The 144,179-nt window shown below is 44.6% G+C and overlaps 4 protein-coding genes and 3 long non-coding RNA genes across 9 annotated transcripts; 3 read left to right on the forward strand and 4 right to left on the reverse strand.

The window, feature by feature from the left end:
- The first annotated feature begins 3,994 nt into the window (after positions 1-3,994).
- On the forward strand, positions 3,995-7,037 carry LOC118391422 (glycolipid transfer protein-like). Its single transcript, XM_035782806.2, has 5 exons — positions 3,995-4,226; positions 5,158-5,216; positions 5,322-5,455; positions 5,721-5,871; positions 6,111-7,037. Exons 1-5 carry the CDS (start codon positions 4,124-4,126, stop codon positions 6,291-6,293), a joined length of 630 nt encoding a protein of 209 aa, XP_035638699.1. The 5' UTR covers positions 3,995-4,123; the 3' UTR covers positions 6,294-7,037.
- Positions 7,038-13,856: 6,819 nt separating this feature from the next.
- Positions 13,857-61,736, reverse strand: LOC118391423 (protein FAM222A-like). Of its 2 annotated transcripts, none has more exons than XM_035782809.2 (3): positions 61,440-61,736; positions 33,881-34,037; positions 13,857-17,153 (listed from the first exon to the last, which is right to left on the reverse strand). In XM_035782809.2, exons 2-3 carry the CDS (start codon positions 33,987-33,989, stop codon positions 15,760-15,762), a joined length of 1,503 nt encoding a protein of 500 aa, XP_035638702.1. In that variant the 5' UTR covers positions 33,990-34,037; positions 61,440-61,736; the 3' UTR covers positions 13,857-15,759. The 2 variants fall into 2 exon arrangements, with proteins under 2 accessions (XP_035638702.1, XP_052314034.1); XM_052458074.1 differs by having other exon boundaries at positions 61,436-61,736.
- A 1,932-nt stretch (positions 61,737-63,668) lies between these two features.
- Positions 63,669-67,627, forward strand: LOC118391715 (uncharacterized). The gene is made up of 3 exons (XR_004827202.2): positions 63,669-63,856; positions 64,687-64,759; positions 67,368-67,627. It is a non-coding gene; the product is annotated as an uncharacterized LOC118391715 (long non-coding RNA).
- Positions 67,628-68,183: 556 nt separating this feature from the next.
- On the forward strand, positions 68,184-74,846 carry LOC118391424 (uncharacterized). Its single transcript, XR_004827137.2, has 6 exons — positions 68,184-68,436; positions 72,388-72,451; positions 73,086-73,176; positions 73,307-73,502; positions 73,636-74,062; positions 74,170-74,846. It is a non-coding gene; the product is annotated as an uncharacterized LOC118391424 (long non-coding RNA).
- A 93-nt stretch (positions 74,847-74,939) lies between these two features.
- LOC118391425 (uncharacterized) lies at positions 74,940-77,767 on the reverse strand. The gene is made up of 3 exons (XR_008060920.1): positions 75,750-77,767; positions 75,560-75,630; positions 74,940-75,188 (listed from the first exon to the last, which is right to left on the reverse strand). It is a non-coding gene; the product is annotated as an uncharacterized LOC118391425 (long non-coding RNA).
- Positions 77,768-116,466: 38,699 nt separating this feature from the next.
- LOC127906336 (uncharacterized) lies at positions 116,467-118,619 on the reverse strand. 2 transcript variants are annotated; one of them, XM_052458078.1, is made up of 3 exons: positions 118,271-118,619; positions 117,702-117,902; positions 116,467-116,847 (listed from the first exon to the last, which is right to left on the reverse strand). In XM_052458078.1, exons 1-3 carry the CDS (start codon positions 118,617-118,619, stop codon positions 116,669-116,671), a joined length of 729 nt encoding a protein of 242 aa, XP_052314038.1. In that variant the 3' UTR covers positions 116,467-116,668. The 2 variants fall into 2 exon arrangements, with proteins under 2 accessions (XP_052314038.1, XP_052314037.1); XM_052458077.1 differs by having other exon boundaries at positions 116,467-117,902.
- LOC127906337 (uncharacterized) lies at positions 116,467-121,795 on the reverse strand. The gene has a single exon (XM_052458079.1). The coding sequence runs from the start codon at positions 121,793-121,795 to the stop codon at positions 120,842-120,844; it is 954 nt and encodes a 317-aa protein (XP_052314039.1). The 3' UTR covers positions 116,467-120,841.
- Positions 121,796-144,179: the final 22,384 nt, after the last annotated feature.

Genomic DNA, 144,179 nt, shown 5'->3' on the forward strand with positions numbered 1-144,179 from the left:
CAAGGCAAGCAGATAGGAACTCTGCAAAAAAATACAAATTCATTAGGGACGCAAAAACACAATACAGACTCGAACTTGAATTTATGTTCTCAGACTTGCATTGCATTTGGCAAGGACTACAGACTATCACAGAATACAAAGGCAAATCCAACTGTGCGGTGCCCACCTAAGCCTCCCTCCCAGACGAGTTTAACCCATTCTATGCTCACTTCAATGCAGACAACCGAGCCAAACAGGAAGAGTCTTGCTGCTCTGGACGACCGGGTGCTTTCATTTTCAGAGGCTGACGTTAGGAAAACTCTGAAGAGTGAACACTCACAAAGCCGTCGGCCCAGATAGCATCCCTGGCCACGTCCTCAGCGTGTGTGTTAACCAGCTTGCGGGCGTCTTCTTGCACATCTTCAATCTGTCCCTGCCCCAGGCTGCAGTCCCCACCTGCTTTAAGGAGACAACCATCATCCCAGTGCCCAAGAAACATAAGGTGACATGCCCAAATGACTATTGCCCCATGGCGCTCACCTCAATCATCATGAAGGCTTCGGGAGGCTGTTCATGGCCCACATCAAGGCCAGCATACCAGGCACACTGTACCCACTCTTGAGTCAATATGTGTTTAACCCCTTTGTTATGGCAAGCCTAAATAAGTTCACGAGTAAAAATGTTCTTAACAAGTAACGAAATTTGCATGGACTCACTCTGTATGCAATAATAGTGTTTAACATGATTGCCATACAACACTCCTTCCGTGGCCTCCAACTGCTCTTAAACGCTAGTAAAACCAAATGCATGCTTTTCAACCGATCGCTGCCTGCACCCGCATGCCCGACTAGCATCACCACACTGGATGGTTCCGACCTTGAATATGTGGACACCTATAAGTACCTAGGTGTCTGGCTAGACTGCAAACTCTCCTTCCAGACCCATATCAAACATCTCCAATCGAAAATCAAATCAAGAGTCAGCTTTCTATTCCGCAACAAAGCCTCCTTCACTCACGCTGCCAAGCTTACCCTAGTAAAACTGACTATCCTACCGATCCTCGACTTCGGCGATGTCATCTACAAAATCGCTTCCAACACTCTACTCAGCAAACTGGATGCAGTTTATCACAGTGCCATCCGTTTTGTCACTAAAGCACCTTATGCTACCCACCACTGCGACTTGTATGCTCTAGTCGGCTGGCCCTCACTACATATTCGTCGCCAGACCCACTGGCTCCAGGTCATCTACAAGGCCATGCTAGGTAAAGCTCCGCCTTATCTCAGTTCACTGGTCACGATGGCAACACCCATCCGTAGCACGCGCTCCAGCAGGTGTATCTCACTGATCATCCCTAAAGCCAACACCTCATTCGGCCGCCTTTCGTTCCAGTACTCTGCTGCCTGTTACTGGAACAAATTGCAAAAATAGCTGAAGTTGGAGACTTTTATCTCCCTCACCAACTTCAAACATCAGCTATCTGAGCAGCTAACCGATCGCTGCAGCTGTACATAATCTATTGGTAAATAGTCCACCCATTTTCACCTACCTCATCCCCACAGTTTTTATTTATTTACTTTTCTACTCTTTTGCACACCAATATCTCTCTACCTGTACATGATCATCTGATCATTTATCACTCCAGTGTTAATCTGCAATATTGGAATTATTCGCCTACCTCATGCCTTTTGCACACATTGTATATAGACTCCCCTTTTTTTCTACTGTGTTATTGACTTGTTAATTGTTTACTCCATGTGTAACTAACTCTGTGTTGTCTGTTCACACTGCTATGCTTTATCTTGGCCAGGTCGCAGTTGCAAATGAGAACTTGTTCTCAACTAGCCTACCTGGTTAAATAAAGGTGAAATAAAAATAAAAAAATGTTTTGAATGACTCTGTATCCCACACATACAATTATCTGTACAGTCGCACAGTCGAGCAGTGAATATCAAACACAGATTCAACCACAAAGACCAGGGAGGTTTTCCAATGCCTCACAAAGAAGCACACCTATTGGTAGATGGGTAAAAAAAAGAAGCAGACATTGAATATTCCTTTGAGCAAGGTGAAGTAATTAATTACACTTTGGTTGGTGTATCAATACACCCAGTCACTACAAAGATACAGGTGTCCTTGCCGCGATCCACATAAACAGGACTTCGGTAGAGAGAGTTTTAAGTTCTTAGGCGTCCACATCACCAAGGACTTGTCAGGGACTAACAAAATCACACTCTTGTCAAGAGGGCGCAACAGCGTCTCTACTTTCTAAGATGCCTGAAGAAATGCGGCCTGGTACGGGAATTTCTCCATCCATGACCGCAAGGCCCTCCAGCGGTTGATGAAGATGGCCCAGTACATCATTGGGACAGTACACCCACCCATCCAGCACATCTACATGAAACGGTGTCTGAGGAAGGCACTCAGCATCATCAAGGACCCCACACAAGCCAGTCAGGCAGATCGTATCCGATCATTAGGTCTGATATCAACAGTTTTCTATTTACAAGCCATCAGACTGTTGAACACTTGAAATGGACTGACCACCTGCTCTGATTCTCTGCCCCTTAACACACATGTACTCGCTCATGCACACACCCACATTACACTACCGTTCAAAAGTTTGGGGTCACTTAGAAATGTCCTTGTTTTTGAAAGAAAAGCATATTTTTCGTCCATTAAAATAACATGAAATTAATCAGAAATACAGTGTAGACATTGTTAATGTTGTAAATTACTATTGTAGCTGGAAACGGCTGAATTTTAATGGAATATCTACATAGGCGTACAGAGGCCTTTTATCAACAACCATCCCGCCTGTGTTCTAATGGTACGTTGTGTTAGCTAATCCAAGTTTTTCATTTTAAAAGGCTAATTGATCATTAGAAATCCCTTTTACAATTATCTTAGCACAGCTGAAAACTGTTGTTCTGATTAAAGAAGCAATAAATCTGGCCTTCTTTAGACTAGTTGAGTATCTGGAGCATCAGCATTTGTGGGTTTGATTACAGGCTCAAAATGGCCAGAAGCAAAGACCTTTCTTCTGAATCTCGTCAGTCTATTCTTGTTCTGAGAAATTAAGGCTGTTCCATGCGTGAAATTGCCAAGAAACTGAAGATCTCGTACAACGCTGCAAACTAGCTCTAACCAGAATAGAAAGAGGAGTGGGAGGCCCCAGTTTACAACTGAGCAAGAGGACAAGTACATTAGAGTGTCTTGTTTGAGAAACAGACGCCTCAAAGTCCTCAATTGGCAGCTTCATTAAATAGTACCCGCAAAACACCCGTCTCAACATCAACAGTGAAGAGGCGACTCCGGGATGCTGGCCTTCTCAACCCATTTAAAATTGATACAGGGCCCATTTGGTACCCATGTTGTAGCCCACATGGGTTTGCCTGTTTGTGACCCAAATGGTTTTCCTGATTGAGTCCCAATCCTCATTCCTGAAAAATAACACAAGATTTGCTCACTTACAGCCCGTTAAAAAGTATTCCCATTTGGGACCTACATGTAACCCACATGGGTTTGTCCATGTCTGACCCAAAAGGTTACCCAGTTGCTAATTTTGAAAGTACCATACTTTATTCCAAATTACTTCTCAGATGTAATTATTTGCAAACAGGGACAATTCCGTTGCAAACTGGACACGCTGATTTGGCATTGGAGAAATGTGATAAAATTAACACATAGGCCTTTCTCTCTGTCCATTATCCCGTAATATGTAAAAAATGATGTAGAATTGCACGACGTTTTTATAAAATGCTATTTTTCCCGGACCTGCAAATATGATGATAGATTCATGCAATGCTTTTACTATAAATTAGATATTTCCACTACTACTCTTAGTACAACGAATAACCGTTTTTAAAACTGCATATGTAAGGCTTGCTCAGTCCATGAAGGTAGAATGTTTCAATTCTAGCGTATCTCACGCAAACATTTTTTCTTTCACTTTCTAACACCTGTTGATGACGTGAAACGATCAGGGCGCGCCCCCTGCCAAGTCAGTGTGCGTTGCCAGAGTATACAGTTGCCTTGCCGTAGGCGTAGAAGACAGTGAACACGGAAGACAGTTCCGGGTTTATTATTCACAGACAGCAGTCGTTATCATTCTGTAGTTAGTCACATATCATTTCAGAAAACGATGTCACTTTTAATGGATAACCAATTTGGAGAACTTCCAGTCGACAAATCAGTGGATACAAAGTTCTTTCTGGAGTCAGTGGCATATCTTCCGCCTTTTTTTGGTGAGTACAGAAGTACACCTGAACGGTCGGTAGACGACCTGTAGCCTATCACATTCATTGGTCTTCATGAAACTGGAGAGGCGCTCAAGTTGTCTCACAGTCACCGATACCTTAGAAAATGTCGTCACTTCATTTTCTTTTTGTTTCACTTTTCATGATTGTCCTCCCCTATAGCAACATTTAGAAATACACGGAACTAAATTAAAAACAATCAACTTAAATGTGTATTTAGTCTAAGAAACCAACACAGGTTTGACTAAGTTGGCTAGACAGTGCCATTGACCTTGTTGAATAAACAACATATGACGTTGAGTAAGTACAGCGCCGTTATAATCGCTTTGTTAACGACAGAGTTGCATAAAGATGACCATCACCCAACCGAATAGAGTAGGCCTACCATAATAACCTGTTATTACATTTTGAATGATCCGCAAATAAACTCTTTGTGGGTGGCTCAATCACAGGCTCATTTTGAGATTTAAATGCGCTAGTAGTGTCTGTGTGGTAACAACCTTCCACGATGTTGTTTTTACATATTGGAAATGTCAAGGAATAATCTTAACATAAAGTGTAATAATCTGATTTTAAAACCAAGGAAGTATTGAGGTGGTGAAACCAAAGTGCAAGAGGGGCCATGTGAATTAGTATGCAGCTGCTGTAGCTCTTCTCTCTCTCCTCCCACACTGCCTGCTGCATTGGCCTCCTTGTGACTTTAGACTTGAATGGACCCTTTTCTCTATTGATTGCCCAACAAGAAACTTTCATATAATTCACATAAGCATTGTGGGAGAATAAGTGTCATTTCTATTCTATTCTTTCCTTCCCCAAGGATGTTTCTCCGGCTATATCCAAGATGCTGTGTCTGCATTTACTCATAACTGCTTGGTTGCATTTCAATCCAATGTTTTGTCCCTCTCTTTCTTCTTTCCAGACTGCCTGGGGTCAAAAGTATTTGTTCCTATCAAATCAGACATCAGTGGCAATATAACAGTAAGTATATTTTCCACACCCTCTAATTGTGCCTTGAAATAAGAGTGATCCTACAGCAACAAATGCCTACATCTATACATTTTGTTGTTAATAATTTCCTTCCAGAAAATCAGAAGTGTGTATGACAAGGACCCTGCCAAGTATGCAACACTACAGCAGATAGTGGAGTCAGAGAAGGAGGCATATGGCACAGAGTGGCCCAAAGTGGGAGCCACCTTGGCCCTGATGTGGCTGAAGAGGTGAGCTCAGAATCATCTCACCTGAATGTGTTTAAGGCTGTGTTTACAGTGGTAGCCCAATTCTGATATTTTCTTTCACTAATTACTCTTTTGACCAATCAGATCAGTTCTGAAGAATATCTGATTGTGGTTGGTCAAAAGATCAGAATTGCGATGACTAGAGGCTGTGAAATGGTGTTCTTATTTCTAGATAGAGATCTGCACGTCATGAATAATGTTGTGACTGAAATTAAATGAGTTAAGCTGATTGTCCTCTCTCCTGCAGAGGCCTCCGTTTCATCCAGATCCTGCTTCAGAGCTTGGCAGATGGAGAGAAAGATGAGAACAACCCTAACCTCATCCGTGTCAATATCAACAAAGCCTACGACCAGGCCCTGAAGAAATACCACGGCTGGCTAGTGCAGAAGATCTTTAAGGTGAGACCATGTGACTACAGTCATGTGGTAGCATAGTCTTGAACTCCTAGCCTTTTACTTGTGACTTGGTGTTCTACTGAACCCTGGTTCTCAAGCACCTCTGAGTGTATTGATTTCATATTGAACTTAATTTCTACATGTAATAACTGAAAACGACAGATTGAATTTGAATGTAGATGAACTGCCCAGCTAAGGTGTAGTAACTATGTAACAACTGGATTTCTCTTTGTCCCCTCCAGGCGGCATTGCTTGCAGCACCCTATAAGTCAGACTTTATAAAGGCCCTGTCAAAAGGTCAAGAGGTCAGAGAGGAGGACTGCATGGCTAGTGTACGCCAGTTCCTCATCAATTACACGGCCACAGTGGATGCAATCTATGAGATGTACACAACGCTGAATGCAGAGCTGGACTATAGTGTTTGATGTCCCCCATACTGGACCACAGCAGCATCCTGCGTGTTATTTTCTTTCAGTCTTCTATTTTTCATCCTTTCTCTCAGGTTATGGAACTTTCCAGCTTATGAGGATTGAGGACTTTATTTCAATGACGCTGTTTTTATTCTTATCACCATTTGTATTATTAATTTCACGTCCCTCCTTTTAAGTCTCTCCCTACTAAATGTTGACGGTTTGGCCCCAGGTGAGTTGCTACTGGATGGAAAGTGGCATATTCCGTGTTGAGTCTGTTATAAATTCAAGAAATGTAAAAATTGCAGGAATGTTACAGGTCTAGCACAACTCTTGTTGTGTAAGCCCATTAAGCGGTCTGCTGCAGTTACACATGATCCACCATCAGGTAAGAGACATTTAGAAGTGATACCCAGAGAGCTGGTCAGTGTTATTCTAGTACTGTATCTCTCTTTGTGGGAGGGAAGAGTGTATCTGCTGATGATACAAGACTCATGAAATCCCTACTGTAACTACCCTGAAACGTGAGATAGTACCCTCACTGCCCTGTAGCTATGGGAAGAGTTAACTACCCCGTGCCTTTAGAGATTATAACCAGCATTAGTGGTTTTAATGCTTAGTGCCGTCTGTTGTGTGATGTTTTGTTTGTGGCTTCTGCATGTTTGTTTGAACAAATGTAAATGTAAATGTAAACTGAATCTTTAGTTGAGTAGGGTTGCACTTCCTTCATGTCTTTTTGAAATACATATTTTCAATCCATTTAATTTGTTCGACACATTTTGCATTTAACATTTTAGCCATTTAGCAGATGCTCTTATCCAGAGGGACTAACAGTTAGTGCAAAAAATAAATAGCAGCTATCAGCAAATGCAGTGCTAGACAATGCCAAACAGTATTTGGCACATACATTTACATGTCAGTTTCATTCACTATTGGGGTGTTGCACTTCATGTGATTTTGAAAGCTTGCTGTAATAGCAACATTTTATTTGACTTCAGAAAGTGTATTGTTTCTGAAATAGTACTGTATTTCCTAATTGTTGGAATAACATTTATTGGCTCAAATCAGTTCAAAGAGCATGGTCAATGCAATCTAATTATTTATTTGTGAGATACATGCTTGTGTTTGTCCTGTATGTATACCTGGAATATGATGATGTGCATTGATAACATTGAAGTGATTTTTTAGGTCAATCACGATCAAAACATCCCACCACCTGAACAGCTTCTTCCCCCATGCCGTGGCCCTTACCAACCGGTCACAATGATCTCCTCATTCAAGGACTAGGCACTGTTTACTATTCATCCAAGGACGATGCACCCTGCACTTTCATAGAACTGCACATTACTCCCAGTGTGGTCATCTGCTGCAATAGCCAATCTGTGACAAGGATCGATGAGTTGTGACTTCCGATATGCCATTCTGCACACCACTGTTGTACTGTACTGCACCATTATTTGTGTTTGTGGACCGCCTGTTAGTTTGCACAATTCTTGCCATTCTCCTTCGACCTCACTCATCAACGAGCTGTTATCGTGCGCCATTGCGCGCATGTTGATTTTGTCCCCCCACACCATACGTGTTCAGGACACACTCTGAACCAACAATATTAATTTGGGGACAGGTCAAAAAGCATTAAACATTTATGGAAATTTAGCTAGCTAGCATGCTGTTGCTAGCTAATTTGTCCTGGGGTATAAACATAGGGTTTTTATTTTACCTGAAATGCACAAGGTCCTCTACTATGACAATTAATCCACAGATAAGGGTAAAAGTTTGTTTTCTAGTAATCTCTCCTCCTTCAGACTTCTTCTTTGGACTTAATACTGTATGGCAGTTGGCAACCAACTTTAAGGTACATTACCACAACCAACTGGACTGGAAACCTCAGTTCACCTGTCAATCACCCACATGGGTATATGCTCTTAAAAACCAACGAGGAGATGGCATGTGGGTATATGCTCCTAAACCCCAATAAGGAGATGGGAGAGGCAGGACTTGCAGCACATCAAGCGTCACAAATAGAACTAAGTTCTATTTTAACACTTGGCTACACAGACGCTCGTTGACACCCGTGAGCAGTGTGGGTGCAATGGTTGAATGACATTTATTTTGCAGCGCTTGCGGTCCGATCAGCATGTAAGTCGCTTAGGTCACTTGTTTTGCCCATTGTAACGTTCAATCGAACAGTAACTGAATGCCTCGATGCCTGTCTGCTTGCTTTATATACTAGCAAGCCACGGCCATGTGACTCACTCTGTAGGAGCGATCCATTTTTGTGAACAGGCCGGTGAGTGTATATTTCCCTTATAGCATATCATCCCGTAAATGGATTTATTCATACATCTATACATGTACAATTCATAATGTAGCTTATAGTGTAGTCTGTCGTTTTTAGCGTGGTGTTCATTGTCTACATACTGTATGTGGATATATGTGTGTGTATATTCTGTTTGTCTGTATATTCTGTTTATTGTGGCAGCACCATTTCACAGAGTCAAATTCCCGTACATGCTAATGTATTTGGCTAGTAAAGGTGATTCTGATTTCACTGAATAATCTGTAGATTTCTATATACATATTGCATTTTTAAGATTTAAGGGGGTTCTGTGTATTGAGTCACGTTAGTGTCTTTCATCACTTCATACTTAAACCAGCTACTGCCTCTATCCGTCATAAGAAGCAATTCACTTGTCAACCTCATGGAGGAGACATTTACTAAATGTTAGTTCATTGATTGTGACCTTCTCATGGGATGCAGTTGCAACTTTTATCCAAAAGCGGTCACCTGTTTGTTTACACGCAACAAAACTACTATGTAGTTAGAAGAAATAAAATAGTTAGATACTTAGACAAATGTCACACAATGGTACAATAATCGACAATAAAACACATTGCAGATCACTAAAATAGAGTTGATACAAAACATTCATAGTCAATCATGGTACATATCAGTTATAATACATGATGTAATCTAAACAAAAATTTACAATTTTGTTACCTGATAAAATATATTTTCTTTCATTATTTTAATCTAGACCGTTAAAAAGATAATTTTGGCTGGACAGTTGATGGAAAATGATCATCCCTAATGTCATTGTATAACATGTAAAGTACTGTATGTATGCGCTGTAGATAAAGGGGCATAAAATACTGGAACACTTTCATACTCCACATTTACTCTGCATCTTTATTTCCAATAGCATTATGCAGTCAAGATACTCGGATGACTGCTCTAATGAGATCTTTCCTTTTTCACCAATCCCATTTGACCAATACTTTCCCCCTATTCCACTGACTCACATCCCGTTTCCTTCCCTTTCCCCTTCTTCCTCCATGATCTCCCCTCTCTCGCTGTCCCTGAGGGACCCTGGTGGTGCTAGAGGATAGAGTGGCTCCTATCCCTCTGATCTTGTGCTGTTCAGGGCGAACAGGCCCTGTAATCCTGCAGGTTTATCAGCACAACTGCCTCAGGTTCAGCCAGGAACCAGGGCAGACGGGGAGGAACAGGACGGGAAGCCCCAAAGCAAGGCAGACAAAACACAAGAGACTAGGGCCTCACTAACAGCTCCACCTTTTCAACAGGCCTACTCAACACATAAACACTTTGAAGAAACAGCTTAATCAACAGCCCCTATTTCCAGCAGGGGTGTCAAACATGCAGCCCCCAATCTGATTTATTGCGACCCCCATTTGTGCGCCTAACATGTATGAATAAAATAAAATAAAAATCCAATGAGATGTTATTTGTCACATGCTTCGTAAACATGCTTTGACTAACAGTGAAATGATTACTTACGGCTCCTTTTCCATCAATGCAGAGTTAAAGATAAAAAACCAGAAATAGTGACACAAGGAAAAAAATACACAGTGAATAACAAGTAAAAATAACATTGCTATAGACAGGGAGTACTAGTGCAGAGTTGATGTGCAGGAGTACGAGGTAAATTAAAGGACCTACAGTTGAAGTCGGAAGTTTACATTTATTGAGTGTATGTAAACTTCCCGACCCACTGGGAATGTGATGAATGAAAAGCTGAAATTATTTTCTCTACTATTATTCTGAAATGTCACATTCTTAAAAATAAAGTGGTGATCCTAACTGACCTAGAACAAGGATTAAAAGTCGGGAATTGAGAAAAACTGAGTTTAAATGTACTTGGCTAAGGTGTATGTAAACTTTAGACTTCAACTGTATACACACACACACACACACACCTCTTTAAAGGATGCACTAGCTCCAAGCTACCCCACACCGTTGGAGCCATTCTGTAATAAAAGCTACTAAATAGAATAGAATCACCCTTTCAAATAATAACAAAAAAGCATCCAGTTTCAACAGCCAACAGTAAATCCTTAGGCAGCGATGCTATAATCATGTAATAGACATGCTGTTTCAATGATTAAATATATATATATATATATCACACACAGTGCCAGTCAAGAGTTAGAACACCTACTCATTCAAGGGTTAGTGTTCATTTTTACTATGTTCTACATTGTAGAATAATAGTGAAGACAACACAACTATGAAATTACACACATGGAGTCGTGTAGTAACCAAAAAAGTGCTAAACAAATCAAAATATATTTAATATTTGAGAATCTTCAAAAGTAGCCACCATTTGCCTTGACAGTTTTGTACACTTTTGGTATTCTCTCAACCAGCTTCCTGAGGTAGTCACCTGGAAGGTATTTCAATTAGCAGAGGGAGCACCCCCGTAACCAAAACGACGGGACAGTAGTGGAGAGGGTGGAAAGTTTTAAGTTCCTCAGCTTACACATCACGGACAAACTGAATTGGTCCACCCACACAGACAGCGTGGTGAAGAAGGCGCAGTAGCGCCTCTTCAACCTCAGGAGGCTGAAGAAATTCAGCTTGTCACCAAAAGCATTCACAAACTTTTACAGATGCACAATCGAGATCGAGAGCATCCTGTCAGGCTGTATCACTGCCTGGTACGGCAACTGCTCCGCCCACAACCGTAACGCTCTCCAGAGGGTAGTGAGGTCTGCACAACACATCACCGGGAGCAAACTACCTGCCCTCCAGGACACCTACACCACCCGATGTCACAGGAAGGCCATAAAGATCATCAAGGACAACAACCGGGTGGTTGAACAGCCACTGCCTGTTCACCCCGCTATCATCCAGAAGGCGAGGTCAGTACAGGGTCTTCAAAGCAGGGACAGAGAGACTGAAAAACAGCTTCTATCTCAAGGCCATCAGACTGTTAAACAGCCACCACTAACATTGAGTGGCTGCTGCCAACATACTGACTCAACTCCAGCCACTTTAATAATGGAAAAATGTATGTACATTTTTTTTTATCACAAGCCACTTTAAACAATGCCACTTAATATAATGTTTACATACCCTACATGACTCATCTCATATGTATATACTGTACTTGATACCATCTACTGCATCTTGCCTATGTCGTTCTGTACCATCACTCATTCATATATCTTTATGTATATATTCTTCATCCCTTTACACTTATGTGTATAAGGTAGTTGTTGTGAAATGGTTAGGTTAGATTACTCGTTGGTTATTACTGCATTGTCGGAACTAGAAGCACAAGCATTTCGCTACACTCGCATTAACATCTGCTAACATTGTGTATGTCATGTGTATGACAAATACAACTTGATTTGATTTGAATTAACAGATGTCCCTTGTTAAAAGTTCATTTGTGGAATTTCTTTCCTTCTTAATGCGTTTCAGCCAATCAGTTGTGCTGTAACAAGGTATGGGTGGTATACAGAAGATGGCCCTATTCAGTAAAAGACCAAGTCCATATTATGGAAAGAACAGCTCAAATAAGAAAAATGACAGTCCATCATTACTTTAAGACATGGTCAGTTAATCTGGAGAATTGAAGACTTTGAAAGTTTCTTCAAGTGTAGTCACAAAAACCATCAAACTCCATGATGAAACTGGCTCTCATGAGGACCACCACAGGAAAGGAAGACCCAGAGTTACTTCTGCAGCAGAGGATAAGTTCATTAGAGTTACCAGCCTCAGAAATGGGCAATTAACTGCACCTCAGACTGCAGCCCAAATAAATGCTTCACAGAGTTCAAGTAACAGATATCATCTGTTCAGAGGAGACTGCATGAAATCAGGCCTTCATGGTCAAATTGCTGCAAAGAAACCACTACTAAATGACACCAATAAGAATAAGAGACTTGCTTGGTGCAAGAAACATAAGAAATGGACATTAGACCGGTGGAAATCTGTCCTTTGGTCTGATGAGTCCAAATTTGAGATTTTTAGTTCCAACCGCCGTGTCTTTGTGAGACGCAGAGTAGGTGAACTGATGATCTCGGCATGTGTGGTTCCCACTGTGAAGCATGGAGGAGGAGGTGTAATGGTGCTTTGCTGATGACACCATCTGATTTATTTAGAATTCAAGGCACACTTAACCAGCATGGCTACCAAAGCATTCTGCAGCAAAACGAAATCCATTCTGGTTTGCGCTTAGTGGGACTATCATTTGTTTTTCAACAGGACAATGACCCAACACACCTCCAGGTTGTGTAAGGGCTACTTGACCAAGAAGGAGAGTGATGGAGTGCTGCATCAGATGACCTGGCCTCCACAATCACTCGACCTCAACCCAATTGAGATGGTTTGGGATGAGTTGGTTTGCAGAGTGAAGGAAACGCAGCCAAGTGCTCAGCATATGTGGGAACTCTTTCAAGACTGTTGGAAAAGCATTCCAGGTGAAGCTGGTTGAGAGAATGCCAAGAGTGTATAACGCTGTTATCAAGGCAAATGGTGGCTACATTCAAGAATCTCAAACAAAGTATTTTGATTTGTTAAACACTTTTTTGGTTACTACATGATTCCATATGTGTTATTTCAAAGTTTATGTCTTCACTATTATTCTACGATGTAGAAAATAGTAAAAATAAAGAATAACCCTTGAATGAGTAGGTGTGTCAAAACTTTTGACTGGTACAGTAAGGTAGTAAGTAAGGCAGTAAGGCACTAAGTAAGGCAGTAGTCGTAGTCATAGTAGTATCTGTCAGCGATGGAACCTTACTGGCCAGCTTCAGTCCAACAACCTCTCTATATGCAGTGGACTCCTCCTTTCTCTAAAGCATAGTGCTGCCTAGCGATCTTCTTTCCTACTCTAGTCCATTCTGGAATACAGATGAAAGTGGTAAGGGTGTTGTGTGGATAAAGACATGTACAAGATCTCAATGTTCTGTACGTGTTCAGAGATGTGAGATGGGTTGATTGGGTTGTTAGCAGATAGGTCACAAAGCTGATTAGCCTCTGACCCTTGGGTCACTGTACTAAGCCTTGAGTATATTTAGAGGACCCAGAGGCTCAGAGAAACAAAACGTTTGTGTTGGGTCTTTCTACAATCTCTCCCCCATGTTCTTTCTCTCGCAATAGATATGAAACGCACCCTAGCATAATTAAATACAAATATTAAACTTAGGACCACTTGGAATTAACATTTTTGCTTCTTTGTATTTTCTGAATGCAGTTGTGTCTTACTGCTTTTTTTTGCCTGTAGTGTTTCAACTTGTACACCTAAAAACTAAAATAAAGTGCTGGGATTAGAAGGAAAAAAATATTTATTTGACAATCTTAATTAAGAATAGGAGAATGGGTATGGGAGTCTAGGGTTATGCATGTACTCATGTAAATGTAGTCATTTCAACATGTTTGTAGAGTTAAATACCTGTTAAATATTGTAATTGCACTTCATAATCATTGAGTCATTTATGTACATTGTCAACCAACAGAATCCTGACTGACTGGTAGAAGAAAAAAATCCTATTTGACAGTGCAGACATATAAGAGATTCTTTATATAGCCATACTTCTCAGGCATCAGATAGACCACTACAAAGAAACTACATCTTATTTTCAGAAAGAAAACATTGACAGAAAAGCAGTGAATTATACTGTAAGAAATGCCTGTTCTCCAGTGATCTGTAAGGGACACCTCTCCAGTAAACTCGACTCATTTGTAAACCAATGATCTACCATGGAATACTTCAATGTGATAGTCATGCCTTCAGTTTGAAAACACATTTCTCCTGTCTCCGGAAAACTATTGGAGGGACTCCTGTTGATTAAGGTAGTATTTTTGTGATTGATGACCTAAATGATGAATGTCAACCAAAGCTAAGAGCAAAATGTGAACAAATCAGAGAATCAAATGACACATCCCGTCCCCAAAGTCCCAGTGCCGTTTTAGGTAAAACATGACAACTCTGTCATTCCATCAAACATTAACGTGATGGCTAGCAGATCTCTTGCTTGTGACATGGGGCCTAGCAACAGCGTGGTAACAGAGTCATAATTGTAGAGAAGACAACAAAAACATAAAGGTCAATCATTATATAAAGACATTAGCCTCCATTAGCAGCCAACATAGGCACAACCTAACAAAAATACAAAAACATTCAAGATAAAGTTTCTTTTGAAAATAAAAAACGGTTCCCTGACACATTTCCCCATGTCTAAATCGACCCATTTTTGCCGTTCTTACAGCAGTGCATTATAATCAGTGGCCTTTATTGGTAAATTAAGGGTTAAATAAAAACAAGCTGACAGTCTGGAGGCCTGGAGTTGGGCCTTTGTATGCCCCTGGAGGCCTGGAGTTGGGCCTTTGTATGCCCCTGGAGGCCTGGAGTTGGGCCCTTGTATGCCCCTGGAGGCCTGGAGTTGGGCCCTTGTATGCCCCTGGAGGCCTGGAGTTGGGCCCTTGTATGCCCCTGGAGGCCTGGAGTTGGGCCCTTGTATGCCCCTGGAGGCCTGGAGTTGGGCCCTTGTATGCCCCTGGAGGCCTGGAGTTGGGCCCTTGTATGCCCCTGGAGGCCTGGAGTTGGGCCCTTGTATGCCCCTGGAGGCCTGGAGTTGGGCCCTTGTATGCCCCTGGAGGCCTGGAGTTGGGCCCTTGTATGCCCCTGGAGGCCTGGAGTTGGGCCCTTGTATGCCCCTGGAGGCCTGGAGTTGGGCCCTTGTATGCCCTAAGTATGTACCATTTTCTAGTTGTATTTTTTTTGCACTTTGTAAAGGGCATTAGGAGGATTGCCTGCGCATCACCTTTTCACCTTATTTCAAATGACAACATTCTGAAATGGTTTAAAAATTCAACAGTGGACAGATTGAGAAAAAAAACAAGCTTCAAAACACATTATTCTGAGGAACAAATGTGGCAGATGTGAACTGATTCTCTGATTGATCAACAAATCCTCCGTAAATGAAAACATTAAGACATCAAATAAGATGACCCTGCAGGTCAGTCATGATTATCATTACCCTTTTAAGGTTTACAACACTTGGTCAATTCCAAACCACATAGCCCTGTACCAATACAACACACACGTTAAATAAAAAGGTGCCGTTTCTCATTCTGAGGTGGTCTCTTCAAAATTACACACCTGCATCCATGGAGTTCCTGTTTTACAGAATATTTCAGTCCGAGTGCCCTGTGTGGACACATCCTGTCTTATCTGAACACAGGCAGCTGGACGTGGGTGTGCTGTAGGTTGTGGTCTAGTAGCCTTGGCATCCCCACCGCCTCGTAGCCCCGCCCCAGCATGCTCTCCTTGATGCAGGGCGGGTGGAGATCACTGATCAGGCACTCCAGAGACTGCAGGCTGCTGCTCAGCACAGAAGTGTGGCACAGGCTGGTGCTGGGCAGCCCACAACAGAGGCCTAAGCTTTGGTCTGTGGCGTAGACCTGGGGGTGAGGATGGTGGTGGGGGTTGAGCTGGTGGTTGGGGTGATGGTGAGGGTGAGGGTGGGGTTGGGAGAGCCCCATGTCTCTGGCCCGGCCCATAGAGGAACCAGGCACCAGCTCCTGAGGGTTGTAACAGTCACTGTCCGGGGTGACCAGAAAACTGTTCCAGGGAGGGGCGAAGTACTGGCCCACAGAGAACTCCCCATGCATAGCAGCACAGTTCAGAGGGGAGGAGCTAACCCGGTCCTGCCCAATCCCTGCCCCGTTAGTGCCTGCACTGAGGGGATGGCGCCTATAGGAGAGCTGTGCTGAGCAGGCCAAAGGGAGACAGGTCTCTGGAGAGCGGCTGACCACGGCCCCTCCCCCGCTGCCCATCCGAGCATTGTTGTACATCCTTAGCGCCCCCTGTTGGTAGTGCTGCTGCTGTTGGTGGTGCTGCCATATGCTATAGTCCACTCTCTCCAAGTAGCCAGCCTGGGCCATGTCTGCGCTCTGGGTGGGCAGCACAGCCCCGGAGTACGCTAGGCTGCTCTGGGGCACCACTCCCCAGGTAAAGCCAGAGTCTGAGCTGGCCACAGCAGCCACAGCCTGGCGTGAGGGGCTTGGCTGGGCCTCTCCCCCGTGCTGCAGGGCCTGGCTGTGGGAGTGTCTGTTCATCTGCCTCAGTAGGCTCTGGACGTCCAGGTCCGACTGAGAGGCCAGAGTCTGTCCTACTGGGGTGGGGATGACAGAGGCAGCAACAATGATATTAGAGGGAACAGCCATTTTGGGCCCGTCAGGAGGCTTGCAGGAGCCCATGTGGTAGCTCTTCTGCTGCCCGTGTCTGTTGTTACTGAGAGGGTTGTATGGTGCCACTGCAGTTTGGGCAGGGGAATGTTTAGTCCTCTTGCCCTCAGAGTTTTTCAGCACGCCTTTGACCACGGAGACGGTGGCCTTTACAACACCCAGTAGGCCCTGGTAGCCTCCTGAGTAGGGACTGTAGTGCTGGGTGCATGTGGTGTCCAGGCCGTTGACAGTCCTGTTCAGCTGTTTGTGCTGCGGCACTCTGATGTTGGATGGGAAGATCTTGATGGACAGGGGACTGCTGGCCGTCTTCTGGGCAAAGGCATCCAGCTCTGCAGGGGATGGATACCGAGGGCCATTCATGGAGGACAGCTCACCTGCAACATAAACAAAGAAAGAAACGGTTAGCCTATACTTCCTTAAGATCTAGCTTATACAAAGTGCCTGGTTATAAAGTACAAGAGTAGGCTAGACGATACTTGCCAGCTGGGACTAAAATAAAGAAAATCAGTATATCAATTGACCTATCCATATAGGCCAAAACACTCCTTGTGATAAATATTCCAACAGATAAAGCGTGTCAAAACAGAGAACACAATGTCCAAGGACCAGAGACGAGAAGAATAGCCCAATAAAAACACTTATTGTAACGTCTCCTCCATTTCCCTTTCACACTCTCCAGTTTCACCTCCCTCCCTTTAGGAAGATGAACCGTTGACATCTGCATCTCTTTTAAACTCATTATTGGGAGGGAGACACCTCCGGCACGTTTTGAACAGTGCTTTATGAAATAAATTCCAACCCAGAATTGGATTACCCTGGGAAATCAGGGAGGAGAGCAGGAGGCAGCCGGGTACAGAAGAAAATACCATTTTGTCGCAGCGGCTCAAGTGGGATTCATTTGGTGACATTTGGCCATGAAACTAGTGTCAGATGTGCCGAGTTAAAAGCTGTGGATGGATGTTAAGAAATGACAGCTGTACTGTGTGTTCCCCGTTTCTACTGTAGGCCAATCTAAACCCAATCCTAATGTTGTGGTTTCTCAAAGCCTGAAAGACAATAGAAAATCTGATGAAAAGGAATAAAAATATATTTTTTCTCATCTCACGATTACATCTTTAAAAATGTAATTGGTGAACAAGTTTTACCATGTAGCTCACATCCAACCATGTCTAATGAGACTTGAATATGAAGATAGTCGTCATGGCCAAAAATAATGGCACCCATGCACTTTTTTTAATTAACTCACAATTTTCTCTAACAAGTTGAAATTGACTAAAGTATTTGGTCTCCAGAATTCTTTATTTCACTGTTAATATTGATTCAGAACTTAATGTATCCATTTAAATCAGAAAATAAACAGAAATGGCAGACACTTGACACCCGAGACTTAATATTTGGTAGCACAGCCTTCAGTCAAAATAACTGCAATCAAGCACTTCCTACAGCCATCGATGAGCTTCCTGCACCTCTGTACTGGCAGTTTGTCCCTCTCCTCTTGTGCAAACTGCTCCAGTTCTCCCAGATTTGAAGGGTGCCTTCTCCCAACTGCTCTCCACAAGTTCATGGAATTCAGATATGGACTCATTGCTGGCCACTTCAGAACAGTCCCGCATTTAGTATTGAACCATTCCTGGGTGCTTTTTGAAGTGTGTTTGGGGTCAATGTCCTGCTGATAAAACCTTTTACAGAGACACAGTGCCAGAGGAAGCAAAGTAATCCCAAATCACTGAACCTCCATGTTTGACTTTAAGGAAGGTATGCTTTTCATTGAAGGCTTCATTTTGTTGTTTTCTGTAAACAGAGATCGCGCGCTTTACAAAAAAAAAAAAAAACTCTAATTTGGTCTCATCTGTCTACAGGACATTCATCCAGAAGGATTTTGCCATGTTCATGTGTGTTGTGGAAAATTTCAGTAAGGCTTTCTTATTTCTCTCTCTCTCTCAGCAGTGGGGTCCTCTTGGGTCTCCTACCCTGTCATTGAGCTGGCGACGGATGGTACGGGTTGAAACAGTCGCACTGTGTGTCTGAAAGTCAGCTTGAATCTTTGTGGCAGTTGATGGAGGTGCTTTCTCCACCATTCCAACAATCCTTCGCTGCAATTTTCCATCAAGGTGCTCTCTTGCGGCCACATCCAGGAAGTTGGCTACACTGGCATGGGCCTTAGACTTCTTGATAACATTATGTATGGTGGAAAAAGGAACATCAAGGTCTCTGGAGATGGACTTGTAGCCTTGAGATTGTTCCTGCTTGGCTACAATCTTGTGTCTGACCTCATTTTCTCCATGCTCATTGCGGTACACACAGCGACACAAAAACAGGAGAATGAGACCTTTTCTCGATTCAAACTGGTTGAATGCGATTTTTACATGCATTCAATTCAAATCAAACTTTGTCACATGCGCCGAATACAACAAGTGTAGACCTTACTATGAAATGTTTACTTACAAGCCCTTAACCAACAGTGTACCTCAAAAAGATTGACCAAATAAACTAAAGTAAAACAATAAAAAGTAACAATGTAATGACCTAGTTCACGATCTCTATGGCTTCCACAACATGTGGCCAGTCTTTAGGCATTGTTAAAGGATTGGGAGAAACAGCACTTTCAATGAGAGGCCAGTGGAAATTTCCAGAAATGAATCCAGCGCGTGACCGGGAGCACGCCTTTCTTGTTTCTCCTTTTCTATTGACCAAGCTATTGTCCGGTTGAAATATGATCAATTATTTCTGACAAAAACAACAAGGATTGATTATAAACATCGTTTGACTGGTTTCTACAAACTTTTATGGTACTTTTTTTAAATTTTTTATAATGAGTTTTTGAATTTGGCACTCTGCAATTTCACTGGCTGTTCGCCAGGTCGGACGTTAGCATCCCACACCCCCTAGAGAGGATAAGGAGCCTTTTGGTCCTAGACTTGGTGCTCTGGTACCGCTTGCCGTGCGGTTGAAGAGAAAACAGGTCTATGACTTGGTGACTGGAGTCTGACAATTTTATGGGCTTTCCTCTGCCTGGATTGCAGGAAGTTTGGAAATTTGTTGGCGATGTGGACACCAAGGAACTTGAAACTCTTGACCCGCTGCACTACAGCCCCGTCGATGTTAATGGGGGCCTGTTCGGCCTGCTTTTTTCTGTATTCCACGATCAGCTCCTTTGTCTTGCACACATTGAGGGAGAGGTTGTTGTCCTGGCACCACACTGCCAGTTCTCTGACCACCTCCCTATAGGCTGTCTCATCGTTGTCGGTGATCAGGTTGTGTCGTTAGCAAACTTAATGATGGTGTTGGAGTCGTGTTTGGCCACGCAGTCATGGGTGAACAGGGAGTACATGAGTGGACTAAGTACACACCCCTGAGGGGCCCCAGTTTAAAGGTCTTGCTCCAATTGGCTACTGAGAGCGTTATCACACAGTCATCCAGAAAAGCTGGTTTTCTCGTGCATGCGTCAGTGTTGCTTGCATCGAAGCAAGCATAAAAGGCATTTAGCTTGTCTGGTAGGCTCGCGTCAATGGGCAGCTCGCATCTGGGGTTCCCTTTGTAGTCTAATAGTTTTCAAGCCCTGCCACATTCGACGAGCGTCAGAGCCGGTGTAGTAGGATTCAATCTTAATTCTGTATTGACTGGCTTGTTTGATGGTTCGTCTGAGGGCATAGCGGGATTTCTTATAGGCATCCGGATTAGTGTCCCACTCCTTGAAAGTGGCAGCTCTAGCTTTTAGCTCGATACGGATGTTGCCTGGAATCCATGGCTTCTGGTTGGGACATGTATGTACGGTCACTGTGGGGACGACATCGTCGTCAATACACTTATTGATGAAGCCAATGACTGAGGCGGTATACTCCTCAATGCCATTGGATGAATCCCGGAACATATTCCAGTCTGTGCTAGCAAAACAATCCTGTAGCGTAGCATCCGCGTCATCTGACCACTTCCACATTGAGCGAGTCACTGGTACTTCCTGCTTTAGTTTTTGCTTGTAAGCAGGAGGATATAATTATGGTCAGATTTGCCAAATAGAGGGCGGGGGAGAGCTTTGAATGCATCTCTGTGTGGAGAACAGGTGGTTTTCTCTGGTTGCACATGTGACATGCTGGTAAAAATTTGGTAAAACTGATTTAAGTTTGCCTGCATTAACTTCTTATGGCTGGGGGGCAGTATTGAGTAGCTTGGATGAATAAGGTGCCCAGAGTAAACTGCCTGCTACTCAGGCCCAGAAGCAAAGATATGCATATTATTAGTAGATTTGGATAGAAAACACTGACATTTCTAAAACTGTTTGAATGATGTCTGTGAGTATAACAGAGCTCATATGGCAGGCAAAAACCTGAGGAAAAATCCAACCAGGGTGTGGGAAATTGAGGTTTGCAGGTGTTCAAGTCTTTGCCTATCCAATATACCGTGTAAATTGGGTCATATTGCACTTCTCAAGGCTTCCACTAGATGTCAACAGTCTTTAGAACCTTGTTTCATGCTTCTCCTGTGAAGGAGGAGAGAATAAGAGCTGTTTGAGTTCGGTGTCTGGTAGAATGCCATGAGCTCAGTCAGGCGCGTGTCTGAGAGTTAGCTGCGTTCCTTTTCCTTTCTAAAGACAAAGGAATTGTCCGGTTGGAATATTATTGAAGATTTATGATAAAAACATCCTAAAGATTGATTCTATACATCGTATGACATGTTTCTACGAACTGTAATGTAATTGTCGTCTGAACTAAGTGCCTGCCCTTGTAAATTTGGATTTGTGAACTAAACGCGCGAACAAAAAGGTGGTATCTGGACATAAATGATGGACTTTATCGAACAAAACTAACATTTATTGTGGAACTGAGATTCCTGGGAGTGCATTCTGATGAAAATAATCAAAGGGAATATTTATAATGCCATTTCTGACTTCTGTTGACTCCACAACATGGCGGCTATCTGTAGGGCGCTATTCTCAGATTATTGTATGGTGTGCTTTTTTCGTAAAGCTTTTTTGAAATCTGACACAGCGGTTGCATTAAGGAGAAGTATCTTTAAATTCCCCGGCCTCTAGGAGCGCCGCTTCTGGGTGAGCATTTTCCTGTTTGCTTATGGCCTTATAGAGTTGGTTGAGTGCGGTCTTAGTGCCAGCATCAGTCTGTGGTGGTAAATAGAAGGCTACGGATATTGTAGATGAGATCTCTTGGTAGAGCAATACCTCGAGACTTCTTTCAAATTAGACATCGCACACCAGCTGTTATTGACAAAAAGACACACACCCCTGCCCCTTGTCTTACCAGACGTAGCTTCTCTGTTCTGCCGGTGCATTGCAAATCCCTCCCGCTCTATATTATCTGTGTCGTCGTTCAGCCACAACTCGGTGAAACATAGGATATTACAGTTCTTAAATGTCCCGGTGGTAGGGTAATCGTAGGTCATCAATTTTAATTTTCCAATGATTGCATGTTAGCAAGTAGAATTGATGGCAGTGGGAGTTTACTCGCTCGCCTACGGATTCTCAAAAGGCAGCCTGATCTGGATCCTCTTTTCCTCCGTCTTTTCTTCAGGCAAATGACGGGGATCTGGGCCTGTTCCCGGGAGAGCAGAATATCTTTCTAGTCGGACTCGTTAAAGGAAAAAGCTTCTTCCAGTTTGTGGTGAGTAATCCAGTTCTGATGTCCAGAAGTTATTTTCAGTCATAAGAGACATCAGTAAAGGAGAATCAGGTGCTTCAAATTATATTAATATATTCATTATATATTAAATAGTATTGTCTGGGCCATTTTAGGATTTCTTTGTGGAATAAACGAACACTTAGTAAATCATTCAGATTTTCTTTTGTTTTGGTCAACTGCAAACCAAAGACTTGCATATGTGGACACCAAAATACTTTCATTTCAACAGTTTTCTGGAAGAAATCGTGCATTACTTGAAAAAAGTAGAAGGGTGCCCATATTTTTGGCCACGAGTGTAACTTTCAAATCATCCAAGGCGACCTACCTGTAAAGTAAGAAATTCAGCTGGTCTAAATCCTCTTACGGACCTGTGTTAACTAATATAAAAGCCTGGAGCTTAAACTGTGAGGAGAAGTCAGGGCACACTCCACAGGGTGCACTATTGAATGGTGTACGGGAAAGCTGAGGGGACAAACCAAGATTGGATTTAAACATGATTATTCAGGCAATTTCATGGCTGCTTAGCTCACAGCAACAAAGGAGAGGCGGAAAAGGCGCTCCATTTAAAAGCAATAAATCACCTGGCAGAAATTACCACCACCCCTCAGAACGACACTTTTATGGAACTCCTGACATGAAAAGCAAAAGTGCTGAAATTAACCTAGATTACTCTGTAGTCAGTGAAAATCCCTGCCACAACACACATAAGGAAGCGAGTGGCGACAAAGGGAGCAGGGGAAAAAATACATATACAAACATCTAAACAAAAAACACTTCAAAACCCATTTGAAGAGACATTTCAGCCGTACAAGCAACACACCATCACAGTTTATATTGTGAAATATGGGGAGCGCTCAATTGTTGTTCCCATTCGGAATTGATTTGGTAGTTCATTTCTTCTCAGGCCCACAATGAGCCTCCAACTGTCGAAATGATTCAATCTACAAAATCTCATAAAGAAAATAAATGAGTGTGTTTAAAATGGAGGGAGGAGGAGAGGTGGAGTGTTTAATCCATCCAAGCATCTCCCAGTGGAGCCAAGGGAACAGAACAACACCGCAGCAGTGCCAGCAGCAGCCAGAGTGAATTCCACAGAGAACTACAATTCAGCAAAACACTAGTTATTTATGTATCACTATACACCAGTGGTATAGAAAACAAGGACATCTGGGAGTGTTAAACCGATGTCTACGCAACCTCTCGACAACCCTGTGATCCTGCATGACTATCAAGTATCTCAGTAAGGAGAAAACATTTTGAAATGGGAAGTTACTGCCTGAACTTGTCCAATATTAAATACAGATTATTTTGCAGATCAGGCCCCTGCCTGGAATGAGTCAAGATTGAGCCGCCTTTAACTACCTTATGCTCAAAACAAGGCAAAAGAATGACCATTCGACAGTTATAAACTCTGTTTCAACTGAAAACACTAAATTGCTCTACATTAAAGATATATTCAATGTTTTGTATCATTTCAGACTATAGTTTAGAAAGTAGCGCTCATGAGCCAAAACTGGTCCCCAACTGGTCCCTGCAACAAAACAAATCCTGCAATTCGTATGATACGTTATGAATTCCAATACATACCGCGTTATGAATTTGTAAGTGCTTAAGATCTCATTCAATTTCTAATTATAAACTGGGTGGGTTGAACCCTGAATGCTGATTGGTTGACAGCCGTGGTATATCAGTATACCACAGGTATGACAAAACATTTATTCTTACTGCTCTAATTACATTGGAAACCAGTTTGTAATAGCAATAAGGCACCTCGTGGGTTTGTGGTATATGGCCAATATACCGTGGCTAAGGGCTGTGTCCAGGCACTCTGCTTTGCGTTGTGCCTAATAGCAACCCTTAGCCGTGGAATACATTGGCCACATACCACACCCCCCGGGCCTTCTTGCTTAATTATAGAGATCTCTTCAAGGCATCATCAGCATCTTTCATCAACGCACCAGCATCAAATCAGAAGTACAGTACCACACAGAGTAATTTATTCTGCCCCGAATCATCTCTCGCCCAATTACCAGAGATAAATATTGTAAAACCAATCACGGGGTGCCATTGGTCCCATCTCTTGTTTGGAACAGTGTCAATGTTTTGCCCTGAGCACTCAAGATTGGCTAGGTGTTCCATAAACACTACAAACACCGAATGCTAACTCATCTTCAAAGAACGTCTCACTCCTTAAGTCCACAGATGACAGCCCTGTCAGCAGCACAAAGACATGCCACCCACAGTGACGGGCTCATGTGTCAACACAGGCCTCTGCTGATTTCAAACCCACCACGCTCCAATATTCCCTCATCTATAATTTCGATACCATTGGCACGAATGGCATAGTTATGGTGGTTCAAATGAACCAATGAGGGCTGCTAGGTCAAACTTGGACTGAAGTGGTTAGCTATGCAGCAGAACTGCCTCAGCATCCACGCAGTGTTTAGAGGACAGCCCTAAGTCAGTCTATCCCTCTCCATCCAAAAGGTGGGCACTAACCTGCAACTATAACCAAGGCAACAGTAAAGTTTAAAAAATGTAATTTAAAGCACAAGGACAATTTAGACAAAACAAATGTATGTCTCTAAAAATGACTCACTCTTTGAGAGGGCCTGGTTTACAAAGTGAGTGCACAGCAGTCTGACCTTTCCTTACAGCATTAACATTTATGGAAATCTGGGGGAATGAAAGCTGTGAATAACAAAATATTGGGTCTCTTAAGTCTGCAAAGAAAATGCCAGCTCACACCCCCCAGAATAGAAAAGCGACCCACACCTTTGTGCCGTTCGGTATGGAGTGACAGAATGAGGTATTTAGCAGCCTGACCTTAAGCACTTAATCACCCAGAACACACAAACTGCACACAGTCTCCCAGCCGAGAGAGAGAGAGAGAGAGAGAGAGAGAGAGAGAGAGAGAGAGAGAGAGAGAGAGAGAGAGAGAGAGAGAGAGAGAGAGAGAGAGAGAGAGAGAGAGAGAGAGAGAGAGAGAGAGAGAGAGAGAGAGAGAGAGAGAGAGAGAGAGAGAGAGAGAGAGAGAGAGAGAGAGAGAGAGAGAGAGAGAGAGAGAGAGAGAGAGAGAGAGAGAGAGAGAGAGAGAGAGAGAGAGAGAGAGAGAGAGAGAGAGAGAGAGAGAGAGAGAGGAGCAGAGGCAGAAGTTAAAGCCCTCTCCACTAGCAAAGACCACACTAAATAGAACATCACTTCCTTAGCAGGTGGCTCCATTAAGCTAATTTTCCTGCACTCACCTTTACCGGGGTGATTGAGGTGAGGCACTTGAGATTCAAATGTCCGTGTGGCTCCACCATGGTTAGCCTTGGATGCACTAGCTGTGTGGTGGGTGTTGGGGCTAAAGGCTAGGAACAGAAACACTGCCTGTCGAAATGCTTCCCAGTCGAACAGTTAGCGGGGCGGGATTCGTGTTTTCTGTCATTCAGAGAGAGACGAGAGGGCCAGAAATAGCAAGGCCCTACTGTCTGCAGTGCACTACTAGTTTCATGGACATTTTGTTCACTTGAGAAGTACTGCAACAATTTATTGATTGATCTATTTTGAGGAAGTGTTCAATAGGGACAAACAGTAACATTGTTGCTTTTTTCTCGTTTTTCAAGCGAAGGTCTTTAGGGAGTATGAAAGAACAGACGTCCTCGTCGCCTAGCCGAGTTCTGCTTGGAGCCAACCGGACCCATGTATGTGGATGCCTTAACTGTCACGGCAACATGCTGGGTAACACTGGCACGCTTTCACAGGAAGTGCCTAATCCTGACTTCCTTTCTTCCACATGGGGCGGGGGCCGTCCTTGGTGAGATGGGTGGGTGGAGGGTGAGGGGCAATCCTAAAATCTCAATTAACAATGTGGCTAATTAACCACAGGCACATTCTTGAAATCTAATGAACTATTTTCAGCTGCCTGATAACATTTATCTGACACACACGGGGAGAAAGAGCAAGTGTGTGTGTAGGCCTAACATTTCCAAGTTTAAAATATGTCTCAACCATAAAAACGACCAATTGAGAAACAGATAGGTGAGGTGATGTACAGCATTGAGTATTCTTCACCAAGCCACAGTCTTTCGTGAACCCTGCACCGAATCCACCCCCATACAATCCCACAAGATGCTTTCAGTCGCGGTAAACTAGCTAATCCCCCCCATGGTCACACTTAAAGCAATTCCCCACAGATCAGTGGAGACCTCATTGTTTCAGAACTGTTTGAGTTAATCATTGATTAACTGGCAAAACAAGCCCCTGAGCCAGAGCTAAAAACAGAGTCCCTCTGCTGCTCTTCTGGTTCTCACACAAAACACCCAACAGAAGGAACCAAACAGAATTTCCATTACCCCTCCTGCTATTACAATAACCACTAATATAGGCCTGTGCTTGGTGGTGGTTAATCCTTGTGCAACGATCACAAAAATATCCTTAAATTAACCATCGACAAAATGAGAAAAACAGGGCAAGAAGCCCAAAGTCTAGGTTGTAAGAAAAGTCTTTGGTGTTAAACACTTTTCTGATTAAAATGTTTGGTGCGATAAACATGCTGACTAACAGCTACTCCTCACTGGGGACACACCACACCAAGGCATTCAGTCACAGACATTCATTAGTGCTGTTCTCAGGATCACAAGAAAACACAAACATGCACTGTTAAACATCACATTACACACCCATGTTTCACTATGGTGAACCAAACATTTATATCAACACCACTATACAGTAACTGTATCAACCTGCTCCCTACACAACCAGACTGTCCTTGACAACGAGGGTAATTAACAACGTTAAAAACCTAGGCCCCGGCATTGCTATGACAACCTCTTGTATGAGCACAGTTGTCCCTAATAGACCCACTTGTTTGAACCAATGTAATTAATTGACCACACCTCCATTCAGCTGCTAGTGGCAAGTCTCTGTAATTGACTGCCCCTTTTGCTCAGGCAGAGCAAGACACCTCGCCTTGTATCGAGTATCTGGACCTGCCTCACGTCCACCACTATACAGCTCCACATGGAGCCTTGACTTCCCCTTGGATGTGACCAAGGCATATAGTGAATGAAAATTAAGTCAGAAACCTCCTGCGTGTATTCAACATCCATGAGTGGAGATCTCGGGCTCAGTTTGAATATTGTGGTAAAGCATTTGCATGGTGTCTAGCTGTGCACAGGTCGGTGCCCTTATAAAGCAGAGCCATTGAGATGCAGAGCCTGCAGCTCTCTTCATCTCTGTATCCATATGAACACGCATTAATATTAATGGAGTCTGAGGAGGTCAGCTGGGTCTCTGGACTGAGGCATCCTCACACAGATCAGGAGTGAAGAGAGCAAGCGAGCTACACACAAGGGGGAGGGAGAAGTTAGAGTGGACAGAGCCGGTGTTCCAGCCCTCTGTGTTCCAGCCCTCTGTGTTCCAGCCCTCTGTGTTCAACACCACTGAGGATACTATTCCTGAGCTCAGAATGAGAGAAATACACAGAATGAGATAAATAAAGACCAAGCTGAAGCACTGATGTGCGCGCACACACACCTCTACATCACACATAAACAGAAACGCATTGTACCCATTTACGTCCTCCCTTGCTTCCCCTCTCTCTAATCTCTTCATGAGGAGTGTTCGTTTGTGGAAGAGAAGAACCTTGGGGGTGAATACTTAGTTATTTGTGCTTGAAGAGACTCAGGCGGATACCTCTTTACGAGAGCGTGTCACTCCCCATTTGTCTCTGCTCGGCAGCACCGGAGAAAGCAGCGCAGTGCTCTAAAAGAACCCTCCGGAAGCACAGGCCGGCAGCGTGGGATAAAGCATTCCCGGCTCCGGTCTGCTGTTCAGGCCAAGTGCAGAGTACTCATTAGCTCTCATCACATAATCCCTCGCACTTAGTTCCACACACACACACACTTTCTCATATTTAAAAGATGGGTTGGCATAGTCAGGGATTCCTCTGTGAAGCCAAACCACAGACGTCCATTGGAACAGTCTATCTGTAAACTCTGAATCCTCTGAAAGCTTTTCAACAAAACTCTGTATGAGAACCCCAAATCTTTCAACTGAGAATCCCAATGGGAAAAAACACAAAAACATTCTAGAGAAGTCTTCTGGGTCTTGTCTAACCAGCATGCGCCAATCAGTAGAGCAGTTTGTTTCATATGGTTGTGTTTGAAATGTCAGGCTAGTGCTGGAGGGAATGGGGGGGATGGATGCTGCGCCACACACACATACAAAGCTCCGGGAGGGTGTAATGGGTCCTGCAGGTAAACAGGATGAGGAAGGCGCTCGTGGTTCTGCCTGAGGCAAACTAGACCCTTCTGTTCCAGCATTTAGCAGACTAGTGCTCCACTGATTAGCAATTAATAATGGAGAGACAAAGGGGTGTTTCACCCCAGGAGAGAGATGGTGAGATGAGGGACATGGGGGTAGGGAACAGAGGATCCTAGTCTCCCAGAGAGCATTAGTGAAAGGTTTCAATGTGAAGGAAAGCTGGGGATACACAGGATTTGTTTTCATGGCCGGTGAAGCTAGAGAAATACATTACAAATCCATCAGCTTGCATTTAGTCAGAATGTCTCCACACAATTACTCATCGGCCTTGGGGTTAATCACTCAGGCAATTTCTGCATTTTCTGTACCTGACTTCCTGTATATTACAACAACAACAAAATGCTAATATCATGTTATTTTGCTATCTACGTGGGGATAGGCTTGGCTGATATGCGGTTTCCCAGAAATTCATGTCATAAACTTCCACAGAAATCAGACAGAGCAATAATCATAAAACAAGAGATGAAACATTCTCTGGATTTAATCATGGAAACATGATAACTAAACTCAGAATGCCCCACGCTGGTTTTATCAGCCGACAAGTGCCACAACACAACCTCTCATTAAATGTGATAATAAATGTGCACTGGCAATGAGGATAATAAACAGGTATATTTAAATCTCTGTTTATGACATGGATAACATGGCTTGTATCACTTATCTCAACAGGAAGGTCCTCTCTCGCGTATGAAGTTACATCGAGTTCTCCGACAGTGGCCATGACAACACGGCTTTATTTGACCATGTACGCATCGCCCCACCCATATCAAAAAGCCGCAGAACTAGAGAAAAGCTGAATAATAAAATTGCAAGCACTGTGTGTTTCGGGTATTTTTGTGGGCAAATGGCTGAGCGAGCAACAATGTGTGAAAGGAAGCGGCATATTATTAAAAGGTACAGATTGTAAAATAGTTCTACAGAGAAAAGTTCTGGGCTCACTAGGAGAAGTTGTGTGGGGGGGTGCATGGTAGTATGCCCTTTGCAGGACAATCATCCTCATTATCAGCACAGACCGGCCCAGCCCACGTAACAGCATTCCATCCTTGATCAATGCCCTCATGAATTAAATTAGAGTGCATGACTACCTGTGATAAGACCCACAGGATCCACACAGATCTGAGGGGGAGATATCAACCCTGTATGGTTCTCTTCAGCAGGCCAATCAGTCAGCCAGTCATCCAGCCAGCCAGAGGTAGATAAATAGGCCAAGGTGAACTCACCCTCCCTCACCACAGCTCTCATCTCTCCTGAGACAGCACAGAGATGAGGGGCATAATTAAAGATAATCAACTTCATCAGATGGAGGCTCGGTGGAACTAACGGTTGCTACAGGAGAGGCTGGTTTAACATTGTACTTCTCTGAACTTTGTAACAAGGGCATTCTATACCCTAACTACAGTTGTGTGTGTGTGTGTGTGTGTGTGTGTGTGTGTGTGTGTGTGTGTGTGTGTGTATAAGTGAAAAGTGCTTTCCCCCTAAAAATGTCATATATTTCTTTCTCTTTCGAATTCCACCAGTCACTCACCACACCGAGATACAAACACAGCACCACAAGTGAAACAAAGTTGGGGCTCTGTAGTGAAATGTAGAGTTAGTGGCTGTTGTTGGGGCTGTGTAGTGAAATGTAGAGTTAGTGGCTGTTGTTGGGGCTCTGTAGTGAAATGTAGAGTTAGTGGCTGTTGTTGGGGCTCTGTAGTGAAATGTAGAGTTAGTGGCTGTTGTTGGGGCTCTGTAGTGAAATGTAGAGTTAGTGGCTGTTGTTGGGGCTGTGTAGTGAAATGTAGAGTTAGTGGCTGTTGTTGGGGCTCTGTAGTGAAATGTAGAGTTAGTGGCTGTTGTTGGGGCTCTGTAGTGAAATGTAGAGTTAGTGGCTGTTGTTGGGGCTCTGTAGTGAAATGTAGAGTTAGTGGCTGTTGTTGGGGCTCTGTAGTGAAATGTAGAGTTAGTGGCTGTTGTTGGGGCTCTGTAGTGAAATGTAGAGTTAGTGGCTGTTGTTGGGGCTCTGTAGTGAAATGTAGAGTTAGTGGCTGTTGTTGGGGCTCTGTAGTGAAATGTAGAGTTAGTGGCTGTTGTTGGGGCTCTGTAGTGAAATGTAGAGTTAGTGGCTGTTGTTGGGGCTGTGTAGTGAAATGTAGAGTTAGTGGCTGTTGTTGGGGCTGTGTAGTGAAATGTAGAGTTAGTGGCTGTTGTTGGGGCTCTGTAGTGAAATGTAGAGTTAGTGGCTGTTGTGAAATGTAGAGTTAGTGGCTGTTGTTGGGGTGAAATGTAGAGTTAGTGGCTGTTGTTGGGGCTCTGTAGTGAAATGTAGAGTTAGTGGCTGTTGTTGGGGCTCTGTAGTGAAATGTAGAGTTAGTGGCTGTTGTTGGGGCTGTGTAGTGAAATGTAGAGTTAGTGGCTGTTGTTGGGGCTCTGTAGTGAAATGTAGAGTTAGTGGCTGTTGTTGGGGCTCTGTAGTGAAATGTAGAGTTAGTGGCTGTTGTTGGGGCTGTGTAGTGAAATGTAGAGTTAGTGGCTGTTGTTGGGGCTGTGTAGTGAAATGTAGAGTTAGTGGCTGTTGTTGGGGCTGTGTAGTGAAATGTAGAGTTAGTGGCTGTTGTTGGGGCTGTGTAGTGAAATGTAGAGTTAGTGGCTGTTGTTGGGGCTGTGTAGTGAAATGTAGAGTTAGTGGCTGTTGTTGGGGCTCTGTAGTGAAATGTAGAGTTAGTGGCTGTTGTTGGGGCTCTGTAGTGAAATGTAGAGTTAGTGGCTGTTGTTGGGGCTGTGTAGTGAAATGTAGAGTTAGTGGCTGTTGTTGGGGCTTAGTGAAATGTAGAGTTAGTGGCTGTTGTTGGGGCTCTTTAGTGAAATGTAGAGTTAGTGGCTGTTGTTGGGGCTGTGTAGTGAAATGTAGAGTTAGTGGCTGTTGTTGGGGCTCTTTAGTGAAATGTAGAGTTAGTGGCTGTTGTTGGGGCTCTGTAGTGAAATGTAGAGTTAGTGGCTGTTGTTGGGGCTCTGTAGTGAAATGTAGAGTTAGTGGCTGTTGTTGGGGCTGTGTAGTGAAATGTAGAGTTAGTGGCTGTTGTTGGGGCTGTGTAGTGAAATGTAGAGTTAGTGGCTGTTGTTGGGGCTCTTTAGTGAAATGTAGAGTTAGTGGCTGTTGTTGGGGCTCTTTAGTGAAATGTAGAGTTAGTGGCTGTTGTTGGGGCTGTGTAGTGAAATGTAGAGTTAGTGGCTGTTGTTGGGGCTCTTTAGTGAAATGTAGAGTTAGTGGCTGTTGTTGGGGCTCTGTAGTGAAATGTAGAGTTAGTGGCTGTTGTTGGGGCTCTTTAGTGAAATGTAGAGTTAGTGGCTGTTGTTGGGGCTCTGTAGTGAAATGTAGAGTTAGTGGCTGTTGTTGGGGCTCTAGTGAAATGTAGAGTTAGTGGCTGTTGTTGGGGCTCTGTAGTGAAATGTAGAGTTAGTGGCTGTTGTTGGGGCTGTGTAGTGAAATGTAGAGTTAGTGGCTGTTGTTGGGGCTCTTTAGTGAAATGTAGAGTTAGTGGCTGTTGTTGGGGCTCTGTGGTGAAATGTAGAGTTAGTGGCTGTTGTTGGGGCTCTGTGGTGAAATGTAGAGTTAGTGGCTGTTGTTGGGGCTCTGTAGTGAAATGTAGAGTTAGTGGCTGTTGTTGGGGCTCTGTAGTGAAATGTATAGTTAGTGGCTGTTGTTGGGGCTCTGTAGTGAAATGTAGAGTTAGTGGCTGTTGTTGGGGCTGTGTAGTGAAATGTAGAGTTAGTGGCTGTTGTTGGGGCTCTTTAGTGAAATGTAGAGTTAGTGGCTGTTGTTGGGGCTCTGTAGTGAAATGTAGAGTTAGTGGCTGTTGTTGGGGCTCTGTAGTGAAATGTAGAGTTAGTGGCTGTTGTTGGGGCTCTTTAGTGAAATGTAGAGTTAGTGGCTGTTGTTGGGGCTCTTTAGTGAAATGTAGAGTTAGTGGCTGTTGTTGGGGCTCTTTAGTGAAATGTAGAGTTAGTGGCTGTTGTTGGGGCTCTTTAGTGAAATGTAGAGTTAGTGGCTGTTGTTGGGGCTCTTTAGTGAAATGTAGAGTTAGTGGCTGTTGTTGGGGCTCTTTAGTGAAATGTAGAGTTAGTGGCTGTTGTTGGGGCTCTGTAGTGAAATGTAGAGTTAGTGGCTGTTGTTGGGGCTCTGTAGTGAAATGTAGAGTTAGTGGCTGTTGTTGGGGCTCTGTAGTGAAATGTAGAGTTAGTGGCTGTTGTTGGGGCTCTGTGGTGAAATGTAGAGTTAGTGGCTGTTGTTGGGGCTCTGTAGTGAAATGTAGAGTTAGTGGCTGTTGTTGGGGCTCTGTGGTGAAATGTAGAGTTAGTGGCTGTTGTTGGGGCTCTGTAGTGAAATGTAGAGTTAGTGGCTGTTGTTGGGGCTCTGTAGTGAAATGTAGAGTTAGTGGCTGTTGTTGGGGCTCTGTAGTGAAATGTAGAGTTAGTGGCTGTTGTTGGGGCTCTGTAGTGAAATGTAGAGTTAGTGGCTGTTGTTGGGGCTCTGTAGTGAAATGTAGAGTTAGTGGCTGTTGTTGGGGCTCTGTAGTGAAATGTAGAGTTAGTGGCTGTTGTTGGGGCTCTGTAGTGAAATGTAGAGTTAGTGGCTGTTGTTGGGGCTCTGTAGTGAAATGTAGAGTTAGTGGCTGTTGTTGGGGCTCTGTAGTGAAATGTAGAGTTAGTGGCCGTTGTTGGGGCTCTATAGTGAAATGTAGAGTTAGTGGCTGTTGTTGGGGCTCTATAGTGAAATGTAGAGTTAGTGGCTGTTGTTGGGGCTCTGTAGTGAAATGTAGAGTTAGTGGCTGTTGTTGGGGCTCTATAGTGAAATGTAGAGTTAGTGGCTGTTGTTGGGGCTCTATAGTGAAATGTAGAGTTAGTGGCTGTTGTTGGGGCTCTTTAGTGAAATGTAGAGTTAGTGGCTGTTGTTGGGGCTCTTTAGTGAAATGTAGAGTTAGTGGCTGTTGTTGGGGCTCTATAGTGAAATGTAGAGTTAGTGCCTGTTGTTGGGGCTCTGTAGTGAAATGTAGAGTTAGTGGCTGTTATTGGGGCTCTGTGGTGAAATGTAGAGTTAGTGGCTGTTGTTGGGGCTCTGTAGTGAAATGTAGAGTTAGTGGCTGTTGTCCTGTGCTACTGAGAGCAGAGTCATGTGGACTCACTTTGTCGTGTGTTGGGCTGCGGCTGCTGTGGATTCCCCAGGATCTTGGGGGTGCAGACCAGGTGCTGAGATGAGAGGTTCTGCTGCCGTCTCTGTAGGCAGGCTAACATGGCTGCAGCTTTCTGGGGGTTCTATAGCCGCTTGGACCTCGGGGGAACCTGAGAGGGACAGGGAGAGAAAAACACATCCGTTCGCTTTTGATCATGTATTAAATTACAAGCTGCTGGCTGTTGAACTGAATGCAAAACCCCAAACTGAAGTCAAAGCCCTGTAAGCAAACTCTTACCACGCTGATGGAGTTCTCCCCCACAGGGGTTTCCCTGTGCTCTCCCTCCAATACATGCATGCTCTCTACTTTCCTTCTTAAAGCCGAAATCTTTTCATTTATTTTTTATTTATTTTTTAAACCGTTTCCACCTCAGGCCCGTATTACCATAGTCAAACTCAGCAACCCCTTTGAACTGCGGACACTACATATCTAAGAATATAAAATCATTTAACATCAAACCAACTTCCCCACTCCCCTTTAGACGCTAGGATGGCTCTTCACTGTTCTCCATATTGCCCTGTCTGTTGCAATAACACAGTCCATTTACACAGTCTGCTGTTGCTGCCAGCTGCATCCTGTACCCAGTCAATAGCTCGGTCCTCAGAGACTCTAGAATTGCTCTATGAATTGATGGTGGTATTGATCATGAGCGAAAATCCAAAAGTAGCTTGTTCTCCCAAATGGCTTTGGCACACACACACAAAGGTGTGTTTGTGTATGAAGTGTTTCCCCCAGTATCTTTGATCTTAGTTATCATTCTGAACACCAGGCCTAAGTGGGGTACTATATTCTAGCCCCTATAGGTACTATAGGTGCATAGGCCGACCTGCAAAATCCAATAGTACGGAACGATCATTTTTGTGTCAGCAAATCAAAATACTACTTTATATTCCTGGCCAAAATAAACTGCACCGCTGAAATTTCAATTGAAGTGAATGCCTTGCACACAGCTGTCTAAGAGAGGCTTCATTTCTTTATCTTCCCTCTCTTCCACTTTTCTTCTACAGTTCTTTGGCTGATTGTTTTCATTTCTGCCACTGCCTCTAGGGCCACAGGCCAGCTTAAGTGAGTCAGATGCAGGAGACAGAGCGCAGTGACTGGCTGCAGAAACAGAATTACCTCCACCTCAAAGGGGAGGAACAACGTGGCTTTCATTCTAGTCAGGTGCTTGAAGAGATCCACCCCACCTCTCACCCCGGTCTGCCTCTCCTCTCATACTTTGACAGCCCCACTTCAAAACCACCCAGCACAACCTCCCTCATGTGATCACACACAGCTGAAAAGCTAAAAGCCTCTCTCGATGGTCAGACTTCATTTTGAAAAGAATACCAAATTCACAACAAACCTTCATTACTCCGCATATGTCAAAGGAGGGCAGAGGAGAAAAGGCACAGAGCGAACAAAAAGGAACCTCGGGGGGAAATGCAGTCACTGCTTTACCGGCGAAAACTAAGAGACGAGTATCAGAATACCTTCCATGAGGCTACTCCCAAAATGTTCTCCTGGATAAAAATGCATCAAAAAAGGCACTATCATTCAGAGGCCACTGCTTTATTTAAGCAGAAAAATAACATTCTTAGAGGGGGAAAAAACAAAGCGAGAAAAGGAAATGGTCATGCATAACTGACAAGGTTTCTTTCATCCCATCAAAATCTAAAAGTCAAATAAAGTGGTTGTGAGCCCTTTGAGTAAAAGTGCTTTTGCATTCTCCATTAGACTGCCTCTAAAAGGACAGAGTACACAGATCAAAGTGAGTTCAGGGAGCACCAGTCCTGTTGACAGCATCTGAGCTAAAGGGCTCATTCTATTGCCTGTCAGACATTTTCTGTCTCTTACTCCCTCAGTGATAAAGGTTCTCCTAACTTTAGCTGACAAAGTTAATGCATGACAAAGTAAATGTTTCATTGCAAACACATGCAGCACATTTTACAACTCGAGGCATTGTTTAAACCCAAGATATCCTGTGTTCATCATCCAGTCAACCACCTGTCAGCAAGATAACAACACATCTCTACTCCAGCCTTATTACAGCTGTGACCCAATAGGGATTTGAAGCAGAAACATCATGGTCATGTATCCAATTCCCCACCTGCTAAGCCATAGTGCATACTTATTATAGTGCATACTTCCTGTTTGGCCCTGTCCGGGGGTGTCCTCGGATGGGGCCACAGTGTCTCCTGACCCCTCCTGTCTCAGCCTCCAGTATTTATGCTGCAGTAGTTTATGTGTCGGGGGGCTAGGGTCAGTTTGTTATATCTGGAGTACTTCTCCTGTCCTATTCGGTGTCCTGTGTGAATCTAAGTGTGCGTTCTCTAATTCTCTCCTTCTCTCTTTCTTTCTCTCTCTCGGAGGACCTGAGCCCTAGGACCATGCCCCAGGACTACCTGACATGATGACTCCTTGCTGTCCCCAGTCCACCTGGCCATGCTGCTGCTCCAGTTTCAACTGGCCTGGGCCCTAGGACCATGTCCCAGGACTACCTGACATGATGACTCCTTGCTGTCCCCAGTCCACCTGGCCATGCTGCTGCTCCAGTTTCAACTGTTCTGCCTTACTATTATTCAACCATGCTGGTCATTTATGAACATTTGAACATCTTGGCCACGTTCTGTTATAATCTCCACCCGGCACAGCCAGAAGAGGACTGGCCACCCCACATATGCTCTCTCTAATTCTCTCTTTCTTTCTCTCTCTCGGAGGACCTGAGCCCTAGGACCGTGCCCCAGGACTACCTGACATGATGGCTCCTTGCTGTCCCCAGTCCACCTGACTGTGCTGCTGCTCCAGTTTCAACTGTTCTGCCTTATTATTATTCGACCATGCTGGTCATTTATGAACATTTGAACATCTTGGTCATGTTCTGTTATAATCTCTACCCGGCACAGCCAGAAGAGGACTGGCCACCCCACATAGCCCGGTTCCTCTCTAGGTTTCTTCCTAGGTTTTGGCCTTTCTAGGGAGTTTTTCCTAGCCACCGTGCTTTTACACCTGCATTGTTTGCTGTTTGGGGTTTTAGGCTGGGTTTTTGTACAGCACTTTGAGATATCAGCTGATGTACGAAGGGCTATATAAATAAATTTGATTTGATTTGATTATTATAAACAGAGTGGTTTGAGCCCTGAATGCTGATTGGCTGACAGCCATGAGATATTATACCGTATTAGAGGTCGACAGATTAATCGGAATGGCTGATGAATTAGGGCCGATTTCAAGTTTTCATAACAATCTGTATTTTTGGACACCGATTTCACCGACACTTTATTTAATCTTTATTTAACTAGGCAAGTCAGTTAAACAACACATTCTTATTTTCAATGAAGGCCTAGGAACCAGGCAGAGAGACAGATGTTTACCTTGTCAGCTCGGGGGATCTTACAGTTAACTAGTCCAACGCTCTAACCACCTGCCTCACGAGGAGCCTTGCCTGTTACGAGAATGCAGTAAGCCAAGGTAAGTTGCAAACTAGCATTAAACGTATCTTATAAAAAACAATCAGTCAACGACTACCGTTGCTCCAATGTGTACTTAACCATAAACATCAATGCCTTTCTTAAAATCAATACACAAGTATATATATTTTAAACCTGCATATTTAGCTAAAATAAATCCAGGTTAGCAGGCAATATTAACCAGGTGAAATTGTGTCATTTCTCTTGCGTTCATTACACGCAGAGTCAGGGTATATGCAACAGTTTGAGCCGCCTGGCTCTTTGCGAACTAATTTGACAGAATTTTACGTAATTATGACATACATTGAATGTTGTGCAATGTAACAATAATATTTAGACTCATGGATGCCACGCGTTAGATAAAATACAGATCAGAAATAAACGTTTTGTTTTTGAGGTGATAGTTTCCGGATTTGACCTAAGGCTCGTATTTCTGTGTGTTTATTATAGTTAAGTCTATGATTTGATGATATTTGATAGAGCAATCTGACAGAGGCGGTAGGGAGCAGCAGGCTCGTAATAGTCAAAGGTATATGGTTTAGAGAGAAATAGTCAACGCATTATAATTCCTGTAATAACTTGCGGCTGAACTTGAAAGGGGTTCCTTTGTTATTTTACCGTTCATGTCTTCTATAGAGAATGTCTTGACCTACTTCAAATAAGGTCTGTGTTTCGTTCTTAAACCGCCTCAGCGTTTTGATACCCGTGTAAATCTCACTAGGATAAGGTAACGTTTGTCAAAATAGTTTCATTAATCCACTCTACAAAAAAAATGATCTTTGCTTATATTTAGCCAATATTGATCAGAGTTACCTTGTCCTATGGATATCTACACAGTTATAAAATTGGCAAGGTGGTGTAAGCCTACACGAAACAGACCGTATTTTCAGTTAATCTAAAAATATCGTATGGAATAAATGAATGAAGGAACAGCTTTTCAGATTTTGCTAGAAGGTGTCATGGGAATTATGACTTGCATTTTGGTAGTCAATTCTTACCATGTCCATTATTAAAAATAGGATGTCCTGCATATAGAAATGACAGTTTTTGTTGTCAACATTCATCACAGGCAACTTAAACTCTATTTTTATTCAAACAGTTGAGAGTATTTGTCTCCTAAGCAGACTCTCCAGTATCATTGTGGTCCTTCTGTGGCTCAGTTGGTAGAGCATGGCGCTTGTAACGCCAGGGTAGTGGGTTCGATTCCCGGGACCACCCATACGTAGAATATATGCACACATGACTGTAAGTCGCTTTGGATAAAAGCGTCAGCTAAATGGCATATATTATTATTATCGTCACTTCAGAGCTGCGTGTGTGTTTTACAGATGGCAGAGAAAAGCAGAGCACCAGTGTGGGACTATTACATGGAATTGGCACCAGGGAAAGCAAGGTGTCTTATTTGTGATAAAGATAAGCATGGGGTCAGCAACGGCTAAATAAAAAAATACCACCAACCTGTGGAATCACCTTAAGAACACCCATCCAAAAGCCTTTGTCTTCCAATAATCGGTATCGCCGTTGAAAAATCATAAAAATCGGTCAACCTCTAGACCGTATACCACGGGCATGACAAAACATTTATTTTTACTGCTCTAATTACGTTGGTAACCAGTTTATAATAGCAATAAGGCACTTCGGGGGGTTGTGGCATATGGCCAATATACCACAGCTAAAAAGGTCTGTATCCAGGCACTGCGTCGTGCATAAAAACAGCCCTTAGCCGTAGTATATTGGCCATATACCACACCTCCTCAGGCCCTAATGCTTAATTCAAAAGGCCTCCAACAAACTACTGCTGAACAGTTTTCCCTCAAATTAACACCAGCTAATATGTACCCCAGCTCCTGACTCGACTTAAACCTCACTTAGATCTACTCAGTTCCTCCTCTTCTTCCAACCAATTGCCTGGGAGCTTTGTGCTCTAGTCTACAAGGTCTCCATGGCGATGGATAATGAGAAAAGGAGAGTGGCAAGGACGGTAAATCCTTGCCACTTTGGGGTGACATCAGTGGCTCCGATAAGAGGCGTTATCAGGCGTGATGCGGTCCTCTGAGGGTCTGCCACAGAGATAAGGACCTCTGGCTCTGCACTCCATCTTTTGTCTCCCAAGGTTTCCCTGATAAGGATGTTTTGGCAGACAAAATGTTCGCTCCAACAATGATGGACTGAGGGCAACATTTGTAGGGGGCCTGAGGGAATGGCATTGGGAAATAAAATGTCTAATTGTACAAAGTATTGTCTTTTGCCTGGGCTCTGGAGGAACGGGATTGTGTGGGAAGATAACAAGGTCATTTGGAAGAAGGGCAGTGATGGGGAGCTAGATGATGATGGCTGTTATAGTTTCAAATGGACAGAGGTATGACATGATCCTCTTAAATTCTTACTGGATCCAGATGGCATCCCCCAGGGACATGCAGTCTATCCTTCAAAAAGAGTAGGACACCCTTGAGAGAGCAATTGATACGGCACATCAACCTGATATCTCATCTAGAAAGTGTGCCTTCCATTTACTGAATCATTTTGTTAGGCTGAAAGTGAGGCCAGCCTTCTGGCAGATAGTAGCTTTACAGCACATAAATGAGGATGTGCTCTGCCTGACCTTCCAGTCTCTCCGCTCCTCTCTGAGCAGCCTCCAGGGCCTTGACTGGAGCAGAGTAACATTGCCCTGAGACCCTTCCTTTCAATAAACAGACAACAAAAAAAGACACTCGCTTCACATACACCCCCCCAACCCCAATCCACTCAGCTTGTCTTTGCAGTTCTCAGAATCCTCAGTTAATAATTAGATGATAATGAAAAAAGGTTTAGGCTGAGCGGTGCGAGCACCCTTTTCACTCTCTAGTTGGATTAGTATGCTAATGTCCTCCCTACCCACTGTCAAATCCCTGGCAGGCCAAAAAGGAAAACACTGACACAGGAGGAACAGAACAAACTTCATACAGTAAGGTTGATTTACAGAAAAACAATTAGGCTAAGGAGGGTACTTGAACTTTGCTCGACATGTTTTAAGTCTATAGACTGTGTGTGGCCTCCTTACAGTCATCACTCTGAATAACAGCGCTATAACCTTTTCAAAGAGCGGCCAGCCACCCCCAGGCTCTTCACAGCCTGAAATGCACCCTGTGTCTACAGTTTTACAGAACAGTAACATTGGATAAGACTCAACATTAGTGATGCGGTCACAAAGACCTGCAAAATCACAGGTTCTGTATGGGGAGGAGAGTAAAATGGGTATGTATGGGGAGGAGAGTAAAATGGGTATGTATGGGGAGGCGGTCACAAAGACCTGCAAAATCACAGGTTCTGTATGGGGAGGAGAGTAAAATGGGTATGTATGGGGAGGAGAGTAAAATGGGTATGTATGGGGAGGAGAGTAAAATGGGTATGTATGGGGAGGAGAGTAAAATGGGTATGTATGGGGAGGAGAGTAAAATGGGTATGTATGGGGAGGAGAGTAAAATGGGTATGTATGGGGAGGAGAGTAAAATGGGTATGTATGGGGAGGAGAGTAAAATGGGTATGTATGGGGAGGAGAGTAAAATGGGTATGTATGGGGAGGAGAGTAAAATGGGTATGTATGGGGAGGAGAGTAAAATGGGTATGTATGGGGAGGAGAGTAAAATGGGTATGTATGGGGAGGAGAGTAAAATGGGTATGTATGGGGGAGGAGAGTAAAATGGGTATGAAATTACTATTTTGGTCAAGCTTTTAAAGCAATTTCCATCAATGACCTTCAATGCATGACTGACAGCTTGCAGTCAAACCTAGACTATCCACTGCTCAAACAGTAGGAAGACTTGAATGTAGGCATTCACCATGGAACAGGGCTATGGGTATTGGGGTATGGCTGACCGGTCGCCATCTCTCATCTTGCCGTAACACACACACACGTCTCCTCTAAATGAACGCTGGGTCCTGTCTGAGTGATGGAGCCAAGGAGACAGGGCAAGCAGAGTCTAGTCAGTCTGAAACAGATGGACAGCTACTGAAGCTGATGGTTCATCTATGCATCTCATACATTTATGGGATTTATTAATGCCGGACCAGCCAATAAGAGCCATCCTGTTTCATGTTAGCATAATTGTAATCAGAGCACGATATGAGAGACCCAGACTGTCTTTTTTCTTCTTTTTCATTTACCACAAAAAAAGACTAGTTTGAACTGCAGTACATTCAAACAACCCAGGCTCACTGTGTAGAGCAGAGCAGGACATTCAAACAACCCAGGCTCACTGTGTAGAGCAGAGCAGGACATTCAAACAACCCAGGCTCACTGTGTAGAGCAGAGCAGGACATTCAAACAACCCAGGCTCACTGTGTAGAGCAGAACAGGCAGAGCAGGGACATTCAAACAACCCAGGCTCACTGTGTAGAGCAGAGCAGGACATTCAAACAACTCAGGCTCACTGTGTAGAGCAGAACAGGACATTCAAACAACCCAGGCTCGCTGTGTAGAGCAGAGCAGGACATTCAAACAACTCAGGCTCACTGTGTAGAGCAGAACAGGACATTCAAACAACCCAGGCTCACTGTGTAGAGCAGAGCAGGACATTCAAACAACTCAGGCTCACTGTGTAGAGCAGAACAGGACATTCAAACAACCCAGGCTCACTGTGTAGAGCAGAACAGGACATTCAAACAACCCAGGCTCACTGTGTAGATCAGAGCAGGACATTCAAACAACCCAGGCTCACTGTGTAGAGCAGAGCAGGACATTCAAACAACCCAGGCTCACTGTGTAGAGCAGAGCAGGACATTCAAACAACCCAGGCTCACTGTGTAGAGCAGAACAGGACATTCAAACAACCCAGGCTCGCTGTGTAGAGCAGAGCAGGACATTCAAACAACCCAGGCTCGCTGTGTAGAGCAGAGCAGGACATTCAAAACAACCCAGGCTCGCTGTGTAGAGCAGAACAGGACATTCAAACAACCCAGGCTCACTGTGTAGAGCAGAGCAGGACATTCAAACAACTCAGGCTCACTGTGTAGAGCAGAGCAGGACATTCAAACAACCCAGGCTCACTGTGTAGAGCAGAGCAGGACATTCAAACAACCCAGGCTCGCTGTGTAGAGCAGAGCAGGGCATTCAAACAACCCAGGCTCACTGTGTAGAGCAGAGCAGGACATTCAAACAACCCAGGCTCGCTGTGTAGAGCAGAGCAGGACATTCAAACAACCCAGGCTCGCTGTGTAGAGCAGAGCAGGGCATTCAAACAACCCAGGCTCACTGTGTAGAGCAGAGCAGGACATTCAAACAACCCAGGCTCACTGTGTAGAGCAGAGCAGGACATTCAAACAACCCAGGCTCACTGTGTAGAGCAGAGCAGGACATTCAAACAACCCAGGCTCACTGTGTAGAGCAGAGCAGGACATTCAAACAACCCAGGCTCACTGTGTAGAGCAGAGCAGGACATTCAAACAACCCAGGCTCACTGTGTAGAGCAGAGCAGGACATTCAAACAACCCAGGCTCGCTGTGTAGAGCAGAGCAGGACATTCAAACAACCCAGGCTCGCTGTGTAGAGCAGAGCAGGACATTCAAACAACCCAGGCTCACTGTGTAGAGCAGAGCAGGACATTCAAACAACCCAGGCTCACTGTGTAGAGCAGAGCAGGACATTCAAACAACCCAGGCTCGCTGTGTAGAGCAGAGCAGGACATTCAAACAACCCAGGCTCGCTGTGTAGAGCAGAGCAGGACATTCAAACAACCCAGGCTCACTGTGTAGAGCAGAGCAGGACATTCAAACAACCCAGGCTCACTGTGTAGAGCAGAGCAGGACATTCAAACAACCCAGGCTCGCTGTGTAGAGCAGAGCAGGACATTCAAACAACCCAGGCTCACTGTGTAGAGCAGAGCAGGACATTCAAACAACCCAGGCTCACTGTGTAGAGCAGAGCAGGACATTCAAACAACCCAGGCTCACTGTGTAGAGCAGAGCAGGACATTCAAACAACCCAGGCTCACTGTGTAGAGCAGAGCAGGACATTCAAACAACCCAGGCTCACTGTGTAGAGCAGAGCAGGACATTCAAAACAACCCAGGCTCGCATTAGAGCAGAGCAGGACATTCAAACAACCCAGGCTCACTGTGTAGAGCAGAGCAGGACATTCAAACAACCCAGGCTCACTGTGTAGATCAGAGCAGGACATTCAAACAACCCAGGCTCGCTGTGTAGAGCAGAACAGGACATTCAAACAACCCAGGCTCACTGTGTAGAGCAGAGCAGGACATTCAAACAACCCAGGCTCACTGTGTAGAGCAGAGCAGGACATTCAAACAACCCAGGCTCGCTGTGTAGAGCAGAGCAGGACATTCAAACAACCCAGGCTCACTGTGTAGAGCAGAGCAGGACATTCAAACAACCCAGGCTCACTGTGTAGAGCAGAGCAGGACATTCAAATAACCCAGGCTCGCTGTGTAGAGCAGAGCAGGACATTCAAACAACCCAGGCTCACTGTGTAGAGCAGAACAGGACATTCAAACAACCCAGGCTCACTGTGTAGAGCAGAGCAGGACATTCAAACAACCCAGGCTCACTGTGTAGAGCAGAACAGGACATTCAAACAACCCAGGCTCACTGTGTAGAGCAGAGCAGGACATTCAAACAACCCAGGCTCACTGTGTAGAGCAGAGCAGGACATTCAAACAACCCAGGCTCACTGTGTAGAGCAGAACAGGACATTCAAACAACCCAGGCTCACTGTGTAGAGCAGAACAGGACATTCAAACAACCCAGGCTCACTGTGTAGAGCAGAGCAGGACATTCAAACAACCCAGGCTCACTGTGTAGAGCAGAACAGGACATTCAAACAACCCAGGCTCACTGTGTAGAGCAGAACAGGACATTCAAACAACCCAGGCTCACTGTGTAGAGCAGAACAGGACATTCAAACAACCCAGGCTCACTGTGTAGAGCAGAACAGGACATTCAAACAACCCAGGCTCACTGTGTAGAGCAGAACAGGACATTCAAACAACCCAGGGCAGTTCTGCTCTACACAGTCAGCGTGCACAAGGCCTGAGGCAGACAACAATGAGCCTCCTTTCCATTGAGATTAGCTCCTGTACAAAAGGTATTACAACAGTGTTAAGCAGGGTTTGGCAGATTGTTATTTCTATACAATGGATGCACTTACTCAGAAATGTATGGAAAATAAATACAACGGGTGAATATAGGAACATCCCTGGAGAGACTGCTGGCTGATGCTTTTTGAGAGAACCATGAACCACATTTGTGAGCAGGAGAGAATGGACTCAGTGAACTATTCATATTCTTTTAAACATTTCTTTACACCTAGGCCTATATGCAAAACCAAAAATACAATCTCCAACCAAAAATATAATTCTCTACTAGAATGGGGGGGGGGGGTTGAAAATTAGACTTACAGACACATTGACAGCTTGGGGGAAGTAGGTAACCTGAACACACAGTCCATGAACACATCCAGTGCTGGCAGGGCATCATTAATAGTTATCTGGTACAGGGTCTTGGGCTCACTCAACCCTGTCCTTGCACAGCTCACAGGTGCTAAGGTAAAAATCACCACTTTTGCTTTGGGCATGGAGCCTGGCAATAGTAGAGAGAGCATAACCAGTAAACAGCACCTTCTCGATCCTCATCCCACACTGGCTGTGGATAACCCATGGGCATGCTGGATTACCTTTGGAAAACCTTGACTTGTAGTATATAGGCCTAATGCAAATCAAATGAACTGTATTTGTCACATACACATGGTTAGCAGATGTTAATGAGAGTGTAGCGAAATGCTTGTGCTTCTAGTTCTGACCATGCAGTAATATCTAACAAGTAATCTAACCTAAAAAGTTCACAACAAGTACCTTATACATACACAAGTGTAAAGGAATGAATACAAATATGTACATACAAATATATAAATGAGTGATGCCCAAACAGCATAGGCAAGATGCAGTAGATGGTATAGATTACAGTATATACATATGAGATGATTAATGTAGGGTATGAAAACATTATATAAAGTGCCATTGTTTAAAGTGGCTAGTGATACATTTAATTACATCAAGATGGCAAGATGCAGTAGATGGTATAGCGTACAGTATATACATATGAGATGAGTAATGTAGGGTATGTAAGCATTATATAAAGTGGCTAGTGATAAATTGATAACATCAATTTTTCCATTATAAAAGGGGCTAGAGTTGAGTCAGTATGTTGGCAGTAGCCACTCAATGTTAGCGATGGCTGTTTAACAGTCTGATGGCCTTGAGATAGAAGCTGTTTTACAGTCTGCTTTGATGCACCTGAACTGACCTTGCCTTCTAGATGATAGCAGGGTGAACAGGCAGTGGCTCGGGTGGTTGTTGTCCTTGATGATCTTTATGGCCTTCCTGTGACATCGGGTGGTGTAGGTGTCCTGGAGGGCAGGTAGTTTGCCCCCGGTGATGCGTTGTGCAGACACAACCCTCTGGACTACCCTCTGGAGAGCCTTACAGTTGTGGGCGGAGCAGTTGACGTACCAGGTGGCGATACAGCCCAACAGGATGCTCGCGATTGTGCATCTGTAAAACTTTGTGAGTGCTTTTGGTGAGAAGCCGAATTTCTTCAGCCTCCTGAGGTTGAAGAAGCGCTGCTGCACCTTCTTCACCACGCTGTCTGTGTGGGTGGACCATTTCAGTTTGTCCGTGATGTGTACACAGAGGAACTTAAAACTTTCCACCTTCTCCACTCCTGTCCCGTCAATGTATATAGGGGGCTGCTCCCTCTGCTGTTTCCTGAAGTCCACGATCATCTCCTTCGTTTTATTGACATTGAGTGCGAGGTTATTTTCCTGACACCACACTCCGAGGGCCCTCACCTCCTCCCTTTAGGCTGTCTCGTTGTTGTTGGTAATCAAGCCTACTACTGTAGTGTCGTATACACGACTGTGATTATGATCGAAGAGAATTCTCTTGAAGATAATGCGGTAGGCATTTGATTGTGAGGAATTCTAAATCAGGTGAAGAAAAGGACTTGAGTTCCTGTATGTTGTTATGATCACACCACGTCTCGTTAATCATAAGGCATACACCTCGCCCGCCTTCTTACCAGAGATAGGCTGGTTTCTGTCGGGGCAATCGGCGCAATACGTGAAGAAATCAGGTGGCTGTACCGACTCAGATAGCGTGTCTCGAGTGAACCATGTTTCTGTAAAAACAAAGAACGTTACAGTCTCTGATGTCTCTCTGGAATGCTACCCTTGCTCGAATTTCGTCTACCTTGTTGTCAAGAGACTGCACATTGGCGAGTAGTATGCTCGGGAGTGGTGTGCGATGTGCCCGTCTATGGAGCCTGACCAGAAGACCGCTCCGTCTGCCCCTTCTACGGCGCCGTTGTTTTGGGTCGCCGGCTGGGATCCGATCCATTGTCCTGGGTGGTAGGCCAAACAGAGGATCCGCTTCGGGAAAGTCGTATTCCTGGTCGTAATGTTGGTGAGTTGACGTTGCTCTTATATCCAATAGTTCCTCCCGACTGTATGTAATAAAACCTACGATTTCTGGGGTAACATTGTAAGAAATAACACACACACAAAAAATGCTGCATAGTTTCCTAGGAACGCGAAGCGAGGCGGCCATCTCTGTCGGCGCCGGAAGTTTCACAGTTAGTGAGGTACAGTGCACAGACAAATCTCTGCATTGTCATACAGACGTTCCCCATTAAAATTCCCCATCCTGGGCTTTCCATCCCACATCACTGAAGCTTTGTATTGGCTGCCTCAGAGAATATAATTTAGTCAACAATATGCCCGCTGTGTGCTCTGCTCTTATGTTGTCATAATATATTTTTTAAATATTATTATTATTCTTCATTGTGGACTACCGCCTACGCTGGGTTTGAATCGGATGAACTACCGCCTACGCTGGGTTTGAATCTGATGGGCTACCGCCTACGCTGGGTTTGAATCGGATGGGCTACCGCCTACGCTGGGTTTGAATCGGATGGGCTACCGCCTACGCTGGGTTTGAATCGGATGGGCTACCGCCTACGCTGGGTTTGAATCGGATGGGCTACCGCCTACGCTGGGTTTGAATCGGATGGGCTACCGCCTACGCTGGGTTTGAATCGGATGGGCTACCGCCTACGCTGGGTTTGAATCGGATGGGCTACCGCCTACGCTGGGTTTGAATCGGATGGGCTACCGCCTACGCTACCGCCTACGCTGGGTTTGAATCTGATCGCCTACGCTGGGTTTGAATCGGATGGGCTACCGCCTACGCTGGGTTTTGAATACGCTGGGTTTGAATGGGCGGACCGCCTACGCTGGGTTTGCGGATGGGTTTGAATCGGATGGGCTACCGCCTACGCTGGGTTTGAATCGGATGGGCTACCGCCTACGCTGGGTTTGAATCGGATGGGCTACCGCCTACGCTGGGTTTGAATCGGATGGGCTACCGCCTACGCTGGGTTTGAATCGGATGGGCTACCGCCTACGCTGGGTTTGAATCGGATGGCTACCGCCTACGCTGGGTTTGAATCGGATGGGCTACCGCCTACGCTGGGTTTTCGGATGGACTACGCTGGGTTTGAATCCTACCGCCTACGCTGGGTTTGAATCGGATGGACTACCGCCTACTCTGGGTTTGAATCGGATGGACTACCGCCTACTCTGGGTTTGAATCGGATGGACTACGCTGGGTTTGAATCGGATGGATGGACGCTGGGTTTGAATCGGATGGACTACCGCCTACGCTGGGTTTGAATCGGATGGACTACCGCCTACGCTGGGTTTGAATCGGATGGACTACCGCCTACGCTGGGTTTGAATCGGATGGACTACCGCCTACGCTGGGTTTGAATCGGATGGACTACCGCCTACGCTGGGTTTGAATCGGATGGACTATCGCCTACGCTGGGTTTGAATCGGATGGACTACCGCCTACGCTGGGTTTGAATCGGATGGACTACCGCCTACGCTGGGTTTGAATTGGATTGTTTTACGTTTCTGGGTTTCTCTTTCCTCCACCCATATCCTTCGTGTTGACATTGTTGGGAAACAAAACGGATATCCATTTACATCTACTTATTTTATATTTCCTCTTACCATTCATATCTTAGATATGTTGCTGTTAATTTACCTCGAGGGACAAAATACAGTCCCTCTGTATTAAAGCTGAGGATTTGTGCTTCCCATAAAGCCTGCTCTTTCACCCTGGACAATTTCTGATGGGTGGTTTTAATGGGTATGGATGGGCTGAAGAATGGAAAGACAGAGAGAGGACTGCAAACTTAGATGTTTAGATCTAATGAAAAAAAAAAAAAAACTTAGGCTATCAGACCATAGCCCAACAACTAGAGCTGCAACAGATGGGTTTACAATATGAATCAACTTGAGAAATGGTCCATGCCTTACAAATACACTGCTCAAAAAATAAAGGGAACACTAAAATAACACATCCTAGATCTGAATGAATTAAAAATTCTTATACTTCAAATACTTTTTTCTTTACATAGTTGAATGTGCTGACAACAAAATCACACAAAAATGATAAATGGAAATCAAATTTATCAACCCATGGAGGTCTGGATTTGGAGTCACACTCAAAATTAAAGTGGAAAACCACACTACAGGCTGATCCAACTTTGATGTAATGTCCTTAAAACAAGTCAAAATGAGGCTCAGTAGTTTGTGTGGCCTCCACGTGCCTATAGGACCTCCCTACAATGCCTGGGCATGCTCCTGATGAGGTGGCGGATGGTCTCCCGAGGGATCTCCTCTCAGACCTCGACTAAAGCATCCGCCAACTCCTGGACAGTCTGTGGTGCAACGTGGCGTTGGTGGATGGAGCGAGACATGATGTCCCAGATGTGCTCAATTGGATTCAGGTCTGGGGAACAGGTGGGCCAGTCCATAGCATCAATGCCTTCCTCTTGCTGGAACTGCTAACACACTCCAGCCACATGAGGTCTAGCATTGTCTTGCATTAGGAGGAACCCAGGGCCAACCGCACCAGCATATGGTCTCACAAGTGGTCTGAGGATCTCATCTGGGTACCTAATGGCAGTCAGGCTACCTCTGGCGAGCACATGGAGGGCTGTGCGGCCCCCCAAAGAAACCATGACTGACCCACCGCCAAACCGGTCATGCTGGAGGATGTTGCAGGCAGCAGAACGTTCTCCACGGCGTCTCCAGACTCTGTCACGTCTGTCAAATTTGACAATCTTGGTGTTCTCTGGCAAATGCCAAACGTCCTGCACGGTGTTGGGCTGTAAGCACAACCCCCACCTGTGGACGTCGGGCCCTCATACCACCCTCATGGAGTCTGTTTCTGACCGTTTGAGCAGACACATGCACATTTGTGGCCTGTTGGAGGTCATTTTGCAGGGCTCTGGCAGTGCTCCTCCTGCTCCTCCTTGCACAAAGGCGGAGGTAGCGGTCCTGCTGCTGGGTTGTTGCCCTCCTACGGCCTCCTCCATGTCTCCTGATGTACTGGCCTGTCTCCTGGTAGCGCCTCCATGCTCTGGACACTACGTTGATAGACACAGCAAACCGTCTTGCCACAGCTCGCATTGATGTGCCATCCTGGATGAGCTGCACTACCTGAGCCACTTGTGTGGGTTGTAGACTCCGTCTCATGCTACCACTACATTTACATTACATTTAAGTCATTTAGCAGACGCTCTTATCCAGCGACTTACAAAAGTGCATACACCTTATGACAACCAGTGGAACAGCCACTTGCATCTAAATCTTGTAGGGGGTGAGAAGGATTACTTACCCTTACTTACCCTATCCTAGGTATTCCTTGAAGAGGTGGGGTTTCAGGTGTCTCCGGAAGGTGGTGATTGACTCCGCTGTCCTGGCGTCGTGAGGGAGTTTGTTCCACCATTGGGGGCCAGAGCAGCGAACAGTTTTGACTGGGCTGAGCGGGAACTGTACTTCCTCAGTGGTAGGGAGGCGAGCAGGCCAGGGTGGATGAACGCAGTGCCCTTGTTTGGGTGTATGGCCTGATCAGAGCCTGGAGGTACCGTTCCCCTCACAGCTCCAGAGCACCATGGTCTTGTAGCGGACTCTGGAAGCCAGTGGAGAGAGCGGAGGAGCGGGGTGACGTGAGAGAACTTGGGAAGGTTGAACACCAGACGGGCTGCGGCGTTCTGGATGAGTTGTAGGGTGAAAGCACCGCCAGCATTCAAAAGTGACCAAAACATCAGCCAGGAAGCATAGGAACTGAGAAGTGGTCTGTGATCACCACCTGCAGAACCACTCCTTTATTGGGGGTGTCTTGCGAATTGCCTATAATTTCCACCTGTTGTCTATTCCATTTGCACAACAACATGTGAAATTTATTGTCAATCAGTGTTGCTTCCTAAGTGGACAGTTTGATTTCACAGAAGTGTGATTGACTTAGAGTTACATTGTGTTGTTTAAGTGTTCCCTTTATTTTTTGGAGCAGTGTACATGCATATTATGCTGCAGGTGCTCAAGCTTTCTGACAGAAGAGGCTTTGACAAAAAAGTACATCGGGGAGTCACTGTAGCCCCCCAAAAAAAATCTAGCTAGGGTGAACACACACACACACACACACACACACACACACACACACACACACACACACACACACAGAGCAATAACTATCTGATTTGATCTACAGATGCTTTGCGTCTATGATCCGCCCACTGACTGCCAGTCTCACCTGCTGGGAGTGGAAACCCAGACAGATCAACGCACGCAATAATCAAAAGGCCCATCTGCTTCTTGTCAAAACACAGTGACAGATGTTCTTCTGTCTCACTTTATAGATTAGCATGGTGGGTAAAGAATCTACAGAACCAGACTGTACGACAGAAAGGGCAGACTTGTCAAAAGTAAAGAGTTAGATCCATCTCAACCAATCATGTGTTACGGTGCTCTACAAGTACGTATGCTCTCAATTTGGTCAAAAACAAATCCTTTAAACAAGCCTTTGTATCTCCTTAGGGTTTAATAATCCCTTTTCAATCATAATTGTAACTGTTTGTTTTGCTTGCTTACCCTCCAGAGACAAAGTGGCTGTTATACCTGCCTGGTAATATTTTGTCCACAAAAGGAAAAATGTTCCTACAGTATAGTTTTGGCTACAGTGTCTTTCACTGCCAAACTCCTCCATACCCACCCACCAAACCCTCCTCTCCTTTCCCATCAGAGTAGGCAACGCTGTTCATTATGCGGTTAAGGGTCACAGATTCCTTCAAAATCATTAAAAAGATGTTAATAAAAACAGAGAAGTCATGAGAAAAGACTGGCAAAATGCTCCCCGCAGGGTACTCATACAGGAGAGAACTCCTTTTCCATGCTTAATGATAAGCTCTAGTCCTCACAGAGCGGCTTGGAAAAAACAGGACTTTGGTCCCTGGACTAATCCAAAATTACCTCTGCCTGCTGCCTTCCCAGTAAAGGGCAGATAACATTACTCCGAGTGCAATCAGGCAGCATGTGTATTCTGCACCATATTGTACACAAAATAACAGGCTGTTTGAAATTGCAAACAGAGCAACGACCCCCATAATTCCCCCTCCCCAATGGCTAGATCCTCTAGGTTAGGGCCAGGACAATACCAGTATCACAATACCCGTTAGTATCGTTGGCAAAGAAACAAAAATGGAAGCAGATTTAACTTCTTTAACAAAACAGCACTAATGTTGGGAACAAAAATGTGTCATCCCGATTCACATTTATTTTCCAAGCAATAGCACACAATATTTTACATACAGACGGTTATTAAAAAGGACCAAAGAGTTAGATCTGATGTAGATCTGTGTTATTATTTTTGCCATTAATAAAACATTGCGATACTGCTATCGTTCCGGCCCTAATCTAAACACCCAGTCTCCCTGCCCCTTCACCATATAAAAAAATAAACAAAGACCAATTAGATTTAAAAAAAGATGGCAGCTAGCCCATATTTAAACACTACATCCTTAGGAGATAAAAGGTGATTAATATGGATGCACGGGAGAAATTGCTTAGTAAACAAGCTATTTACAATTTCCCTGTAAGCGGAGCAGGGTGGTTGGCCGTCCAGGCACTCTCCGAGGTCACTTTACCACCTCCATTGACTCTGTCTCACAAAAAGAGGAAACAGGGCTGAAATCCAGTACAGATTGTTCAGTAAAAATACAATTCCCAGTAAGCGAAAACAAACTCTTGGTAATAATAGTTATACTTTTGTTTAGCACCATGACTAGGCCTAATAGCCTAGCTGTGTACTGAATAGGAAGCAAAAACGACTGCATAAAAGGGAAAGACTGGTTGAACATATAACTTGTATCTTACATGTCACCGGCACATGAGAGTGAGTGGGACTGCGGAACACGGTAGGCAATATAGCCTCCTGCAGAGTAACAAAGGGATATATATAGATATATACAGTGCCCTCAGAAAGTATTTAGACTAGAGGTCGACCGATTAATCGGAATGGCCGATGATTTCAAGTGTTCATAACAATCGGAAATCAATATTTTTTTGGTTTTTACACCTTTATTTAATCTTTATTTAACTAGGCGAGTTAGTTAGAAACACATTCTTATTTTCACTGACAGCCTATCAACGGTGGGTTAACGGCCTCATTCAGGGGCAGAAAGACAGATTTTCACCTTGTCAGCTCGGGGATCCAATCTTGCAACCTTACAGCTAGTCCAACACAATGACGACCTGCCTCTCTCTCTCGTTGCACTCCACAAGGAGCCTGCCTGTTACGCAAATGCAGTAAGCCAAGGTAAGTTGCTAGCCAGCATTAAACTTATCTTATAAAAAAACAATCAATCATAAATCACTAGTTAACTACACATGGTTGATGATATTACTAGATATTATCTAGCGTGTCCTGTGTTGCATATAATCTGACTGAGCATACAAGTATCTGACTGAGCGGAGGTAGGCAGAAGCAGGCGAGTAAACATTCATTCAAACAGCACTTTCGTGGGTTTTGCCAGCAGCTCTTCGTTGTGCGTCAAGCATTGCGCTGTTTATGACTTCAAACCTATCAACTCCCGAGATGAGGCTGGTGTGACCGAAGTGAAATGGCTGGCTAGTTAGTGCACGCTAATAGCGTTTCAAACTTCACTCGCTCTGAGCCTTGGGGTGGTTGTTTCCCTTGCTATGCATGGGTAACGCTGCTTTGATGTGGTGGCTGTTGTCATTGTGTTGCTGGTTTGAGCCCAGGGAGGAACGAGGAGAGGGCGGAAACTATACTGTTACACTGGCAATACTAAAGTGCCTATAAGAACATCCAATAGTCAAAGGTTAATGAAATACAAATGGTATGGAGGGAAATAGTCCTATAATAACTACAACCTAAAACTTCTTACCTGGGAATATTGAAGACTCATGTTAAAAGGAACCACCAGCTTTCATATGTTCTCATGTTCTGAGCAAGGAACTGAAACGTTAGCTTTCTTACATCCAACACTTAGTTTTTGCAATATTTAAACCAAATTGAACATGTTTCATTATCTACTTGAGGCTAAATTGATTTTATTGATGTATTATATTAAGTTAAAATAAGTGTTAATTCAGTATTGTTGTAATTGTCATTGTTACAAATACATTTTTATATATTTTTTATTATTTTTTGCATTTAAAAAAAAAAGGTTAATTAAAAAAAAAAGTGTTGTTAAAAAAATAAATAAAAAAATTGCCCGATTAATCGCTATCGGCTTTTTTGGTCCTCCAATAAATTGGCATCCGCATTGAAAAATCATAATCGGTCGACCTTTAATTTAGACCGCTTGACTTTTTCCACATTTTGTTAAGTTATAGCCTTATTCTAAAATGTATTTAAATCCCCCCCCACACCATAATGACAAGGCAAAAAGGTTTTTTGAAATCACATTTCAATATCACATTTACAAAAGTATTCACATCCTTTACTCAGTACTTTGTTGAAGCACCTTTGGCAGTGATTACAGCCTCAAGCCTTCTTGGCTATGATGCTACAAGCTTGGCACACCTGTGTTTGGGGAGTTTTCAGGTCACTCCAGAGATGCTTGATCAGGTTCACTCAAGGACATTCAGAGACGTGTCCCGAAGCCACTCCTGCGTTGTCTTGGCTGTGTGCTTAGGATCATTGTCCTGTTGGAAGGTGAACCTTCACCCCAGAAGGAGGTCCTGAGTGCTCTGGAGCAGGTTTTCATCAAGGATCTCCCTGTACTTTTCTCCATTCATCTTTCCCTCGATCCTGACTAGTCTCCCAGTCCCTGCCGCTGAAAAAACACCCCCACAGCATGATGCTGCCACCACCATGCTTCACCATAGGGATGGTGCCAAGTTTCCTCCCAGACATGATGCTTGGCATTCAGACCAAAGAGTTGAATCTTGGTTCATCAGACCAGAGAATCTTGTTTCGCCAGAGTCTTGGGGTGTCTTTTGGCAAACTCCAGGCGGGCTGTCATATGCCTTTTATGGCCACTCTACCATAAAGACCTGATTGGTGGAGTGCTGCAGAGATGATTGTCCTTCTGGAAGATTCTCCCATCTCCACAGAGGAACTCTGTAGCTCTGTCGGAGTGACCATTGGGTTCTTGGTCACCTCCCTGACCAAGGCCCTTCTCACCTGATTGCTCAGTTTGTCCGGGTGGCCAGCTCTACGAAGAGTCTTGGCTGTTCCAAACTTCAACAGCGATGGAAACATTTTGGGTGTGAATATCACCTTCACAATCCAAAATAATTTCCAAACCTCTAGGTGAAATAGTAGCTAGATAAGTCATAACTCCAGGCTAAATCTACAAACACTTCATTGGCTTGAAACCTAGTAGAGCTCAACAGAAACCAAACATTAGGAAACCCCCTATAAAAAGGCCACTAAAATGTGCAGTTGTGTCACAACACAATGCCACAGAGGTCTCAAGTTGAGGGAGCGTGCAATTGGCATGCTGACTGCAGTCATGTCCACCGGAGCTGTTGCCAAAGAATTTCATGTTAATTTCGCTACCATAAGCCACCTCCAATGTCGTTTTAGAAAATATTCCATTATGTCCAATTGGCCTCACAACTGCAGGCCACGTGTATAGTGTCTTGCGGGTGAGTGGTTTGCTGACGTTAACATTTTGAACAGAGTGCCCCAAGGTGGAGGTGGGGTTATGGTATTTGCAGGCATAAGCTACGGACAATGAATACAATTGCATTATAATCGATGATACTGGTGGCCCATTGTCTTTCCATTCATCCAACGCCATCATCTCATCTTTCAGCATGATAATGCACAGACCCATGTCACAAAGATTTGTACAAAATTCCTGGAAGCTGAAAATTGCCCTTTTTTCCCCATGGCTTGCATACCCATTGAGCATGTTTGGGATGCTCTGGACAGACAGCGTGTTCCAGTTTCCGCCAATATCCAGTAACTTTGCACAGGCAAAGAAGAGGAGTGGGACAACATTCCTCAGGCCACAATCAATAGCCTGATCAACTCTATGTGGAGGAGATGTGTCGTGCTGCATGAGGGAAATGGTGGTCACACCAGATACTGACTGGTTTTCTGATCTTTTTAAGGTATCTGTGATCAACAGATGCATATCTGTATTCCCAGTCATATGAAATCCATAGATTACATCCTAATGAATTTATTTAAATTGAATGATTTCCTTATATGAACTGTAACTCAGTCAAATATTTGAAACTGTTACATTTATATTGTTGTTCAGTATATATTTTTTATAAAAATGTTCTAAACCTTACTAACAATATCACATTTAGGCCAAGGGACCATGGAATAAGTTGAGTATAATTTAATTAATTAATTAGTTCTGGGAGGCTCACACGGGATATTGATATCCACAGTACTGCACCAATTCTGTTTAACATAAATGCAGTATAATTTAAGCTTAAAAACTGCAGTTCTCTTTCTGCCTCATGGATTAAAAAATATATATACACTGCTCAAAAAAAAGGGAACACTAAAATTACACATCCTAGATCTGAATGAATGAAATATTTTTATTAAATACTTTCTTCTTTACATAGTTGAATGTGCTGACAACAAAATCACACAAAAATGATCAATGGAAATCAAATTTAACCCATGGAGGTCTGGATTTGGAGTCACACTCAATATTAAAGTGGAAAACCACACGACAGGCTGATCCAACTTTGATGTAATGTCCTTAAAACAAGTCAAAATGAGGCTCAGTAGTGTGTGTGGCCTCCACGTGCCTGTATGACCTCCCTACAACGCCTGGGCATGCTCCTGATGAGGTGGCGGATGGTCTCCTGAGGGATCTCCTCCCAGACCTGGACTAAGGCATCTGCCAACTCCTGGACAGTCTGTGGTGCAACGTGGCATTGGTGGATGGAGCGAGACATGATGTCCCAGATGTGCTCAATTGGATTCAGGTCTGGGGAATGGGCGGGCCAGTCCATAGTATCAATGTCTTCCTCTTGCAGGAACTGCTGACACACTCCAGCCACATGACACACTCTAGCATTGTCTTGCATTAGGAGGAACCCAGGGCCAACCGCACCAGCATATGGTCTCACAGGTGGTCTGAGGATCTCATCTCGGTACCTAATGGCAGACAGGCTACCTCTGGCAAGCACATGGAGGGCTGTGCGGCCCCCCAAAGAAATGCCACCCCACACCATGACTGACCCACCGCCAAACCGGTCATGCTGGAGGATGTTGCAGGCAGCAGAAACGTTCTCCATGGCATCTCCAGACTCTGTCACATGTGCTCAGTGTGAACCTGCTTTCATCTGTGAAGAGCACAGGGTGCCAGTGGTGAATTTGACAATCTTGGTGTTCTCTGGCAAATGCCAAACGTCCTGCACGGTGTTGGGCTGTAAGCACAACCCCCACCTGTGGACGTCGGGCCCTCATACCACCCTCATGGAGTCAGTTACAGACCGTTTGAGCAGACACATGCACATTTATGGCCTGCTGGAGGTCATTTTGCAGGGCTCTGGCAGTGCTCCTCCTGCTCCTCCTTGCACAAAGGCGGAGGTAGCGGTCCTGCTGCTGGGTTGTTGCCCTCCTATGGCCTCCTCCACGTCTCCTGATGTACTGGCCTATCTCCTGGTAGCGCCTCCATGCTCTGGACACTACGCTGACAGACACAGCAAAACTTCTTGCCACAGCTCGCATTGATGTGCCATCCTGGATGAGCTGCACTACCTGAGCCACTTGTGTGGGTTGTAGACTCCGTCTCATGCTACCACTAGAGTGAAAGCACCGCCGGCATTCAAAAGTGACCAAAACATCAGCCAGGAAGCATGGGAACTGAGAAGTGGTCTGTGGTCACCACCTGCAGAACCACTCCTTTATTGGTGGTGTCTTGCTAATTGCCTATAATTTCCACCTGTTGTCTAATCCATTTGCACAACAGCATGTGAAATGTATCGTCAATCAGTGTTGCTTCCTAAGTGGACAGTTTGATTTCACAGAAGTGTGATTGACTTGGAGTTACATTGTGTTGTTTAAGTGTTCCCTTTATTTTTTTGAGCAGTGTATATTATTAGACGCCAAGAGGCGGGCCTTTAAAATGTTCCTTCCCAGGGCATGGGACCTGGTTCATCCAGCCATGCACTGCCAAAGTCATAGTAAAGCTCCTTGTATGCTACTTTTCTCTCAATGTAGTTGTGTTCTGATTATGAGGGGTTCCCTGATGGAGACCTGAATGGAGAGCAGAGGGGAACAGGCCAGAAGATGACAAATCCCCTCTCATCATGGATCAAGAGTCTGGAGATAATGTGCTGATGGGATGTGAGAAGATCTGTGTAAAATCCCAGGGAGATGACGGTTTGTAATTCGACCCGATCTGTTAGCCTCTGATACACTAACTACAGACTGGCCAAGCCATAAAAAGCTTAGTGAACCGTTGCTCAGGTGAAGACAAAGCACAAGCCAAGCCAATATCTAGAATGTCAATTAGAGCAGAGTATGTCGATATATCAGTTTGGCTACAAGGCCACTCAGTCAATGGCTGGCATTCCCACTAGGCCTGGGTTATATCATTCCAGTATAATAAACACATTAAGCATATTTTCCATCCTCCAACCCAAATGTTCCCCAAAATGAATGTTGTCTGTCAAAACCAACACAGACATTACAGGTAAAGCCAAAACAATGTAGGTGTATTTAGATTGGCTTTAAGCTCCATCATATATCAAACATAGAGCATTACACACTGAGTGACAGCTGAAATTAAGAAACACAATATATACACAAAAGTATGTGGACTATATGTGTATGTGTAACTATAAGTGCTGATATTTGGAAGTGGACATTTCTAGGAGCAACAAAGGCTCAGCCGCAAAGTGGTAGGCCACACACGCTCACAGAACAATGTATAGTGCCAACTGTAAAGTTTGGTGGAGGAGAAATAATGGTTTGGGGCAGTTTTTCATGGTTCGGCTATGCCCCTTAGCTCCAGTGAAGGTAAATCTTAACACTACAGCATACAATGACATTATACACCAGTGTTTCCCAACCCTGGTCCTCAAGTACCCCCAACAGTACACAGTTTCAGCACTTGACAAACACCTAAATTAACTCATTGAGGGCTTGATGATTATTTTATTTAACCAGGCAAGTAAGTAAAGAACAAATTCTTATTTTACAATGACGGCCAAACAACCCCGGCCAAACCCTCCCTAACCTGGACGACACTGGGCCAATTGTGCGCCGCCCTATGGGACTCCCGATCAAGGCCGGTTGTGATACAGTCCGGGATCAAACCCGGGTCTGCAGTGACGCTTCTAGCACTGAGATGCAGTGCCTCAGACCACTGTGCCACTCAGGAGTCCAAGTTGACGCAGGTGTGGTTGACCATGGTTACAATAAAAATGTGTACTGTTGGGGGTACTCGAGGGCCAGGAACTCAGTTTGGGGAAGGTATTTTCCTGTTTCAGCATGACAATGCCTCTGTGCACAGAGCGAAGTCCATACAGCTCCTGAGTGGCACAACGGTCTAAGGCACTGCATCTTAGCGCAAGAGGCATCACTACAGTCCCTGGTTCAAATCCAGGCTGTATCACATCTGGGCATGTTTGGGGGTCCCATAGGGCAGCGAACAATTGGCCCAGCGTTGTCTGGGTTTGGCCATCATTGTAAATAAGAATTAGTTCTTAACCGACTTGCCTAGTTAAATAAAGGTTACTTTAAAAAGAAAAATGTTTGTCAAGATCGGCCTGCACAGAGCTCTGACCTCAACTACATCTTACACCTTTGGGATGAATTGAAACACCAACTGCGAACCAGGCTTAATCACTAATGCTTGTGGCTGAATGGAAGCAAGTCCCAGCAGCAATGTTCCAACATCTAGTGGAAAGCCTTCCCAGAAGAGTGGAGGCTGTTATTGCAGCAAAGGGAGGGACCAACTCCATATTAATGCACATGATTTTGGAATGAGATGTTCAACGAGCAGGTGTTCACATACTTTTGGTCATGTACTGTAATTAGCCACTGCTATTGAAAATGCAAATTTGACAGAATTATTAATGTAGAGCCCAGTCAAACGGATTGAATGTCAACTGAAGATACATTTTCGTAGTGGGCATGTGGGGGAGGGTTAGTTAGAGCATTTTTCATTTAGTTTAATTACATTCTTTCAAAGGCCATAATGTTTATTTCAGGATTTTAATATATTCCGAGGCAATCCCATTATGATGCCAAATTATGTGAGTGGGCAGGAATGAGAGCAGGTCCTCCCTGATGTTGTGTCAGATGCTTCATGTTATAATATTCATCCAGACAGAGGCCTTTCACTTACTGAGGCATGGAGTTGAATGGAATGAGTCTCAGGACTATCATCATGTATATGGCCTGATGGGCTTCAAAAGACTATCAATCAAAATTGTATTTACAAAGCCTGTTTACATCAGCAGATGTCACAAATTGCTTATACAGAAACCCAGCACAAAACCACAAAGAGCAAGCAGAAGACTACACTGAGAACACAGCGACTTCAATAAAATATTCATTAAGTTTTGTCATGGATATAAAAGTTAGATAGTAAGTTGTTATTGCCATGATGTATCTCTTTTATAGGCCATGCTTAAACCACAGATGGGAAGAAGCTGTGACTTCCCATCTCTCTAGCCAAAAAAATGATCTGACACAGCCAGGAAAGCATGCAGGATAGAATTTCAGTCCATGCGGTATCCTTGGGACGTTCCTACTCCTGCACTGAAGTTGACATTAAAAATTGTTGGGGGTTAGGGACGTCCCAAGGATCCTAGGACAGATAGCGAGGTGCATAATATACATGGGCAAACTCTGCCTCTAGGTGCAACCGCCAAACTCTGCCTCTAAGTGCAATGATCCCTCCTCCGGCTTTGACAATAGACGTGGAAACTAAGCCTTTGGAGTCAGCTTTGAAGGGCCAATAACATACTTCAAAGCATTTCCTGTAACCGCTGGGATTCTGACACATAAGTCGTCCTTTATTGCAGGCTGTACATCCGCCACAAAACCTTTCTGCTCGCCTCAGACAGACAGAGGGGTACTTCTGAATGGAACTTCATGCCATAACATACCCTTTTGGTGCTTCCACGCAGTGTTTTGACGAGTTCCAAGTGCGCACAAAGAGGGAATTGAAAACAGTTGGCCTAATACTCAACATACATATATATTTTTTTAAATCAATGAATATGCTTTAAAAATGTTTCGGTCCTGTTGAAACAGGGCAGTAACGTCCTGTGTCCCAATCCAATAGATTGTATATTCTAGTATTATAGCTCACATCTGTCCTACAGTTTCTCGAACTCGGTCCAAACCTATATTAGTGTGGTCTACTGGTCTCATTGCGCACAAGGCATTGATTTAAGTATTACATTAATCCATCCTTATTTGATTCAACTGGCTATATGAATGCACCACAATTCATAAAAGGAGACCGATTGCCCTACATCCCCATAATTCAGAGCCACTTGGCGGCATTTACGTAAATCTACAAATCTCTACCATAGCCTAGGCTACTAAAATGAATGCACCTGCTGATGACCGCAAACAATGCATTTGGCCTACTAAACGGATTGCATAGCATGGCGAGATAGCTTATTAATGATGGCAAATGAGGCAAAACAATGTATTGACGACCAGAATAGTACATTAAAACAATTTCTTACATACAGCGTTCAGTGTTATCATAAGGCTTGTTTATATTTGGCTCGCCACGGCTCGATGCTTGCTCCCCTGCTCAGAAGGCGTATTTCCTTTGCCAAAGACACGTCGCTGAAGTCCGATGAGACTGAGAATTATCGGTTTGAAAATATCCATGAGAACCACTTTTAAAAAGTATTATTCGAAATGGCAAATGTCTTGATATTGAAAATGAAATCGTTTGTAGGTGTATTCATTCCAATGTTCCTCTCATGTATTCTTCTCCCCACAGCCGACCGAACTGAAATATGTCGAAATGAATGAGATGAATTCTCACCACTGAACAAAACGGGCATCCGACCAATCAATTAAGAGTATATTTGAATATTCCCACGGCTCGGCCAATCGTTTGAAACAGAAGGCGGTAACCACGGTGACGCCCCAAGCGTCTAGGTGAGCACGTTATTATTTCGCGGAAAAACTTAAAGGGGTAGTGCATGGCTCCTGTCGGTCTACAACAAAGGAGATGAAAAAATGTAATTCACTCATGGTTGTTCGATAAGTACTTGATCAAACTCAGCCTACATACATGGTTCCTGAAATAAACCGTGTTGAGTGTGTCACCAATGTGTTAGGCTACCACAAAAAATGAAACATCCTCTAAATAAATGCTGCTGGCCCGGCTCAGTACACTTCAAAATGGCTTTAAGATACATCTGAGATTAACTACAAATTGGATATCACGAAATTGGGGAGAAAAAGGGGGTAAAAGTACCACAAAAAAAACATACACCTGAGATAAAAATATGTAATTTAATGTAGGCACATAGTATTGTAATATTTGTTGAATGGGATTCCTTAATGCACAGTAAGAGCTTCATCTAAACAGTCAGCTTCAAGTTTACACACCTGAATGGGAGTTGAAGTCAGGTGCAATCTGACAACCTTTCCATCACAAATTATAATTTCACCAGCAATATGCCATTACAGCAGAGACCACTTTAATTCAAAACACCGTCTCCATGGTAACTCTTGATAGCTGCTTGTTATGGCTTGTTGTTAGAAAATGATTACTTTCTGATGGTGCCAGGGACATGACCCCCCTTTGTGTGTGTGTGTGTGTGTGTGTGTGTGTGTGTGTGTGTGTGTGTGTGTGTGTGTGTGTGTGTGTGTGTGTGTGTGTGTGTGTGTGTGTGTGTGTGTGTGTGTGTGTGTGTGTGTGTGTGTGTGTGTGTGTGTGTGTGTGAATGCTTGCAGGCGTGCATGTGTGTGTGCATGTGTTTGAACTTGACTGAAGTGAGCATCAGCTGAAAATGCACCATATAATAGGCCAATCATACACAGATTGGATTGGATTGTTCACAAGGTCATTGTGTTCAGCCCGAAGTGCCTCAATCTTTTATACATTTCTTTTATCATACTCGCCAAAAGTTTGAGCTCTGTATTCTTTGTCTGGTAGCCTATGTTGTGTATGTGGGTAGAGGGGTGGAAGGCTGCAAGGTTGTGTGATAACTATTATAATTGACTGGAACTGTCATGGCGATTCCCTTTGAAATGCCACTGGCACTAACCAAATTGCTTCTACAGTAACTGTAGTGGGAACATTTGAGATTCTTCACGCTATATAGGGCTATAGAGTATATATTGCAAACAGTACTGTTTTTCCAGAAATGTATTTGCAGGCTTTGCCTGGATGCCCTTGGCTTTCTTTATCGTTAAAAAATGTTTTTTTATCACTTTGGTACTATTTTCACAAGTATGTGGTCAAATTTCACAACTCTTAGAATAAAGCTCAAAACAGATAATCAAATAGGCTTCTTTTTCAAAACTTTAATCACATTTTCAATTGACTAAGTACAACACATAACATCACAAAGTAACTTTTTCACCAAACCTAGTCAGTGTTTCATCTAGAAATACCTTTCATATAAAGTAATTGCCTTTCACAATGGCATGCTGATTCTCTCCTCATTTGTTTAAATACATTTGACCATCACTTAATCGAACTTAATGGTTAATCACATAACCGTTTGGTAAACGTATAGATTTTAAACTGGTTTGTCTACTATAAATGGATTTTGAGAACTACAGAAATAAAATGTGTGCTTGTAAAGTATAAACATCTAAATGACATGTATGATACATGATAACAATACATAATGACTACTCGTTATTGCTAATTGATTTCACATAGTGGTCACCATATAAAAGGGTGTGTGTGAACACTTACAATTTATTTCAATCTCCCCAGCAGGATAAGAGAGGAAGAAATCAAAGAGTTTGTGGACAAGGGGCCCGTCAGAGAGGTGGGCATGGGCCCCATCAAAGAGGTCAGAGGTGGGCATGGGCCCCATCAAAGAGGTGGACATCAGAGAGGGAGGCAGACGAACACCGTGGGGGAAACATCTCCATGTGCGCAGCTATTTCTGAAGATGGTGTGGTAGGACGTATGTATGACATTACTTGGATCCTACAACTCTGCACATCTCATTGTGTTGAGCAGGCATGTCAAGGTGAAGTGGTTACCTATGTCATTGTGTTGAGCAGGCATGTCAAGGTGAAGTGGTTACCTATGTCATTGTGTTGAGCAGGCATGTCAAGGTGAAGTGGTTACCTATGTCATTGTGTTGAACAGGCATGTCAAGGTGAAGTGGTTACCTATGTCATTGTGTTGAGCAGGCATGTCAAGGTGAAGTGGTTACCTATGTCATTGTGTTGAGCAGGCATGTCAAGGTGAAGTGGTTACCTATGTCATTGTGTTGAGCAGGCATGTCAAGGTGAAGTGGTTACCTATGTCATTGTGTTGAGCAGGCATGTCAAGGTGAAGTGGTTACCTATGTCATTGTGTTGAGCAGGCATGTCAAGGTGAAGTGGTTACCTATGTCATTGTATGGGACAATGTCAGGTTCCACCATGCAGAGGTGGTTCAGGCATGGTTTCGGGCCCATCCCTGATTTGTGACCTTATACCTGCCCCCATACACTCCTTTCCTCAACCATATTGAGGATTTTTTTGTGGCATGGAGGTGGAAGGTTGATCGAATAACAAGACTGTGCAAAACTGTCATCAAGGCAAAGGGTGGCTACTTTGAAGAATCTAAAATATATTTTGATTTGTTTAACACTTTCTTTGGTTACTACATGATATTTCATAGTTTTGATGTCTTCACTATTCTACAATGTAAAAAATAGTCCAACAAATTAAGAAAAACCCTCAAATGAGTAGGTGTGTCCAAACTTTTGACTGGTACTGTATGGGAATGTGTGTGTGTGTCCAGGCTAATACTCCTGCGGGTGCAGCTGATAGTGTGCTCTGCTCTGAGGGAATGGCCACTTCCACTGGCTTCCAGGGTAAAACAGCATCACCCATCTCTGTCCTTAAGCTTTCTACCCCCTACAGCGGTATAAGGCACTGCATCTCAATGTTAGAGGCGTCACTACAGATGATGGTTCGATTCCAGGCTGTATCACAACCGGCCGTGATTGGGAGTCCCATAGGGCAGCGCACAATTGGCCCAGTGTTGTTAGGCCGTCGTTGTAAATAAGAATTTGTTTTTAACTGACTTGCCTAGTTACATAAATTAAATAAACAAATATCCTGCATCTGTGACCTCATTTCCTATTTACTCAGACATGCAGAAACACCCTGTGACCACAGCATCGTTTCATTTGCAGTTGTTCAATTAGCCTTAAAACAGCCCTGTCATTTTATCCATGTATTCAACATCACAGTTCACTCTGTAGCACACAGAGCCCTACTGTTCACCTCAGTGAATATTTCAAACAGTGTGTGCCAATAAATGTATTAGCCTATGAATAAAAAATACAAACTTAAAATCTGAACTTGATTTGTCCCCTAAAGTAAATTAGACATCTGTATTCTTTAAGACAAAATTGGACAGTCACTATGCATAGTGTCATATAATAACCATTTGAACGTACAGCGACTTTTATGAAGAATATTGAATCATGTCTTGACAATACCCATGAGTGCCATTCTTCAATATGAATAAGGGCTTTGAATGGTAAATGAGGTTACCATACCAACCCCTTGTCTTATATGATATCAAATACATGGAGAAATGTTCTCCCAGTAACGGTTGTTGCTGCCAGACTTAAACAATGCAAAACACACTAATTAATTCATAAATTAGCTAATCGATCAAAGGGAAATTACTTTCATCCCCTTGAGCTTGTGACAGAAGAATAATTTGGAAAGGGCCCCTCCGCATTTAGTCTATCAGGACTCCTTATGCATATGAATGTTTTACAGTAATACAGAACATTTTCTTCTGCTAAAAGATAATGTACTCATTCTTTTAGGCTTACTTAATTTGTGTTAAACCATCTTTTGCAGTTCTTACTGATAGTACTGCAAGTTTCATTCGTCAATCATAGACAGAGAATAATACACCCTCATTGTAATATATTCTCAAAGTCTGAAATGGTTCTATAGATAGACACAGAAAAAGACCCCCACATCAGCATGATGATAATGATAGAATTAGTGTATGACCAGCCTAATTAGAAATAGAAAATGTACTCTTAAGTTTTAAAATCACTTTGTAGAATCAATCCACAATGGGGTTATATTCATTAGAAAATAATGACTTTCCAAAGCAGAATCTCTTTGATGAAGCAATTAACCACAACCAGGAAGAGAGAGCATTAAGTGAATTTCAACAGCAAAACTCAAAGGACAGTCACTCATCTGAACTTGTTTAGCTATGTTTAAATTTAGATTAGATTACCATTCTCAAACAGTCATTTTGCAGGATGTTAATTCTCCCCTTTCACTCAAAAATATTCTGCAGCAGTACTGTATGTCAGCATGTTTACAATATAGTATGTAAAATATATCCATGCTATATTGGCAAACTACATTTATTCTTCCTAATGTACAGTAAATCATAAGATTTTCTAGTCTCCCACTAAAAATGAAATTCTAGCATGAAGTGAAATTCTGTATAAAGAGATTGAGAAAATCAAATAGAGCTATAATTCGGTCAGACAAATGGGGTTAAATGTTCCTCTAGCTAGCAAGATTTAACGCACGCACGCACGCACGCACGCACGCACACACACACACACACACACACACACACACACACACACACACACACACACACACACACACACAGCTTAAATGCTTTATATAAACAGAACATTTTGTTTTCAATTAATTCTTGATGAAGCAGTGAAAAATCATCATCTTGATTATGTTGTTTAATCCCCCTAAAAGAGAAACAACAAGGAGAGAGATGGGGATTATTTTTAATCCAGGGAGCCGCTTGGCAAAAACAATAGCATGACCAAGGGGACACACCGAGGGATGCAAATATGGATACATTTTGTCTGCCGAATATAACAAAGAGAAACAACATGCGGAAGCTGTCTGTGCAATCTGTGAAAGGCTTTTAGGGAATGGAGGAAAAATGAAATATAGATTGAAAACCATCTACGTGATTACATTTACCCTGAAAGGCTGAGACAGATGTCTTCGAGCTTATATTAATCAATACAAAACTATAAAGCATGATGATAATCTAATCACTGCATTACCATGTTAGCTCTCCACATTGGAAAACTGGTGTTACAAAAGCCAATATGAATATAGGCCAAACCAGGATACAAATATGGCATTTTTGTCATTTTGGTTAATGTTCATGCTAAAATTATATTTGTTAGGCATTGTTTTCATATTTATCTAATACAGCAAACAACATCTGCTTAGCTTGAATGATCAACACTATATATATATATATATGGCTTACCTCGGGCCAAAACCGGACGACGCTGAGCCAATTGGGACTCCCAAACATGGCAGGATGTGATGCAACCTGGATATAACGCTATAACATATGTTCAGACTGTTTACACTCAGGTCTATTCACTAAAAGATACTCTCAACTTTTTAACCAAGACCCCCTGTGCTTTCCCAACTCCCATCCTATCTCAGTCATGCCATTTTGCTGCTGGTTGACTGTCTCTCACTGCTGAGGATGTCAGGCCTTCCCCCTCCCTCTACAGTGTCCTCATCAGAGCGGAATGAACCTGGCGCTGACACTAATAAAGAATACCATCTGTGCCTGGCAGGCGGAAGGAAAGAGGCGAGTGAACCAATGAACTTCTCTGTAGCATCGTTTCTCTCACCCCATGCCACTGGCTCCCCTGAGCTCTGTCATGATGAAAGGGGAAGAGTGGTGCAGGGGTAATTAAATTCCAGCAGGGGTCAGAGGCGACCCCGATAGCACTGTCTGTAACAGGGTCAGCAGAGACAATATGACTGTGAGGTTTAGAAATGCCAAAGAGTCTAATTGTGGAAAAAGCATTATCTTCAAATCGCTCCATCTCTCAGACGATCACATACAGTTCAACAATATGCGTACTGTACTCAACAGTACCTATGGGGATGAAAATAGCCCCCTGGTCTCATGTAGTGGAGAGGTGAAGTTGTATTATCATACAATTTATCTCTGAGAGAAGACTTGTAGTCATTTTTTAAATGTTTATATAATTTGTATCTCTACATCTGTGTTCATTGCGCCTTTTTTATTTTCTGTATGGTTGAGAATCCACTTTCAGCTTCAAATTGTTCCTCCTGAGTGGCACAATGGTACGAGGCACTGTGAGGCAGACACCCTGGTTCGACTCCAGACTGTATCACAACCAACTGTGATTGGGAGTCTCATAGGCCGACACTCAGTTGGCCCAGTGTTGCCCGGTGTAAGCCGTCAGTTGTAAATAAGAATTTGTTCATAACTGACTTGCCTTGTTATAAAGGTCAAACAAATGTGGAATTATGATGCGAGTCTGTGATAATGTATTGACAAATATATTTATAACAAACCCTCTTCTGTTTGTGGCATTGCCACCTGCTGGTTTACATTGCCTCTCACAACCATACTTCACTCCACAATTAGTTTTACGAGATTACGCATCTCGAATACGCCAAGGATGGTTGACTGGATTGTGGACCGCCAAGGCTGGGGAAAAAAAGATCAGGACTACGAGCACGAGTCTGTGAAGTAAGATATCAATTTAACTGATTACAAAATGTATTCAAGAAAGTTTACAATACCATTTATTTAAGTTAAATAAATGTTTGGCTCGTAATGTAATTTGGCTTTACAGCCACTGTAAGAGACTCATGACATTAGCTGGGGTGGCTAGGTAGGTAAAAGTTAGCTGTGGTAGCCTAACGTTAGCTACAATCGCAATGGAAATGTATACCTAGCAACACTAACGTTATGTTTATCAAAACGATTATGGGGCACAGGGGCAGCTATTGTGAGAACTGGGTCGGCCTAAGTACGTGTCGTAGCCTAAATAATTAATATTATACTGTTTATTGGTTATGTGAATGAAAATGCCATCGAGCTGCAAAGCACATTGAATTGAATGACGCCACACACACAGGGCGCATTCGATTATGCTGAACCGCAAGGCACGGGTCTATGCCCGGTACATGAAAGGGAAAAAGATGTGAGGGGGGAGTGACCTTTTCAATTCGAACAAAACTCTGCGCTGCTTGGTCATGTTTTCAACAAGTCAGCATGGTGCATAGTCCAGAAACAAACATCTATTTTCTATCAAATATAAGTCTTATACTCTTAAATATACTCTTTTTCATTTATTAAAAGCAATCACTTTTACATGTGACCCTTTTTAATGTATTTTTTATTTCACCTTTATTTAACAAGGTTGAATAAATAACAAGATAAACAAGATAAAGCAAAGCAGTTCGACACATACAACAAAACAGTTCAAATCAAAATCAAAGTTTATTTATCACATGTGCCGAATACAACAGGTGTTGTTGACCTTACAGTGAAATTCTTACTTACAGGCTCTAACGGTTAGAGTCTAACCAATAGTGCGGAGAGAGAGAGAAAAAGTGTGTGTGTGTGTGTGTGTGTGTAGGTAAGTAAAGAAATAAAACAACAGTAAAAAGACATTTGAAAATAAGAGTAGCAAGGCTACAGTATATCACAAAAGTGAGTACACCCCTCACATTTTTATAAATATTTGAGTATATCTTTTCATGTGACAACACTGAAGAAATGACACTTTGCTACAATGTAAAGTAGTGAGTGTACCGCTTGTATAACAGTGTAAATTGGCTGTCCCCTCAAAATAACTCAACACACAGCCATTAATGTCTAATCCGCTGGCAACAAAAGTGAGTACACCCCAAGGTGAAAATGTCCAAATTAGCCATTTCCCTCCCCGGTGTCATGTGACTTGTTAGTGTTACAAGGTCTCAGGTGTGAATGGGGAGCAGGTGGGAAATAACCACTCAAAGGCTCAGAGCGAGTGACATTTGAAATGCTATTAGCGCACGCTAACTAGCCAGCCATTTCACTTCGGTTACACCAGCCTCATCTCGGGAGTTGATAGGCTTGAAGTCATAAACAGCAATGCACAACTTAGAGCTGCTGGCAAAACGCAAAGAAAGTTCTGTTTGAATGTTTACGGCCTGCTTCTCCCTACCACCGCTCAGTTAGATACTTAAATACTTGTATGCTTGTGTATGCTCAGTCAGATTATACGCAACGCTGGACACGCTAGATAATATCAAGTAATATCATCAACCATGTGTAGTTAACTAGTGATTATGATGGTTTTCATAAGATACGTTTTTAATGCTAGCTAGCAACTTACCTTGGCCCTACTGCATTCGCGTAACAGGCAGTCTCCCTGTGGAGTGCAACAAGAGAGAGGCAGATTGTTATAGCGTTGGACGAGTTAACTGTAATGTTGCAAGATTGGATCCCCCGACAAGGTGAAAATCTATTAGTTCTGCCCCTGAACGAGGCAGTTAACCCACAGTTCCTAGGCCGTCATTGAAAATAAGAATGTGTTCTTAACTGACTTGCCTAGTTAAATAAAGATTAAATAAAGCTGTAAAAAAAAAAAAACGGCCAAATCGGTGTCCCAAAATACCAATTTCCGATTGTTATGAAAACTTGAAATAGGCCCTAATTAAGCGGCCATTCCGATTAATCGGTCGACCTCTAGTACAGGCACAGTGATTGGTAAGCTGCTCAGACAGCTGATACTTAAAGTTAGAGAGGGAGATATGACTCCAGCTTCGGAGATTTTTGCAATTCGTTCCAGTCATTGGCAGTAGAGAACTGGATGGAAAGGCGGCCAAAGTAAGTGTTGGCTTTAGGGATGACCAGTGAGCTGAGATAAGGCGGGGCTTTACCTAGCAAAGACTTATAGATGACCTAGATCAGTGGGTTTGGCGGCTGATATGTAGTGAGGGCCAGCCAACGAGAGCATACAGGTCGCAGTAGTGGGTAGTATATGGGGCTTTGGTGACAAAATGGATGGCACTGTGATAGACTACATCCAGTTTGCTGAGTAGTGTTGGGGGCTATTTTGTAAATGACATCGCCGAAGTCAAGGATCGGTAGGATAGTCAGTTTTACGAGGGTATGTTTGGTGGCATGAGTGCTTTGTTGCGAAATAGGAAGCCGATTCTAGATTTAATTTTGGATTGGAGATGCTTAATATGAGTCTGGAAGGAGAGTTTACAGTCTAACCAGACACCTAGGTATTTGTAGTTGTCCACATATTCTAGGTCAGAACCGCCCAGAGTAGTGATGCTAGTCGGGCAGGCGGGTGTGGGCAGCAATCGGTTGATGAGCATGCACTTAGTTTTACTAGCATTTAAAAGCAGTTGGAGACCACGGAAGGAATGTTGTATGGTGTTGAAGCTCGTTTGGAGGTTTATTAACACAGTGTCCAAAGAAGGGCCAGATGTATACAAAATGGTGTCGTCTGCGTAGAGGTGGATCAGAGAATCACCAGCAGCAAGAGCGACATCATTGATATATACAGAGAAAAGAATCGGATTGAACCCTGTGGCACCCCCATAGAGACTGTCAGAGGTCCGGACAACAGGCCCTCCGATTCGAAACACTGAACTCAATCTGAGAAGTAGTATGTGAACCAGGTGAGACAGTCATTTGAGAAACCAAGGCTATTGAGTCTGCCGATAAGAATGCAGTGATTGACAAAGTCGAAAGCCTTGGCCAGGTCGATGAAGACGGCTGCACAGTACTATCTTTTATCGATGGCGGTTATATCGTTTAGGACCTTGAGCGTGGCTGAGGTGCATCCATGACCAGCTCGGAAACCAGATTGCATAGTGGAGAAGGATACCAATATATTGGAGTGATCCATATAGCTCACATAACCGTGGTTGCGTACGTAACCTTGGTTTCTAATGTTTGGTATACTCAGTGTATACAGTCATGCCCGATTCGGAGTATGGGGGGGTCGTCCAAGTAGGGAAAACATTTAATCACAGGTAAGACATTTAAAGCACCCGATTACATTTGAATGAAACCTTCCATAAATGCTCCTGTAGAAGTGGACAGAAAGTGACTTTTTGGACCTGAATGACAAAACATTCAAGAGATAAAGGTGCTCAAAGTTGACCCAATTTGCATACCCCACTATACCATGAGACTTCATCACTGGAAAAGATTAACGGTTGATATTATTTGACAAACAGCATTGTCAAACTATTTTATAATTTCAGGAGAGAAAAAAATGTACAAACGTGTTACTTTTTTAACCTGTAGTGTCAATTATCTAACAACAGAAAAACACATTTTGAGAAATCATGTTCGCATGTGTTGGAGCTTAGACCCTATTTTACATCAGCAAAGTTTTTTGTTGTTGCTCCCGCTATCGGTTGAAACTTGAGACACAACATTCTCTTGAATACATAGTGGGTGTTATGTCCCATGCTGAATAGCCATCATTTCTGAACAGGTTACCTATACATTTAACAACACAGCAGCTACATACATACATACATACATACATACATACATACATACATACATACATACATACATACATACATACATACATGTATGTATATATATATATGTGTATGAATTTCATGCCAGAAACTGCACACTTTAGAAGACTAAATAGTTGTATTACTGCTTTTACAGGTGATATGCGAGAGGAAAAGCATAACCTCTGTCATAAAAAAGAAGATCAATGAATATTTGGAGGGTAAGTTTAGATGGTTGCCAATGCTGGCTAGTGCAAATTCCAACTTGTGAACACATTGCTAACCTTTAACCTTGCTGACACGGAACGGTGCTATGTTCCCTTGCTGAGGGATACCAACAACAGCTTCCAGCCTGTGATTGGCTTGCCATGGTCTCCAAGCCCATTGGAGGTGGATTTTAATTCGCTGAGATCTGCAGTGGTCGGGAGTCCCATAGAGCCAATCATGACTGTGAAAGCTTTTGTGGGACCACTCAGTCCTTCTACACCATCATTTGAAATCATATTCATTCTCAATAACTTGGAGTATTGGTATTACAATTTACCCCTAATGGTGAAGGTACATAAGGCTGTCAGAATTTAGATATGATTTCATTGTTTTAGCACTATCCAGAGTTTTTAAACTCTGGCGCGCGACAATGCGACAATAAATCAGCACAATTTATTTTTGGTTTGCTGACGTCTTTCAGCTGACATTGGGACCATGTATACAGTGCCAATTTTGATACAAAAAAAGAGTAATGTACAATACAGCGAACAAGGCTTTTGTGGTAAGTGCATGGAGGCTGCCATCTGTATGCACCTCCACTATTCTATGTCTCTAAATGTTACAAGCCAGTAACTGTTTGTCTTCCAGGCAGATGAGTTCCACAGACTAAGGAAAACTCCACCCAGGGATCGAGCAGAGTATTTCCACCGTATTCTCAAATCTGACCCTGTGTTGGGAGGTGAGTGAACAGAATAATAATAACGACAGTGGGCAAATGACCATGATTGGGATTAAACAAAACAGCATTTGGGTCCCAAAGGGAACAGACATAGTACAGTGTATATTATCTGAGTGATCCCTATTGTCAGGGAGGTTGCACATGATATGGCGCATCCTTGGGCAGAGTACTGGGACTTCCTGGATAGCTTCATTGACCTGTCTACAGAGGAGGGACTGAGGTTGGAGGAGTATCTGGATAGGAAGGACCAGACTGAGCGTTCCCTAGAAGTATATGGGAAGACAGAGGGGACTGGTGCTGGATTTAAAACATCAAACCCTCCAAAGGTAAGAACTTCCATAGCAAACCTTAGAAACATTGATTGTATGTGATAACATTGTATTATTAAAGGCTTAAAATTATAGTGGGAAATTCCCCAAAAATAATCTACAATTCATCATGTGGTTGATGTCATTCCAGAGGAGCAGAACCAGAGCCATGTCCTGATCAACAACACCCTGAATGACAGAATGTCTCCATCACAAAGGAGAAAAGTTTCCAGTCTTCTGTGTGTAAACTCCTGCCAGAGTTTGAGAAATCTAGCCTAAAGGATGGCTCTGTCCAAGTGGAGGACCAGGAGGAGGTAAAGAGTGTTGAGGGCCGTCTGGCTCCCTCTACCCAGGAAAGAGGAACTGGACCTGGGGGGTGACAGTTTCTGGAGGACCTGGGAGGGGAGTCAGGTGAAGAGGCAGGTGGAGGAGCTCTCCAACCCCAGCTCAGAGGAGTACCACCAAGTTAGACAATGAGGTCCTGTCTGCAATGAATAACATGGAGATTGACCCTGAAACCCCTGCATTACTAAGTGGAGGAAGACCATTATGGCCTATCCCTCTTCACAGTGGCTAAGGTGAGTTAGATACCTATTCTGTTTCTTTATGCTGTGTCAACAGACTTATACCTGTATTGTCTTCGATGCTCCAGGTGGTTCATTCTGCTGATGTTGTGTATTTCCAGGCCGACAAGGAGGAAAAGCTTGACTGGGACACCAAACTGTTCTCCCAGCAGGCTCAGCTTTTGCAGCCCAGGCCCCCACACTCCTGCTCAGAGCTGTTGCACCCAGACCATCCTCTGCAGGACCCTTTCCACAGGGAAACCACAAGAAAACAGGATGTCACATCGCAGGATCTGAAGGTGGTGTTGCACATACAAAAGGGAAAGTTGGCCAACATCCTGCACCACCACAGCAGGTCCATAGTCTAACAACTGACTTTATAACCCAGGCAGTGCTTATTTTACCCTTGTGCTGGTTTCCATTTGTACAACTCTTTAGCCTGTTCTATGCAAGGCACTGCTCCACTTAACACTATTTACTGATCAGGTAGCTATTCAACAGCACTAATGCTGCCTGCCTCTACATGCATGTCCTCAATGCAAGCATTCTCTTCTGGCGGATAGCATAGCTACATATTACACTTTCAACTTGAAGTTACCTAATGGTGTACACTTTTCCCAGTGCCTATGTAATGTGTGTGTATACAAGATGCTTTATACATTAAATGTTCAAATAATGCTTTTGTATTGTTAATCACTATTACCTTATTCCAGAGATACATTTGGAGAGTTTTAAATTGTTTTAATTTATACCTATACACAAGAATGACTATGGCTGTATTCAGATAACCGTTTATTCATAAAATGTAATAAGCATGATCAAATAAATCAATTTACAATCAAAAGATACTGTAAAGGACATTATTTCAAATGTTTTTCCATACAAAACTCTAGTCAAAAGAAAGTTTTGCCCACGTTGGGAATCAATCTTGTCGAGGAGAAATGTTTGCTTCAAATGATGTGGCAGCAGAAGGTCAGGTTACATGGGGTCAGCCAATAGTGGTGGAGTGTCAGTAAGTTTTTCAGGAGGCATAAAGCCCGAGTCGCCCGTCCTCAGTCCCACCCTGCCACTCGGTGATCCAGGTGATGCTGCCGTTATTCAGGCCCAGCCGCCGCCAACCTTCTGGGGGAAACTGCAGAGCCTTGGATCAACCAAGAGAAACCGTTCCATATTGTAAGAACATTTGCCCTCACAATCAATGCCTAAAGAAATGTCCCTATTAAAAACATTACCATAGGAAACCAGGACCTTGGACTAGATTATTAGAGACTGCTGAGCATCAACTAGTAGATTATACAGAGCATATCTTCTTTGTTTTTCACACCTTTACAGTAATCAATGAATTTCTTGAATGTTCACCTCACTGAGGACAATCACTCACTATGCATTAGCTGAGCTATGCTCTGCTTGTGAAAAGAAATGCAACTCCATTCCTAGGGTGTTGTTGATTGACGTGAGGCACTGACCTGCACACAAAGTGAAAAACATTTGTGTGGCAGACAAGGATCTTACATCTGTCCTCTGCTTGCTGTCTGCACGGTGGATGTAGCGACGGATCGAGGTAGCCTTCCATCTTCATGATACTGCAAAAACCAAAGAACCAGTACAGGGTGTAAGGGAAAGTTATGACAGATATCTAATTTTGCACAGTGCTAAACACAGATTGCTTTGAATCTCAAGAGCTAAATATATTGTATCTCACAAGAAAAAGGTGAAGTGGGTAATTGCATCTATCTCCGGGATTAAGCACAGCCATCACTCAACACAGTCAGATTTCCAGGTGGCACAGGCTCAATAGGAGCATTCTCTCTAAGCAGGTCACAGCTCACTTGATCCAACTTTAATGCAGAGAGAAACAGACAAGTTCAATGGTTAGGACACTTCAGACTGGAGGCTTAGAATGAGTGGTGTCCTGTTGTTTGAATGAAATTAGAGTTTAATGTTGAGGTTGCAAAAACGAATCCCCGAGCTGACAAGGTAAAAATCTGTCGTTCCGCCCCAGAGCAAGGCAGTTAACAAACTATAGTTTTGGCAAGTCGGTTGGGACATCTACTTTTTGCATGACACAAGTCATTTTTCCAACAATTGTTTACAGACAGATTATTTCACTGTATCACAATTCCAGTGGGTCAGAAGTGTACATACACTTAATTGACTGTGCCTTTAAACAGCTTGGAAAATTCCATAAAATTATGTCATGGCTTTAGAAACTTCTGATAGGCTAATTGGCATAATTTGAGTCAATTGGAGGTGTGCCTGTGGATGTATTTCAAGGCCTACCTTCAAACTCACTGCCTCTTTGCTTGACATTGTGGGAAAATCAAAAGAAATCAGCCTCAGAAAAAAAAGACCTCAGAAAAAATATTGTAGACTTCCACAAGTCTGGTTCATCCTTGGGAGCAATTTCCAAACATCTGAAGGTACCATGTTCATCTGCACAAACAATAGTACACAAGTATAAACACCATGGGACCACGCAGCCGTCATACCGCTCAGGAAGGAGACGCGTTCTGTCTCCTAGAGATGAACGTACTGTGGTGCAAAAAGTGCAAATCAATCCCAGAACAACAGCAAAGGACATTGTAAAGATGCTGGAGGAAACAGGTACAAAAGTATCTATATCCACAGGAAAACAAGTCCTATATTGACATAACCTGAAAGGCCACTCAGCAAGGAAGAAGCCACTGCTCCAAAACTGCCATAAAAATGCCAGAATACGGTTTGCAACTGCACATGGGATAAAGATCGTACTTTTCGGAGAAATGTCCTCTGGTCTGATGAAACAAAAATAACTGTTTGGCCATAATGACCATAGTTATGTTTGGAGTAAAAAGGGGGAGGCTTGCAAGCTGAAGAACACCATCCCAACCTTGAAGCACGGGGGTGGCAGCATCATGTTGTGGGGGTGCTTTGCTGCAGGAGGGACTAGTGCACTTCACAAAATAGATGGCATCATGAGGGAGGACAATTATGTGATAACTGGAAGCAACATCTCAAGACATCAGTCAGGAAGTTAAAGCTTGGTCGCAAATGACCCCAAAGCATACTTTCAAAGTTCCGGCAAAATGGCTTAAGGAAAACAAAGTCAAGGTATTGGAGTGGCCTTCACAAAGCCCTGACCTCAATCCCATTGAAAATGTGTGGGCAGAACTGAAAAAGTGTGTGCGAGCAAGGAGGCCTTGCTCTGTCAGGAGGAATGGGACAAATTTCATCCAACTTATTGTGGGAGGCTTGTGGAAGGCTACCCAAAACGTTTGACGCAAGTTAAATAATTTAAAGGCAATGCTACCAAATACTAATTGAGTGTATGTAAACTTCTGACCCACTGGGAATGTGATGAAAGAAATAAAAGCTGAAATAAATCATTCTCTCTGTCACGTGCTTTAGGTCAGGGCGTGACTCGGGGGTGTTCTACTCGTTATATTTCTATGTGGGTGTTTTAGTATGGTTCTCAATTAGAGGCAGGTGATTTTTGTTGTCTCTAATTGGGGATCATATTTAAGTTGTCAATTGCCCCCTCCTGCATTGTGGGATATTGTTTTCAGTTAGTGTCTAAGTGCGCGCTGTACTGGATGTTTGTTTATTCTTTGTTGGTTTTGTGAAGTTTCACTTTGTAATAAAGTATTTGGAACTCTACGCGCCTTGGTCCGTACCTTTCGACGAACGTGACACTTTCTAATATTATTCTGACATTTCACATTCTTAAAATAAAGTGGTGATCCTAACTGACCTAAGACAGGGACTTTTTACTAGGATTAAATGTCAGGAGTTGTGAAAAACCGAGTTTAAATGTATTTGGATAAGTTGTATGTAAACTTCCGACTTCAACTATATGTACAGTATGTACCTGCTCAAAGCTATAGAGAAAACAATGATATCTCTATATTATATCTCTAAACGTAGGACCCGTCAGGGGTGGTAGGACAGCTGTTGAAGGGGACATACCGTGTCAGGGGTCCTCCAGAAGGTGATGCTGCTCCTGAGATCTGCCAACTGGTACATCAGCCCCCTGTGACATTCTCGACATCTCCTGCACAAGGTATTTAGTCTGTTCTCCTACACATGGTAGTGTACCCTGCTATCGATGTCCCTACACCCTCCCCCTCCTATCTGTTTTAGAAGACATAGTTACCTTCATAAAATGGGGGAAACCCCTCAATTTTCTTGAGTGAAATTAGACTATTTGGAGTATTATGTTGAATCTTGTGGTGACTAACTTGGTTGTCGGTCTTTAGATCAGTCAGAAGGACTCCTAGCAGCAGCCGTGTGTGGCCAAGGCCTTTCTAGAGGCTTTGATGAAGTTTGTGACCCGCAGTGGATTCTTCAGACTGGACCCAATGGGGACGTAACTCTGGACTCAGTCACTATAGAAACTATTAGTAAGAGACTTTCTATGTTTGTCACACCATTGGACTACATTCATCCATTGAAGCAGAGCCTAATTGGAGATACTTTTTCCTCCAGTCTGCTGCAGGGAGCTATGTGGCCTGTGCTGGATGTTGCATGTCAGGGACCGGTTCTCAATGTCTTGCAGGAAGTATCAGGCTGCAAGGAACCATGGGAGAGATCCCCAGGCACAATACAATGTTTTTTTGACTGTGTATATTGTTTGTTGTATCTTGTTCAGCCTGGAGTGTGTGTTTGTGTTATCCTCTGTCATTTATAGTCAGTTAACAACCTGCTTATGCATATTTCGCCCTGTAGGTCCCTGATGACGGTGAGGTGAAAGCAGCCTATGAGGAGGCTCTCCACTGGGCCTGTCGTTAAATGTGGAAGACTCATTTCAGTTGAATGCTTTCAGTTGTACATATGACTAGGTATCCCCCTTTTCCTCCTCAGCTTGATCCCTGAACTACCCCTGGTAAAACTGACCAGCAGTCACCTCATTCACATGTATTCACAGACATTCCTATTCAGTTACTTGTGTTTTTCCAGGTCCTACACAGGAGAGGTACAGATTAGTGACATCATGTCTCTTTTCCCAGGCTGTTGTCTTCCTCCAGGTGGCAGAGACGGATGCAGGTCTTCACTGAGGAGGAGGAGGTCAGAGTCCCCTGAGATGGAAGTACAACTCACTACCGCAGAGACCAAGGCACTGCACTGTCCCAGGTAGCTACTGTCTACTACTATCTCTGCTCTTCACCTTCCTGCCCAGCCTTAAGTAAAGGCTAATATTAATGTTTCTTACTGATTTTCATTATCTTTCTTTCTCTCTTCTAGCCTCAGGACAGAATGGCGGGGAGATGATTCAGGAGCGGCTCTGACAGGGGAAGAAGGACCTGAGGCACCTGGCCCACCTGGAGCTCTACCTGTGGGTGAGAGAGGAGGAGAGGGGGGTAGGAGGGCAGGGGGCTGTAGCCCTGCTAGAGAGGTGGGGACCAGACTGAGTAACCGCACCCTGACGGACTGTGGGCTCCCCCTGCTGTACAGCGATGGAGACACAGCTGAGAACACGGCTGAGAACTGAGGCTCTCTCTCCTAACCTGCACAGCAGGCCTCATAACAGGTAGAGAGGCTTAGACATTAGCTATACCTTGATCTAATTAAAATCTTCCAGAAATATTACTCAGCTAATCCTCAGAATTTACAGTGTCAACCCTTTTTGTTTTCAGCAGAAGCAAGAGTGTGATGTTGCAAGACCGAGCAGACAAGTAAGACAAGTAAGACCGAGCAGACAAGTAAGACCGAGCAAACAAGTAAGACAAGTAAGACCGAGCAAACAAGTAAGACAAGTAAGACCGAGCAGACAAGACAAGTAAGACCGAGCAGACAAGTAAGACCGAGCAGACAAGTAAGACAAGTAAGACCGAGCAGACAAGTAAGACAAGTAAGACCGAGCAGACAAGTAAGACAAGTAAGACCGAGCAAACAAGTAAGACAAGTAAGACCGAGCAGACAAGACAAGTAAGACCGAGCAGACAAGACAAGTAAGACCGAGCAGACAAGTAAGACCGAGCAGACAAGTAAGACAAGTAAGACCGAGCAGACAAGTAAGACAAGTAAGACCGAGCAGACAAGTAAGACAAGACCGAGCAGACAAGTAAGACCGAGCAGACAAGTAAGACCGAGCAGACAAGTAAGACCGAGCAGACAAGTAAGACAAGTTAGACCGAGCAAACAAGTAAGACAAGTTAGACCGAGCAGACAAGTAAGACAAGTAAGATCGAGCAAGCAAGTAATGGTGGGTGAGAGCATCCAGGAGGAGGTCCAGAGCCGCCTGGGTCCAGCCCAGGACCCTGCTGTGGGGGAGGACAGCCCCTCCCTGACCCTCCTGTGCTGGTGACCTGGGAGTTTGAGCTGGAGGATAAGGATTACCTGCGTTTCCTGGAGCTCTTCCTCAGCTAAGTGGCAGAGAAGGATGGCCCTGACCCAGACTGGTTGTGACCCTCCCTGCTGAAGGGCTTCTGTAGCCACTCCCTCACCATTGATGTTCTCACCACCCTTTGCCGCCACCAGAATGATGGATGCCACGCCCCCATGTTCAGAGATAGACTGGCTTGTAGCAGTGTCCGTCTTCGTTACCATCCCTGAACCACCCTCTTGGTTTCTCCACCACGAGCCCACTAACTCCCAGACCCAGCATGTCTGCCAGAGCCCTGCCCTTCCCTGGGCTCAGGATGCAGTCCAGCCCAGCTCCAAAACCCACACCTCAGAGGCCTCCTCACCTCAGAGTCAGAACTCTGTTCCCTGGGAGCAGACATCAGAGTGCTGGACGTTTGGGCCCCAGGCCTCCATGGAGGCTGTGGAGCTGCAGCTGGAGTCCAAGCTGGAGGCCCAGTTACACGTGCTTGACAGGCTGCTGGATGGTGCTCATCCCCAACATCTCTGTCCACATCAAGCGTCTCCACCGAACACTGAGCCCACAAGACCAGGTGATCTCTGACAATAAGGCCATTCCTGTATGGTTCTCGTCACTAAGTGTTCCTGTCATGTTTCTTCCCCAGGCATTAACACTAGCAGATTTGCAGTGCTCAGAGAGAGAAGAGGACATCAGCTCACAGTGAGTTCTGTGTGTTGGAAACCCAAACAAAATGTCACTGATTTATTATTTATGAACATACTCATGTTCTCATTTAGTTTTTGACACCAGAGCCAAAAGCAATCATGGCTGGTTGGCTGAGGTGAGTTGGTAGGCTAGTGTTACTATGGTGACAGAAGCTACGGTATGGTATGACAGACACGGTGGATTCTAACCAAGGCAGCCAGTTACTAGAGGGGTTGTTTTCTGTCCTTGCTTTTTGGAATAGTATGTTTACACAAAGTTTTTGTTTACATGAATGTTTCTGTGTGTTTTAGAGAGGAGGAGGTAGAGAATATGCTGTCTCATGGCTCCCTGAGAAGACCATCAGATATAACTGTAGAAGGGACAAGAGATATGTAAGCGAGCGTAAACAGAAACAAGCTGTATATTGCTTTGTATTCCTTTTGATCCATATTATAACATTGCAGGAATACTTTGGTTCACTTACCTTAAAAATGGCATTTGAAACATTCCCTTGGTCTGTTTTCTCCTCTTCAGACCTCCCAGTGAGGGTCCAGGATCTTACTCCCCTTCCCAGACCAGCTTCCAACCCCTCCCCATGGCATGGCCTCAGGCTGGGACTCAGACAGCAGACTCTGCCCCTAATGGATGACTGCCCCAGAGGAGCACCAATACTACCTGCCCAGACAGACCGTCAGACAGCTGCTGCAGGACGTGCTATTTATACTGGTGCAGATAAGTATGAACATCGGACGAGGCAGAGGAAAAGGAAATAGAAATAGTGAATGTATGTAGCTATTTAAGCACTATTTAATGTTTGATTTGTGTTTCTCTCTTCAGTTGCAGTAGATCAACTTCATGTGTCTGATGCAGGTGGTTGGATCTTTGTTTGTCAACCTCCCACAGAACAACAAACCCCTGCTCCCTACAGCTCAGGACTGAAGCTGCTTCAGCTGCACCCTCCCCTGCTGTCCCTCCAGCGGCATGGAAACATGAGGCCTGGGGACCCTCTTCTGAGAAATCCAGCACTACTGTGCCCCCCCCCCCCCTCCACCTGAACCCCAGAGGAGGAGAAGGGGGGCAGAGAGAGAGTCCACTGCTCCACCATCACACCTCAATCTGACACAGTATGTCCACCAGGAGCACACAACTCCAGAGGCCAGGGTGGAGAGGGGCGGAGAGACCAGGGTGGAGAGGGTCGGAGAGACCAGGGTCCAGAGGGGCGGAGCCCCCCCCCCTACCCATACAGACCTCCCACTGTCCACGGCCTCACTCTCCTCCGCTAAACATCAATAAGAAAAACAAGGAAGAGAAAGACAAGATCTTGCAAGTTTAAACATTTAACTTTACTTGTGCATGTGACAATAACTTTAATTGAACGGACTATCTCATGGGACAAGAGATGTGCAGGCGTCACAAGGGAAGGATCACAACAAAGGAAACTCATTGATGTGCCTTTATGCTGTTATATTACTTGAAAGTGGCTCAACTGTTCATGGGAGCATGTGGAAGGAAGTCAGTACTGTGTGTGTCATGACTTCTCTTGGTACTCTCCTTCTTGGTCAAATAGCCCTTACACAGCCTGGAGGTGTGTTGGGTCATTGTCCTGTTGAAAAACAAATGATAGTCCCACTAAGCCCAAACCAGATGGGATGGCGTATCGCTGCAGGTATTCATGCTGGTTAAGTGTGCCTTGAATTCTAAATAAATCACTGTCACCTGCAAAGCACCGCCACACCATAACACCTCCTCCTACATGCTTTACGGTGGGAAATAAACATGTGGAGATCATCCATTCACCCACACTGCGTCTCACAAAGACATGGCGGTTGGAACCAAAAATCTCCAATTTGGACCCCAGACCCGAAGGACAAATTTCTACCGGTCTAATGTCCATTGCTCGTGTTTCTTGGCCCAAGCAAGTCTCTTCTTATTACTGGTGTCCTTTAGTAGTGGATTTTTTTGCAGCAATTCGATCATGAAGGCCCAATTCACAGTCTCCAGTTGATGTTGTGGAAGTGTCTGTCACTTGAACTCTGTGAAATATTTATTTGGGCTGCAATTTCTGAAGCTGGTAACTCTAATGAACTTATCCTCTGCAGCAGAGGTAACTCTGGGTCTTCCATTCCTGTGGTGGTCCTCATGAGAGACAGTTTCTTCATAGTTCTTGATGATTTTTGCGACTGCACTGGAAGAAACTTTCAAAGTTCTTGAAATTTTTCGTATTTTTAAAACATTTTATTTCACCTTTTATTTTACCAGGAAGGAAAAGTTGAGAACAAGTTCTCATTTACAACTGCGACCTGGCCAAGATAAAGCAAAGCAGTGCAACACGAACAATCATATCAACCTGATATCAACCAATGGTGGAAAAAGTACCAAGTTTTCATACTTGAGTAAAAGTAAAGGTGTCATAATTGAAAATGACTGAAGTGAAAGTTAAGCTAAACGGGCGGCACCATTTTCTTGTTTTTAATTTATTTACGGATAGCCAGGGGCACACTCCAACCCTCAGACATAGTTTACACACAAAGCATGTGTTTAGTGAGTATGCCAGATCAGAGGCAGTAGGGATGACCAGGGATGTTCTCTTGATAAGTGTGAATTAGACCATTTTCCTGTCCTGCTAAGTATTCAAAATGTAACGAGTACTTTTGGGTGTCAAGGAAAATGTATGGAGTGAAAAATACATACTTTTCTTCAAGAATGTAATGAAGTAAAATTATAAAGTGGTAAAAAGTAAACTTACCCAAAGAAACTACGTAAGTAGTACTTTCATGTATTTACACTTAAGTACTTTACGTCACTGATATCAACAACAAATTCACCATACATGTATTTTGAAAGGTGAATACAGAATTTTCATACCAGCCTTTCCCACTTCCCTCCAGGAAAGAAAGCCTGCACTTTTCACCAGGATGCCATCTTTGAGCAGACCCAAAGAATGTCAAGAGAGGAGTCAGGAGAGGAGTCAGGAGAGGAGTCAGGAGAGGAGTCAAGAGAGGAGTCAGGAGAGGAGTCAGGAGAGGAGTCAGGAGAGGAGTCAGGAGAGAAGTCAGGAGAGGAGTCAGGAGAGGAGTCAGGAGAGGAGTCAAGAGAGGAGTCAGGAGAGGAGTCAAGAGAGGAGTCAGGAGAGGAGTCAAGAGAGGAGTCAAGAGAGGAGTCAAGAGAGGAGTCAAGAGAGGAGTCAAGAGAGGAGTCAGGAAAGAAGTCAAGAGAGGAGTCAGGAGAGAAGTCAGAGAGGAGTCAGGAGAGGAGTCAGGAGAGAAGTCAAGAGAGGAGTCAGGAGAGGAGTCAAGAGAGGAGTCAAGAGAGGAGTCAGGAGAGGAGTCAAGAGAGGAGTCAGGAGAGGAGTCAAGAGAGGAGTCAGGAGAGGAGTCAAGAGAGGAGTCAGGAGAGGAGTCAAGAGAGGAGTAAAGAGAGGAGTCAGGAGAGAAGTCAAGAGAGGAGTCAAGAGAGGAGTCAGGAGAGAAGTCAAGAGAGGAGTCAGGTGAGTAGTCAGGAGAGGAGTCAAGAGAGGAGTCAAGAGAGGAGTCAGGAGAGGAGTCAGGAGAGGAGTCAGGAGAGGAGTCAGGAGAGGAGTCAAGAGAGGAGTCAAGAGAGGAGTCAGGAGAGGAGTCAGGAGAGGAGTCAGGAGAGAAGTCAAGAGAGGAGTCAGGAGAGGAGTCAGGAGAGAAGTCAAGAGAGGAGTCAGGAGAGAAGTCAGGAGAGGAGTCAGGAGAGGAGTCAGGAGAGAAGTCAAGAGAGGAGTCAGGAGAGGAGTCAAGAGAGGAGTCAGGAGAGGAGTCAGGAGAGGAGTCAGGAGAGGAGTCAGGAGAGGTGTCAGGAGAGAAGTCAAGAGAGGAGTCAGGAGAGGAGTCAAGAGAGGAGTCAAGAGAGGAGTCAGGAGAGGAGTCAGGAGAGAAGTCAAGAGAGGAGTCAGGAGAGGAGTCAGGAGAGGAGTCAGGAGAGAAGTCAAGAGAGGAGTCAGGAGAGAAGTCAGGAGAGGAGTCAGGAGAGGAGTCAGGAGAGGAGTCAGGAGAGGTGTCAGGAGAGGAGTCAAGAGAGGAGTCAGGAGAGGAGTCAGGAGAGGAGTCAGGAGAGGAGTCAAGAGAGGAGTCAGGAGAGAAGTCAGGAGAGGAGTCAGGAGAGGAGTCAGGAGAGAAGTCAAGAGAGGAGTCAGGAGAGGAGTCAGGAGAGGAGTCAGGAGAGAAGTCAAGAGAGGAGTCAGGAGAGAAGTCAGGAGAGGAGTCAGGAGAGGAGTCAGGAGAGGTGTCAAGAGAGGAGTCAGGAGAGGAGTCAGGAGAGGAGTCAGGAGAGAAGTCAAGAGAGAAGTCAAGAGAGGAGTCAGGAGAGGAGTCAGGAGAGAAGTCAAGAGAGGAGTCAGGAGAGGAGTCAGGAGAGGAGTCAGCAAGTATTATGTTTGTGACAAATAGCTAAGTGCCTTTTAACTGAGTTTTAGGATAGCTCCAAACAGAGAGACAGCTCCCGCACCCAGGTAACACACACAATCCATACTAACTGACCAATTACTTTTACATGCTCTGAGTTAAAATGACTGGGTGGGAGGTTTATTCAAATGCACTGGATTTTGTATTTTTTGAGGATCCCCATTAGTTGTTGCTAAGGTAGCAGCTACTCTTCCTGGGGTCTACGCAAAACATAAAACGTGACATAATACAGAACATTAAAAACAAGAACAGCTCAAGGACAGAATTACATACATTTAAGAACCGAGTGTTATTACCAGTATGTGTGATTGGCTGGATTATTATAACTCATGGGACTCAATCACCCACTACCAAGCAGGAAGAAGGAGAGCGGTGGCATCAGTGACTCTGACTCAGAGCTCATCGGCCCCCCCAGTGCCCCAACATCTGACTGGTCAGGAGGAGGATGCTAACTTGGTGGCCCACCACTACCACCAGGGTACAGAGAAAGCACAGCAGACGATGATGAGGATTTGCAGATGACGAAGCTGATGTAAGTAAGTCTGTATGTTTCCATTTTGCACACAAGGAAACGACTGAATGTTTTACATATATTTACTTGAGTTTAACAAACATCTGCTCCTAAACTACTTCTCAAGTACATACATTTACATAAGCAGGCCAAGTAAATGCATACTGATGATCTTCATTCGTTTCAGTATGCAACACTGAACATTCTACAGTCATAAAAGCCACATCATTATTTTAGTGGTGTGTTGTTACTACGTTATACCACCAGAGGGTAGCACAGTCTTTTAATTGTTTACCTTTATTTAACTATGACGTTCAAACCTGGGCCAATTGTGCACTGACCCTTTTTTAAATGTATTTAACTAGTCAGTTAAGAACAAATTCTTATTTTTAATGATGGTCTAGGAACAATGGGTTTAACTGCCTTGTTCAGTGGCAGAACGACAGATTTTTACCTTGTCAGCCTAGGGATTCGATCTATGAAACCTTTCGGTTACTAGTCCAACGCTCTAACCACTAGGCTACCTGCCGTCTTATGGGACTCCCAATAATGGCTGGTTGCGATACAGCCTGGAATCGAACCAGGGTCTGTAGTGATGCCTCTAGCACTGAGACGCAGTGCCTTAGACCGCTGCGCCACTCGGGAGCAAAGTATTAGCATTGCCTGAGACAAGCTTTATTGTTACATTTTACACAATGGTCTTGAGTCGACCTAGTGTAATCTAAGTTTACTGGTTCTTCACAATGAATCATGGGGAGCAAGAGTTGGCTTTCTCACACCAAGCTCCTGATAAAACCATAATAAAAAGCCATCATTATAAAGTATGTAGGCCACCGAAAGGCACTGCCCAAAGACACTTGGCCACGAGGTTCTCCTTAAAAAAGCATTCTCTCATCTCCTCCTCTCATCTCCTCCTCTACTCACTCTCTGAGTAGTAAATGTATCTTTGCTGTGTGTGCGATATGGGTGATGTAGCCCATAGTGTTGTCACGATAACAGTATCACTATACCAGGAAGCATCGTGACAACACTAATAGCCTAGAGTTCTCAGGGCAGGTGTGATTTGATGGTGGCCTGTGACAGGCAATAGCACAGCCCTCAGGCCAAACCTAGACCTCTCATTGGGTGCAGGTGTACCTAGTGGGCACTGCTATGGTAGAAAACCAGCCTGTAATTTTACTTTTATTTAACTAGGCAAGTCAGTTAAGAACAAATTCTTCATTTCAATGACAGCCTAGGAACAGCGGGTTAACTGCCTTGTTCAGGGGCATGACGGCAGATTTTTACCTTGTCAGCTCGGGGATCTTGCGGTTACTAGTCCAACACTCTAACCACTAGGCTACCTACCGTCCCAGGTAACCTAACATATCACACAGCCCACTAAAGCTGAAATATCATGTATGACAGAGTGCCAGGCAGCCCTCTCCACCACCAACCACCACGCATGTATGACAATCAACTTCTTCTCTCTCAGAATTCATTGAAAAAGATTCCAGACAATTATGAGATCACTCTGCAGCATGGCTCCAAAACAATAAGTATTTTACTACTTTCCTCTCTTTTAAAGCCCCTCTATATTTATAAACTGCCAACGGCTGAGCTGGAGTGTATTAGCAGAACTCTACACCATATTTAGCCTGATTACAGAGCCGTCCATTAGCCTTTGCGGTCACTGACACACTGGGCCATATTTGGAGAGCCGTGCGAAGCCCACTGTTCCTCCCTTCATGGCCTGCAGGGCTCACACTACTGTTAGGGTCTTCTCCTCAACGAGGAACCTCGATTGGTTCACTGTTGACTCTTTCTCTAAAGGAAATCCAGTAAGTGATTCCTGCACTGTGTTCAAGTCCCTGGAGATAGGAACCCACTTTATTTAACAATGGTCCCCATCCCTGAGCTTATTGCTTCCCAAACGAAAATGTCTCTGGGCCCTCTACCCCCTGCTGTGTTAATGCGGTTTGATATTGACCTGAATTGCTATCTGCACTTTGGGAGAGTAGTTATGTGCGTGCTGCGTGTTGTATGCGTGTGCAGCTTAGTGGGTAACAGTTCAGCAAACAGATTGGTATTGTGAAGGGGTTGCTGGTGTAGCTAAATACCAATCTTTGGTCTCATTTGAACCCTCCACTCTCCTTTTGTTGATGGAAAGAAGAAACCCAACTATGTCCAGTGCAGCCAAGGCTCAGTGTTTTCCATTCTCCTACCCAGCCTGATGGGCTTTTCATTGTGTTGAGTCTGAAGGAATGGACAGAGGGAGACCCAGACATCTCCACGTTCTGTCTGTATAATATCAGTTTACATTGTTTGTGAGATTAGTCATATAACTATAATCTGAGTTTTCATTTTCGGAAGTTGCTTTCATTTCATTTAGCGCATCTAATTTGTAAACATTTCAACTGTATTAAATAAGAACTTTTTTTATATCCACAACAAAATGTACAACCATCAAAATAAAGTTATTTATTCTCTTGTGCTGTAAGTGTCGAGATGATGTGTTAAATCCCAGATGAAGCTTTTGATGTCTTATAGATGCAACAGAAAAACAATGTATTCCTTTGAACCTATTTCAGCCATTACTGGGGTGTGTTTGAGTGGTCATTACAAACATTTCCACGATTATAACATTAACAGGAAAAAAACGACAGGCGCAAGCAAGAGTATGAAAGAGTCGCAGAGGTAAAATGAAAGCAATCAATCCAGCAAGATTTAAGTGACAAGTGGATTTTGCATCCCTCAAACACAGGAAATAGATGGTTGAAAACGATAGATCTTCAGGTGGGCGTGGCATGTGCACTGCATCTCTCTATGATGTGTGTTGTCACGGTTCCTGTTGTCATGAAGTTGGCTTGTGGGTAAGGTTTATGACCCCCCCCCATAAATACCTTTCTCCCTTCCCTCTCTCTTGACTCTACAGAGGGACTCTTGAATAGCCTTTGTTAAACAGAGAGTCTGGGAACATCAAACAAGTGGAGGGAAAGGATCCATATTTCGGTAATAGAACCAGTTGAAAATATGCGTTGGTACTTAATGGATATGATGTCAGTTCGGTTGTCATCTGAGACATTATGACTGATGACAGGATGACCTGAACTGTATCTGGGAAAGTCTACACATTATAGTTATCAGATTCACATTGAATTGTTGTGCAATTCAAATGTTTAAATATACATTTATTTGTGAAAAGATTAAATGTAATTTTAGCTTCCAAATGAGAGATTAGAGTTTTCATAAGGTTAGGGCTCTGCTCAATCAGTGGCCCGTCCCTGTGAAGAGACATGGGTTATAAAATATGAAACACACCCTTCTCTCCCTCCACTATATAAGCCCTTGACGAAAATGTAACCTCCTGTTCCGAGGACGATAGGACGACGGTCCATACGTTGAAAAGGACTAACATGTCAACTAAAGAACTAAGCCAACCTCAGCGTGAGCTTTGGTTGCCAATGGTATGAACTTTGAACACGTATTCACTACAGAAGTGATACCTCCTAGCCTTTGAGTTAGCAGCGGTCGCTGTAAACGTGGGCTAGGAAAGGACGGACAGAGTATCCCATCTACCACAACGGCGACACCACAACGTATCCCGTTCACCACCAGAGACACTCTTCAAAGGACTTTGTTGGGCAACATGGCCTTCCCATCTACCACCAACCTATTGAAGCGCAGCTCAGAGTAAATATTTATTGCATTTTCCTTTTCCAAATGGGCGGTAATTTAGAATGCATAAGATTCTGTATTTACAATAGAGTAGCTGCCTACGGCCCGATAGAGACATAGCTTCTCCCTTTGTTCCTCAAGTCTTCCCCCTCTTTCACTCAAATCCAACCCCTGTTCTTTATGTAACCAGCTGTCATATCTGTTTCCTTTATGACATCATTTGTAATCAATGTATGATTAATTCAGTGTATATGTAATTCTGCGTGATTAGTTAGGTATTTAGTCAATAAATAATTAAACCCAATTTTGTATTGCTGTTTCAACTTGTTAGCCAGGGTTTGTGAAGATAACCAAGAATTTACAACCTTCAGATGAGACTGAAATAAGGTGACAATTAATATTGACTGCTATTGATGTAAAATATGACTAGGTCTTTAAGAGTTTATTCGGAAGATAACAGCTCTATAAATATTATTTTGTGGTGCCCCGAATTTCTAGTTATTTACATTTACATGAGTATCTCAATCAGGTAATATTGATTACAGAGAAAGGATTTTATAGAATAGCATGTCATATCACTTAATCCGGCATAGCCAAAGACACAACACTGTTTTAAAACTTCTTAGGGATTTAAAGCTGTTATATAACAATGCTGAATCACTGATGGATTTCCTACTTATTCATTCCTGATTCCAGGAATCTTCCAACCAGGAATTCTGGAAAACCAAGGAATTTTATGAACGTTACAGGATTTTTGCAACCCTACACAGTAGTAAAAAGCTTTGCCTTTGTCATCCTCTCACTTTGTGTCCCCTCTCAGGGACCAGATCAGGTCCCTACAATACAGCATCCCCAGTGATTTCATCCTGGTGGTCTCTGGGAATGCCCAGGCCAAGGTGTTGGACTGAGAAGGGTTCTCCGGTCATAGTGTCCCAAGGTAGACCAGTACATCGTGGACATCTCCTACTCTCAAATATGTGCTTCCTCTGTAGCTGAGCACTGTAGTTTTGAGTTCCACAAAGTGGGTGTGGAAGAGTTGATCATTTTTTTGTTATCTGTAAATAAGGACAAACCACCTATTACCGACAACCTGGATGGTACATTGCTGAGGTTGGTAGCGGAATACATTGTGACTCCTGTTTGCCACATCCTCAATTTAAGCCTAGAAGACAGTGTGCCCTCAGACATGGAGGGAGGCAAAGGTCATTCTGCTACCCAAACAGCCAACCAATCAGCCTGTTACAAGTGCTTAGAAAACCTTTGGAAGCCTAGTGGTTAGAGCGTTGGGCCTGTAACCAAAGGTTGCTGGTTCGAAACCCCAAGCCGACAAGGCTCTGCCGGTGTGCCCTTAGGCACTTAACCCTAATTGCTCCTGTAATATGCTGACCAGACCACTCGCGTGTGTCTGCTATCGTGTGCATGTTGATTTTGCCTACCCACACCAGACGTGGTCAGGCCACGCAGGTTGAAATATCAAAACAAACTCTGAACCAACTATATTCATTTGGAGACAGGTCAAAAAGCAAACATTTATGGCAATTTATCTAGCCATCTTGCTGTTGCTAGCTAATTTGTCCTGGGATATAAACATTGGTTTGTTATTCTACCTGAAATGCACAAGGTCTTCTACTCCGACAATTCATTTCTATAATCTCTCCTCCTTCAGGCTTCTTCTTTGGACTTTATATGGTGGTTGGCAACCAACTTTAAGGTGCATTACCATCACCAACTGGACTGGAGTGTGGACCTCATATCATCTTTCAATCACCCACGTGGGTATATGCTCCAAAAAAAACAATGAGGAGATGGGAGAGGCGGGACTTACAGCGTCACAAATAGGAACAAGTTCTATTTTAGCGCCTGGCTACGCAGATGCTCTTGAGCAGTGTGGGTGTAATGATTGAATAACATGTATGTGTACATTTATTTTGACGAGGGCGGTGTGGTCATCATGTAAGTCGCTCTGGATAAGAGTGTCTGCTAAATGACTCAAATGTAAATGTGTTGAAGGTACCGAACTGTTTGTTCAAGTTGGCACTCAGTTTGGTCACTCAGCGGTACAACACAAGACATGCAACCAGAGGTCTCTTCACAATCCCCAGGTCCAGAACAGAGACTGGGAAACTGACTAAAAGTACCTCAAGCTAGCAATAAAAACAATGATGAAAAAACAGATAAAAGAACACCTTACTGCAAAAAAGGGGACAGTGAAGAGAGACAGCCATTTTATGGCTTGTATTGTAATTTGCATTGTACTATGTATTCGACCTATATATTTTGTGTATGTACTGATATGTAGGCTATGTTTGACGTTTTAAATGGATGTATTTCAGTCTTTGTTCTGTACTATGGATTATGTCATGTTCCATGTGGATCCCAGGAAGAGGAGCTGATACTTTGCAGAGGCTAATGGGGATCCTAATAAATACCAAAAACTGAGAAGGGAAGATCAAAATCCATCAGATGCCCCCTATCTGTGGCCACTGAAGCAAGCTTTGGGGTCTAGGCCTAGCTTTGTATCAGTGATGACTCCTGCACTGTGCTCTCTCGGAGTAGTACTGCAGCTGCAGGTTAGTTTGTGTATGGGGGTAATGATGTATACTGTACTTACAGCTGGGAGAGGGTGAGAACAATCACAACTAGTTCATCCCGTGGTGACCGACCACTGACCAGGGTTGCGTTCATTCAATATGTCTAGGGTGAACTGTTTTGCTGCTTAAAAGGCCATTATTGACTGTCCATTTGCAGAGCATGTTCTGCATGGTGGCTGGTCAATAACTATCCCGGGTAGCTGCAATGCCACTTGCTTACATATTGAGAATGATGTGGTAGAGATGACTTCCCCGGTAGGAGAACTGTGTTATGTTGACTGTAGCTGGGTGTCTCTCTACATTCTTGTGGATCCCTGCTCTATTGGGGATGTAACTGGCAGCAGGCTTCTGGGTAGTGAAGATCTGCAGTGGACCGTTAACGGTGACCCAGCTAATGTCCAAAACAAATTTTCTCACATCATCACCACCACACGCGCAGTAGTCTCGCTCTTTCTCCCTCACTCTCTTCTGTGCTCCGTCACTCACACAACACCTACCAATACTTTTCTGCTGTCTGTCACACTGTACACACACACACACACACACACACACACACACACACACACACACACACACACACACACACACACACACACACACACACACACACACACACACACACACACACACACACACTCTAAAGCAGAGGAGTGAACTTTAGACATCTGTGGTGTTGTGTGACAAATCGGCACATTTTAGATGGGCCTCTTATTGTTCCCAGCATAAGGTGCACCTGTGTAATGACCATACTGTTTAATCAGCTTCTATCTTGCCAAAGGAGAAATGCTTGGCACAGTTATCTCAGGCTGCTATGCAAGGCTTCTGTCTGTAAAGCTGTCCAGTTGTGTTTTGAGTTTGATCTGTTTAAGTCCAGATTCCTGTGTGGTACTGGTAACTGGGTATAATAACTATTTTAATGCCTCCCAGTCCCTTCCTCTGACTGCTTAGAGCATTGGTCTATTGTTACGGGCAATTATGAAGTGCTTTGAAAGGCTGGTCATGACACACATCAACACCATCCCAGACACCCTAGACCCACTCCAATACGCGTACCGCACCAACAGATACACAGAATCTCAATTGCACTTCCTACTGCCCTCTCCCACCTGGACAAGAGGGTAGACTACTATGTGATAATGCTGGTCATCAACTACAGCTTAGCATTCAACACCATAGTCCCTGCCAAGCTTATCACCAAGCTAGGGATCCTGGGATTGAACACATCCCTTTGAAACTGGATAGTGATAGGCAACATCACCTACACCACGCTGACCCTCGACACGGGGGCCCCTCGGGGGTGTGTGCTGTCCCCTCCTGTACTCCCTGTTCACTCACGAGTGGGTGGCCACACATGACTCCCAACTCCAAGTTTACTGACTGCACAACGGTGGTGGGCCTGAACACCGACGGCGATGAGTCAACCTACAGGAAGGAGGTCAGAGACTTAGCAGTGTGATGCCAGGACAACAACCTTCTCTCAACGTCAGTAAGACCAAGGAGCTGATCATTGACTACAGGAGAAAAAGGGGAGAGCGCGTCCACATCGACGGAGCTGTTGTGCAGCGGGTCGAGAGCTTCAAGTTCTTTGGCGTCCACATCACATTACGACCTAATATGGTCCACACACACTCACAGAGTCATGAAGAGGGCACGGCAGGCAATGCCTTTCCCCCCCCGGGAGGCTGAAAATATTTGGCATGGGCCCTCATCCTCCAAAGGTCCTACAGCTGCACCTTCGAGAGCATCTTGACTGCAAAGCGATACAGAGGGTGGTGTGAACAGCCCAGTACATCACTGGGGCCAAACTCCCTGCCATCCAGGATCTCTATATGAGGCGGTGTCAGAGGAAGGCCTGAAAAATGGCCAAATACTCCAGCCACCCAATCCATAGACTGTTCACTCTGCTACCGTCTGGCAAACAAATCAATTCAAATTGGTCACATACACGTGATTAGCAGATGTTATTGCAGGTGTAGCGAAATGCTTGCGCTTCTAGCTCCAACAGTGCAGTAATATCTAACAAGTAATATCTAACAAATTACACAACATATACACACTAAGTAGGAATGAATTAAGACTATATACATTTGGACGAATGACGTCAGAGCGGAACGGACTAAGATACAGTAGAATAGTATAGAATACAGTATATACATATGAGATGAGTAATGCCAGATATGTAAACATTATTAAGTGAATGAGACTGTAGAATAGTATAGAAAACAGTATATACATATGAGATGAGTAATGCCAGATATGTAAACATTATTAAAGTGACTAGTGTTCCATTTCTTAAAGAGGCTCTAACCAGAATACAAAGAGTGGGAGGCCCCGGTGCACAACTAAGCAAGAGGACAAGTACATTAGAGTGTCTAGTTTGAGAAGCAGACGCCTCACAAGTCCTCAACTGGCAGCTTCATTAAATAGTACCCGGAAAACACCAGTGACTCCGGGATACTGGCTTTCTAGGCAGAGTTGCAAAGAAAAAGCCATATCACAGACTGGCCAATAGAAGGCCAGCATCCTGGAGTCTCCTCTTCACTGTTGACGTTGAGACTGGTGTTTTGAGGCGTCTGATTCTCAAACTAGACACTTGTCCTCTTGCTTAGTTGTGCACCGGGGCCTCCCACTCCTCTTTCATTTCTGGTTAGAGCCAGTCTGCGCTGTTCCGTGAAGGGAGTGGTACACAGTGTTGTACGAGATCTTCAGTTTCTTGGCAATTTCTCGCATGGAACAGCCTTCATTTCTCAGATCAAGAACAGAATGATTAGTAGCAGAAGAAAGTTCTTTGTTTCTGGCCATTTTGAGCCTGTAATCGAACCCACAAATGCTGATGCTCCAGATACCCAACTAGCCTAAAGAAGGCCAGTTTTATTGCTTCTTTCATTAGGACAACAGTTTTCAGCTGTGCTAACATAATTGCAAAATGGTTTTCAAATAATCAATTAGCCTTTTCAATGATCAACTTGGATTAGCTAACACAATGTGCCATTGGAACACAGGAGTGATGGTTGCTGATAATGGGCCTTTGTACATCTGGTACTGATACTCCCTGTATATAGCTCCATTCTTGTGCATTTTATTTTATTCCTGTGTTACTATTTTATTTTAAAATGTTTAAACCACATTGTTGGGAAGGACTATTTTGAATGTATTGCTATTATCAGGTTCTAGTAAATGACTGCTATCTGTATATCTGTGTCACAGTTTGACATAACTTCCTATTATTTCAGGGTCACACTGCCATGCTGAACAGCGGCTGCTGGCATCCCAAGATAAAGGACGAGTTTATGACCTGCTCCAATGATGGGTGAGTGTGTGTGTGTGTGTGTGTGTGTGTGTGTGTGTGTGTGTGTGTGTGTGTGTGTGTGTGTGTGTGTGTGTGTGTGTGTGTGTGTGTGTGTGCGGGCTTGTGCTCATGCGTGTCTGTCTCTGAATCTGAGTGAACATAGGCTACTACAGCTGGAGGGCTCAGCTCTCTGAGAGCTGGGTTGAGTGTGATAATTGGTATACAAAAGGCAGTAATCATTTCAATAAGAGTCTCACTGGTCTCTCAGAATGGTATCGTGCAACTCATGCCCACTTGGTCAATGATCCTCCTAAAAGCAGGATTATGTGAATCAGGACCCCCACCTGAGAAGACGACACAAAATGATTCTTACAGGGAATACATTTGTCAGATAATCTCACCCACTCCTAGCCCCCCCAACATTTAAGGACAGTAATGCCTGTATGTGCACCAGAGTCTTTGAGCTGGGGTACAGTGGATTATCCAGGATCAGCTAGAGCATTGTAACATAAGATATCCCTTAAAGACCAACTTTCATCGAGATCACCCGGGCATCAATATGGCCCTCTCTGAAGTCTCATTTCCATTTCAACAATTACTAGTAGGGCTCTGACTACACCAGTATTGCAATATTTTTTACATGGCAAAAATGAAAACACGAAGAAGATCTAACTCTTTGGTCCTTTAATAGCCGTCTGTATGTAAAATATTGTCTGCTATAAATAAATGTGTTTCTTGATGACAACATAATGTTTGTTTCCAACATTAGGGCTGTTTCCCTAAAGAAGTTTAATATGCTTTGTGTTTTGTTTCCTTGCCACAACACTAACGAGTATCGCGATACTGGTATAGTCCCGGCCCTAGTTACTTGGAAGTGCACGTTTGAGCTTCCAAAAACAACTCTCTGGGTGCTGGTTTATCATTGCTTTCCCTTCATCTCAATTGTCACCAGCAGGGAGTCCCCTAGGCTAAACTATCCTTCTGGGAGCCCTGGTCTGGCATTTCATATTATTATAATTTTTTTAGACATTTAGCAGACACTCTATCCAGAGCAACTTACAGGAACAATTGGGATTAAGTGCATTGCTCAACATATTTTTCACCTAGTCAACTCAGGGATTTGAACCAGCGACCTTTAGTTTACAAACCCCAATGTTCTTAACCGCTAGGCTACCTGCCGCCGTCATCTCTCTCACTGTCCTCACCTCTCTCACAATGTGGAGTAACCTCTGTATCTTTCATTAGGGAAATCTCATGTTTTCAGAATACAATGGTGATACGATACAGAATGATCCATGTAAACCATATCCATAGAGTTTCACGAGCCCTCGGTTTGTTATGTTGTCCTCTAACCTATTGGTTCTCCCGTAGAACTGATCTCAGGGGCTGTTGTGTTTCCATGTTTAGGGCTGGGGACCATGTGTGTGTTTCTTTGAATATGTGTATGTGTGAGACGGAGAGAGAGATGATGAGTCTAAGTGAGTGTGACAAGCTGCGGTGCAGAAACCCAACACCTTAATCATTCCTGAAAACAAGGCTGTTGAGGGCTGTAACACTGGGTGTTGGTGGCCCAGGTCTGGCAGTGGACAGGGAGCTGTTTGCAACAGCGACCTGCTGTAGATGTGAAGGGTCCCCAGTGGGAGGGTACGGAGGGGGTCATTTCAGTTCTCCGGGACCAGGAGAGGAGGTGAATGCCCAATGTGGCCTGCTGTAGGGAGGAGGTCCCTCCTCTCTCTGAGTCTCTTCCTCTCTGCCCCTCTCCCCTCTGTCTCCCTCAAATCACACTTCTCACTCTGGGGTCTTAGGGAATGGATGAGTTTCGGGGCGGATGTTTTGAAAGGGGATGTTTGGTACTTTCCTGTACTACTTTGTGAGGTACTCTGTTCAGTAACTCAGGTCAGAAATGCAAGGGACTGAATGAAGCATATTGTTGTGTTAGTTGCAATGATTTGCTGCTGACGGACGGATGGGCAAATCAGTGTTAGGAAGTTGTTCCTAATATTTGGTATGCTCAGTGTAGAAAAGGTAATTTGGTTGTCACATCCTGTAGATTCATCTTCTTCCTCTTCCCATAGCCTGTATCTTTCCTCTTTAAGTGTCTTTAAACTATCCCTTCCTGACATGTTTCTTTCAGAGGTATGTGTCAAGAGATGTAGTATCCTGATAAAGAAGCATTGTGGAGTTTTGTTTTGGGGTCCCTGCAGATTCTGTCTTGGATGCTGTTGGGGTGTAGAGAGTCTTCCGTGTGAGTCTGATTTGCCGTTGACATGTTCAATTGGTAAGCACTGATCAGCAGTTAGAGTTGGACTGTGTTGACGCTTTCATGATTCTCTTATTTGAGATTCACTTTGCATCCATGCCAAAATGCATTCTAGCTAAATGCAGTAAATAATTACTCATATTTAATGCTTAGGGCCCAATTCCCTGCTAAGTGCAGAGTTATCTGCAAATTATCTCCTGAAAGAACACCTGTTTGAAAGCCTTATGGAGAATATGTTTCAGGCCAAAGAGTTTGCCCCCAGAAAGTGTAAAGAGTCTATTCCCCTGTGGGAGTATTCCGAGCCAAGATTAAGCTATGGGTTTTACTAAGTCAGATTTTTTTTTCAAACAGGGTAATGGGGATGTAGACACACACCCACCCACCCACACACACACACACACACACACACACACACACACACACACACACACACACACACACACACACACACACACACACACACACACACACACACACACACACACACACACACACACACACACACACACACACACACACACACACACACACACACACACAATAACCCGAAACACTGTGAGGAATGTTTTTCTGGATGCCAGGGATTCCCTAAATGCTGGTCTTGGCTGTAGGACTGGGATGTAGACTAAGACTGTCCCCAGAGAGCAGCATGTGGGCTGGAGGTCCGTCCACCTGTCTGCTGTTTTTATCCTATAGTACACCCCACCATGCTATGCATATGATCTCAACAATTTTGAGGCACAAAATGTTTCTGCCAACGTCTCTTATGACCGAAAAGAGTTTCTGGATATGGGAACAGTGATTGCTCACTTCGAAATGGACAAATACTTTTTCTTTAACGAGTCGGACACAAGCACAATTTAGTGCTGCTCCAGGAATAGGCCCAAATCCCCATCATTCACATTAAGAGGAGACACCGTTACAGGGGACACGGATCCGGGTGCCTTGTGAGAATTTGTTGGCGAGTGGGTAACCCGCTTCTACCATCTGTCCTTTAATGCAGGCAAACTTAAATCCGTTTTACCTTATTTTTACTAGCATGTCACATGTGCAACCAGAGGGAAAAAAACTCCAGACCACCGTTACTCCACACACAGAGATGTGTACAAAGCTTCCCATGCCCTCTATCCTCCTGATTCCTGCTTACACGCAAAAACTAAAGCATGAAGTACCAGTAACTTGCACAGTACGGAACTGGTCAGATGCTAAGCTACAGGACTATTTTGCTATCATCCGATAGCACTGAGGAGTATACCACAACAGTCACCGGCTTTAACAATACGTCCATCGCACTGAGCTAAAGGGTAGAGCTGCCACTTTCAAGGAGCAGGAGGGACACTCACCCAGGCGCTTATGAGAAATCCTGCTATGTCCACTTGCAAGGCGTCAATACAGGAGTCAATACAGGAATAAGATTGAATTCTACTACACTGTCTCTGACACTTATCAGATGTGACAGGGCTTGCAAACTATTACGGACTACAAAGGTAAGCCCAGCCGCGAGCTGCCCAGTGACACAAATTTACCAGACGAGCTAATTGACTTCTATGCGTGCTTTGAGGCAAGCAACACTGAAGAAGCATGCATGAGAGCACCAGCTGTTCCGGCCGACTGTGTAATCACGCTCTCCGTAGCCGATGTGAGTAAGAACTTTAAACCGGTTATTCACAAACCCATTAGCAGGACGTGTACTCAGTGCATGCACTGACCAACTGGCAAGTGTCTTCACTGACATTTCCAACCTGTTCCTGACAGAGTCTGTAATACAGTGCATTCGGAAAGTATTCATACCCTTTGACTTTTTCCACATTTTGTTACGTTACAACCTTATTCTAAAATTTATTAAATTGTTTTTTCCCTCATCAATCTACACACAATACCCCAAAATGACAATGCAAAAACAGTACAAAAAATGTTTAATTCAAATATATTTGAAAAAAGAAGATTGATCACATTTACATAAGAATTCAGACCCTTTACTCAGTACTTTGTTGAAGCACCTTAGGCAGCGGTTACAGCCTCGAGTCTTCTTGGCACACCTGTAATTTGAGGAGTTTTTCCCCAGTCTTTGCAGATCTTCTCAAGCTATGTCAGACTGGATGGGGTTTCCTCTAGACATGACGCTTGGTATTCAGGCCAAAGAGTTCAATCTTGGTTTCATCAGACAAGAGAATCTTGTTTTTCATGGTCTGAGTCCTTTAGGTGCCCTTTGGCAAACTCCAAGCGGGCAGTCATGTGCCTTTTACTGAGGAGTGGCTTCAGTCTGACCACTCTACCATGAAGACCTGATTGGTGGAGTGCTGAGAGATAGTTGTCCTCCAATCTCTCCAGAGGATCTCTGGACCTTTGTCAGACTTATCATCGGGTTCTTGGTCACCTTCCTGACCAAGGACCTTCTCCCCAGATTGCTCAGTTTGGCTGGGCGGCCAGCTCTAGGAGGAGTCTTGGTGGTTCCAAACTTCTTCCATTTAAGTTGATGGACGCCACTGTTCTTGTACCTTTAATGCTGTAGATTTTTTTGTACCCTTCCCCTGATCTGTGTCTGGGCAAAATCCTCTACGGACAATTCCTTCGACCTCATGGCCTGGTTTTTGCTCTGGCATGCGCTGTCAACTGTGGGACTTTATATTGACCGATGTGTGCCTTTCCATTTCATGTCCAATCAATTGAATTTACCACAGGTAACTCAATCAAGTTTAAGAAACATCTCAAGGCTGATAAATGGAAACAAGATGCACCTAAGCTCAATTTTGAGTCTCATAGCAAAGGGTCTGAATACTTATGTAAATGTAATATAGAAATATAACATTTTAAATAAACCAGTTTTCACTTTGTCATTATGGGCTGTTGTGTGTAGATTGGGATTATTATTATTTTTTCTATTTTAGAATAAGGCTGTAATGTCGAAAAAGTCGAGGGGTCTGCATACTTTCAAATGCACTGTACCTACACGTTTCAAGCAGACCACTATAGTCCCTGTGCCCAAGAACGCCAAGGTAACCTGCCTAAATGACTGTCGACCCGTAGCACTCACGTCTGTAGCCGTGAAGTGCTTTAAAAGGGTGGTCATGGCTCACCTCAACACCATCATCCCAGAAACCCTAGACCCACTCCAATTCGCATACCGCCCCAACAAATCCACAGATGATGCAATCTCTTGCGCTCTACACTGCCCATCTGGACAAAAGAACACCTACGTGAGAATGCTATTCATTGACTACAGCTCAGTGTTCAACACCATAGTGCCCACGAAGCTCATCACTAACCTATGGACCCTAGAACTAAACACCTTCCTCTGCAACTGGATCCTGGACTTACTGACAGGCTGCCCCCAGGTGGTAAGTGTAGGCAACAACACATCTGCCACGCTGATCTTCAACACCGGGGCCCCTCAGTGGTGCTTGCTTAGTCCTCTCCTGTACTCCCTGTTCACCCACGACTGCGTGGCCAATCACGACTCCAACACCATCATTAAGTTTGCTGACGATACAACGATGGTAGGCTTGATCACTGACAATGACGAGACTGTTCTCAGTGCTGCCGCACAGCAAGTGGTACTGCAGCGCCAAATTTAGGTCCAAAAGGCTCTTTAGCAGCTTTTACCCCCAAGCCATAAGAATGCTGAACAGTTAATTAAATGTCTACCGGGACTTTTCCCCCCCCTACCTCTCTGTTTGTTATCAATGCATAGTCACTTTAACCCTACCTACAAGTACACATTACCTTAACTAACCTGTACCCCCAAACCTTGACTCGGTACCAGAACCCCCTGTATATAGCCTCATTTATTGTTTTACTTTATTTATTGTTTTCATTTATTTACTCATTCATTTTTTTTTTTACCCGTATTTTACCGGATAAGTTGACTGAACACATTCTCATTTACAGCAACAACCTGGGGAATAGTTACAGGGGAGTGGAGGGGGATGAATGAGCCAATTGGAAGCTGGGGATGATTAGGTGACCATGATAGTTTGAGGGCCAGATTGGGAATTTAGCCTGGACTCCAGGGTTAACACACCTACTCTTATGATAAGTGCCATGGAATCTTTAGTGACCACAGATAGTCAGGACACCCATATAACAGATGGCACCCTACACAGGGCAATGTCCCCAATCACTGCCCTGGGGCATTGTGATATTTTGTTTTAGGGCCAGAGGAAAGGGTGCCTCCTACTGGCCCTTCAACATCACTTCCAGCAGCATCTGGTCTCCCATCCAGGGACTAACCCTGCTTAGCTTCAGAAGCAAGCCACCAGTGGGATGCAGGGTGGTATGCTGCTGTTCATTGTGTTTGTACTTTAGTTTTAGTAAATATCTTGACTCTTGTTTTTCTTAAAACTGCACGTTTGGTGAAGTCAACATTCCATGATAATATCTACACCTGTTGTATTCAGCGCATGTGACAAATAAACAGGACAGACTGACGTCCCAGGGGTGTTGAGACACTCGAATACACCAGGTTCATCCACAGTCCAGTGCGTGTCTCACACCACCTCTCCCGGCGCTCCGCCTGCCTTACAGAGCTAGTGTTCCATGTCCTGCTGCCCTGGAACGTACTACACAAAACAAACCAGATACTTTCAAGTACTGTTGTTGACCTGACTGCTGTCTCACAGCACCGGATGGATTGGATATTGAACTGATAGTAGTGTCTTCTGTTACCTCGATCTGCTGTTATGGTCAGGCTACTCCTGGCTATTGGAGTGAAACGATCATTTCATGGTCATTTCCTGCTGTTCTTACTTAACTTTTTAACCAATCAACCTGTTTGATTAGGCTTCAATCAAAGGCTACAATAATTTGGGCTTTGGATGCCACTGCCTTACTGATTGAGGTTAGTGATGATACATTAAACCCAGTTGGCCATAATTGATAAGCTTAATCTCACTATTGAGGTGGATTCATATCCAGTACACACACACACACACACACACACACACACACACACACACACACACACACACACACACACACACACACACACACACACACACACACACACACACACACGCACACGCACACGCACACACAGGAATAGCATAACAATATTCTAGATATTATATTATGTATACAGTACTATGTTCCTGCACTAAGTAGGCTATATATATAAGTCAATGTCTTATCAGTTGACGACCTCACCTGGATGTCTGGTTGAACCTACTGTCTTCTACGTCTCTTGACTGCTCCACTTCCTCTTTGACAACCAGCAGTGGCGTTACCCCTGTTTGGACTTTCTCCCTGTTACTTTCCCCTCCTTATCTTTTACATCCCCTGAGATGGAGCAGCTTCCATCTTCCTCTATAATCCCCATTAGTAATAACAGAACCTCAGCGGGCCCCACAGCCTGGCCCCATCCCTTATAACACAGCCTGACACACACAGGCCCCAGCGCTTTGATCAGCCTCTCCTTTCTTCCTCTCCTGCTTATCCCTCCATCTGGGGAGCTGTCCCAGACTCCCAGCCACCCGTCCCTGGCAGACTTAAAGACTGTCCCACTGGTAGCATCTGAAGGCAGGGAGAAGGTGGGGGAGAGGTGGAGGCCTGGGAGTGATGCCTTACCCCTGGGTTGATGTGTGAACAGCTGTGTTACCTCGTAAACCACACGCATGACTGAGCCTGTATGGCTCTCATCTTTTATCACATTCACCCCTCTGGGTCTTTAAGCGCTCACATAGAAGAAGGGGAGTGCTGATTGAGGGGAAAACAGGCTTGTTGGGGAAGGGAAATAAAGGGTGGTGTGGTGCTTTGTGTTTGTTGATTATACTGTACATGAATGTTTTGTCACCTCATTGAATAGAATTGAGTTGGGACTTGTGAGATGGTTGCCAAGTTGTTCATTCATCACACAGGAACGTAGCACCCTTCTAAAGAAGGCAAGGTTAGAGGTTCACAAAAGCAATTCATTAGAAACATGAGGTGCAGCTCCTAAATATCTTGAATGTCCCTTTAAGCCTGTAGTTTACAATCCAGTGGATTTTGCATTACTTTTCTGCCATTACTTGAATCCCTACAACTTCCCAACTAATTTGGAATAGAGCATGCCGACCACACGCGCCTTCCTTCCTTCCCAGCTTTGCTTTCCTAGCTGCTGAGATGTGTGAGAGACCCAGGGTCGGACCAGCCGTGGTGGGGTGGCAGTGGCCTCTCTGCTCCTGCCCTGGTCAGCCATCAGGGCCATGTTTTAAAAAGAGACCTGCTGAGATTAATTGAATTCCTGGTGTTGTGTGCGGCTCCATTAAAGGTTCTATTGTCTTTGGTGTCTGGACAGACGCTTAGGCTCATATGTAAACACAATAGAGACGTCTGTGAGCGAGCAGGTGGAACAATCTGTCACCCTGCACACTCCTGTCACATAAGACACGTATGCAATGCATACACACACACACACCATGACACACACACGCACATATACAAATTTACAGCACGCACTAAACATGGTCAGTGTTTTGTTTCTAGAACAAGGATCAACCTGAAAGCACTTTGTGCTAGCAGCATTGTTAAACCCTTGTAAAACTGTAAGGTTTATTACATTTCTGCCAATATTCTCTGATGGTCCATCTTTGGCTGGCATCTGTGTCACCATGTCAAATGTATCTAACCACAGGTGAGTGAGTGTCTGACTGTTGTAGTGTGTAGCGAGCCGTGGAGAATTCCATGCCTGGCTGTTAGTAGCAGCTCTGTCAGTCTGTGTGTTTATGCTCCTCTCCTAACCCCGTGACCCTTAAGGTCAGGCCTGTTGAGGCAGGCAGTGGGTTAGAGAGACATGCCAGACTGAGCGTGTCCAAGTATGTGTGTGTTTGGGTCAGAGAGACATACATGGACAAGGCCGGTCTGCTAGGCTGACACATGGCAGCAGGCGCCTCTAGTGTTTTCCCCCTACCACTCATGTTTGAGCTAGTTGGCCTCCACTGACCTCCTATCCTTCTCCATCCCCCTCCTTACTGTCCCTCTGTCTCTCCTCTCTACTCCATCGATCTCTTTAGTTTCTCTCACCCTGTCCTTTCACTTATGTTCCACCCTCTCCCCCCACCTCTTGTCTATCTCCTTCACCTCTTGAAAGGGCTGAAGTACTGAGCATAGGTGCTGAGTGAAGGTTATAATGTTAAGTCAGGTGGAACCTACCTCCTTAGGACATCCTTAGGATGGGAAACCAACCGTGTTGATGCTAAAGAACTGACTCAACAATACATCATACAAATCAAAGTTTATTGGTTGGTTGTGTACAGTTAGCAGATGTTACAGCAGTGTGTGTGTTACTACTGTAGCTCCTGACAATGCAGCTAAATGTGTGTTACTACTGTAGCTCCTAACAATACAGTGAAATGTGTGTTACTACTGTAGCTCCTGACAATGCAGCTAAATGTGTGTTACTACTGTAGCTCCTAACAATACAGTGAAATGTGTGTTACTACTGTAGCTCCTGACAATGCAGCTAAATGTGTGTTACTACTGTAGCTCCTAACAATACAGTGAAATGTGTGTTACTACTGTAGCTCCTGACAATGCAGTGAAATGTGTGTTAATACTGGAGCTCCTGACAATGCAGCTAAATGTGTGTTACTACTGTAGCTCCTGACAATGCAGCTAAATGTGTGTTACTACTGTAGCTCCGAACAATACAGCTAAATGTGTGTTACTACTGTAGCTCCTGGCAATGCAGCTAAATGTGTGTTACTACTGTAGCTCCTGACAATGCAGCTAAATGTGTGTTACTACTGTAGCTCCTGACAATGCAGCTAAATGTGTGTTACTACTGTAGCTCCTAACAATACAGTGAAATGTGTGTTACTACTGTAGCTCCTGACAATGCAGCTAAATGTGTGTTACTACTGGAGCTCCTAACAATACAGTGAAATGTGTGTTACTACTGTAGCTCCTGACAATGCAGCTAAATGTGTGTTACTACTGTAGTTCCTGACAATGCAGTGAAATGTGTGTTACTACTGTAGCTCCTGACAATGCAGCTAAATGTGTGTTACTACTGGAGCTCCTGACAATGCAGCTAAATGTGTGTTACTACTGTAGTTCCTAACAATGCATATTGAAATGTGTGTTATCCACATCGATGGAACAGTAGTGGAAAGGGTAGCAAGTTTTAAGTTCCTCGGCATACACATCACAGACAAACTGAATTGGTCCACTCACACTGACAGCGTCGTGAAGAAGGCGCAGCAGCGCCTCTTCAACCTCAGGAGGCTGAAGAAATTCGGCTTGTCACCAAAAGCACTCACAAACTTTTACAGATGCACAATTGAGAGCATCCTGGCGGGCTGTATCACCGCCTGGTACGGCAACTGCTCCGCCCTCAACCGTAAGGCTCTCCAGAGGGTAGTGAGGTCTGCACAACGCATCACCGGGGCAAACTACCTGCCCTCCAGGACACCTACACCACCCGATGTTACAGGAAGGCCATAAAGATCATCAAGGACATCAACCACCCGAACCACTGCCTGTTCACCCCGCTATCATCCAGAAGGCGAGGTCAGTACAGGTGCATCAAAGCTGGGACCGAGAGACTGAAAAACAGCTTCTATCTCAAGGCCATCAGACTGTTAAACAGCCACCACTAACATTGAGTGGCTGCTGCCAACACACTGTCATTGACACTGACCCAACTCCAGCCACTTTAATAATGGGAATTGATGGGAAATGATGTAAATATATCACTAGCCACTTTAAACAATGCTACCTTATATAATGTTACTTACCCTACATTATTCATCTCATATGCATACGTATATACTGTACTCTACATCATCGACTGCATCCTTATGTAATACATGTATCACTAGCCACTTTAACTATGCCACTTTGTTTACTTTGTCTACATACTCATCTCATATGTATATACTGTACTCGATACCATCTACTGTATGCTGCTCTGTACCATCACTCATTCATATATCCTTATGTACATATTCTTTATCCCCTTACACTGTGTATAAGACAGTAGTTTTGGAATTGTTAGTGAGATTAGTTGTTGGTTATCACTGAATTGTCGGAACTAGAAGCACAAGCATTTCGCTACACTCGCATTAACATCTGCTAACCATGTGTATGTGACAAATAAAATTTGATTTGATTTGACTTACTACTGTAGCTCCTAACAATGCAGCGAAATGTGTGTTACTACTGGAGCTCCGAACAATGCAGTGAAATGTGTGTTACTACTGTAGCTCCTAACAATACAGTGAAATGTGTGTTACTACTGGAGCTCCTGACAATGCAGTGAAATGTGTGTTACTACTGGAGCTCCGAACAATGCAGTGAAATGTGTGTTACTACTGTAGCTCCTAACAATACAGTGAAATGTGTGTTACTACTGGAGCTCCTGACAACGCAGTGAAATGTGTGTTACTACTGTAGCTTCTAACAATACAGTGAAATGTGTGTTACTGCTGTAGCTCCTAACAATGCAGTGAAATGTGTGTTACTACTGTAGCTCCTAACAATGCAGTGAAATGTGTGTTACAACTGTAGCTCCTGACAATGCAGTGAAATGTGTGTTACTACTGGAGCTCCTGACAATGCAGTGAAATGTGTGTTACTACTGGAGCTCCTGACAATGCAGTGAAATGTGTGTTACTACTGGAGCTCCTGACAATGCAGTGAAATGTGTGTTACTACTGGAGCTCCTGACAATGCAGTGAAATGTGTGTTACTACTGGAGCTCCTGACAATACAGTGAAATGTGTGTTACTACTGGAGCTCCTAACAATACAGTGAAATGTGTGTTACTACTGGAGCTCCTGACAATGCAGTGAAATGTGTGTTACTACTGGAGCTCCTGACAATGCAGTGAAATGTGTGTTACTACTGGAGCTCCTGACAATGCAGTGAAATGTGTGTTACTACTGGAGCTCCTGACAATGCAGTGAAATGTCAAACAGGTACACAAATAATCAATCAAAAATATATTTTTCAAAAAAAACTGGAAGAACAAGAAATCAAGAAATGTCTGAACAAATCCAATTGACAACCAATAGCATTGTAAAAGTAATCCAAATGTAATCTACATGTATCTACACAGGATGGATTTACACAAGATATACAGGGAATTATATGTGCATCAGTAGATACAGTAGGTTCGAGTGAGCTATGTCAAGAATCCAGTATATAAATAAATATGTGGTGTGTACAGCCACCTCAGCTGTGTTTGTGTACAAGTCTGTGTTAGGAAATATGTGTTTTTAATACCTCCCTCCCTGCCCATCCTGCCCAGTCAGTCAGCAGCATGGGTCAGTAATGTGTTACGCAGATGTAGGGAAGAAAATCCGGATTTCATAGAGGCTTCAGACATGCCTGTCAGGCTGATCTAGTGTTCTGTCTCTCTGCTCTGTTACATAACCTCTCACCCTTCAACACACATCTGACTGATATGATATGGAGGGGCTCGGGAGACTAGGGAACATCTATACGATGGGACTTAATGGGTGAGAGGAATTGTGGAGTTGTAATAGGAGAGCTTTTAGAATACTTGGGTGGAAATGAAATGCTGGTATGTTGTATGATGGCGTGTTGATAATGAATAATTTCTAGTAGGGGGTACAGGGCTTGACATTCCCTTTTTTGCCACTTGTCCGTAGGACTGATTTTAGTTTTTTACTTGTCCAGAAGATCAAGTCACTGTAACACCATTTTTACATCATTGTATTATGCAAGAAACTACTTTACAAAATGAAATGCATTGCTCTCTGTTGATAGAATGAGACAAAATGTTGGCTACACTCTGCCTACTGGCTTTTTTTGCATATTCAAGCCTATCTCAAAATACAACACAGATCCTTTTAAGGCTCTCCTGGAGGATGGTTCATCACCCTTAGTAACCTATAAAATATTGCAACATTACAACCAAATACTTTTTATGCCTTAATAAAGTAATTCCTCCAGGGCTCGAAATTTCAGTCATCCTGTCGTCCCTGGGTCGATTAAAAATATGCATATGGTTAAAAACAGACTGGGACAGTTCTGGGTCAACAGATCACAAATTCATACAACCAGTGCACATAAAACATTTGTTTAAAGGAGAGAGACAGCCTGGTGCGTGGGGCTGCCACAGGAACCACCAGGCTGGGGAGACCTTCAGGAGGCTTGGTGTTAGGAGGAGCCTGAAGGACCGGGCTGTGGGGGAGCACTGGAGCTCTGGTGCGCAACCTTGGCAACACTTCCCCAGGCTGGACAACTACTCTAGCCCGGACCCTCCAGAGTGCAGGCACAGGTTGAACCGGGCTGTGGGTAAGCACAGGAGATCTAGTGCTTACTACACACACCTCTCCCTTAGGCTCCACTCCCACATTTGCCCGGAACGAGTGGAGCGCAGCGCCCCGGAGACACAGCACGCAGAGCCGGCGCAGGATAACCTGGACCAAAACTGCGTACCGGCGACCAGACACGCTGAGCAGGCACCATACGCCCTGGCTCAATGCCCACACTCGCATGGCACTTTCGGGGGGCTGCCCTATAGCGCACTGGGCTATGGGCACGCACTGGCGACACCGTGCGCTTAACCTTATAACACTGTGCCTGACCAGTAATGCGCTGCTAATAATAAGCACAAGGCGTGAGCTCAGGTCTGCTACCTGGCTTAGTACCACACCCCGTGCTCCGTCCTCATATCGCCGGCTCCTCTCTCCGGCTGCCTCTGCTCTCCTCGCTGCCTCCACCTGTTCCACCTTTGGGCGGCTACACTCCCCTGGTTTAGCCCAGGGTCCTCTCCCGTCGAGGATTTCCTCCTATGTCCAGAAATCCTTAATACGCATCTCCCCTTTGGGCTGCTCCTGCCTGTTGACACGTTGCTTGGTCCGTTTACGGTGGGTGATTCTGTCACACTTTTCATATGGTGAAGGAGAGTCGGACCAAACTGCAGCGTGTCGATTGCGATCCATGTTTATTTAAACAAAACGTAAACACGACTAAACACGAACACTACAAAACAATACACGAAACGAAAACAGCCTATACATGTGTCAACTAACATCGAACAAGGACATCAAGACACTCAGGACAATCACCCACAATACAACCAAAGAATATGGCTGCCTAAATATGGTTCCCAATCAGAGACAACGATAAACACCTGCCTCTGATTGAGAACCACTTCAGACAGCCATAAACTTTCCTAGAACACCCCACTAAGCTACAATCCCACTAAGCTACAATCCCACTAAGCTACACACCACATACAAAAACCCATGTCACACCCTAGCCTGACCAAATACATGAAGAAAAACACAAAATACTTCGACCAGGGCGTGACATGTGATTAGAGGATAGATATCAGGATCAACTCCTCTCTTCTCCTCGAGGTCATTAATGATAGAATGTTCATATTGGAAGATGGCATAAAGGCCAGTCTCGTTGACAAGGAGTGGAATGTTACTTAAAGAGACTGGTACTCAGGCTAGAATGTCTCTACTGTAACCAAGAAGCTTGATCTTGACATCTTGACACAAGTTAGCAGGGGGTGTCCCCAACCAGGGCCTAAAATGAACACTTGCCAAATGCGGGTATATAAAAAATATTATATATATATATATCTATATATATATACATAATTTTTAAAAAGTTTCCCTTTCGGACAACTTAAATCTATAATTTCTTGTCTGATTTTAAAAATAAAAAAAATAAAAATGTTTTACTTGTTCCAGAGAAAAGGGCTAGCGTTAATGTCGAGCCCTGGGATATGATACACAAAGGTAATACACTACATGACCAAAAGTATGTGGGCACCTGCTCGTCGAACATCTCATTCCAAAATCATGGGCATTAATATGGAGTTGGTCCCCCCTTTGCTGCTATAACAGCCTCCACTTTTCTGGGAAGGCTTTCCACTAGATGTTGGAATATTGGTGCGGGGACTTGTTTCCATTCAGCCACGAGCATTAGTGAGGTCGGGCACTGATGTTGGGTGATTAGGCCTGGCACACAATCGGCGTGCCAATTCATCCCAAAGGTGTTCGATGTGGTTGAGGTCAGGGCTCTTGACAAACCATTCTGTATGGACCTCACTTTGTGCACGGTGGCATTGTTATGCTGAAACAGGAAAGGGCCTTCCCCCAAACTGTTGCCACAAAGTTGGAAGCACAGAATTGTCTAGAATGTCATTGTATGCTGTAGTGTTAAGATTTCCCTTTACTGGAACTAAGAGGCCTAGGCCGAACCATGAAAAACAGCCCCAGACCTTTATTCCTCCTCCACCAAACTTTACAGTTGGCACTATGCATTCGGGCAGGTAGCGTTCTCCTGGAAACCTCCAAACACAGATTTGTCCATCAGACTGCCAGATGGTGAAGCGTAATTCATCACGCCACAGAACGCGTTTCCACTGTTCCAGAGTCCAATGGCGACAAACTTTACACCACTCCAGTGTTGCAACCAAGGAAAGACGATTTTTACGCGCTTCAGCACTCTGCGGTTCTGTTCTGTGAGCTCGTGTGGCCTATCACTTCGCAGCTGAGCCGCTGTTGCTAATAGTTGTTTCCACTTCACAGCATTTACAGTTGACCGGGGCAGCTCTAGTAGGGCAGAAATTTGACGAACTGACTTGTTGGAAAGGTGGCATCCTATGACAGTGCCACGTAGAAAGTCACTGAGCTCCTCAATAAGGCCATTCTATTTCCAATAATTGTCTATGGAGATTGTTTGGCTGAGTGCTCTATTTTATACACCTGTCAGCAATGGGTGTGGCTGAAATAGCTGAATCCACTAATTTGAAGGGGTGTTCACATACTTTTGTATATATTGTGTGTTGATGAGTCTGTGTGTTTGTTAATAATTAACCTCTCCCCTCTCTCACTGTGTACTCAGTATTGTTGCACATGGGGCCTGTGCTCTAACAAGAAGCACAAGATGTGCTTCAAACCCCGCTCTCTGCAGGGGAAAAAAGTTGCACCTACTGTAGAGCCGAGATGGGAAGCTGGTGGCAGCTGGCTACCAGGATGGAACCGTCCAGATCTGGGACCGGAACCTCAACATGAGTCTCACTCTCTCTCTCTCTTACACGCACATACACACACACACACGCACGCATGCACGCACGCACACACACACACACACACACACAAACTCAACATTGTCTCACACTGGCGCACACAGTGTGGTTAGTCACACATAGAGGACTGAGAGGAGAAGGACAGAATGTGAGCTGGGTGGTAAAATCTGACTGGACGTCGTAATGGGGTCAGAGTCGCTGCAGCTTGGTCTAATCCTTCCAACAACGATCGTTACAATAGGTGGGAAAGTGCTGTTTGTGTTTGGTAAATAGCCTTATTTTAAAACATCCTATCTGTTTAGGATCTACTCTGTCTCTCAAAAAGACACGGCAGTTGGAAACAAAAATCTCAAGAATCTCACTCATCAGACCAAATGACAGATTTCCACCGGTCTAATGTTCATTGCTCGTGTTTCTTGGCACAAGCAAGGCTCTTCTTATTATTGGTGTCCTTTAGTAGTGGTTTCTTTGCAGCAGTTCGACCATGAAGGCCTGATTTCACGCAGTCTCCTCTGAACAGTTGATGTTGAGATGTGTCTGTTACTTGAACTCTAAAGCATTTATTTAGGCTGCAATTTCTGAGGCTGGTAGCTCTAACGTATCCTCTGCATCAGAGGTGACTCTGGGTCTTCCTTTCCTGTGGCGGTCCTCATGAGAGCCAGTTTCATCATAGAGCTTGATGGTTTTTGCACTTGAAGAAAGTTCTTGAAATTTTCTGGATTGACTGACCTTCATGTCTTAAAGTAATGATGGACTGTCATTTCTCTTTGCTTACTTGAGCTGTTCTTGCATAATATGGACCCGCTCTTTTACCAAATAGGCCTAACTTCTGTATACTACCCCTAACTTGTCACAATACAACTGATTGGCTCAAATGCCTTAAGGAAATAAATTCCATAAATTAACTTTTAACAAGGCACACCTGTTAATTGAAATGCATTCCAGGTGACTACCTCATAAAGCTGGTGGAGAGAATGCCAAGAGTGTGCAAAGCTGTCTACTTGTTAGCCGACCATCTTTTGTTTTTGGTCACTGGGAGGGATAACCATTTACATTAGATATAACCCACCCAGAAGAATATAGGGGATAAATGCTGGTCTAGGTTAAAGGGGAGGTATGCTGCTTTAAAGATGTACTATGCAGAAATCGCTTCGTCATTTCCTGGTTGCTAAAATTCAAATAGTTAGTCTAATTTCAGTTTGTGACAAAACAAGCAAGTATAGTGTAGAGAATCATCGTACCATTTAAACCGCTGTGAAATATATTTTCCATGACCAAAAATATTGTATTTTCTTTCGGCTGTTTGAAGCTGCTTTTCAAAAACAGGAAACATAGACGTAGCACACATAGAACCGATATACCACCTAGACTTGCATTCAATGAGAATGACAGAATTAGAACAAACTCTTCTATGTTCATTTTGTCAGGTCGCCCAAAAAGTTACATATTGTAGCTTTAAGTTAAAGGGGAGGTATGTACTGTAGTTGTGTGTTAAAGGGAGGTGTCCTATTGTTGCTACACCTGGGGAGAAATCCTAGAGTGAAAATGTCGGATTTGTGGGTTCAGCTAATGTTGTGAACAGCTTGTGAGAGAGAACTGTGAATTAATAGCTAGGTTTTCTCTGCAACACATACAGTAAATCAATTCCTAGCTTAGTAGACTTGTTACACAACTCTCTTTGGGTGGCTCTAGACTTTAGCGTAATGTTATTCATGGTGAGCTGGAATATTTTGAGTGCATGTAAACAGCACAACAACAGAAGAGTAACATTTCCCACCTGGGGTTTGAACCACAGAAATAGCCTGGATGTTTTGGTCAACAGTCCAGTCTACCACTAGACGATCCTGCGGTCTGACTTAGTACCCTGTACTGTAGTACAGTATATAGGCTTGGCTCCACACGCTAACCCTCATCCTAACTCTAGCCTAGGGAATAATAGCCAGTGATGTAACAGTCTTCTTTGTAGTGGGGTGTGATGATGGAGTGGGCAGACATGGATGTTGCTGGGAGGCCCAATCACATCTACTCTCTTCTGTACTTTTCCATTATTAGTTAATTATGCAATTAGGTAATCAAAGTGTACATTCCATCTCTCTGATCCCGACTGCATGGTTAATTGTGTATTTTGGCTCCTGGGAAGCATTCTCCACATTTGCCTGGCTGTTCTGTTTTTCTCTGAAAATATGTGCTAAAGCCTCACAGTAAAGGGCTGTGGAGGTCATGAAGTTTTATCAGCTGGTTATTTTCATGCAAATTACTGCCGGGTAATTGTGCATTAATTAACATAAATATGTTTAGCTTCTCCACGTATACAAGCTGCTGATGCTGGCCTTTGGAACAGCTCCATTTAAAGTCTAATAATTACATTTAATATACACCATCACAATAAAATAAAATACATTTTTAGGCAGGTTTAAAGAAACATCATATGAAGAAAATGTATTTCAGAAGAACCGACTTTGAGTCTGCCTACTGTATTGAAATAAGGGAGGCTGGGAGTACGGCTCGAACCCTCAACATTCTGGTCTGAAGCCCAGTGCACCATCAAATGTGCCCCAAAAGCATGCTCGTGTGGCAGTCGATATCTGAGTTTATAAACCAGGGTCGCTACACAACTCCCTTCTTTTCAGAAGAGCGCGCCCTTTGCGCGAGACGTCACAGGACACCGTTTTATAGGAACACGCTCACCAGCCAAGGATTGTCGTGGATGTGTGGTCCGATCACATGTAATGAAACAGGCAGGGAGCAGGCAGGGAGCGCGGTTTAAACGCTCAACCTTCTGGGCTGAAATGCAGGGCACCATCGACTGTGCCATGGAGTGCCACAAAAGCATGCTTGAGTGGCAGAGTCGATATCCGCACTTATAAACCAAGGGTCGCTATAGTATGCTATATGGCTATGCACCATGCCATAGACTGTTGGCTAGTTCATTTAGCTGACAAGATAAGCTTATAAATCCTGTGCCATTATGTTATATTATGATTTCATTGTAAGAATAATATATTTGAATAAAATGTAATGCTCCATTCTGGAGCGAGTGCGCACATTCATCAGGAAGTGTATACGGGATGTTGTTCCAACCATGTCGATTAAGACCTATCCAAACCAAAAACCGTGGCTAGATTGCAGCATTCGTGCAAAACTGAAAGCGTGAACCACGGCAAGGTGACTGGGAATATGGTCGAGTACAGACAGTCCAGTTATGGCCTCCGTAAGGCAATCAAAAAGGGAAAATGTCAGTACAAAGGTAGAGTTGAGTCGCATTTCAATGGCTCAGACACAATATTTAATGTGGTAAGGATTCCAGACAATCACAGATTATAATGTGAAAATCAGCCAAGTCGCGGACACCGACGTCTTGCTACCAGACAAGCTAAACACCTTCACTTGCTTCAAGGGAAACTGTGCTGCCACCGTCGCTCCCGAGGACTGCGCTCAGGTTCTCCATGGCGGATGTGAGGTAAGATGTTTAAGTGTGTTAACCCTCGCAAGGCTGCCGGCCCAAACTGCATCCCTAGCTGCGTCCTCAGAGCATGCACAGGCCAGCTGGCTGGAGGGTTTACGAACATATTCAATCACTCCCTATCCCCTTCTGCTGTCCCCACTTGCTTCAAGATGTCCACTATTGTTCCTGTAGCCAAGAAAGCAAAGGTAACTGAACTAAATGACCATCGTAGCACTTCTAACTTCTGCATTCATGAAGGTCTTTGTTGATGAATAGATACATGAGAAACGATATCAAGTTGAGACTCTGGACAAGGCGGATAAGGTATAGTAAAGGCCGTTCATTCAAACGTAATGATATCTGGCAAAGCGTGCTGCACGGACTCGTTCGTCTAGCTCATAGGGAACCGTCGGAAAAAGCCCTGAAACATGATGTGCAGTTCCCTTTAATACATTGAAATGACGTAGGTAGATTCTGGTAGTCCTGGCTTCTGGTAGGTTGCTTGTAGGTGATAGACAGTCCCCTCCAGCCTGGTGTCCGTATCCCATTGGTTCTCGACAGAGTTCTTTGTCTTTGGAGCCCATCCCGAAGGGGGGTCGAGTGTGTGTGTTTTAGGAATTTCAGTGTATATGTTATCTTAGTCAGCCACCCGTACGGGGTTGTACCAGTGCGGTTAGTATCTGCTGGAGGACAGGGGGAGGGGAAGGTTATGACACAGTGTGCAAGCTATAATTGCATGGTTAGGCCACAGGCAGACAACAGTCGGTGAATGCGTTATTACATGTGTTAATATGTTTATTACAAATCCCCCTCTTCACGTCTGAGGTGACAAAAACTAAAAGTAAGAAAAATAGAACAGGAAAATTGTAGTCTCCAAAGAGACGTGAAAACTACTCATATGTGCATGTTTCAAACTCCACCGGAGGATCCTCCTGTTGTAGGAGGGGAAACATCAGTGCAGGGCCAGTATTTGGTGCAATAGCAGAGGTAATAACTTGAGAAAGCAGGGAGCGGGCACATGGGATGCAACAACAGCCACAGAGGGTTAATATAGCAGCAAACATAGAGATAGAGACCAGAATAGAAGAGACCAGGACCTTATATTTACCAAATGCATCCATCCAGGAGTCCCACATGATAGTATCAACCCCAGAGTGGGATTTAATTTTACCATTAAGGGTACGCAGGCCTTCTAATGCCACAGTGAGGCTGCCATCAGAGGCTGTGTTATTGGGGATAAATGTGCAACATTGCTCCCCAAACATAAAACATACCCCACCCTTCTCAGCCAGCAACATATCAACGGCAATGCGATTTTGAAAAGCCATAAGGGAGGTGGTAGCCAGTTGACCATGTACGGCCTCAAAACCTTGTTGAGTCCAGTTACCTAATTTTTGGACATTGAAATGTATATAGTTAATGCGGTCAACATTTTTATTAACAGTGCACCACCAGCAGAGAGATTATTCAAAACCTGCTGCGACCTGGTCCACCAGCTTGTACTCATCAGGGACCCCCCTAGGAACACCTATGGCATCAATATACGTGGGATCCCCGACAGTCAGGGCTGCTGCCCGCTTGGTTCTGGTAGGCAGAAACTGTGGGTCCACAGCCTGTATCCGGGTCACCAAATCACCCACACCTATAGGGTAAACAGAGATAGGCAGCAGAAGTGTTACAAGCCCACAAGTACCCGTAGCATCACTGGGAATTCTGTCAAAAACCCGAGTTCCACCACACCACCACCAGATGTCAGCCCTGACCACTGGCTTAAAACCACCAACTAATACGATAGTATTTGTACACCAACCCTCAGGGAGTAACCCTAACTGTAGTAAACCCCCTGTCAAGTTAATACAGGAGAATTCGGCCCTGGCAACATCAGAGGAAAATACTGGTGCCCTGACCGTAGCGGAGACAACAGGGTAAACTGCATCCCACAAGGGAAATTACCAGTCGGATTGTCTTTGTCCATAAGGGGCATTAAACATCCGATCTCGACAGTGGCCGGGACAATGCGGAGCAATGGTCTGGCGCTCATGCAAACTACGCAACTAGTGGGGGTTGTATTGGCTGCTTGTTCGGTCAATAATAACCAATTGTTAGAAAAACCTGAGACACCTGTAGCAACCTGAATGTTCTCATCCGGGGTAGGGGTAGTGGCCACTAAAACAGCAGAACCCCACCCATCCTTGTCCCGGGGTAGGGTATGTGGCTTTGCCATATCGTCACGCACCGTCACAGAAGTAGGCTGTGGTTGTGGCGTAAAGCAGATATATAGTGTGAAATGGACTTCAGCCCTGCTGGTATCTACATATGGGGCCAACGTAAAAACCTGACTACCCATAGTGGTCCCAGGTCGTACAATCAGCTTTAGTTGAAAACCAGTGCGTGAAAGTGTAAGCCGTTTTCGGCAGGCAAGGACAACCCGTCCCTTGGAATAGCTGGACCAGTCATAACCTGTTTCCGCCACCAAGTTTTTCCAAGACCACTCACCATATCCCCCTTTGGTTATATACCAGTTAAAACTGGAATAGGTCCAGGCAGGTAGCCCCAGGCTATTTCGCGCATGACCCAAAAGGCTCCAAGGCAGGTAAGCGGTGGTGGTGGCATTGAAAGGCAAACACAAGGTGGTGCTCTTCAACTCCTGGGGGGTGCACTTAGTGACCCACACCTCACGCCTAGAAACGGTATGGTCTTGTGGTAGATAAGAGGGAAGAGAGAGAGAGAGTTAGTTTCACCTGGCAGAGTAGAATTCAGGGTGTGAGTCTGTAATGGGTGCATCTGTTGGTCTATAAGCCATGTGAGTGTGCCTACAGTGACTCCCCCTATGAGAAGAAAAATAACAAACAGGGGTCCCGAGATCCCCAAACGTTCCCAGGGGGAAAGGTGTGATTTAGTCAGAGAGTATGGGGCTGAACCTCCCATTTTCCTTGGCTAAATAGATGTAGAATTTGGGACCGGATGTAGACCACTTAGGTCAGTTCTGACTTCCGTCAGTGTGCGGGAAGGGATTGGAGCTGGTGTGCAATGTGTGAGGTGGTGCCAAGGTGCGCCTGATTTACCTTTGACCTGGACTGAGTGTGAAGTAACCTCCTTCACTTCGTACGGTCCAGTCCACCTGGGTTCCAGCCACTTTCTCTTGTGGACTTTCACCCTCACCCAGTCACCAACCTTTACCTTCAGTGGATCTGGGACTCCGGTCAGCTCCCCCTCTTGGAACTTGTGAATCTGTTTGGAGAGAGCTGCAGAGAGTTCCGTCAGTTTTCTCACATAGTCAGACATTACAATTTGCTGTACATCAAGGGCGGGCATATGACCTCCCTCCCTTGGTGGACCAGGCATGACTCTTCCAGTCATTATTTCATGAGGAGAGAGATGGGTCCCTGCTCCTGGAGAGGCTCTCATGGCCATCAGGGTCAGGGCTTCAACCCATGTCAACTTCGAACCTGCACATATCTTAGCTATCTTAGCCTTAAGAGTCTGATTGGAGCGTTCCGCGAGGCCTTGAGATTGCGGCCTATACACCGACCCGAACTTGTGCACAATGCCGAATCTTTCCTCCACCTGTTTCAGGTGTTGGTTGCTGAAGTGGGACCCGTTGTCGGATCGGATTTGTCTTGGAACCCCATACCTAGGTATGAGTTCAGTCTGTAGCCACTTAATGACTGACTTGGCATCCTCACGTGCCGTTGGTATTGCCTCAACCCACTTGGAAAACCTGTACCATTACCAAGAGGTACCTTTTCCCATTAACCACATTATCCGCCCCCATGTCTGTGTAATCTATGCTAATGTCCTGAAAACATGCGTTGGGTACTGGGTATGAGCCCATGGGTGTCTGATAGGGTTTCTTAGGATTGTAGCTACCACAAATGCTGCACTCGTCACAGAATAAGTCTGTCATATCTTTCATGTGAGGGTGCCACCAGATGTGAGACACCTTCTGTAAAGTCCTTAGTATGCCTTCGTGGGTGGGCCCATGAGCTTCCCGTATTAGTTCTGGGCATAGATTTGCAGGAGCCACCAATCTGCCGTCATGGCATCTCCACAGTCCATCCGGTCCTTTGGTAGCCCCCTTCTGTCCCCAAACTGAATGTTCATATGGTCCTGATGAGATCTGGAGCTCTTTTATGTGTTGTTCTGTTAGTTCAGTCTGGGGTGGTTGAGTCTGCAGCACCATTTGTCTTGGAGTGTAACCACCAGCTTCTTTGGCTGCTTGGTCAGCTGCATCATTCCCCTCACTGACTCTGTTTTTCAGTTGTTGATGTCCTTTACACTTCATGATGGCCACCTTTCCGGTTAGAGAAACGGATGCAATCAGTTTTTCCATCTGTGCCTTGTGTTTGATGGGAAGGTTCCCTGTGGTGGTGAAGTTGCGCCTCACCCATTGTGGTCCATCCGTATGAACTGCTCCATGGGCATATGCCGAGTCGGTGTAGATATTTACAGTTTTACAGTTGAAGTAGGTTGCGGAATGATGGCCGACTCCAGGGTCACGTGTGATCCATCCGGAAGCTGCTGCACCACTGCATATGCTGCTATGTTTCCATCTTCTCCTCTGTAACAGCATCCGTCTGTGTACAACCATAGGTCAGGGTTGCAGAGTGGTTCATTCCCCAGGTCAGGTCTCAGTTTTAATTATTGTGCAGCTCGTTCCGCACAGGAGTGGGGCAGTCCTTCTTCCGCGTTGAGCGCGTCAGCCATGTTTTTTTCAGTGTTGACAAATGTGATGTGTGCATTTGTTCTGAATTTCAGTTTTTCTTTCGGCTCTGAATATGAATTCTTTGCTCATCAGATATGCTGCAACTCCGTGGTGGGTGTGGATTTCCAACGGATGGCACATTACCAGGTGGGCGGTCTTTTCAATGGCTTTTGCAACTGCAGCCATATACCTAGAACATGTGGTTTGTCCTACTTCAATGTGGCCCAGTTTAGAGGAGTGATACATCAGCACTCTCCTCTCCCCCTCTTGTTTCTGAAAAAGGATGGATGACGTGAATCCTTCCTTCTCAGAAACATCAAGATGGAATTTGTTTTTGTAGTCAGGTGCGGTTAAAGCTGCGGCCACTGAGAGATCCGTCTTCAAGAGTGAAAAAGCCAATGATGCTTCAGGAGTCCATACCAGTGGTGAGTGTAGGTTTCTCGGCCCCGCCTCACGCACTATTTCCCTCAAGGGCTCAGTTCTGCCAGTGAAGTCAGGGATGTGTGTGCGGCTGTAACCAGTCAGCCCAAGGAATGACAACATTCCTGACACTGTGATGGGGCGTGGATGATGGAGTATCGAGTCTCTGTGGCTTTTGGAGAGCCCTGCACCTTCCCCAGAGATTTCTCTGCCTAAGAAAAGGACAGTTCTGCGACAGGACTGGACCTTACTCTTCTTTACCTTGTATCCCTTGACTGCAAGGAAGTCCAGTAATGATTTTGTCATCTGTAAACAGAGATCCGAAGTGGGAGCCCCCAACAACAGGTCGTCTACATACTGGATCAGAATCACCCCCTCTGGAATTTTCAGCTCAGCCAGGTGAGTCTTGAGGATATGGTTAAAAATTCCGGGGGAGCACCTGTACCCCATTGGCAGTACGGAGTAAGTAAATTGCTGTCCTTCATAGGTGAATGCCAAGAGTGGTTGGCATTCACGCTTCATCCAAAGGAATGCTGAAGAATGCATTAGCCAAGTCCACGACCATGAAATATTGGTGTCTCGGTGACAGGTTGCTCAGAGTGATGTGAGGGTCAGGGACAGGCAGGTCTATAGGTGCAGTGACGTCATTCACTGCTCGGAAGTCTTGTACCATCCGGTATGTTTCTCCCCCTGCCTTCAGTACTGGTAGAATGGGTGTGTTGCATGGGGAGACAGTTCGATAAATCACCTGAGCCCCTAACAACCCATCAATGGTTCGCTTGATCCCATTGGTTTGTTCAGGCTTTAGACGATACTGAGTTCGGTAAATAGGTATCTGGCTTGGATCCAATAGTGTAATGGAGACTGGGGCCACTTGTAGCTTACCAACATCGAAAGGGGTGTGAGTCCATATCCTTTCATCTATAGCAGAGAGCAATGCTTCAGTAGATGGGTGGTCTGTGTATGGCTTGCCATGGTGTCTTGGCAGGGTCAGTCTTTCAGGTAGGCAGTGTTCTTCAGTATCGACTGTCATAAACCTCCACATTTTCTCCGTGGTGGCTTTGTGTATCCCCGGTGTTTGGGTTGGTTCCCACTCCAGTTTTGATGCTCGCCTGATCATTGGGCCCAGGCTTCTGGCTTCGAAACCATTACCCACTGCTAGTGTGACATGGGGTGCTGACTCCTCCCCTAGAAGGAACCATGATTTCAGATAAGGTGGTAGTATGACTGGTGCTGCGACTCCTTCCTGACCGCAGACGATGGTGCAACATCTAATGGATGGAGTGAGGTGCATCATGTTTTCATCCCAGTCTTCGGTGTATGGGTTGACGTCATCATCCGTTACATTGAGTGTGCAGTGGATCTCAGCCTGTGGGGTCTTGTATGGATGCAGTGCATAGATCTGTTGTTTCAGTTTTTGAAGTGGAATTGGATCGCTGGAGTCCCTGGGCCTGTGTCTACGCATTTCAGCCAATAGATCTCTTGTGTTGCCGACAGACCAGGGGTTGGGATGAGGGGTAACATTAATAACCTGACAGGACGAGCAGGAGTTGAGGTAATGGGATCAATGGAAACCTCTACCCCCTTCTCAGTCAGATAGATGGAACATTTCAGCTTGCACAAGAGATCTCTCCCAAGGAGGTTGATTGGGCAATTTGGACAGTATAGGAACTGTTTTGTTTTGCGCTTCAGGTGTCCCTGATACCCCCACCACCTGTATTGATTCCGAAGAGAGTGGTTGACGGGTTCTTATAGCAGAGTACGTACATCCTGTATCTACCAGAAATTGGTGGGTCACTCCTTCCACCCCACACAGTACGGTGGGTTCTGTGTGAAGAGGAAAAACCTGACCCCCCCTTCCCGTCCGGTGGTGGTGGGCATCTTGAGGGCCAAGGGGCATATTCATCCGACATGCCCTGGAAAGGTGGTTGCTGATTTGGGTCTGGAGTAGGGTGGTTGTATGCAGGTTGAGGGGGAGCTCGTGGTTGATACATCGTTGGTCGGACTCCTCCTCTTGCTCTTGGTACGTATCCTCGTCCCCTGTTTACCATCCAGTGGTTTTGGGCCGCTGTCATTGGGATATTTTTATTTTTTTATTTTTTTATTTCACCTTTATTTAACCAGGTAGGCTAGTTGAGAACAAGTTCTCATTTGCAACTGCGACCTGGCCAAGATAAAGCATAGCAATGTGAACAGACAACACAGAGTTACACATGGAGTAAACAATTAACAAGTCAATAACACAGTAGAAAAAAAGGGGGAGTCTATATACAATGTGTGCAAAAGGCATGAGGTAGGCGAATAATTACAATTTTGCAGATTAACACTGGAGTGATAAATGATCAGATGGTCATATACAGGTAGAGATATTGGTGTGCAAAAGAGCAGAAAAGTAAATAAATAAAACAGTATGGGGATGAGGTAGGTGAAAATGGGTGGGCTATTTAACAATAGACTATGTACAGCTGCAGCGATCGGTTTGCTGCTCAGATAGCTGATGTTTGAAGTGAGGGAGGGAGAGGGAGATAAAAGTCTCCAACTTATATGGGCACTGTCGAGCCATATGTCCAGCCTGCTTACAGTTATAACATCTCCCCCATGGTGCAGGGTGGCGTGCGTGCTGTCCCCACGGCAACTGATAGCCTTGTGTAGGTGGTTGATAGTGTGGAGGTGGCGCCATTGGATGGGGCGGCTCCCGGTGTTGAGGAGGCAGGGGAGGTCCCTGCATGGGAGGGTGTTGTTGCTGTATCATTTGGGAAACAATTCTCTCATTGATTTGTGCGATATCGGGATGTTCCTCCGACATCATCTGTTTCTTGGGTTTCTCCCCCTTCTGGGCTTCTTTCAGCTGAAGTTTCAGAAGTTGTACCTGTAGGGACTGGACTTGTGTATCCGCTCCACCCTTTTCCTTGTTGAATTGGGTGATGTGGTGATGCACATGGGAGTTAAACTGAGCTAAAGGTAGCGCCATCAGTCCCACTGTGCCCCTTAGTTTTATACGGACTTCATTCTGGGTCCCGTTCACCACCATTTCCTTCCACATGCTGAGTGTGGTAGCAGTGTGATCATATGGGTCTTCATGAACGGTTCTCCATGTTGTCTTTGCTCTATCCAGGTAGGCTGCTGGTTGTTCCCCTGGATTGATGGTGAATGATGACAGGGTTGAGTGGTTTCGTTCGGTAGGGTATGCTCTTCTCAACTCAGCCCATAACTGAGTTCGGAATCGTCCTAGACCTAGTACAGCTGGGGCCGTGGCCAGATCTGCGTCTCTTATGAGAGCCATCATGGTGGTATGGTCTGTAGCTCTAGCCAACAAGGCCTTCATGTCTCCCAGACAGAGGCGTAGGCCAGAGGTAAGTGTCTGTAGTTGGAGGAGCCATGCAGAGGCACCCCCATGTAGACTGGGCAACTGTTCCATTAAAGTGGTGAGGTCTGTCATTTTCCAGGGTTGGTACTCTTCGTATTCTCCATCAGGAGTGGGCCTTAACGGCATTTGGAAGCCTGTCTTTCTTGTCTCTCCATGTTGGGGGGCCCAGTCTGCTCTGGATGAGACTCCCCTGCTTCTTAGTTCTGAGAGCCTTACGGACTGTCTGGCAGGTTCGATCAGGTCCGTCACTGTTCCTACCATTACCCCTTCCACATGGAATGTGTCCCCTCCACGTTCAGCTTTGTCTATCATCGTTCTGGCTTGAGCTACGGAATTCCGGATGTCCCGTTCCATTTCCTCCTCATCTCGTCCAGGTCTACTTTCGCTTGCATCATCTTCACTGGGGTGACCTCTTGATGAAGCCCCGACGGAACATTTTCCTTGTGACACCCACGACCCTTGATCATCTTCTTTACCTCTGCGTCCGTACCAGTCTGTGTTCGGAGTAGAGGAACTGAATAAGATCGTGGCCTTCTCTCTTTAGGAGGCCCGGTTGAGACCCACCTTCCCTTCATTTACATTTTTACATTTAAGTCATTTAGCAGACGCTCTTATCCAGAGCGACTTACAAATTTGTGCATTCACCTTATGACATCCAGTGGAACAGCCACTTTACAATAGTGCATCTAAATCTTTTAGGGGGGGGGGTGAGAAGGATTACTTATCCTATCCTAGGTATTCCTTAAAGAGGTGGGGTTTCAGGTGTCTCCGGAAGGTGGTGATTGACTCCGCTGTCCTGGCGTCGTGAGGGAGTTTGCTCCACCATTGGGGGCCAGAGCAGCGAACAGTTTTGACTGGACTGAGCGGGAACTGTACTTCCTCAGTGGTAGGGAGGCGAGCAGGCCAGAGGTGGATGAACGCAGTGCCCTTGTTTGGGTGTAGGGCCTGATCAGAGCCTGGAGGTACTGAGGTGCCGTTCCCCTCACAGCTCCGTAGGCAAGCACCATGGTCTTGTAGCGGATGCGAGCTTCAACTGGAAGCCAGTGGAGAGAGCGGAGGAGCGGGGTGACGTGAGAGAACTTGGGAAGGTTGAACACCAGACGGGCTGCGGCGTTCTGGATGAGTTGTAGGGGTTTAATGGCACAGGCAGGGAGCCCAGCCAACAGCGAGTTGCAGTAATCCAGACGGGAGATGACAAGTGCCTGGATTAGGACCTGCGCCGCTTCCTGTGTGAGGCAGGGTCGTACTCTGCGGATGTTGTAGAGCATGAACCTACAGGAACGGGCCACCGCCTTGATGTTAGTTGAGAACGACAGGGTGGTGTCCAGGATCACGCCAAGGTTCTTAGCGCTCTGGGAGGAGGACACAATGGAGTTGTCAACCGTGATGGCGAGATCATGGAACGGGCAGTCCTTCCCCGGGAGGAAGAGCAGCTCCGTCTTGCCGAGGTTCAGCTTGAGGTGGTGATCCGTCATCCACACTGATATGTCTGCCAGACATGCAGAGATGCGATTCGCCACCTGGTCATCAGAAGGGGGAAAGGAGAAGATTAATTGTGTGTCGTCTGCATAGCAATGATAGGAGAGACCATGTGAGGTTATGACAGAGCCAAGTGACTTGGTGTATAGCGAGAATAGGAGAGGGCCTAGAACAGAGCCCTGGGGACACCAGTGGTGAGAGCGCGTGGTGAGGAGACAGATTCTCGCCACGCCACCTGGTAGGAGCGACCTGTCAGGTAGGACGCAATCCAAGCGTGGGCCGCGCCGGAGATGCCCAACTCGGAGAGGGTGGAGAGGAGGATCTGATGGTTCACAGTATCGAAGGCAGCCGATAGGTCTAGAAGGATGAGAGCAGAGGAGAGAGAGTTAGCTTTAGCAGTGCGGAGCGCCTCCGTGATACAGAGAAGAGCAGTCTCAGTTGAATGACTAGTCTTGAAACCTGACTGATTTGGATCAAGAAGGTCATTCTGAGAGAGATAGCGGGAGAGCTGGCCAAGGACGGCACGTTCAAGAGTTTTGGAGAGAAAAGAAAGAAGGGATACTGGTCTGTAGTTGTTGACATCGGAGGGATCGAGTGTAGGTTTTTTCAGAAGGGGTGCAACTCTCGCTCTCTTGAAGACGGAAGGGACGTAGCCAGCGGTCAGGGATGAGTTGATGAGCGAGGTGAGGTAAGGGAGAAGGTCTCCGGAAATGGTCTGGAGAAGAGAGGAGGGGATAGGGTCAAGCGGGCTGGTTGTTGGGCGGCCGGCCGTCACAAGACGCGAGATTTCATCTGGAGAGAGAGGGGAGAAAGAGGTCAGAGCACAGGGTAGGGCAGTGTGAGCAGAACCAGCGGTGTCGTTTGACTTAGCAAATGAGGATCGGATGTCGTCGACCTTCTTTTCAAAATGGTTGACGAAGTCATCTGCAGAGAGGGAGGAGGGGGGGGAGGATTCAGGAGGGAGGAGAAGGTGGCAAAGAGCTTCCTAGGGTTAGAGGCAGATGCTTGGAATTTAGAGTGGTAGAAAGTGGCTTTAGCAGCAGAGACAGAGGAGGAAAATGTAGAGAGGAGGGAGTGAAAGGATGCCAGGTCCGCAGGGAGGCGAGTTTTCCTCCATTTCCGCTCGGCTGCCCGGAGCCCTGTTCTGTGAGCTCGCAATGAGTCGTCGAGCCACGGAGCGGGAGGGGAGGACCGAGCCGGCCTGGAGGATAGGGGACATAGAGAGTCAAAGGATGCAGAAAGGGAGGAGAGGAGGGTTGAGGAGGCAGAATCAGGAGATAGGTTGGAGAAGGTTTGAGCAGAGGGAAGAGATGATAGGATGGAAGAGGAGAGAGTAGCGGGGGAGAGAGAGCGAAGGTTGGGACGGCGCGATACCATCCGAGTAGGGGCAGTGTGGGAAGTGTTGGATGAGAGCGAGAGGGAAAAGGATACAAGGTAGTGGTCGGAGACTTGGAGGGGAGTTGCAATGAGGTTAGTGGAAGAACAGCATCTAGTAAAGATGAGGTCGAGCGTATTGCCTGCCTTGTGAGTAGGGGGGGAAGGTGAGAGGGTGAGGTCAAAAGAGGAGAGGAGTGGAAAGAAGGAGGCAGAGAGGAATGAGTCAAAGGTAGACGTGGGGAGGTTAAAAGGCTTCCTTGTGGGTAGTTCGGCAGGGACCCACCTGGGCCTTGTAGTGCTGCGGGGCTTGAGTAATCGGGCTTTTCTTCACAGACGAGGAGGCCTTCTTGAATCCCCACAGTCATGTCCCCTTTTAGCTGTCCTCCCTGCACCATAAAGACCGGGGCCTGCACGGCGGCTGGGGTGGCGTGGGTTTTAAACGGGTTGTGTGGGAGGTGTGCGAATGGATTTTGAAAATAGGGAGGTGGCGCTGTAGTTTTCTCTTCCTGTGGCAGTGGCGGGTATAGAGAGAGCGGGGCCGATGGGGTGGTCACCGTGGGCGGTGGTGTGCTGTGGTTGTTGATTGTGCCTTCGCTGACGTCAGCTGAGGCCCCAGCAAGCACACCCATCATATCAGGTTTCTTGTATGGGCGTGTCCTCTTTGTCTTCTTTGCCCATGTGCCTATTCTCAGCTCAGCCTCAGCTCTCTCTCTATCCTTTGTTCCTTCCTTCTTGAATAAATGGCTCTTATTCCTTTCTGCCTCACTATCTTTCCCGTGCTTCACTGCTTCCTCTAGCTCTCTCTCCATAATGATGAGTTGCTCCCTTGACGGGGCAACTCCACTAAGGTAACCTGCCTGGGTCCATCTCAGTCTAATTCCCCCCCATATCTTCTTTATCAATTTATACTCCTGTTTTCCTCCTGCCCTTTCCTGTATTCTCTGATCTAAATATTCGTTGAATTTGAGTTTGGGAACGGTAATTGAGGCCATATTGACGCTTCACTATGTCTGGGTCCTATAGCTATCTTAGTGCACTTAGCCCGTCACTTGGTCGAAACCAGCGATGTATTCCTGGTGCCAACACAGACTTATCTCTTGTGCCTCACCCTCGTGCACGAAGAGTTTTGTAGAATTACTATACTATAATATCGAAAAGGGATATTCGCAAGATAATTATGCGTCTAGGGTAGTTTATTGGAGTAGACTGTACTAAAATATTGAAAAGGGATATTCGCGAGATAATTATGCGTCTTGGTTAGTTTATTGGAGTAATTCTACAACTTCACACATTTCTACTGCCTGGCCAAATGTTAGTGTCCCAAACGCCTACTTTTGGGTCAATGACAATGCATTCAAATGCCTTCTATAATATTTGTCAAATTAATTCTAGGCAACACCAACAGCACGAAGGGAACAAAAATCAATTCGTTACACAGCACGGCGGCCGCACGAACCCGCCCAAACTTTTGACTCGGCGGTCAAATTTAGAGTCGGTGGTCGGTATCACTCGGTCTCATGAAACGGTCAATCAGTGACATTAATCTGGAGAGATCAGGTTTAATTCCTTCACTCCTAGTCCAATTTTTTACTTATTAACTGATTCTCCTAGTGGGATGCCAACTCCACTAGTCCCAGTCTTGGTTATACGTCTCTATCAATTAACAAAACATTTCATCACCTCATTCACATTTCATTTCACTAAGTCATCAAATTCCTCACTGTCACACCTAGTTGATTGCCACATCCACTAGTGCCAGGCTATATGGATAAGACTTGACAATGTATCACATTTCACATTTCATTTCATTATGTCATCAAATTCCTCACTGTCACACCTAGTTGATTGCTACATCCACTAGTGCCAGGCTATATGAATAAGATTTGACAATGTATTTACACAGATATCATTACGCAATGCCTTTGGTTATCGGATCATTTTTCATAAATTTAACAGCAATTCATACTCACGCCTCAGTACTACTGATCATAATTTGGGATATTGACTATGATATAATATGCAGATTTTGATTTAACAGGTTCTGCTTACCTTATAGTGTCGAGCTCTTTGATCAGTTTCCTGAGGCGAGTTGAATCCCCGATGGCTCCATTCAGACAGGTCACCCGTCCTTCTGGAATCTGTCGTCAACTTGTCTTTTCTCTCATCAACTCTCTATGGACCGAATTCATGGGTTTTAACCATCCTCTGCTACCACTTTGTTGATGAATAGATACATGAGAAACGATATCAAGTTGAGACTCTGGACAAGGCGGATAAGGTATAGTAAAGGCCGTTTATTCAAACGTAATAATATCTGGCAAAGCGTGCTGCACGGACTCGTTCGTCTAGCTCATAGGGAACCGTCGGAAAAAGCCCTGAAACATGATGTGCAGTTCCCTTTAATACATTGAAATGACGTAGGTAGATTCTGGTAGTCCTGGCTTCTGGTAGGTTGCTTGTAGGTGATAGACAGTCCCCTCCAGCCTGGTGTCCGTATCCCATTGGTTCTCGACAGAGTTCTTTGTCTTTGGAGCCCATCCCGAAGGGGGGTCGAGTGTGTGTGTTTTAGGAATTTCAGTGTATATGTTATCTTAGTCAGCCACCCGTACGGGGTTGTACCAGTGCGGTTAGTATCTGCTGGACGACAGGGGGAGGGGAAGGTTATGACACAGTGTGCAAGCTATAATTGCATGGTTAGGCCACAGGCAGACAACAGTCAGTGAATGCGTTATTACATGTGTTAATATGTTTATTACATCTTTCAGAGGCTAGTTAAGGAACATATCCCCTCAACCTTACCTGACACCCTAGACCCAATGCAATTTGCATGCCATCCCAATAGATCCACGGATGACACCATTGCACTGCCACATCCCATCTGGACAAGAGGAATACCTATGTAAGAATGCTGTTCCTTGCCTTCAGCACCATATTTTTTTCACCAGCATTTTGCTACAACCGCAATAACATCTAACTATGTGTTTGCGACCAATACAATTTTGATTTATGTTGAGCATAAAAGTGATCATTTGAAAACAGGCCCTATAAGCAAGATTTAGTTATTTGGCAAATTTAGTTGTGAATAATACAAACCTTAGAATGTCTTAGAAATCAAAACATACAGTGCTTTCGGAAAGTATTCAGACCCCTTGACTGTTTCCACATTTTGTTAGGTTACTGCCTTATTCTAAAATTGTTTAAATAGTTTCCCCCTTCAAGTTACACAAAATACCTCAATGACAAAGCAAAAACAGGTTTTTAGAACTTTGTGCAAATGTATTAAAAATAGAAAACTGAAATATCACATTTACATACATATTCAGACTTTTACTCAGTACTTTGTTGAAGTGCCTTTGGCAGCGATTAAAGCCTTGAGTCTTCTTGGGTATGCCGCTACAAGCTTGGCACACCTGGATTTGGGGAGTTTCTCCCATTAGTCTCTGCATATCCTCTAAAGCGCTGTCAGGTTGGACAGTTATTTTCATGTCTCTCCATAGTTGTTTGTTTAGGTTGAAGTCCGGGCTCTGGCTGGGCCACTCAAGGACATTCAGAGACTGGTCCCGAAGCCACTCCTGCATTGTCTTGTCTGTGTGCTTAGGGTCGTTGACCTGTTTGAAGGTGAACCTTCGCCCCAGTCTGAGGTCCTGAGCGTTCTGGAGCAGGTTTTCATCAAGGATCTCCCTGTACTTTGCTCTGTTCATCTTTCCCTCGGTCCTGAGTAGTCTCCCAGTCCCTGCCGCTGAAAAACATACCCACAGCATGATGCTGCCACCACCATGCTTCACCGTAGGGATGGTGCCAGGTTTCTTTCCTCCAGACGTGACGCTTGGTATTCAAGCCAAAGAGTTCAATCTTGGTTTCATCAGACCAGAGAATCTTGTTTCTTATGGTCTGAGTCCTTTAGGTGCCTTTTGGCAAACTCCAAGCGGGCTGTCATGTACCTTTTACTGAGGAGTGGCTTCTATTTGGCCACTCTACCATAAAAGCCTGATTGCTGGAGTGCTGCAGAGATAGTTGTCCTTCTAGAAGGTTCTCCCATCTCCACAGAGGAACTCTGGAACTTTGTCAGAGTGACCGTCGTGTTCTTGGTCACCTCCATGACGAAGGCCCTTCTCCCATGATTGCTCAGTTTGGCTTGGCGGCCAGCACTAGGAGGAGTCTTGGTGGTTCCAAACTTCTTCCATTTAAGAATGATGGAGGCCACTGTGTTCTTGGGTACCTTCAATGCTGCAGAAATATTTTGGTACCCTTCCCCTGATCTGTGCCTCAACACAATCCTGTCTCGAAAATTCTGTCAACCTCATGGCTTGGTTTTTGCTCTGACATGCACTGTCAACTGTGGGATCTTCATATAGACAGGTGTGTGCCTTTCCAAATCATGTCCAATCAATTTAATTTACCACAGGTGGACTCCAATCAAGTTGTAGAAACATCTCTAGGATGATCAATGGAAACATGATGCACCTGAGCTGAATTTCGAGGCACATAGCAAAGTGTCTGAATACTTAGGTAAACATTCCGAGACTATTCCTACCCATTTGATAAAGACATGTCATCCGTATGCACTCGAATAGCAAATGGAGGCTGCTTTCCCACAGTCTAAATCAGGCTACTCCGGTTTTATAGGAGGCAGCTGAGAAATGGGCCTAAATATAGTAGCAACTGGGATCCTCTTTTTAGTGGCAACCATCAAAACTCTTCTTTCACACGGCATTGCATATAGAAATGTCTGGGCTTATAAGAACACTTATTCCACATCATGCATCAACCACTGTTTGAAGAGCATGCAGCGCGACAGGTGATGTTCCATATTCCACCCAAACGCTGTATGCCATGGGTGAGCGATGAGCCATCTTCATTCGTGAGAAAATGGGGAAAACATATGCTTGTGGCCATACCACCCTGACCAGGCATGATCTCGGTAGCTTAGCAGCTTCGGGACTGGTTAGTACTTGGATGGGAGACCGCCTGGGAATACCAGCTGCTGTAAGCGCATAAAATAAATAAATATAAATAAAAGATAAAGACAGGACTGTCCTTTGTTGTTTGGCTTTGAAACATCCACAACGCCATGATTTCCACTGTTTCAACCTGTTGTTGAACATTTTCTTCAAATTGATCATCACAGTGAGGTCAAAAAATGTAGCTTAACGGTAAGTTTTAAAAGCATGATACTGTTTTGATGATGAGTGTTTGTGATTTTCAATTGCATTTGCGTTGATGTCATTGGTTAGAGGGCCAACAAAGCACTGAGTACCAGGCCGTTAGCGACCTGATTGTCGTTAGCGAGTTGGGTACTTCCGCTGTGCTTACCAACGCATGTCCAGAGTGTAAACAAGAGTTTGCCATTTCTCAGTGGTCATGTGGAATTTGACTGCGGTCATGACTCATGACTTCCGGTGTGGTGGTAATATGGTCACCCCAAAGCCCTACTCATAGCATTCAGCACTTGAGTATGAGTCGATCTGCTTGAGTCTAGTTGTTCTCATGGAGTAGAGTTTCCTGTCTGGCTGCGGAGTACGGACTGAGGAGAAACAGGCCTTGTCTGCCGGCTCAGTCACATCTTCACTTCTCCTCTTCCCAGACTCTCCCAGTCCTGCCCTGCCATGTTCCCATGATCCTCCCTGCCTGGGGGATTTTGAGGCCGGTGGGTGACAGGTCTCTGGTCAGTGTCGTGGTGGTGGGAGGAAATTACACGCCACAGTTTCCTGTGGAGGGATCAGTGGATAGAGCAGGTTTGGCAGTCTATCACTCACTTCTTCACTCACAGCTGTCACAGACAGACCTGACTCTCCAAGTGGGAGGGGGTGGGGGTGCTCAAGACCTGGCAAAACCATCTCTTTAAGCTTGAGGTGTCAGAACATCAGGACATCACTCCGGTTTGATTTCCTCCTAGTTATGCCATTTCCGCTGTGCTTATTGCCAAGTTTCACAAGTCTTATTATCCCACCAGAGTGGGCTATTCACAAAGTACTCTAGTATCCAAGCCTGGACTCAAACTGTCATTTTGTCTTTCTTTGTCTTTTTATTTTCCCTTGTTAGCTTTTGCTTTGTTTTTTCCCCTCCTATTGACGATTAACAAACAAAATCAGGACAACATAAATCCACATTTCAATGATGATTACCGTCATTCAGGCTTGTCTGCCTTGCTAACAGATACTGTACACCTGGAGAGTTGTAATTGGTTGAAAGAATGTTAGGAGATAATACAGAGCATACCGTCGCTGTCTGATAACCTCATCTCCAAAACGTGACTTTTCAGGGACAAAAACATTTTCCTATTAACAAACAGTCAATTTGTTTTATTTTTTTTACATTTTAATAGACGCTCTGAATAGAGCAACTACCAGTAGTGATAGCATACATTTTTCATACTGGTCCCCTGTGGGAATCAAACCCACAACACTGCAATCTCCATTCTCTACCAACTGAGTCACACAAGGATCACCACAAGGGATCATGAAACTCCAGAAGCTATTTGAATACATGTTATTGGTTCTAGAGTCATGAAATGTTCACAGTACATTTAGGGGAGTTACTGCTTTCAATAAATGTAAAGAAGAAAGGAAAATTGGCTAAAATGTAGTTACAATGTAGTTACAAGGATTTCATCAGACAGCGACAATATGGGTTTTCCCTTACCCCTCCACCAGCTCCCTCCATCCCTCCCTTTCTCTGAGGACCTTTCTGTAGACAGGGTTGAGTAGCTCTGAATGTGTGTTAATAGTAGTGTGTGTGTGATGTGACAGTTATTTAGTGCTAGGGGAGGTATGTGAGACCGTGACAGGCAGGCCTGATATCCGCAGGCTCTCTTTGCAGTGAGTCAGAACAGGTAGGAGCAGGGCTCAGACAGATTACTGTTCTGAGGTTAAAACCTCCTATATACACACCTTTTCAAAGTATTTATTTCTATTATAACGATCCATGAACTTTTGATTATACTGTATCTATAGCAGTCATGCTTTTAGTTTCACATTTGGTCACTACTAGTAGACATGCATGCGTGTTTACGAGACCAAGAGATTTTCTCACTCCGTCTGTGACTTGAGTGATACGACAGAGTTTTCTGTAGCTTGATTCCTGTCCTGCCAGCAGCCTTAGCAGAGCCCAGAGCATTGCCCCGCCTGCTGCATGGCTGTAACAGCAGGCTCAGAGAGATTGAGTAAAAGCTCTTTAATTTATTACTGTTCCTTCTCCTTGACTAAATATTTACCCAGCATCCCATAGCAGCTTACAATAACACTATGTGTTCCCTGGCCACCGCTGCCTGGGCTGGAGGGGCACGTTTTCACTGGATGCCCCACGACATGGGCTGTGTCCTTTGCCCTGTGCCAAATGCACTGCTGCAGGCTTGAAAGAGCCCTAGCCATGGGACAAGCCCAGGACATGGGCTGTGTTCTTTGCCCTGTGCCATATGCACTGCTACAGGCTTGAAAGAGCCCTAGCCATGGGACAAGCCCAGGACATGGGCTGTGTCCTTTAGCAGTGCATATGGCACAGGGCACAGGCTTGAAAGAGCCCTAGCCATGGGACAAGCCCAGCACATGTTTGTGATTTAAATGGAGGAACCCATAAAACTTTATTACATTATGATGAAATATAATCAAGTCACTTGTTTCACTGTCATTGATTTAGACCCTCTTCCCAGCTAAGAATGAGACACCCTACCAACCCGTCACTGGTGGCACTCTCCACTCTGAAGAGGTTAGGACAAGGGTGGGCAATCATTTTGGCTCGAGGGCCACATCACGATTTTAAGAATTCAGGGAGTGGTCACAAATATTGTTTTTTTGGAACTATTGTTTAAAAAAATTTAAAAATCTGCGGGAGCAGGCCAGATTGAATGGGCTCGCAGGCCAGATCTGGCCCTCGAGCGGTATATTGCCCACCCCTGGGTTAGGATCAAGTCCATCTCTTACCATATCACTACTATTACTCATGGGCAGAAAATGTCGACAGACAATATCAATTATCCAGCCGACCTTGATCTAGTGATTTAGACTTAAAGAAGGATTATTGAGGATGACAGATCAGGCTCTCGAACCCTGACGTGGGGTTGATTAATCATAAAATGGGACTCAATGAGGTCTCTCAGCCTCGCTGGGTAGGCAGTGATTACATGGCTTGTTCTCCGAGCTGCTCTTAATCTATTTTGGCCAAAATTACCCAGTTTCATGTCCAGGATTGCGAGATAATGTCCCATTGGTACTTGAGGGTGCTGCTAGGAATGGGTGACGTACGGGTGAAAACGCTGCTCTGCTGCGCTGGCCTCAGTTCCAGAACATTACCACAGAAACATAAGGAATGTGATGTCGTCATTGTTCTCCTCATAGCACTCCAGACTACAAAGTGCGTCCACTCAAGGTGTGGTTTCCATGAACTTTTACAACTTTTACGATCAAGTCATGAGATGATTAGGGTAATACAGAGACGTCACGCAATGTTCTGCACACCTTAATAAGGAGGCACATACACTATTTGTGATATTCATATTTTCAAGCCATGGTGTTCATATGAATTGTGACTGAATTGAGTAACATTTGGTGATAAGCCACTTGTTTTTATTCTAATCACACACTGTATCCCTGCCTGTGTAAATGGACCAGAGCTGGCCAACACATCATTTGCAGTCATCGGCCTACTGGGACCTCAACGTAGCAGCAATGTGACTCTGCACAGTGTCACTGTAAACCAGTAAACCCCTAGGCCATAAAAGATGGTGCCGGGGAGATTGGCTAGGAACTGCCTACATACTTTTAAAAACACAGGCCCTGTGAAAATGTTTAGAGAAGAAGCCCAGGCCCTAACAGCCGGCTAGAGCAGCTACTCAGCCTGCTTTACGAGCCCGTCTTCAGCTAACCATTTGGAGTGTGAACAAACTGCCCCAGCTGGGCCTAGCTGGCTGAATGCAACCTGCCTCCTACAGACCCAGACCCAATACCACAGCCTCTATCACAGCTGGGACTGGGAGACTAGTAGCCAGCAATTTAGGGAACTGGGAGATTTGCCTTGTGGAAATGGAATGCCACAGACAGCCTGCAATATGGTTCTTAACCAGTTTCGCCATCCTACAGTGAATAGGTTTTATTCCCTGCATTTTGGTTGAGGTTTAATGACTCAGAGAAAGGTGTTGGAGATAAGATAGAGGAAAGGAGCTGTGAAACACTGGCAGGAATGTGAGACACACTGACATCACACACACACACACACACACACACACACACACACACACACACACACACACACACACACACACACACACACACACACACACACACACACACACACACACACACACACACACACACACACACACACACACACACACACACACACAGAGAGAGAGAGGGAGAGAAAGTATCAGTTGTTTATTTCCATGAAGGATCAGAGCAGCTGTTTGGGGCTGGAGTTGGGCCACTTGATCCTCGGAACACAGCAATTCATAGCCTGATCTGACTGTACAGAGGTCATCACACAGTGGTTCAGGTGTGTGTATTAGTCTGTGTGTGTGTTGGGTGTAGGGGTTGTAATATAAATATAACTTTACTAGGATAATAAAGTCAGGAATAGTTGTGCTTGGGGTAGATCTTTATCAGACCCTTTCGAGGATGAAATCTAACCCTAACTCTGAGCCTGGTCATGCACCACAACCCCCTCCATTGAAAATGTGTGAAATCTCCGTTGATGTCCCAGGGATCAGCGTTATAAGCTCTGATCCCTTTAATCTGTTTTCGTCCATGCATGTATGATAGTGTGGGTTTGTGCGAGGTTGCTTTTGTGCGTGAGGGGGCACCCATGGCTCTATACTGAGGAAGATCCTCCAGTCTCATAACCTGGTGCAGAACAGGAAGCTAAGCTTAACACGGGAAACAAACCAACATGGAGTCTGCTGCCATCCAACATCAGGAAATGACCACATAAAACCTTTAAACCTGCACACCTGTAAGAATGTATGCAGGAAAACCCATTATATGATTGTAATAAGTAACACAATTGCATAATGTGATTTGTTGGCACAATGATGGTTGATTTACCATCACTTACCATGAATGACTTAGGTAGAATAGCTAAGTCAGTGTGATTTATTGGTCACTATTAGGAAGGTTCTTTCCCCAGGGCTCTACAGTACAAACATTTTACTGGCATATGCGCCAAAACATTTTGCTGTGAAACCTGGGATTTTTATTTAAGAGCACCAGTGCGCCTAGAAAAACTAAGAATTCTAGCTTTAATATATTTTAATATATATATTAGCATGTGCTCCTTATAAATAAAAAAAGGTCTGCGTAGACCCATCAATGGGTGAAATCAGAAGAATTTGGTGCTCTGCGTAGAGCAAACAGGATTCGCAAATCTCAGAGCTTTTCCTGGTGGTTGAAAACTTGACTGTCACGAAGGCACAATCTTTTGGTTTTTCTTCATTCCTCTTCATCTCTCAGCTACTCTCGATCTCCCCTTTCCCCTCTCTCTGTCTCTCCCCTCACCTTTCACTTTCCCCTCTCTCTCTGTCTCTCCCCTCACCTTTCACTTTCCCCTCTCTCTGTCTCTCCCCTCACCTTTCACCTTCCCCCTCTCTCTGTCTCTCCCCTCACCTTTCACTTTCCCCTCTCTCTCTGTCTCTCCCCTCACCTTTCACCTTCCCCTGTCTCTCCCCTCACTTTCCCCTCTCTCTCTGTCTCTCCCCTCACCTTTCACTTTCCCTCTCTCTCTGTCTCTCCCCTCACCTTTCACTTTCCCCTCTCTCTCTGTCTCTCCCCTCACCTTTCACCTTCCTTTCACCTTCCCCTTTCTCTCTGTCTCTCCCCTCACCTTTCACTTTCCCCTCTCTCTCTGTCTCTCCCCTCACTTTCCCCTCTCTCTCTGTCTCTCCCCTCACCTTTCACTTTCCCCTCTCTCTCTGTCTCTCCCCTCACCTTTCACCTTCCTTTCCCCTTTCTCTCTGTCTCTCCCCTCACCTTTCACTTTCCCCTCCTGATGATGGGGTGTTGAGAAAGGGCTGAAATATGTCATGTCAACAGTAATCAAATCTCCCTGTAATCAAAGCTTACCTCATTTCTGTATTTTGGGCTGGGATAAAAAAGACCCCACTTCCCAAAGCTCAAGTAGAGGTCACATTGCTCAGTTTAGCAAAAGTAAGAACTTCTTGTTATTGCTTGATTTTCAAGAATATTTAGGAAAATATGAACTTAGTTCTTGGGTGTCAAGAACACAGTGGCCTCCATCATTCTTAAATGGAAGAAGTTAAGAACCACCCAGACTCTTCCTAGAGCTGGCCGCCCAGCCAAACTGAGCAATCGGGGGAGAAGGGCCTTCGTCAGGGAGGTGACCAAGAACACAATGGTCACTCTGACAGAGCTCCAGAGTTCCTCTGTGGAGATGGGAGAACCTTCCAGAAGGACAACCAGGCCTTTATGGTAGAGTGGCCCGATGGAAGCCACTCCTCAGTAAAAGGCACATGACAGCCCACTGTCATCAGTTTGCCAAAAGGCACCTAAAGGACACTCAGACTGGGGCTAAGGTTCACCCTCTAACAGGACAATGACCCTAAGCACACAGCCAAGACAACGCAGGAGTCTCTGAATGAGTGACCCAGCTAGAGCTTGGACTTGAACCCGATCAAACATCTCTGGCAAGACCTGAAAATAGATGTGCAGCAAAGAATGGGAGAAACTACCTGTAACGCTCGAGGAGTGATGGGTGTGGAGTTAGGCGCAGAGAGAAGAAGATTAGAGGGGAAAACGATTTAACGTCCAAAAACAGGAACATGTATAATGGGTGACGCCGATCACAGGTGTAAAACACAACCCAAGTACCACTGGTATATACCGGACAGCGAAAACCCAACAATAATCAAATGCACCTCTTACATAAACAGCAACAAGCACAAACACAAGCGGGCTAATCGAACTTAAATAACCCCAACCAAAAACTCCAACAAGGAACAGCGGAAAACAGTTAGACAAAACCAAAGGAAAAGGGAAAAAGGGATCAGTGGCAGTTAGTAGACCGGCGACGACGACCGCCGAGCACCACCCGAACGGGAAGGGGAGCCACCTTCGGGGATATTCGTGACACTACCAAAATACAGCTGTGACAAAGCTGTAATCGCTGGCTGTAATCAAGGCTGTAATCTCTGCCAAAGGTACTTCAACAATGTACTGAGTAAAGGGTCTGAATACTTATGTAAATGTAATATATATATTTTTTTATACATTTACAAACATTTCTAAGAACCTGTTTATACTTTGTTATTTGAGCGTATTGTGTATCGATTTAGGGGGGGGGGGACAATTCAATACATTTTAGAATAAGGCTGTAATGTAAAACAAAATGTGAAAAAATTCTAGGGGTCTGAATACTTTTCAAATGCATTGTATATCGCTATCAGCGTTATCGCTCGGTTCCAGCTTAATAACGTCCCTCCACTTAGTATGGAAGTTTCATCTCTATCGTCAGTACACCACCACTTGTTCCACTCCTCTCTTTACCTGGCAATATTATTATTTCATTTTCTTGCTCTCGGTCTTATCTTTCCCTCCCTCCATCCCTCCATCTAAAATACATTCTCTCGCTGACTGAAATTCCCTTGTTGCTATACTTGACCATTTATTTATTTGGTTATTGTTTAGAATTGATGAATGCTTACATACATAAATACTGGTTGTCTATGTTTGAGTGATGGGAAGTCCTTTACCTTTGTGTTAAAAGCTGTCTGTTTGTGATTTAACTTGGTAGTCTGGTTGTACTCAGCACAGGTAAAACCAAGGTATGCTGGCCAGAGCTCACTGCCAAGTCACACAGGAATGAAGCAGGTAGAGGGCAGAGGCAGCTATGTCTTTATATCATAAAATAGAGAACTCCCACCACTATCATTCCAGTCTGGTTATCTTCAGTTTCAAATTTAACCTCAGTACTAGCTGGGCTGTACAGATGTTCATCTCTAGAGTTTTTTTCTCATGCACTTTCTGAGCAGTTTTGTTTTTGTGCTGAGCAGCATAAGGTTATAACTCTCTGTGCCATTCCATGCTGAAAGCACATTGGGGCAATGCCAACAGTACAGACCTGTGGGCCTTGGCACACACAGCCACTCTACCACCACAGGAGCTGCTGCACTGTAACAAACTGAGTAAGCAGTAAGCACAGAGGACCCGTATTTTATGGGAGGGAGGCCATCTTGGAAACACCTTCAGGCAGGCTGAGTGGACATGGTTAGGGAGCTGAGATAAATGTGGGTGGCCACTAGCTTTTATCTCATTCTGTAGCCTAACTGTGCTACGTCAACACCAGTTTACCATAACCCCATCAAGACTCCTAAAGAGAGATGGCGCTGGAGGGAATAGCGGACGTTTTACGGGCTCCTGTGCTATTTATTTCCTCGATGCTCTTAACTATTTTTGTACATAATGATTCTGTGGATAAGCTGCCTCTGCCTTCCGTTCTATTGGCAAACGTGCAATCACTGGAGAATAAACTGGACGAGTACCTGTTCGAGACTATCCTATTAACTAGTTTTTCTATTTATCAGCAGGACAGAACGGCAGCTTTGTGTAAACTCAGGGGAGGGGGAATGTACCTTTTTGTTAAGAACAGCTGGTGCTTGATCTTTAATATTAAGGAAGTCCCGAGGTTCTGCTCCCTAAGTTAGAATACCTCATGATCAGCTGTAGACCATATTATTTACAGAGACAGTTTCGAAAAGAAACGGTCTATTTACCACCACAAACTGATGCTGGCATAAAGACAAGCTGTACAAGGCCATAAGCAAACAAAAGGCTCATCCAGAGGCGGTGCTCCTAGTGGCCGGTGATTTTAATGCAGGAAAAATGAAATCCTTTTTATCTCATTTCTACCAGCATGTCAATTGTGCAACTAGAAACTCTAGATCACCTTTACTCCACATACAGAGATGCATACAAAGCTCGCCTTGTGGGGCGAATATGTTACGGGATTCATCCGATGCCATTGAGGAGTTTCCCACATCTGTCACCAGCTTCATTAATAAGAGCATTTACAATGTTGTCCCCACAGTGACCGTACGTACATATCCCAACCAGAAGCCATGGATTACAAGCAACGTCCTCACTGAGCTAAAGGCTAGAGCTGCCGCTATCAAGGAGCGCGACACTATTCCGGACGCATATAAGAAATCCTGCTACTCAAAACAACAAACCAGCAAAACAGGCAAAGTGTCAATACAGGACCAAGATCGAATCCTTCTACACTGGCTCTGACGCTAGTCAGATGTGGCAAGGCTTGCAAACTATCACAGATTACAAAGAGAAACCCAGACGCAAGCTGTCCACGGACGTGATCTTACCAGATGAGCTAAATACCTATGCTCAATTCGAGGCAAGCAACACTGAACCATGCATGATAGCACCAGATGTTCCGGACAACTGTGTTATGCGACTAGTCAATGTGAGTAAGGCCTTTTTAAACAGGTTAACATTCACAAGGCTGCAGAGCCAGATGGAATACCAGGATGCATAATCAGAGCATGCACTGTCCAGCTGGCATGTTCACTGACATTTCCAACATCTCCCTGACCCAGTCTGTAATACCAACATTTTTCAAGCAGACCACCGTAGTCCCTGTGCCCAAGAACACCAAGGAAAACTTTCTAAATGACTATCAACCCGCAGCACTCACATCTGTAGCCACCATCATCCCAGACACCCTGGATCCACTCCAATTCCCATACTGCCACAACAGATCCACAGATAATGCAGTCTATTGCACTCCACACTGCCCTTTAACCTGCGTGAGAATGCTGTTCATTGACTCCAAGCTCATCACTAAACTAAGGACCCTGGGATTACACACCTCCCTCTGCAACTGGATCATAGACTTCCTGACGGGCCGCCCCCCAGGTGGTGAGGGTTGGCAACAACACATCCGCCACGCTGACCCTCAGCATGAGGGCCCCTCAGTGGTTCGTGCTTAGTCCCCTCCTGTACTTCCTGTTCACCCAGGACTGCGTAGCCGCGCAAGACTCCAACACTATCATTAAGCTTGCAAATGACAAAACGATGGTAGGCCTGATCACCAACAACAATGAGACAGCCTACAGGGAGGAGGTCAGAGACCTGGCAGTGTGGTGCCAGGGCACCAACCTCTCCCTCAATGTCAGCAAGACAAAAGGAGCTGATCGTGGAGTACAGGAAACGGAGGGCCGAGCACGCCCCCATTCACATCGATGGGCCAGAAGTTGAGAGGGGGTCTAGAGCTGAAAGAGCTTAATCAAATGGCAACCCGAACTATTTGCATTGACATCCTGACTCTACCCACACCCTCACCCATAATACACTGACACTCCAAAACACACACACACACACACACACACACACACACACACACACACACACACACACACACACACACACACACACACACACACACACACACACACACACACACACACACACACACACACACACACACACACACACACACACACACCTGCATATTGACACCACAAACATAGACACACTTTCACACACTTCACATACGCTGCTGCTACTCTGCACATAGACTTGTATGTAGCCTCGTTATTTTGTGTTTCCATTTATTTTATTATTTGCCATTTTTTATTTATTTGTTTTACCCTGCATTGTTGGGAAAGGGCTCGTAAGTAAGCATTTCACTGTAAAGTCTACACCAGTTATATGCGACAAATTAAATTTGATTTTATATCCTTTTACACTACGTGATCTATAAATGTAAAATGAAGTTCTGTATTGGTGTTTTTAACCTGTGAGTGAGTCTCAGCCCGCGTTAGCACTGTCAGGCAATTTAGCAGATGCTTTTTCCATGCAGTCATGTGTGAATAGTACATTTTACAAATGGGTGGTCCCGGGAATCGAACCCGCTATCCATGGTCTACCAACTGAGCTAAAGAGGATCACCATAGTGGCATGTGTTGATCATGTCAACCATATTGTCATTTAGGTGTTGTCAGTGGACATATGACGCTCCTGACACATCGGCTACGGTGTTATTGATATTACTATGACTGACCCCAGTCACATGTAAAATCTATTAACTTGTAAAATCTATTAACTTGTAAGCTTTCCAACCTACCCAGGCCTAAATGTCCTAAATGCGTTAGGACAAAGGGTTTTGTCTGCTATGTAATGTGGTGTGGGACTTATGGCTTGAGTTATGGCAACTGTAGTGTGTTTCGAATTTGAATAGAGAAAAACAAAGACTAGTAGTCAGGCAGCTCAGCTTGCCAAGGTAAACCCCCGGAGTCTAAAATCAAACAAATGTGTGTACTGTATGTGTCCTGTCTGCAAAGGTTGGAGGATTTCATACATCATGGAGCTTTTGAGGGTTTAGTGTTTTAGGAAGAAATTAAAACTGTATGTTGTCTTGAAGAGATGGAGCATGAACATAGCTTTATGTTACTGGAGTGGAGTTCAACATCCGTTTGTGAAAGAAAACCTCTAGCAAAGTGTTTAGAAGTTCACTAAGGATGGTTGACAGTCTAGGGAGCATGCATTTTCCACCTCAGTCACTGAGACATTGTCCTGGGATTTTCATTCTAATACAATGTCTGTGAATGTCGGGTCACCTTCACTTGGGGCGGCAGGGTAGCCTAGCCAAGTTCAAATCCCCGAACTGACAAGGTTCAAATCCGCCGTTCTGCCCCTGAACAGGCAGTTAACCCACTGTTCCTAGGCCGTCATTGAAAATAAGAATTTGTTCTTAACTGACTTGCCTAGTTAAATAAAAGTAAAATAAAAAAATTGTCATACCTTTCACCTTGTCACACCAAGTTCCACTGTCGCCAGGCCCACGCCCCAGGAATAAACACTTCCTGTCTCACCTTCTCCTACGACAGTACAACTCTGTCATCTCGAGGAGGTGAGATCTATCAGCCTGCCTCACTGCCTATGCTTTCCTGATTCGTTCCTACTAGCTCTTTGCCTATGTGTATATACATTGGAGCGAGTCCCTGTTCTCCAGCCTTGACTCAGCACTTTCAGGGAAGCTGTAATGTCTGAACACGCATCCTACATTCTCTGTTGTTTCAGCGGGGAAAGAGCTAATGTTTTTCCCCAAGTGCAAATAAAGACGGCCAGTCTGTCACCATCAGCAAAGCTGTCCAGCACACATTCTATACACAGAAGCAGAGGGGTTCCCCTGGAGTCTTAATGAGTGTTCTGTTATAGCCGTATGTCCCTCTAAGCTGGTGTGATCATGGAGTGGTGTGATCATAACAACATACAGGAACTCAAATCCTTTTGTTCACCTGACCTACAATTCCTTACAATAAAATGCAGACCGCATTATCTACCAAGAGAATTCTCCTCGATCATAATCACAGTTGTGTATATCCCGCCCCAATCAAACACATCGACGGCCCTGAAAGAACTACATTTGACTATGTAAACTGGAAACCACATATCCTGAGGCTGCATTTATTGCAGCTGGGGATTTAACAAGGCTAATCGGAAAACAAGGCTCCCTAAAATTTTATCAGCATATCGAATGCGCGACACGGGTTGCCAAAACCCTGGATCATTGTTATTCTAACTTCCGCGACGCATATAAAGCCCTCCCCCACCCATCTTTTTGGAAAATCTGACCACGACTCCATTTTGTTGCTTCCAGCCTATAGACA

This window comes from Oncorhynchus keta, chromosome 12 (genome assembly GCF_023373465.1).
Source record: "Oncorhynchus keta strain PuntledgeMale-10-30-2019 chromosome 12, Oket_V2, whole genome shotgun sequence".
Classification (NCBI taxonomy): domain Eukaryota; kingdom Metazoa; phylum Chordata; class Actinopteri; order Salmoniformes; family Salmonidae; genus Oncorhynchus; species Oncorhynchus keta.

Coding starts and splice junctions, on each gene's coding strand:
- LOC127906337 (XM_052458079.1), bottom strand. CDS start 121,795: ATGCGTAGACACAGGCCCAGGGACTCCAGCGATCCAATTCCACTTCAA.
- LOC127906336 (XM_052458077.1), bottom strand. CDS start 118,619: ATGGCCATGAGAGCCTCTCCAGGAGCAGGGACCCATCTCTCTCCTCAT. Junction 117,903..118,270: donor ACACTCAGTCCAGGTCAAAG/GTAAATCAGGCG, acceptor ATCTACCACAAG/ACCATACCGTTTCTAGGCGT.
- LOC118391422 (XM_035782806.2), top strand. CDS start 4,124: ATGTCACTTTTAATGGATAACCAATTTGGAGAACTTCCAGTCGACAAA. Junction 4,227..5,157: donor ATATCTTCCGCCTTTTTTTG/GTGAGTACAGAA, acceptor TCTTCTTTCCAG/ACTGCCTGGGGTCAAAAGTA. Junction 5,872..6,110: donor TAGTGCAGAAGATCTTTAAG/GTGAGACCATGT, acceptor TGTCCCCTCCAG/GCGGCATTGCTTGCAGCACC.
- LOC118391423 (XM_035782809.2), bottom strand. CDS start 33,989: ATGTTAGCCTGCCTACAGAGACGGCAGCAGAACCTCTCATCTCAGCAC. Junction 17,154..33,880: donor GCAGCCCAACACACGACAAA/GTGAGTCCACAT, acceptor TTTATGTTGCAG/GTGAGCTGTCCTCCATGAAT.